At 34.5% G+C, this 102905-nt stretch overlaps 3 protein-coding genes across 4 annotated transcripts; all 3 read left to right on the forward strand.

Moving 5' to 3' along the window:
- The first annotated feature begins 9532 nt into the window (after positions 1-9532).
- Positions 9533-67394, forward strand: ATM (Serine/Threonine-kinase ATM-like protein). 2 transcript variants are annotated; one of them, XM_085754072.1, is made up of 78 exons: positions 9533-9868; positions 11078-11186; positions 11310-11453; positions 12985-13146; positions 13251-13446; positions 13569-13725; positions 13811-13950; positions 14039-14126; positions 15496-15599; positions 16766-16864; positions 17415-17471; positions 17619-17703; positions 18349-18423; positions 19940-19981; positions 20059-20129; positions 21429-21477; positions 22771-22842; positions 23044-23199; positions 23283-23372; positions 23447-23634; positions 24393-24984; positions 26114-26185; positions 26263-26424; positions 29577-29699; positions 30158-30285; positions 31093-31249; positions 31421-31467; positions 31539-31602; positions 32009-32083; positions 34388-34507; positions 34745-34930; positions 35679-35800; positions 35884-35953; positions 36064-36191; positions 38962-39103; positions 39187-39312; positions 39398-39496; positions 40062-40108; positions 40377-40569; positions 41205-41426; positions 41670-41741; positions 42050-42119; positions 43766-43883; positions 44013-44136; positions 45724-45861; positions 48744-48860; positions 49038-49085; positions 49215-49319; positions 49543-49629; positions 49908-50335; positions 52292-52358; positions 52429-52503; positions 53076-53198; positions 53407-53571; positions 54761-54859; positions 57109-57260; positions 57369-57570; positions 57682-57729; positions 57800-57883; positions 58018-58101; positions 58409-58489; positions 58604-58693; positions 58781-58843; positions 59088-59228; positions 59312-59368; positions 59501-59560; positions 60544-60638; positions 60732-60840; positions 61603-61692; positions 62436-62515; positions 62762-62840; positions 64358-64404; positions 64577-64676; positions 65169-65300; positions 65801-65935; positions 66023-66088; positions 66262-66405; positions 67064-67394. In XM_085754072.1, exons 1-78 carry the CDS (start codon positions 9794-9796, stop codon positions 67139-67141), a joined length of 9087 nt encoding a protein of 3028 aa, XP_085610198.1. In that variant the 5' UTR covers positions 9533-9793; the 3' UTR covers positions 67142-67394. The 2 variants fall into 2 exon arrangements, 1 of the variants encoding a protein (XP_085610198.1); XR_015031986.1 differs by lacking the exons at positions 59501-59560; positions 60544-60638; positions 60732-60840; ... (8 more) ...; positions 66262-66405; positions 67064-67394 and having other exon boundaries at positions 57651-57729; positions 59312-59365.
- A 3804-nt stretch (positions 67395-71198) lies between these two features.
- Positions 71199-74844, forward strand: LOC146940369 (putative inactive poly [ADP-ribose] polymerase SRO2). The gene is made up of 6 exons (XM_085754073.1): positions 71199-71294; positions 71558-72033; positions 72879-73117; positions 73221-73351; positions 73459-73554; positions 74528-74844. The coding sequence occupies exons 2-6, from the start codon at positions 71573-71575 to the stop codon at positions 74573-74575; spliced, it is 975 nt and encodes a 324-aa protein (XP_085610199.1). The 5' UTR covers positions 71199-71294; positions 71558-71572; the 3' UTR covers positions 74576-74844.
- A 7069-nt stretch (positions 74845-81913) lies between these two features.
- On the forward strand, positions 81914-83252 carry LOC146940370 (uncharacterized). The gene has a single exon (XM_085754074.1). The coding sequence runs from the start codon at positions 82057-82059 to the stop codon at positions 82936-82938; it is 882 nt and encodes a 293-aa protein (XP_085610200.1). The 5' UTR covers positions 81914-82056; the 3' UTR covers positions 82939-83252.
- Positions 83253-102905: the final 19653 nt, after the last annotated feature.

Below are 102905 nucleotides of genomic sequence, written 5' to 3' on the forward strand. Positions count from 1 at the left end.
TGGGTTATCTAAGGACTGTATACAATTTCTACATCAATTCAACAAGTTTTCATCATCTAATCATCAAATATCTCTCAAAACCCTAATTCTCAAATTCTCACAAACTTTCCCCAACTTGTTAGATGTAATCTAATGATTTAACAACTTAATATTAATGCAAGATAGTCTCACCCTCACCTTAGATTAATTCCTGAATCAGCGGCAGCGTTCTTCTTTCCTAAGGTCTTCTCCTCTTCTCTTACTTTTCTCTCCTCTTCTCTTCTTTCTTGTTCTCCTCTTTTCCAAAAAACGGTTTCCTGTAAACTCTTTCTAACATAAGCTTCTTTATTTATAATACTAAAATATTCTTCCCAAATCTATTTAGGCCCAACAACTTATTCTTCTTTCTATTCTAACCCCCAATTCCACTCACACTAATAATCCTCGTAATCTTATTTATTTCTAAATTAAATATATCTCTCACAAATAACAAATACATTTCTACACCAAATAACAAATATATCTCTAACAAATAACAAATATATTTCTACACCAAATAACAAATATATCTCTAACAAATAACAAATATATTTCTACACCAAATAACAAATATATCTCTAACAAATAACAAATATATTTCTACACCAAATAACAAATATATCTCTAACAAATAACAAACATATATTATTCTATTAAATATCAGCATATAACATAACAAAATATCACTCATCAAAATAAATCGACTAAATCATAAAAAGACATATAATCTCAAAACTACCTCCAAATCTACTTACTCTAATAATTCTCATATTCTAATAAATAATAGAATAATGCCACATAATAAAATACTAACACCTCATATAAATAAATAAATCACATAAATAGACTCTAAATTAATAAAAATAATTAAATAAAAAGGAGGGTGTTACAACTCACCCCAACTTAAAAGAATTTCGTCCTCGAAATTCAAGCACAATAGAAAATAAATTTAGTCATTACTTCTTCAAACAAAACACAAAAACCACATCAAGTTAGCCAGTTAAACATGATCACATAAAAACATAACTACTAACTAGAAAACATGACGACACGACTCAACGACTCATCTACTTGGCCGGATGGACCGACCTGCTCTGATACCAATTGTAACACCCCGTTTTCCCAACGTAAAAATTTCATAATTAAAAATCAGAGTAATTCAACTTTTACGGAATGCTACACTTCTTAAAAATTCATAAACTGAATAAATAACAATTTATTCTTCAAAATCATTTAACATAAGTAATTCAAAACTTCGCAGCGGAATTAGTTCATTCAACATAAAAAATCTTTGGCACGCAGGCCTCATCAGAAAATCTCATAAGTCTTAGTTCAATATTTATTCATAAAAGTTCATAAACAATACGTAAGGAATAGAAGTAAAGTCAAGTCCCATCCCGTTACGTGTCAGAGCACCTAGACACACATGTGAGGAGTCCACTCACGACGCCTCTTATCTTGATTACCTGCAAGTTACCCATACGAAGAGCAACATTTCCAAGCAGAGGGGTGAGATTTCTCAAAACAAAAATATTAAACATATAAATCATATAAAGTACATTCAACAACTTAAACATCTTATAACTCATTAATCATATATAACAACTTAAACTTTCTTAACTAGTATCATTAATCTTCCTACATTAGTCATAAACTATCATAACACTAACCATAAACATCTTCATATATCATCAATTACTAATCTTAAACATTATTATATAACATCAAATAATAGTCACCAACAATCATCACATAGCATCAATATCAATCATAAGCATCAACATGTAATTCACATAAGTATCATTATCAAAACATAGCATTACCGAAAATAACTTCATAATCAAATTCGTAATCAATCCCATATATCCACATAATTATAAACATCAACTTATAGCATCCTAAGTACAAACACAACGTTATCATGTATCGTCATAAATATATTCATAAAACATCACATATCATCATATCATAATTCACGTAACATCTTATCATAAATCATATAACATCATAATCAATCATCAACATAAACATCATAATCATTCGTCTTCATTCATCACAACACTTCATTAATAACTTATCAACGTGACATCTTGACATCTAAACAACTTGACAACTCGACAACTTGACATCTTAACATCTTAAATCATCTTAAAAACCTCTTGATATGCAAATGCATGTGGTACCAATCAACAACATAAATGAGCGTAATTAGGCTCTTCAACGTGTGAGCATAAAGCTGCCGGGCTTAAAGCCCCCAACGTAGTTTGAGCACAAGGCCGCCGGGCCTAAAGCCCCCAACTTTAATGAGCACAAGGCTGCCGGGCCTAAAGCCCCCAACGTAGTTTGAGCATTAAGCTGCCGGGCCTCAAGCCCCCATCTTTAATGAGTATGCAATGGACTCAATCTTCCTACAACTTGACAACTTAAACAACATCATGAACATCTATGACATCCTAACATTTTGACATTTTGACAACATAACATCTTAACAACTTGATGACTTCATAACGACTCGACAACTTAACAACTCTTATCATCTTAACGTCTTAACATCTTAGCATCTTGACAACATATGGATCACATAAATAATTCATGTCATATCATAATATAACAATATCAAATGATAATAAGCAACATATTAAAACATCATATTCATCAATCATAAACAACTTCATATAACATCGTATTTAAACATCAACAATAATTCACTATGTATCTTTGTAAAAACATAATAAATTATCCACAACATATTTTCATGTCAAACCAAAGCTATTGGAAAGATATCACAAATATCAACAACTTTCATGTTTACAACAAAGATCAATTCAAAACAGGAACATATGAACAAAACGCAAAAACATGAAACAGAGAATGCTGTCACCGTACAATTTTGCTAAGACCTCCCTGTAGTATTTTCATCATAACTCACAGACCAAACATCATTTTCACGTCAAACCAAAGCCACTAGAAAGCTAACAAAATTATCTAAAACTTTCATGTTCACTCCTAAGACCAATTCTGTAGCTATCAATACCAGTTTTTATTTTAAATTCGGAAAAGTTGTGCTGAAAGTCCATAAAAATTCACTGTGACCTACGTGCAGTAATTTGACCATAACTCAAGTTCTATAAATCCTATTGACGTGAGACCAACGGCATTAGAAAGCTAACATCCATACCTACAACTTTCGTGTTTACACTTAAACCCAGTTCAGAACTTAAACTTGTCAAACTGAGACAATAAAAACGCATTTTGCACATTGACAGCAAAATCGCAGTTCAGCTGCGATTTCGCTTTGGGGAAATCTTTTCCACTTCGTATTCGATCCAATACTCTCCAAACTTGACCCTAATCATTACCCTATGATTACCCTATCATTAGAACACTAATTATTCATCAACTTACTGTATGCAAATTCAAAGGGTTCTCAAATCTATTAACAACATATTACAATTATTAAACCCTAATTCTTAAACTCACCAACATCTCATCCAATTCCATGGTTCTAACCTCAAAACTACATCCAATAATCATCATATGGGTTATCTAAGGACTGTATACAATTTCTACATCAATTCAACAAGTTTTCATCATCTAATCATCAAATATCTCTCAAAACCCTAATTCTCAAATTCTCACAAACTTTCCCCAACTTGTTAGATGTAATCTAATGATTTAACAACTTAATATTAATGCAAGATAGTCTCACCCTCACCTTAGATTAATTCCTGAATCAGCGGCAGCGTTCTTCTTTCCTAAGGTCTTCTCCTCTTCTCTTACTTTTCTCTCCTCTTCTCTTCTTTCTTGTTCTCCTCTTTTCCAAAAAACGGTTTCCTGTAAACTCTTTCTAACATAAGCTTCTTTATTTATAATACTAAAATATTCTTCCCAAATCTATTTAGGCCCAACAACTTATTCTTCTTTCTATTCTAACCCCCAATTCCACTCACACTAATAATCCTCGTAATCTTATTTATTTATAAATTAAATATATCTCTCACAAATAACAAATACATTTCTACACCAAATAACAAACATATCTCTAACAAATAACAAATATATTTCTACACCAAATAACAAATATATCTCTAACAAATAACAAATATATTTCTACACCAAATAACAAATATATCTCTAACAAATAACAAATATATTTCTACACCAAATAACAAATATATCTCTAACAAATAACAAACATATATTATTCTATTAAATACCAGCATATAACATAACAAAATATCACTCATCAAAATAAATCGACTAAATCATAAAAAGACATATAATCTCAAAACTACCTCCAAATCTACTTACTCTAATAATTCTCATATTCTAATAAATAATAGAATAATGCCACATAATAAAATACTAACACCTCATATAAATAAATAAATCACATAAATAGACTCTAAATTAATAAAAATAATTAAATAAAAAGGAGGGTGTTACAACTCACCCCAACTTAAAAGAATTTCGTCCTCGAAATTCAAGCACAATAGAAAATAAATTTAGTCATTACTTCTTCAAACAAAACACAAAAACCACATCAAGTTAGCCAGTTAAACATGATCACATAAAAACATAACTACTAACTAGAAAACATGACGACACGACTCAACGACTCATCTACTTGGCCGGATGGACCGACCTGCTCTGATACCAATTGTAACACCCCGTTTTCCCAACGTAAAAATTTCATAATTAAAAATCAGAGTAATTCAACTTTTACGGAATGCTACACTTCTTAAAAATTCATAAACTGAATAAATAACAATTTATTCTTCAAAATCATTTAACATAAGTAATTCAAAACTTCGCAGCGGAATTAGTTCATTCAACATAAAAAATCTTTGGCACGCAGGCCTCATCAGAAAATCTCATAAGTCTTAGTTCAATATTTATTCATAAAAGTTCATAAACAATACGTAAGGAATAGAAGTAAAGTCAAGTCCCATCCCGTTACGTGTCAGAGCACCTAGACACACATGTGAGGAGTCCACTCACGACGCCTCTTATCTTGATTACCTGCAAGTTACCCATACGAAGAGCAACATTTCCAAGCAGAGGGGTGAGATTTCTCAAAACAAAAATATTAAACATATAAATCATATAAAGTACATTCAACAACTTAAACATCTTATAACTCATTAATCATATATAACAACTTAAACTTTCTTAACTAGTATCATTAATCTTCCTACATTAGTCATAAACTATCATAACACTAACCATAAACATCTTCATATATCATCAATTACTAATCTTAAACATTATTATATAACATCAAATAATAGTCACCAACAATCATCACATAGCATCAATATCAATCATAAGCATCAACATGTAATTCACATAAGTATCATTATCAAAACATAGCATTACCGAAAATAACTTCATAATCAAATTCGTAATCAATCCCATATATCCACATAATTATAAACATCAACTTATAGCATCCTAAGTACAAACACAACGTTATCATGTATCGTCATAAATATATTCATAAAACATCACATATCATCATATCATAATTCACGTAACATCTTATCATAAATCATATAACATCATAATCAATCATCAACATAAACATCATAATCATTCGTCTTCATTCATCACAACACTTCATTAATAACTTATCAACGTGACATCTTGACATCTAAACAACTTGACAACTCGACAACTTGACATCTTAACATCTTAAATCATCTTAAAAACCTCTTGATATGCAAATGCATGTGGTACCAATCAACAACATAAATGAGCGTAATTAGGCTCTTCAACGTGTGAGCATAAAGCTGCCGGGCTTAAAGCCCCCAACGTAGTTTGAGCACAAGGCCGCCGGGCCTAAAGCCCCCAACTTTAATGAGCACAAGGCTGCCGGGCCTAAAGCCCCCAACGTAGTTTGAGCATTAAGCTGCCGGGCCTCAAGCCCCCATCTTTAATGAGTATGCAATGGACTCAATCTTCCTACAACTTGACAACTTAAACAACATCATGAACATCTATGACATCCTAACATTTTGACATTTTGACAACATAACATCTTAACAACTTGATGACTTCATAACGACTCGACAACTTAACAACTCTTATCATCTTAACGTCTTAACATCTTAGCATCTTGACAACATATGGATCACATAAATAATTCATGTCATATCATAATATAACAATATCAAATGATAATAAGCAACATATTAAAACATCATATTCATCAATCATAAACAACTTCATATAACATCGTATTTAAACATCAACAATAATTCACTATGTATCTTTGTAAAAACATAATAAATTATCCACAACATATTTTCATGTCAAACCAAAGCTATTGGAAAGATATCACAAATATCAACAACTTTCATGTTTACAACAAAGATCAATTCAAAACAGGAACATATGAACAAAACGCAAAAACATGAAACAGAGAATGCTGTCACCGTACAATTTTGCTAAGACCTCCCTGTAGTATTTTCATCATAACTCACAGACCAAACATCATTTTCACGTCAAACCAAAGCCACTAGAAAGCTAACAAAATTATCTAAAACTTTCATGTTCACTCCTAAGACCAATTCTGTAGCTATCAATACCAGTTTTTATTTTAAATTCGGAAAAGTTGTGCTGAAAGTCCATAAAAATTCACTGTGACCTACGTGCAGTAATTTGACCATAACTCAAGTTCTATAAATCCTATTGACGTGAGACCAACGGCATTAGAAAGCTAACATCCATACCTACAACTTTCGTGTTTACACTTAAACCCAGTTCAGAACTTAAACTTGTCAAACTGAGACAATAAAAACGCATTTTGCACATTGACAGCAAAATCGCAGTTCAGCTGCGATTTCGCTTTGGGGAAATCTTTTCCACTTCGTATTCGATCCAATACTCTCCAAACTTGACCCTAATCATTACCCTATGATTACCCTATCATTAGAACACTAATTATTCATCAACTTACTGTATGCAAATTCAAAGGGTTCTCAAATCTATTAACAACATATTACAATTATTAAACCCTAATTCTTAAACTCACCAACATCTCATCCAATTCCATGGTTCTAACCTCAAAACTACATCCAATAATCATCATATGGGTTATCTAAGGACTGTATACAATTTCTACATCAATTCAACAAGTTTTCATCATCTAATCATCAAATATCTCTCAAAACCCTAATTCTCAAATTCTCACAAACTTTCCCCAACTTGTTAGATGTAATCTAATGATTTAACAACTTAATATTAATGCAAGATAGTCTCACCCTCACCTTAGATTAATTCCTGAATCAGCGGCAGCGTTCTTCTTTCCTAAGGTCTTCTCCTCTTCTCTTACTTTTCTCTCCTCTTCTCTTCTTTCTTGTTCTCCTCTTTTCCAAAAAACGGTTTCCTGTAAACTCTTTCTAACATAAGCTTCTTTATTTATAATACTAAAATATTCTTCCCAAATCTATTTAGGCCCAACAACTTATTCTTCTTTCTATTCTAACCCCCAATTCCACTCACACTAATAATCCTCGTAATCTTATTTATTTATAAATTAAATATATCTCTCACAAATAACAAATACATTTCTACACCAAATAACAAACATATCTCTAACAAATAACAAATATATTTCTACACCAAATAACAAATATATCTCTAACAAATAACAAATATATTTCTACACCAAATAACAAATATATCTCTAACAAATAACAAATATATTTCTACACCAAATAACAAATATATCTCTAACAAATAACAAACATATATTATTCTATTAAATACCAGCATATAACATAACAAAATATCACTCATCAAAATAAATCGACTAAATCATAAAAAGACATATAATCTCAAAACTACCTCCAAATCTACTTACTCTAATAATTCTCATATTCTAATAAATAATAGAATAATGCCACATAATAAAATACTAACACCTCATATAAATAAATAAATCACATAAATAGACTCTAACTTAATAAAAATAATTAAATAAAAAGGAGGGTGTTACAATATTTATATGATGATATGATACGAAGTATATGACTAATATAGGAAGAATAGTGACACTAGTTAAGGAAGTTTTAAGTTGTTAGATATGATTAATGAATTATAAGTTGTTGAATGTACTTTATATGATTTATATGCTTAATATTATTGTTTGAGAAATCTCACCCCTCTGCTTGGAAATGTTGCTCTTCGTATGGGTAACTTGCAGGTAACCAGGATTAGTTGTGGTCGTGAGTGGACTCCTCACAAGTGTGTCTTAGGTGCTCTGATACGTAACGGGATGGAATTATGTCTTCTATTTCTATTCCTTACATATTACTTATGGATTTTTATGAATAAATGTTGAACAAGACTTATGAGATTTTTATGTTGAGGCCTGCGTGCCAAAGACTATTTTTATGATGTTGAACTAATCCCGCTGCGAAGTTTTGAATTACTTATGTTAAATGATTTGAAGAATAAATTGTTATTTATTCAGTTTATGAATTTTTAAGAAGTGTAGCATTCCGTTTAAAGTTGAAAAACTCTGATTTATTTATGAAATTTTTACGTTGGGAAAACGGGGTGTTACATGAAGCTGAGTATATTGTAGGAACATTTGCTACTTGTCAAGCTTTATGGTTGGAATCAGTGATGAAAGAGCTCAAGTGTGAAGTTGTGAAACCTCTAACACTGATGATTGACAATAAGTCTGCTATTAGTCTTGCAAAGAATCCTATTTCTCATGGCAGGAGCAAGCACATTGAGACTAGGTTCCATTTCATTAGGGAGCAAGTTACAAAGGAGCAAATTACAAATGGAATGCTTGATGTGAAGTATTGTCCAATTGAGCTGCAACTTGCTGCTGGATTCACCAAGGCACTAAAGCTGGATATGTTTGAATTCCTCAGAAAGAAACTTGGTGTTCTTCAATATCCAGTAGTTAAGAATTAAAGGGGAGTGTTAGGAGTTAATTCATAACTACTTCATTCTAGGTTGTTAGTGGTTTGTTACAAAATAACAACTAGTTAGTTACAGATAGCTTGTGCTACAAGCATATGATACTTTGGTTATATAAAGCTTTGTAATGTGTATATTCAACACTTAATGAAATTCATATTACAAACCCTAGAAACCAGGTTATAACTGTTTTTCAGTTTTAACAGTTTATCCACCTTGTTCTATAGACTCATCCACCCGGTTCTATAAAGAAAAATACCATTGCTGCGCTACTAGAACCAACACGCATTTGAACATGTTTAGCTAGGCTGCAAAGTAACCGAGATCAAACCAAACAAAGAACTACTGTACGTATGTACCAATTTTAAGACCTTGAGTTTGAGTTCAAAAATGAAGAGGACCTTTTTGTAAAATCACATTTTTTTGGTGCTAATCTTCAATTTTCATGGAAAATGGATCAAAGTAATTTGAAGTTCGGCCATCTCATAAGCCAATAAGTGTTTATTTAACTCAGGTTCTTTTAGACAATTGGGTAAAAATTCATTAAAAGGTAAGTGTAAGTATTGGGTTATTTTTGTAAAATCACATGAGAGGAGGTGTGATTGCAGTCTCATTTTCTCTTCGGTCACTGAGCAGAGTACACTACTGTATTAGTAGTCTCCTCTGAGTCTGATCATTGAAACAAGTAAACCCTGGTTTTCTAGAGCCTAAAACCCTTCATTTTCCCGCCATTTATCTCAACCGCCCAAACCCTAACCTCTACAATACACACTGCAAAGCCTCTACTACCTTCATTTCTTGCATTTCATGTGTAACCGCTACTCTCGTAGCGACAATGGCGAAAGTCACTTCCAGAGACGTTCGAGAGATTGTAGAAAAACTCTCATCGGAGAAAGTCAAAGCTCGCGAAGTAAGCTTCAATCTCTTTCGTAACTCACTTTTCGCATTCCTTTAAGCAATCACTGCGAAAAGATTTTCACTGTTCGTTTTAATTTCATGCATATTGCGTTCAATTTTGTTTCGAAATTCGTTTTTCTGTTCTATAGGTTTTCAATTTGTATGTTTATCACTGTTTTGATTTGGACGTAGAAATTGTTAATCTGTTGGTTACTGTAATTTTAATCGGATTGTTAAAATGGAATCGTTTAATTAACCAGTGATGATTTGTTTTCGCTTTCATGTTTCTATCACTAGAGTAATTGCAACATTCTGAACGTAAATGAATCTTAATAAGCTACATACGTTGAATGCTTACCAAAGTTATGAATCTGTAGCACCGATACTTTTGACGGAAGGTGGGTCCACGTCGGTGTTGGTGTCCGTGCTTCGTATGATTCGATCCTAATTGTTGAACTTATTGGATTTAAGATTAACATTTCTGACACCTACACTACATGACACATGTGGTTAGGTTCAATTAATTCATTTTTTCAAATTTTTACTGGTGTCGACATGTGTGTCTGTCTCGTGATGCCAGTATCTGTGTCTGTGTCGGTGCTTCTTATGATTTGATCCTAAATGCGGAACTTATTGGATTTAAGAATTACATTTCAGCCATCGGCACTACACTGACACATGTGATTACGTTAGATTTATTCATTTTTTCAAATTTTTACCGGCATCAACATGTCCGTGTCTGTGATTTGATCCTAATTGCTGAACTTTTTGGATTTAATAATAACATTTCCGTCGCCGACACATGTGATTACGTTCAATTAATTCTTTTTTTTCAATTTTTTACCCGTGTCGATGTGTCAGTGTCATTGTCATGTATGGTATCTGTGTGTGTTAGTGCTTCATATACCCGTGTCGATGTGTCAGTGTCATTGTCATGTATGGTATCTGTGTGTGTTAGTGCTTCATATGATTTGATCCTAATTGCTGCTGAACATATTGGATTTAAGAATAACATTTAGCTTGTTTGCAAAAAGTTATCGTTGGTCAGACATTATTACTTAATTTTCATATGCATTGTTGTGTTATGATTCTGCTGGATAATATTTATTTATTATACCCTAAAAATATATATTTATTTATTATTGGATTTTGTTTTCTCTGTACATTCTCTGAGGTTCGCATGTTTGATTCTAATTAGTTGTTCTGCCTTGTAATTTATCAGGAAGGGATCAAGTTGTTAAATAGTTGGTTAGAAGGAGAAAGATCATATAACTTCTGCCAGTTTATTGGGCTGAGCACGTCAAAGCTTAGGCCAGATGAAGTTCCTCACTGTAAGATTGTTTTCAAAATCAAATTTACATGCATTTTTGGATGCAATAATATACATTTATCAAGCCAATTTGTAAATTTTACCCATGCTTAATTTGTCCGTTTTAAATTGTTTTTGGGAGCAGCTGAAACATGGCCTTTTCTTGTTTCTTTGCTTATTCAATCTTCATCATCGGAAATATCGTCAAGTAAGCGGAGAAATCCAAAAATGATATATGCAAAGACTCTTAGACTCATTGTGCAACGAGCAGAAGAGGCTAAGTACTCAGGTCAGTTTGATGTAGTTTAATTTATAATATGCTTATTATTTTCTTTCCTTTTGATGAGAAGCAAGTAATAGCATATGAAGTTAAATTCTAAACTAAAATGCACTCCAACTTTAAATGAGAGAAGAACAATAATCGATTACTATTAGACTTCAAAGGTAACCACAGCTTTAAGGCATCACTTTTTGCGAGGACATACTGTCCTTAGGTGATATTGTCAACACATTGCAAAACACATTGCAAAGAGAGTACCTAGTCCCTCAAACTCAAAGCTATATCAACATCAGAAAATGCAAGAAATGTTTTTTTTTTTTGGTGTTTTCTCTAGTTATCATATACTCCCTTCGGTCCTATTTTTTAGAGACATTTGGGTCAACAAAAGTTGATCTATCTGGTCCACTTTTTTAACTAGATACATCAACTACTGTTGACTCAAATATTTCTTATAAATAGGACCGGAGGGAGTAACATATTAACGGTATTTTAATGACTTTTAGAGCAGTTAAACACTGATCGTGAATATGTTCATTGTTTCATTTGGATATCATTGTTGTGATAAGAGTTTTATTATCTTCTTGTTACGGGAGTCATTGCTCATGTCAGTGCTTATAATAAGTGTATATTTATTTTTTCTTTTGCTCTCTTTTGACGATGGTTCTACTCTTGCTTTTGGTATGATGTGTGATATTGATGTATTGTGAAAATCCCTTTTTAGCATAGTTGTGGTTATCGTGTTTTTACACATGTAGGATAGTAGTTTTTTTGTTGTTTTTTTTTCTTTTTCATGAATTTCAATTCTTTGGAACTCAAGTTAGAGGGGAATTTTTGTTTTTATTATGTCAACTTACTTAGTATTCGCTTGATGCTGCCCCAATTTTAGGAACTTAAAGCAAGTAATTTTCCACCATATATTTTGGTGCCTTTTCCTGAAAATATTCTGCATTAATTATCATCCAACTTCCGGTAGTAGCGAGAATATAATCATGTTAACAGCTTGCACCGGCGATTAACAGCTTAAATCAGACGATGACTTATGATCAGTTGAAAAAATTTCTTAGTGGTTAAATAGTGTGATGGATTGTTAACTGACAGACACATAATGTGCAGCGGCAAATTGATTCACCCATATGAAAACAAAATAAAGTCAAATGTGCATAAAGACTTATTAGTGATATCAGTATCATTGAAAAGTACGGATTCTACTCTAGAATTTCAGATGATTTTTTGGGAAAATTTCAAATTGAACTACTAAATATTTAAGTAGAATAATAAATAACCACATGCAATGGTTATTGTGTTTAATATACTGCCTTAAATATCCACTATGAATGGTTATTCCTTGCATGATAAATACTTCTTTATCAACAATTCCTTTTTTCTGAATTACCTTCGCCGCTGTTGTGGCACTCATTAAGGTTAGCATGCATTTTCTATTACAGGTGTGAAAATAAAGTAATTCTTTATCACTTTGAAGCTTCAAATTCTACAAAAAATATTAGAAACTTCTTAATTACCTGTTTCCTCTTTATTCTAGGCCAAATTCTACCTTTGTCATCTGTAGTTAAACCACTTTTTAATCATGTTTGGGATGTCCTGAGCAATGTTCCAAGCTTTCAGTCAGAGTATGGCATTATCCTCCGACATCTATTGGCAGTTAGGGATTACAGTTTTCAGATGAGGAAGCGCATTTACTGCAGTAAGTTTTTGCAAACATGAAGCGTGCATTGTTCTGACATCTCATCACGACCATCTGTTTTATTCTTCCTTTTCCGTTCTTCTGATCAAATTCCTTATTTTTAGGCCTGGTATTAATGTACATTGAGAAAGTCGAAGCAAGCTTGAATGGGAAAAATATTAGTCATTGTACTTCCAAAGAAGAGGTCTTCCGCAATATCTTAACTCTTCATTCGCTTTTGGATTATCCTCCTGGAGACTACCCTGTTAATCTAAGAGAAGACATTGTTAAGGGGTTTGTCAGGATCTGTTCATTCATCAGGTATTTCTTAAGGCGATTCTATGTTTTTCTTTTTTACTATTATTATGATCTGCTAGAGTAACAAGTCAGAAAAATGATTGTCTAGAGTAAAATATGGTTTTTGTTTTTGTTACTTTCTTCAGGGAAGAAGGAAAGGTTTCACGCAAACTTGTTGAGTGTATCAATACATATTTGTTAAATGACGGTCCAAATTTGGGCTGTCAGTTGTTGGAGATTCATAAAGCTATTCAGCAGTTTCTGTTTCACTGTTGGCTGACAACACATGATCGAGTTCTTAAGGTCTCTCATACTTGTATTTATAACAATTAAACTTATGAACTTTATCTTCTTTTTTCAAATAGCTTTATCATTATTTCTGTTGCAGGATTCACTAATGTTCTATGCTAGGACACAGTTAAATTTAACGAGAGGTGCTGCTGATAGGTGTTTATTGGTAGAACAGCTTTTGGATGTGATTTATAAGGATCTTGACCAGGGTAGCATGTCTAACACTTCAATGCCGCGGTGAGCGTTTGTAATATTATCCATTTTATAATTTTAATGATGGATCTTCTGGTAGCTTTATGATGATCTTACTGAATTTTCTACCCAGGGGTGATGGAAATAAGGATGATAAACTTGGAACTTTGAGTAGCTCACAATGTGGCTTAGTGGAGCTTGCAGCAGTTTTATTCTATAGGGTAGCTACTAGAAACTCAGCCACCCATTCCTGGACTTAGTATTTAAGTTTCTGTTCTCAATTCTTGATAATTTATCATTTTCTACATCCACGCAGATTGTTTTTTAAATAATTAGTTAATTAGTTATTTGCATAAGAATCTTCATAGTTTTTGTCACGCTCTTCCTTTTACTTCATCGTTTTAGTTTGGTAATGAATATAGGGTCAGCTGGTATAATATGGAGCAGTTTCTCACGCTTTGTCTTTAGAGGTTTTAGTAAAAGCAACTAGCAGAAAATGTTATGGTACTGTGTAGTTTTTTGCAGAGCTCTTGCGTCTTTGTTTTAATGCCCACTTAACTTTGGGCTTCTCTTTATCCTTAGGTTTATAGTGTGTTTCTTAGGCATATAAAATTATTCCTTGGAAAGTGAGGCAGGGAATGTAACATTCCAGTGTTTTAATCAAACTTTTAATTTTTTTTTTTTTGGGGGATTATTGATTAGGAATGCTATTTACGCATGCTTTCCCCACTTTGTATTGCCATATCAAATGTGAGAGTCTTACATTCCAATGGGGATAAAAGATATATTTTGTAATTCATCCAACTATAACTTCTCACTCCCACCTCAGTACTTATCAAACACATGAATTATACCTGAGAGTATTATTCTTGAAAATTGTTTTCTCAGAAATATAATTATTAGGGTTATGATTTTATTATGCGAAACTCCTTAGATTTGAATTGGGTGGTGTCGTCTTCATTGTTTTGTAAGGTTCTCCCTTCTCCTTATACTTTTTTTCCTTGTTTTTATATTTCTGTTTTGGAGCTTAACTCCTCCTTGTTTTACTAGCCCTTCTTTCTCTCTAGTTACATTTCTTTTTATTGTTGGGTTGATCTATTTGGTTTTGCAGATTTGTGAATTTTCGCTACTATTATTCTTTCATTCATTAGAATATGACAATTTATGTGAATCTCTAGAGTTATTTAAGTACGGTATTTTCTAATATTAGTACTGTTTGTACTATGTACACTCCCTCCGTCTGATATTAACTGTCATTTAAGATAATGCACACATCTTAAGAAAATGATTAATTATACAAATTCTCATTTTAAAATGATGCGTCCGGATTAAAACATCCTTGTACTTCCATCCATAATCAACCCACCTACTGTCACAACTACTCCTAGTTATCAATGTCTCGCACTTTAATTGCTTTAAATTTTAATTTATAAGGGTAACATTGAATAAAGTAATAAAAGCTTTCATGACATTCTTATGTGACATACTTTTTTTTTCCTTCCAAATAGGACACTTGGTATGACACGGAGGGAGTAATTTTTTTCCGTACAAAAATTTCAATATTGGTGTCTAATCATATTTACTTCGCAGGCGTGTCTTAATACAACCAGAGCCTCACTAAGTGAAAAACGGGTTAAGAGAGAGCCAGCTGCTGTGGTATTGAGGGAGGCACTCATGAAAGGAAAATGGCTATGGTAATTTATAAGCTAATTTGAGGGCTTGTTCTGTAAAACATTTTCTGTAGTATGCCATACTGGGACCAGCTACTAGTTTTATGCCTATGTGAAGTGCTAGTTTTTATCTTTCCTTATCCTTTGTACTATTTTTTCCTGTTCTATAATTATAGTTCCCTCACGAATTACTTTTTAAATAGTATTTATTCCACCAAAGCTTTATTTTGGGTTTGGGCTTTCTCCACCTGTTCACCTCTATATCTTGTGTTTTTGCTTGGGATTTCACAACAGAATCTTCAGCTGTTTGTTATAAGATACATGTTTCATCATAGTAGGACAACTGGTAAATAATATTGTGCATTCGCATCATTGTTGCTTTCATAACGTGCAAAAGATCATTTTGTACTTAGATGCAAGCAAACCATGTTTTTCCCTTCTCATATTCACGCGACTAGAAATTCGCCACTGCCTCCATTTTCATGGAGTCCTTCAACAATGCAAACAATGACTTGAGTTGGTGTTTCTTATCATTTTCATTTTGTACTTAGATCGCAATACAGTTTCTATCCTTTACTTTCTTAAGTTGCTATTTCTTATCAGCAAGTTTGTTATAGCTTTTTTAAAGCTTCCACAATATATTCAACTATTCTCATAATGACCGGGAGTGGATTGAAGCAAACAAAACAGCTGGCCTTGTTGCTCCCAAGAGGAATGCTGTGGATTGACAGTACCAGCAAAGCGATCAATTCAGTCAAAGTTGTTTTCTTTGTTTCATGTAAAAATATGTGAAAACAGGAAACAGTGAAAACAAGGTGGCAGTTTTGTAATTAAAAATGAAAACATACAACAAATATTTTAAAACGTTTTCTCAAATCAAACAGGCCCTTAACTTTATTTAAATAGAAACTGATTTTCTTTGTTCACATAGCCTTTTTTCATTTTTCAATCTATTTGGTTTTGAAAACATGTTTTTTCTTTCTTTCTGGGCATAAAGGTTTACTGGATTTTTGTTATCATTTTATCTTAATTTCTCATTTAACAACTGGTCTTGTGCTAGAATCTGAAGTGAAGTCCTTGAATGCATCTTCTGATATCATAATGCTGAAACTAATATTGTTGTGTGTTAATTTACATTATTTAAATTAAATTTCATCATGCCAAAATCTGATGAAGGATCTATGCTACAGGAATGCTGCATTTTGTTATCTAACTCGAAACTTCCATTCTCGCATGTGCAAAGATCTGTTCCTCTACTGGTTTGAAGGCATATGTATGAGCTTTGACAGGTAATTAAGGATTGGCAGGATAAACAAAGGAACTGTTACTGTGGCAATTTTTTTTAATTACTGGTTCAGCATTACAGGCAGTTTTCTGCACAGAATACTGCTTAGGAATTAGCGGATTTTATAATTCCTGACTCTCTTGCCCTCTATTAATTTTACAATGTTAAAATCTGAATATTTTTGGATTATAATAATTTACATTTTTATTGACATATCTTCTCTCACACCCTCTCTTTACTACTCGTTTCTTTCACGTATTTCGTCTTCACTTTTTTCCCTTTCTCTTATACGCAAATTGCCTTTTATTTTTTACAGTATACATTTTTTAAATTTAATGACAAAAAGTTTATACTATCTGTGAGAATATTGTGGCTGGTTGGAGAGACAACTTATGATTGTTAATTTGCTGGTTGTAACGTACAGTTTTTTCAAACACTTCATTAGTTTTCTCATGGTTGATTTGAACATCTCTCTATGCATGTGAAATACATATTTATAATAAAGAATGTTCATGATCACCTTCATTGTTTACAAAGTTTTGTTGATATTGCAGAATTCTTAATTCTGCAAATGTTGATCGGGCCTACGATGGTTTGCTGTGGACTCTGCGGTATGCTACTGTGAATTGGCATAAGGGTTCTTTTTACTCTATATTATTGTCTCTTGTGCAATTCAGATTTTTTCTAGAAACTTATACTTTGGACACTGGCCACCCTTTTAATATTCTGAATTTATGTCTGTTCAATTGCATCCAAAGGAGTTTGCAGGAACTTTCGTCTGCTCTGTTGCTTCCAAATTCAATGATAAAGATATCATCAATGCCACCTTCCACCTTGAATGAGGTCCTTCTGTTTCTCACATGTTTTTGCAGTCATTTTTGATGCATGCCACACTTATTTTTCTGAATGCTTACATATAATAGTCAGGGCAATGGAGGACCGACAATGACATGTGAAATTGCTTTTGGGCAGTTTCTTTTGAATAAATGTGTCTTTTCACTTCCTAAGCTGTGTTTTCTTTTATTTATTTTTTGTTAAGGAGAATAACTTATTTTCCTCCTTCGTGTCACTCTTTTCCCCTTAACCGTTTTGAGTTCTCAAGGGAGAAATTGATTCAGACTATCTGTATTTTAGTTGGCTATTATGATATGGGGACAGACTTTCCATGAAAGCAATGTAAGGAAAATTTTAAGTATTAATTTCTACAGGGAGAACGGACTAGAGTACAAACAAATTTTTTCCCTACTTGTCTGGTTTATTGTAAGTGGAATTTAAATTTTTGAACATTTTTTCAATGAAACTCAAGGGTTAATTTAAATAAAACACATCCCCTATCTGTCCCTGAATTCTACGAGTTTTGTCATTGAAGTTGATTATTTCTTTTAGGTTGTTTGAGAATTTTTTCATTTGTTATAATCCTTGTTGCCTCTCTGGTATCGTATATTCTTCTTTAAGTATGTATTGTTTTGATCAAGTGAATTTTTTCAGGTCATCAATGGTTGGAAAGTACTATGGAGTACTATTGTGCATGGGTTGCCGATATTCAGCAATATAGCCATTCTTGTATGTTTGCTTTACAGAACCATCCTCTCAATTTGAAGTTGTAGTTTTTTATGGGGTATCAATATATTCCTTTAAGATATAATTACTATTAAATAGTTTCGAAATTAGAGGGTTTTAGATAAAGATAGGAGTGGAAGAATAAAGGCTTTTAAAATATGATTATGATTGGTGATTCAAAAAGGTTAGGCCCTAATCCCATTTATAGGGACTAGCGTTTAGACGGACACTCCGTGCCCGTCTATCCGCTCTTCTCATTGCACTAATGGGTATAAATTACGAACAATAGCTTTTATGAAATTTTGATTAAAATTAATTTGATTTTGATTAAAATTATAGGTATAGATAATACTCCCTCCGTTTCAAAATGAGTGTCGCTTTAACCAAAAAAATTTGTTTCAAAATGAATGTCGCTTTACATTTCCAATACAACTTTAATTTTTTTCTTCCAACTTTACCCTCAATAAATACTCCAACTTTTCTCTCACGCAATTTCCAATGCAACTTTATGTTTGTCTTTTTCTTATAAAGTAAAGGGCAGTTTAGTAAAAGTGTTATATCTAATGATTATTTCATTCCATTTCTTAATCTGTGTGCCAACACCTAAAACGACACTCATTTTGAAACGGAGGGAGTATATATTTTGCATTTTCATACCGTTACAAACTAAACTCTTTTTTTTTTTTTTTCCGTTTTTTAAGGATGTAACAAACTAAACTTATCTTTTTCAATGATACCAACAATACAACAAATATAATATAAACTCTTGTCTTTTTAATGACACCAACAAAATAGTATTCTTATGGTTAAATTTGCTTAAGGGTATAATTGGAAGGAGAAAAAACCAGCCCAAAACGGTCTACTTTCTTTATATATAGTATAGATATATGACTCCGGATCCTAATTGAATAAGGAGACTAGTAATGAAAATAACTAAGGCATAAGAATCTGATTCTACGAGATATATCAATATATTCTTGAGATAAGATATGTCCTAAATGAAGAACTATGAACAAAGTTGTTGAGTAAGAGAGAAAACGAGAGGCATATGGTGAAACCGTGTGTCTAAACTACACCACAACACAAAAATTCTATTATGTATGTTAAAAAACAAATCAATATACAATCCACACCATTTATTACAATAGAGTATGTAACACACACACATAATATACTACAACTATTAATTTAAACATCAACATCCCCCCTCAAGCTGGAGCATATTAATCAAATGCACTAAGCTTGCTACATATATAACTAATTCTAAGACTTCACAGGGATTTTGTAAAAACATCCACCAATTGATCATTGGAATCCACAAAGCTTGCGCCAATGTCGCCTGATTCGATCTTCTCTCTGACATTGTTTATGTATATTGTTGTTATCCATATATGTTTTTTATTTTCAAGAACAATGTATCTTGATATTGTTATTATCATTATTTGTATTAAACTAGAAGTTTTCTCTGCCGGTAAATTTCTGCTGAGATTTTAATTTTGGTAATGGTACGCTGATGTAGGTTGATGCTGCTTTGACGCTTCTGAGTAATATAACCTCAAATGTGAGTTGCAGGCTTCACACATTTTGGCATGATGTTAATAAAATTTTATAACTCTAACGCCACATGTTTCTATCTAGGATTTAGTAGATACATGTCTCATACCACAAGATGTGTGGGATCTTCAGTTTTTCAAAAGACCAACTTCAATGTAAGTGCCTTTTACAGTTTTTACTTGATTACAATAAAATGTTACAAAGGACCAATTGCTAGATCCAAGTTGAAACAAACTAATCATTTCGAAGGTTTACACCAAGAACCACAAGATCAAATGAACTGCTATATGGGGCTATTACTAAGAGAGGGAGAGTTAAGGAATTGTTGTTCACGGTAGTTACTGTTAGAGGGGAGTGTAAGTTATGTTTCTATCTTATTTTATGTTGTAGAGCATATACTATGAGTGGAGAGATTAGTTATGTTTCTACCTACTTATGTGTTGTAGTATGGGGAAGTAGGAGTTATTTTTGACGTGTAGGGAAGTCAAAATCGAGATCCTTCCTAGGACTTGGAGGTAAAAAATATGACTGCAATGCAGATTGTAAAATTCTTCCAAAAATTAAATCATTTTAGTTTAAATGATATTGTAGGGTAATTAATATTTATAATAATTATTGAGATCCCACACCGACTATAGATATTGTTGAAATTTGGGGCCTAACTCATCCTCACAAAACCGGCTTGTGAAGTGAGGAGTGCCTCCTCTTTATAAACTTGAGATCTCGTCTATCCGATGTGGGACTTGGGTTTTTCCCAATACACCCCCCTCATGCCCAACACTCTTTGGGCTTGGTGCATGAATAGGTAGGTGGCCATTGAATTCGACAAGCTCTGATACCATGTTGAAATTTGGGGCCTAACTCATCCTTACAAAACCGGTTCATAAGGTGAGGAGTGCCTCCTCTTTATAAACTCTTATCAACAATCTTATCTATTCGATGTGGGACTTGGGTTTTTCCCAATACACCCCCCTCACGCCCAACACTCTTTGGGCTTGGTGCGTGGACAGGTAGGTGGCCCTTGAATTCGACAAGCTCTGATACCATGTTGAAATTTGGGGCCTAACTCATCCTTGATTTTGTTTCTGTTAGCGCAGCAATGGTGTTTTTCTTTATAGAACCAGGTGGATAAGCCTATAGAACAAGGTGGATAAACTGTTAAAACTGGAAAACTGTTATAACCTGGTTTCTAGGGCTTGGATCAGGAAGAAGAAGAAGAAGAGAGAATAGAGAGAATTATTGTTTGCAATATGAATTTCATTAAGTGTTGAATATACACATTACAAAGCTTTATATAGCCAAAGTATCATATGCTTGTAGCACAAGCTATCTCTAACTAACTAGTTGTTATTTTGCAACAAACCACTAACAACCTAGAATGAAGTAGTTATGAATTAACTCCTAACAGTTTCTACATTCTTATGTAGCTCATGATGTTCCTTCCTTTTTTGCAGATCTATCTTGCATTTTTTCTCATGTTACTTTTCAAGGAAAAATTCGCATGTAAGCTTCCGTCGGAGCATCATATTTTTACATGATATATTTACTTGATGTTGGATTAGTAATTGACCTATAAGCTTAAATTAATATAGAATTGTGTTACCAAATTGATTTCAAATTTCCATATAGAAAGTTTTGGATGTGGAAAATAACTCAATGATCCTTAAAAAAACCAAGTACACTGTGGAAAGGAACCAATATAGAAAACCAAATATGTAAGACCTGCTAGCCATGACTCAAACATATTAAATTGAATGAATAAATAGGCTTTGTATGATTTTTGACCTTACTTGGAAATGGAGTGCATGTGTGTTCCAATGTTGCAAAATTCAATTTCAAGGTTTTGATTTTGCAAAACATGAGAGCATGTGTTGGAATTTTGACAAATTTGGATAACCTAGACTTTGATACAAGAAGATTAGGAGAATTAGTGGTAGCACATGCTGGGGGAGACTACATCTATCCATACGTAGCCTTCTTAAACTTGCAAATCTCAGGGACTGTTTGGATTCTTTGAGAGTCCCATAATATGCCCCAAAGAATGGTTATAGATGGAGGGAAACCCTCATCCCACGAGCTAGCTTTTGGGGTTGAATTAGACCCAAACCCAAATTCTAAAAGGATTAAGAAAATGTTTTATTTTTATTTTTAATAACCAAAACGCCATCTGGTTTTTACTCTGTTGTCTGTTTTGAAAGACCCATAGTCGTGGGTATAGTTAGCCCTCCTATGGACCATCAAGTAGACCACAATACTCTGTTGTCTGTTTTGCCACCCCGGTGGTGTAATTTACATATCTCTTACAAAAAAATGAAGAAAGCTTTGAGTCTTCGTACGGTCCATTTGAACATCTCTTCTTATAGTACTCTAATTGTGGTTACATTTTCTTTTTCTTGTTGCTCAATAAAGGCAAGTTTTCCAAATGTTATGGAGAAAAACTCCCTCATCGCAATAAAGCATATAATGCTTTGACAATCCTTACAAGCTAGTTTTATGTAGTTAAGCTCAAAGTCTAAAATAGTATTAAAGCCCTATCCTAGATATGTTGTTTGGCCACCTATATTTTTGACGCACCAGGCCCATAGCACTGTATGTGAGAGGGTCTATTGGAAAAGCCCAAGTCTTACAACTCCTAGATTAGGAAATTCTTACCCTGCAAGGCAATTATGTTCGGTTGAGTTATGTCCAAAATCTAAGAATGTGTGGGTTAATTTCAAGCTTTATTTAGGTAGAAATTAAAAACATTTCTATGCTGATCCACTTTTGTTTTAAATCTACCGTCCTCATATCATGCAGACTGATCTTCGGGATATTTTACATCTTAGAAAAAACCTTTTGAAGGCCGTTTTGAATCATCTTGATTGGAAGGTATGTTTTTCTGTGTGTTTTGCCTTTCTATCTATATATTATATTCACCATTCAAAAAAAATAAAAGGGCACCACTACCCGTCGATTTAGTATTACGATATTATACACTTGCACTAATTGTAATAGCATTATGTTCACATACACTATAACTTACAATAATATATAGGCATTTGCTTCAGTTTTCTGTTCCTTATTGTGCAGGTTTATTCAACATCGAATGAGCGAATAGTTTTGTACTTGCCGAGTGCTATGTTTGCACTTTGTGTAGGCTGTGTGACGTTCCCTGAATGCTTTAAAGAAATTCCTCTAGTTTACAGCTCTTTTGATGTCACTGAATCCCTTGATAATAGTCATAAGGTATAGCCTCCACTCTTCCGCAGTCTGATTTTTGATTGAATAGGTTTAGTTGATCTGTTGCTAACTCATTATGATCTTTGTAGTTGGAAGACCCTAAGCACGAATGTTTGCATGAATTTTTGGATTGCTCTGTGGAAGTTCTCACAGAAATTCACAAAGTTTCCAATGCTGAGGTGTGATCCTATACTTACAGAAGCTTGCATGTGTTAACTCTCACGGTTTCATAAAGGCTGCTATAATTTTTCAGGTTTCCGAGCTGCAAATATTTCCAGGCATACGTGTTCCCCAAGAAATAAGTGATCAGCTTTTGCTTGAAATGGAGTCCTCTATTCTTGAAGTGTTGGTGGAAGAGGAAAATAATGAAACACATTTACCTGATATTTTCTTAAAATGTTCTCTCTTGTCGAACCTACTATATGGTTATGTCTTCACAAGGTTGTCGCTTTTCTGTCATCCTTTATCTATTTGGTTATAACTATGGTACTGATGTTATGGTGTTTATGATTGCAAATAGAACTGGAGTAATCATTAAAAAATACAATTTGCTGATGGAGAAGATGAATACTATTTTCATTTTAATAAAAATTATTAATAAATACAATTTACTGATTTGGACCCGCCACATCAACATCAAAACTGCCATGTCACACTTTTGACGGACACGTCATCCTTCTGTAACGAAGGTTCATTAAAAGGGAAACACCGTAAACTGTAAAGAGATAAAGGACTTAAACTTAAAAGACCACGGGATGCATTTGGCCTTCTATTTATTTATTTATTTATTGAGATTTGACTTCAAAGCTGAAGGAACCCATGCGGTCTTTTAAGTTGTCTTTTGGTTCATTTGATTTAATTCGATCTATTGAGCTGAACCGAGTTGTTTGTGATATTGAATCAAGTCGAATTCGAGCTCAAAAATAAGGTTCACAATGAACTCCAATAGATTTTCGAGCTGAACCAATTCATATCGAGTCAAGTTGAGATGAACTCGGCTCGACTCATTTCCAGTCCTTTGTAAAACTAATTTTCCAAATTGGATGAAAGGCAAACTATCATTAGATTAGAATGAGGGTAAAATCTCCTTAGTTAAAATCTCCTTTTTAGTTGCTTTTAGTCTTGAGACTCTTGTCACCTAATTTCACCATTAATGCCATATCAACATTTAATTTTGATATATGCTTTTATGCTCTCAGGAAAATAAATGTTTCATTCTGTTCGAAATTAAGCCAATACTTGCAAGTGAGGCTTAATAATGCTGTAAGAATCATTCAAGAAGAAAGTGACCATCGGGCTAATTCCTTAAGTTATGTTCCTACATGTGAGGACACAGGTTCTCTCGCTGCTTCTGTTCATTGTTTTATGTCATCACCTATATTTTGTGAATGGAGGGATCAAAATTTGGACTTTGTTCCATTTGGCGAGGTTATCCAATCTGTGGAGAGGCTTTTGAAATCATTTGTTGGTCTATATGATGGTTATTCTCAACATTTGGCAAGTCTTCAGTCTGATATGATCATGCAAGATACAGCTTCTACAGACAGTGTGCCAAGTTCTTCATATGACATAAGCAAAAGCAGGATTGTTGATATGGAGTTGGATGTTAATGACGATTCAAGAGATGCGGATAGTTTACTTGTTGTCAAAAAAATTGGTAGTGGTGTGTCATCTTCTGTAGAGAGGTGGAAAGTTGGCATGATATCACTTATTTCCTGTTTTTTCTATGCTTCACCTGTTCTGACGTGGAATACACTCTTCAAATTAATGGAGGAAGAGTATGACCCCAAGGTAGACTCGACAGTCATATTTTCTTTACAGTTGCAAACTTATTATTTTGTTTGTTATTGAACAGTTTCTTTTTATTTACAGGGTTTTAAGATATGAATGAACGGGATATTTTTTGTTTTGTTTTTTTAAAATTTCTAAAATTGAGGAAGGGGAAGTTATTATTTATTGAAGTGGCACTGATGGCCATTTTACAATTGTCCCCATAGAAATTTAAACTCCGTCTCCTGAGGTTATAAGACAACATCTTATCATTAAGATAACATCTCATGGACAAGGGAATAGAAATAATGAAGACTTTGAGTTCTACTTATGGTATAATATAAAAGAGAGACTAGACACAAAATATTGTTTATATAAATAATAGACTCTTAAATCTACTTAAATAAGTAAACTAATTTTGATAATTATTAAACTCCTAAATCCTTTACCTAGTTATATAAGAAAAATTATCATGGAACATAAATAATATGGAAACGAATCCTAAGAAATAATGTAGGACATTCCAAATTAATCTAAAGACACCCCAAAATATTATATATTTTTTCATATATTCTAACACTCCCGTTTTAATTCAAGCTTACTAAACATTTATCTTGTTACGATAATGAAGATGATGACATTGTTTCAGTAAAGTACTAGATTTTGGGGAACTGAGCTGTAGACTAGCTAAGGTGGTTGACAAGTTCTCACTTGGTCAACCTCCTTAGAATTGAAGGGGGAATAGGACTATATAGTGGGCTGCTATCTTGTACTGGGAGATTGGGCTTTGGCCCACTCCTCTCCTACCTCTATGTCAGAATTCTGTTAGGAGTTAGTTAAATTTAACGGTCTATAAATACACCATTGTACTCTTATGATCATCACAACGAAATATACCTCTCTAGAATTCTTTCTCACTTTTCTTTACTTTACTTTCTCTGATTCTCTACTTTTATTTTAATAATGATAATTACCATATTTCTTATTGTAATTAATTTTTTTTTATAAAATTTAAAGAAATAAGGAAATTAGTCCTAAGAATTAATCTAATGTATTCTAAATTACTCTAAGACATGACTCAATAATTATAAGATATTTCTATATATCTTACATTTATTATTTATTTTATTTCCATTCTTTCTAAATACAGGTGCGTGGAAAAATATTGCATCATCTCTGTGAACATCCTCACTGGTCCTCTTCTTCAAGATTAATAGATTTGGTATGAAAATAACTGGGTCTAGATTTCAGTGAACTATTTGTATGTGAACACATCACGATTTGCTTTGTGTTTTGTAGGTTAATGTAATGAGCGATATCATTACAGAGCAAGTTGGACTTAAGCTTTCTTCTGAGAATGTTTTGACTTCTACACATGCTTTACTATGTAACTTAGCCTCCCTGGATGCTGTTGGTAAGGAGAAATGCGGCCTGTATTTAAGTGAAGTGGAAACTGAACAGGTATCTTTGAATCTCAATATATTTTGATTTTCGATATCTTTGAAACTAATACAGTATTAGTTGAAAATATGTTTAGAATTTTTGTAATTACTTTACAGATTTACGATAGGCATATCTTCATTTAAATTGAAATATAATCTCCTACTTTTATTTTGTATTTATTACTTTAAGCCTATATAAAATGGACTCCGCTGTGTAGTTGAAATGCAGTTTCATTTCAACATCTAATGTCTCTGTTCTATGTCTTCAAACATGGTATCTGGATCCTGGCGAAGGAAACCGAAAAGTCGTGCCAGTCTAGTGAACTAGCTGTCCTCTTTCAACATCATGTTATTTGATTGTTGAGAAGTCCCACATTGGATAAGATATGGCCCGACAATATGCTTATAAGTGGTGAGTAGTCTTCACCTTAAAAGCCTGTTTTATAGGGGTTGAGTTAGACCTTACCTAAATTCTAAGATGCTATCGGAGCCTATCGAAGATCCGTTAGGCCACCTGCTATCAGTTCACTCTGGTCACACTCCAGATGTGTAGTCTTGGGAGTGAGTGACCTGTGTTCAAAAGTGCCACATTGGTTGAGATATGACCTGACAACGTGTTTAAAAGTCGTGAGTCATCCTACCTGAAAAATCGGTTTTATAGGGGTTGAATTGGACCTATCCCAAATTCTAAGAGACTATAGCAAATGGTTTCAAAGCTCAATCCCTTGGAATTGAGTTGCGTATCCTCTCCCTAAACTATCAGTTGATGATGTTGTTATGTCCCTAAATTTCCCTTTAATTTACTCTTTATTAGTTGGTTAGCTCGTTCTAAGAGACTATAGAAAATGGTTTCACCAAATGTCGTGTGCTCACTTATGCTCACACATCTCAACGAAATACGGTTGCTGAACACAAGAATTGGCAACTCATTGAAATCATTTAGACACTTGTTCTACATGGTAGTGTGCCATTTCAGTTAAGATGTTCTGAGGGCTTGCTATCTTTTAAATTGAATGCCCCATAATGACAATTCCTCACTTGGTAAACTCTCACTTGTTTGTTCAACAATCTCCCACATGATAAACTCCTGGCATGATTTCTCAAGTATGTTGCTGTCGCCGTACCCTGAAAACATATATGACAAGAACAGGGGAGAATCTCCTAGTAATTGAACTGAGATGGGCATAGAACCTGGCTGACGATGTCACAATCACTGTTACCAGAAATGTAAAGGGGAGGGGTGCTGGCTGGTCTTCGCAGAAAACAGAACATGGTGTTGTAAACCTCCTAGAAACATTGTTGAGAAGGGTAGTGAACCTGGAATTCACAGTCCCATTTGCAGTCGCAAGCGCTGTTTCTGAAAAAGCCTATGTTGTTGCTGGAAATAATGAGGGTAGGGATGAAGAGTGAAGTCTATTGATTAAGAAAACGGTTTTCAAGGGAAGAGAGTGATTTTAGCAAAAAGACTTGCACCCAATTTTAGTGTATCTGTGTTTCCTTTATACTTTGTCATTTTGATGGTGAGTATAGGGGAAAATTAAACAGTGGTTACTGGTTGATTCCTAAATCAGCGAAGTATTTAAATATTGCTTAGAAACTCGCCACTCTGATCTTATTGGGAAAAACCCAAGTCCCACATTGAGTAGATAAGACTCTTGATAAGAGTTTATAAAGAGGAGGCACTCCTCACCTTATGAACCAGTTTTGTAAGGATGAGTTAGACCCCAAATTTCAACATGGTATCAGAGCTTGTCGAATTCAAGGGCCACCTACCTATCCACGCACCAAAAAGAGAGCTGGGCGTGAGGGGGGTGTATTGGGAAAAATCCAAGTCCCACATTGAGTAGATAAGACTCTTGATAAGAGTTTATAAAGAGGAGACACAGTCACCTTATGAACCGGTTTTGTAAGGATGAGTTAGGCCCCAAATTTCAACATGGTATCAGAGTTTGTCGAATTCAAGGGCCACCTACCTATCCACGCACCAAGCCCAAAAAGAGAGCTGGGCGTGAGGGGGGTATATTGGGAAAAATCCAAGTCCCACATTGAGTAGATAAGACTCTTGATAAGAGTTTATAAAGAGGAGACACAGTCACCTTATGAACCGGTTTTGTAAGGATGAGTTAGGCCCCAAATTTCAACATGGTATTAGAGTTTGTCGAATTCAAGGGCCACCTACCTATCCACGCACCAAGCCCAAAAAGAGAGCTGGGCGTGAGGGGGGTATATTGGGAAAAATCCAAGTCCCACATTGAGTAGATAAGACTCTTGATAAGAGTTTATAAAGAGGAGACACAGTCACCTTATGAACCGGTTTTGTAAGGATGAGTTAGGCCCCAAATTTCAACATGGTATTAGAGTTTGTCGAATTCAAGGGCCACCTACCTATCCACGCACCAAGCCCAAAAAGAGAGCTGGGCGTTAGGGGGGTGTATTGGGAAAAATCCAAGTCCCACATTGAGTAGATAAGACTCTTGATAAGAGTTTATAAAGAAGAGGCATTCCTCACCTTATGAACCGGTTTTGTAAGGATGAGTTAGGCCCCAAATTTCAACAGATTTGATTGGAAGGCTTTGATGGGTAAGTTAAACTTCTGTTCCACCATGCTTTCGAATTGTCTAAAAATTTAAGGGCATCAGACTCTGTTTTCAGGAAATTCCACCATGCTTTCGAATTGTCTAAAAATTTAAGGGCATCAGACTCTGTTTTCAGGAAATAAATCCAAGTGAATTGAGTAAATGCATCAGAATTCAGTAAATCCACCCCCCCCCCCCCCCCCCCCCCCCCCCCCCCCCCCTCCTCTCCGATATAAACCAAGCATAATATAGAAAATATATTTCAAAGTTATTAACAGAGTACATGTACAAATTCGTTTAAATATACTATTCTAAACCTAATGGGCCTGATCAGTGGGCTAAATACAATATAATGACAATTACACGTTATTTACAAGACTAACAAATTTTCTTCTTCTGGCTATCAGTTTGTACATGCTTAATGTAGTTTTTTATGATACTACATATTTTCATTGTTTTGTGTTTTGTCGTAACCGTAGCTTTGTACTCAATTTCATATCTTACCACGGTGCTTCATAATTTTGAAATGAACATGGTTTGTTATGTATGAATGTTATTGTTATTAAATTAAGTTACTATTGATTTAATCATGCAGTGCTTTCAGTCACTAACAGACTTGGTACATAACCTTTCAAAAGTTGATCTTGATTGGTTTGGGCGGGTGAAGCTTATTGATTGCATCTGTAATCTTATTTCACTCCACCCTCAATTTGGTCAGGTGATTTTATAACTTTCTTGGCCTGGTTTTTATATTTTTTCTAGATACTGTGAGAATGTCCTAGAGACGAGAGAATAGGGTTTTTGCTGAAATTTTTACTTTAATGAGAGAGAATTCTGATATATTTCTGGTAGAAATAATTTTGCCGTCCGATTTCAGTTATTATAATGGTATATATCAAGATTCAGTTAGACTTACCTGAACTTATGCATAGTTACAATTTCAGTTGCAACTACCTAATCATAATCTTACTATTGCAGCTAATTTGTGCGTCTTGTACGGACTAAGCTTTAATAGTACTTTGCTGATTCAAAAAAAAAAAAAAACTTACTATTCAACTGTCTGCAACAGAAAAATAACAGAACTGGTTGACTCGCTAATTGCTACATAGTGATGCCTTGTGTTAGTTCCAACCTTAATACTTATCCATTTATCCATTGTTTTCTCTCTTTTGTCAGACAATGATAGAAAGATTACTTTTGATGCTCAATGATATCGATTATCGAGTTCGGTTATCATTTGCAAGAAGGGTTGGTGTTCTTTTCGAAACATGGGATGGCCATGAAGAGCTTTTTCAGGACTTGTGGTTAGTTTCATTTCAAATGATTGGCACATCGATATTTTCATTGAAATGTGTTTTTTACAACTTGATGCTCATGTTTATTATTTTACGATTAGACCTTATTTGATGGTGCTTTTTGGGAGTTTTAGGATTGTATTTTTTTTTTTCCATTACCCAATTTTATTTTGCACATGTGTGTGTTAGGAATACTGATGTTATTGTAGTATTTGTTGTATCTGGGCCTTCTAGCTTAGCACAGTGGTCTAACTGCTTTCGTTTAGTGCCAGCGGTATCTGCTTTAGGCAGTTACAGTTATAATTGTCAATATCTTGCGTAAATACCTCTAAGTTTGTATCTCTTCAGATTCAGAATGAAAACTATTCAGATTTATTCTCCTTATTAGAAGTTGAACTTAGAGAGAATTCTTTTAACACTTTGTGCTCAATCTTTGCTCAATCTTTTGATCTATTTATAGATAGCTAAATCTGAACACTAGTCCGAATCACCTGTAACTAACTTCATCAAGTTAGTTACAGGGCTGTGCTATTCTAATTATGTCCTACAGTAAGTGTGCTGTACTGTAACTAACTCAGTTCGTTACAGTTGGTTACGTAAGAGTGAAGCTACTCTAAGTGTAGTCTATCATACTTACACTGTACTCTAATACTCCTTAGATTTTCTAAATTCTATGAATTCAGAATTTTAAAACCATGTGTGCGTAGGTTATGGTGGTCACTCATTGAACCATCAATTAGTTCCCCGTTCCCCCTGTGAGAAATTTTTTATGTAAGGAGATCCATGATCATCCTTTTGCTTTGGTTGTTTTCCCAGTTCAAACTTTGGTGTTCCATTGGTGGTCTATTCCAAAGTAAAAACTATCAATGCGAAGGAGGTGTTAGCAGCTGGTCCTCAGCCTCAACCTATAATGGAAACAGTTTTGATTACTCTGATGCATGTTGCATTGCATAGTGAGAAGGTGGAGTTAGAGGTAACCTTATGGATGCGACCTTTCTTTTTTTGTTTACTTTTAAAGTTTTTTGATACATTCTTGTGCCACTGTCTAATGCTATTCTAGTGTATGATCCAAAATAGTCAAGTTTCTCGTTTTATTTAGCTGTGCCATTTGTTTCCTTTCTTATTCTTGATGCCTTTTTTCCAGGCTGTTTTTATGATATGCGTGGTTTCTGCCATTGATCCTTGTCAAAGGTACGAAAAAATATTTCCTTGTCATTTTAAAACCTTTGCTTCAGTGTCTTATCTGCCGTAATGTGTTCTAGGGAATTGGTCTGCGCTGTACTTGACAATCTTTCTAAAGAACTTCAGTATACAACTAGAATGAAGGTAATTGTTTTTTATGTCTCTGTTTTTATTTGACCTTGTGCAATGACTATATGATTGTAATTGCCTATCCGGTTTCTGTAGTTTGGTATTACCAAATATACGTTTGTAACAATTAGCTTGATCCAAAAGTTAGTTTTTCATTTTCTGAAAAGAAAATTCATATTTAGATGCGATTTTTTTTTTTTTTTTAATAGATGGACCCATTTTTTATGGAAAATCCTATAGGCAGGTGCTGATTTGCTCTATTATGTTCTCAGACAATATCTTGATTTTCATGCTTTTAAACTGCATTCACATTCTAGACCTGAGATTGGTATTTAAAAAAATTATTTCATTGTGTATTGAAGCTTCAAAAAGCTTATGAACACTAAACGGTATCTTTTGACTTCAATTTTCTTTTATGCAGTATTTAGAGGAACTTTTGGGATCACTTCTCTTTTGTTGGGTAGCTTGTGGTGTAAGTTTGGCTGCACTTGTTGAGGTAATTTGTTCGTTATATAGTTTACCAAGTCTTGAGTGAGATTTACTACAAGGTAACACCTTAGTTTTGCTTCTAGTACTGCTCTACAAAGCCTGTCGGTTGCAAAGGCAGTCTGTGTTACTTATATATAGGGCATCAACAAGCTGCGGGTGATATTTTATATTCCATTTCGAATTTGATAAAAATTAAATATTTCCGAATTGAAAAGTTGAAATATCATTTTATTTCTAAATTTTCAAAACACCTTATTCAAACCAGTGACTGGGGAAAGCGAGAGAGGTGTTAAGAGAATAGAATAAGCATATTAGATTAGCCTATTAGATTGTGACACCTGTCACATATTCTGTGTATTCAATATGCTTCTATAAATATGTGTAATTTCAGAGATTCAATCAATAATTACAAACTCGGCTTCTCTCTCTTTCTCTCTTCTCTCATTCTCTCTCCTCTAACCGTTTTCATCTTTCATCTTCATCAATGAAGATTTGCATCTTCTAACATGGTATCAGAGCTTGTCGAATTCAATGGCCACCTACCGATTCACGCACCAAGCCCGCTGGGCGTGAGGAGGGTGTATTGGTAAAAAGCCAAGTCCCACATCGGATAGATAAGACTCTTGATAAGAGTTTATAAAGAGGAGACAATCCTCACCTTATAAGCCGGTTTTGTAAGGATGAGTTAGCCCCCAAATTTCAACAAGAGGGATAAGGGTGTGGGCGATCGGAAATGTGTTGTGTACAACAGAGGCCATATGCATGACATATGCATGACTGCAGTTGGAAAGAGAGGAATGTTGTGCTACCATCGAAGGCTGAAACACACTCCGCGGCAGCTTGACATGAGGTATTGTATCTTGTGCGCATGTGGATAAAGTAAGGAGAATGGCGGCCGTGCAGACAAGGATCACGTCCTTGCGGGGAAGCGGTTGGTGGAGATGGGAGCTGCGTGTGACGGTGTATGCAGATCTTGTTCTCGATGGAGAGGATGGAAGATGAGTTTCAGAACTTGTGAAGGAGGGTTGCAGATCTGGTTTGAGATCTTGTGAAGGAGGGTTTTGGGGTAGAAGGTTGCAGTTGGAGAAGAGACGAAGAGAGGACACATTCTTATGCAGGCTGGGAGTGGAGGAATTTTTTTCAGAAACGTTCAATATGATTTTTTACTTTCAAAAATATCAGAAATATTGATCTTGTTTTCTAAAATTGAAAATTGAAAATGGAAATAGCAAGTTAAGCATGTTTTCGTTCTCATTTTGTTTTTTATGTAGGAATCGGAACAGAAACTAGCCAAAATAAACGGACCCTTAAATTTTAGCATGTTGGAAAGATGGATATGTGCATTGTGCATGCTCAAGAGGGAAGTCCAAAATGTTACATATGTAGTAAAACATTCACGAGCTTTCACCTAACAGGTTGAGAGTTCATATGAGTTGGTCCTTGGTAGATTTATAGGCTGCTGGTCATGTCTTACTAGAAACCCTAGATACTTCCCTTGTCACTGGCCACCTTGGGCTTCCTTTGTTGCAGCCTCGAGCACCTTCATTCTGCTGGGTGTGTTTGAAACCAAGCTTCAACTATTGTGGACAAAGTAGTCTTTACAAGGCCTAGGCAATCATCACATTTCAAATTCACTATCGGGATTGAGCTAGGTCTATCCCTTATTCTAAGAATTTGCTAAAACCTAATTTTTTTTTGAAGAAAAACCTAATTTTATTTTGTTGCCTTGACTTGACCTTCTAGTAGTTTTCTCTTTACTATATCCGGTTATATTTTCTGATGCTGGAGCAAGTCTTTTCATATTTGATTTTAATTTAGCTTTTGGTAGGCTTAAAAGTCATGTTCCAAAGTTGGGAAACACAACCAAGACATCCAACAGTTGTTCAGTGATCCCGTGGAACTTAAAGCACAATTAACTCCTTAAGTTCCTTTGTTAAGGTTTAGAATGCTGTGCTGAACTCATAACTGAATGAGCTACCAGCCTTGTAGTATATGGCCATGCAATAGGAACCTAAGGAAATTCCAACTTTTATGTTTTGTTCCACTACATCTAATTTAATACTATTATTGTGCTATTTCATCTCGTTTCACACTACATTTAATTTAATACGGTTTTTGTGCTATTTCATCTTTTGATTCATCTCCTAGCAATCATATGTTCCCTGTGGTAATCTTTCTTTTTCTTGATGAATCAATGTGGTAATCTAAAACATTTTCTATGGTGAAGTTTTTTATTTGGACAACGACTTTCATTTGCGGTATTCTGATGAAATTTTTCCTTGGCATTAATAATTGATTTCTTGCTCTACAGATAAGGCATCTTTTTGCGCCAGATGCCCAACCTGGTCATTTCCTTCAGTATTGTTGTACATGGCTTCTTCCTGCTCTGCTTCTTCATCAAAATAGTTCTGATCTTAATTGGGTTGCCAAGGTCTGAGCAGTTTCCATAACTAATATTATATTCAATATATAGTATGGAAGCTTCTAGATTTCATTCTGTCGGAAATAAAAATTATAAAGGTTTCAATTAGATGCACTTATGCTTTTAGAATTGCCATTGGTGAAATGATTAAAACTTTGCACCATCTCTTTCACCGTGTACCTGTGTCATATATTTCTAAGTGCAGTGTCTGTTTGTTGTTTTCTCTAACATAGTTCCTTTTTGCAGGTCACTGGTCAACCTATGACAGTTCTTGTAAAGCAACACTTTGCTTCAATATTTTCAATTTCTATGGGTTTGCATTGCAGTAAGAAACCAGGATCAGAGAGGGGAACTCATGTGCTTCAGAGTTCTATTCTTCATTTTGGTCAGATATCTGAGAATGAAAGGGACAAACTCATAAAGAGACATATGGTGTGCTACTCTGCTCTTGAGGCTTTGCTCGTTTTACAGAAAATAATTTCTGGATAACAGTCTTCTATGTTTATTGTAATATTTTAAAGGAGAATTATCTTATTTCAATTCATTAAATGAGTAGAATATGACTTTCCTTCCTAACTTATTAAATAATAAAATATTTTAAGAAAATTCTTCATTTTCTATAAACAATGTTTAGATCAAAATTATCAGGAAAATGTTCCTACTTGAAAATATTTTGAGAAATAATTTCTACTTTTGGATTTTGGTTGGTGGTGAGGGCTGTCACACACATGTTTTACCTTTTTATTTATATTTTTCACATGCTGTGGCTTTAAATGTTGGGGCTGATATTATGTTTATAAGTGGGGGCCATCCTCACCTTACAAGCTGGTTTTGTAAGGTTGAGTTAGGCCCAACCACAAATTCTAAGATGATAAGAGCCTATCCAAGATCCATTGGGTCACTAGCTATAAGGTTTCCGCTATTTGACCAATCGGGTCACGCTCTAAAAGTCCAGCCCTGGGCGTGAGGGGTGTTTGTTAAGAATCCCACATTGGATGAGAGATGGCTTGAATATATGTTTATAAGTGGGGGCAGTCCTCACCTTACAAGCCGATTTTAAGGTTGAATTTGGCCCAACAACAAATTCTACGATAATTATATAATACCCATTGCCATATGTAATAATAATGTTCTTTATCTTTGTGAGTTTTAACATATTTTTCTTCATGTGTACTTTTAGGTCTCTATTGTCAGCAGTATTTTATCTTTGTGCTCTTGTTCTTCCGACCCTGTAGTCCCTTTCTTTTCTAGGGATACAGTGTCACTTGAAATTCAAACAATTGTTGATGGGTTTCTGGAATCGTGAGTTATATTCTCTATCTTGTTGCTTATATTTAATCCTTTTACTATTTGAATCTTGATATGTGATTTTTATTGAGATGTAGGGATGGTAGTCACACAACTGCTGCTGTTGCTGACAAGATCAACATTTTTCGCACTGATAGAGTTTTCATGGTACTTTTTACTTCATACAACTTGACAACACCATTCAGATATCCTTTTCCCTTTTTCTTCCATTCTTGCCTTGGTGATTATAATGAACTCCATTCTTTTGTAACCGACAGTTTTTGGTAGAAATTCATTATAAAATTACAGCAGCGTCTCATTCCAGGCATAAGTGCCACCGATTATCTGGAATTGAAGTTCTTATCAGTGTTCTTGGTGAGAGAGTTACTGCTTTAAGCACATCCAAGTAAGTTTTATGGACAGAGCATGTATTTGAAAGATGGTGGCGTTTAGTATGGGACAGTAGAGTTCTTTCCCACCATGGGAAAGTTGATAATGTCCATTGGATCAAATGAAGAATATAGTATTATCATGGACTTTTAACACTTGATATTTTCACACTCTTCTCTCTTCTCCATCCCCACTCTCCACCACCGTAAACAACATCAAACCAACCTCTTTCTCAAATCAAAAATATTTTCTTTCCTTTCCCTTTCCTTTTTTTTTTTCTTTCCAAAATCATATACTAAAAGAAATAAAAAGTTAACAATCTCATATTCCGCTCACTCACAGTTCTGCTTTTTTGACTTGAGATCCATTTCCATAATTATTTTCATTTCTTTAGATCTTTTATGTTTTCTTAATTTACTTTGATGATCTCTGTCTTTGAATTGGTGATTTAATTTGATTTCATTCATTGCCTATGAAATCTGGATGATGATGATGGTGGGTACCTGCAAATTAGAAGACAACAATACACCAATAAATAACACATTTACACCTTTTTTCTTCAGATTTAGAACTTTTTTCTTTTCCATGATCGAGAATTTTTCTAATTGATCGATTAAAAAAAAAATTGGGTTGTGGAGCAATCCACCTCATTGTTTGTGAATCAACTTTGTTTACAAATTACAAAAAAAAAAAAATTAAAATAACTTCTAAACTTGATTGGATCTGAAAAAAATAAATTCAAATCAACCAAAAATGGATTGCTTGCTTTTACAATGAATTATATACATCTATTTTCTTGCCTTCCATTTTATCAGCACCATGAAAATTATTTAAAAATTACATTTAGAGATAAAAAAATTCAGATGCAATGGCCGCTCAGCTTGCATATGTGGAGATTGGTTTTTTCATGTCCAAGTATGAAAATGGATTTTCGGTGTTGGAAACCATGCTCAAATCTTAGACTGATGAATTTTTGTTTCCTGTATGTTAGATCTGTTGATTGGGATGGAGAGAGAAGGTTGAATAAGATGGTGGGGCAAGGAGGAAGATGGATGGTGAGAATGGAAAAAAATATGATGTGGGCAGACTATAATATGATTGGTGTTCCTTTTTTATCTAATGGTTTAAAAAGAACTTTCCCATGGTGGGAAAAAACTCTGCTTACCCATACTAAACGCCACCTTGAAAGATATTGTAAACTAGATGTCTAATGTGCATTGTTGAGTAGATGGTAATCAATTCAATTATCTTGCATCTGGTAAAACAGTCTATAATTGCCAACTTATGTTTGTGCTAGACTTTCTTTGATACAATTGCCTTTAATCAGTGTACTGAATAGCATGCTTTAGTGGAGCAGAAGAGGGTGACTGCTATAGGACCCTCTGTTGCATTACATTTCAGTGTAGCAAGCATTGTGGCGAAAAATAGCTGCAACCACCTGGTTCTGTTGCTTAGGGGGAGTCAGATCTTTTTTTAAGGTTATAAAAACCCTTTTATGGCCAAAAACAATAATCTTGAGCTTTGTGTAAAAACTCAGCATTGATTTAGCAATTTAACATGAATTGTGGTGAGGCAAATCATTTTTTATTCTTTAGACACTCATCTTTTACCCAACTTAGAGGCGGCCTTCAAGAAGACATCAAGGAATTAAAGCCACATTTAATCGGGATCTCCAACAATGATTTTTGTTTGTTCATTAGTGTTTTTTTGGTTCCCTTGTTGCAAAATTTTCAATGTCTCCTGGGTGCTATTTAGCACTGTTTAACTACATCACAATATTTCCAGACTCAATTTCTTGTTTGATTTGGTTCAAAGTTGTGACCCCACCGACACCACCATCATTTTTAGTTGTTAGCAGTATCCCGGTCCAATATTATTTCTATTTTGTTTGAAGTTGTGTCACCTTCAAATTAGGGCTTTAGAGTGTTGATTCTATTCTTTCTGTTTGTTTTTGAAATTGTGACGTATTCTGGTTTGCGCTTCAGCTGCATTAATCGCAAGCCTGCAATAATTTCATTTTCTTGTTTTATTTTCTCTTCATGAATGGAAGTAACGGTTTCTTCAGTTGGAGTTTGGTGGTTTGTTCTTTGACACAAACCTTATTGCTGATTGTTATAGTGTTATCTGTTGGTTTATCAGTATATCTTTTTGGGTTTGATTATGTTTGGTGTTTTATATTTTCTCTACAAAGATTATATTTGTATAACAAGCTTAAATGCATAGAAAGCTTAGTAAGTAAATGTTAGATCTCCTTAGCACACATAGCCGAAGCTTAAAATGTTCCCACTCCGATGGTTAGCAGCTCCAGTTAAGCAAGCATGGAAAGGATCACTTGCCTGAACCTCACTTATACGGATCCGTTTGTTGGTGCTTTGTAATATGTCATTCTAACAGTCTGACCAAACCAAAGATCTCTTACTGTGTCAGGGCCTCTTGAGTTGCCTTGATGGGTTCCTAAATAATTATGTATTAGCTAAGGGCCTCTTGGTTTGGTCATGCAAAACCACATGACCTGCTCTCACTTCGTGTCTTTTGTGATTCTGATTGGGCCAGTGATAGGTTTTAGCTTTTTACCGTTAATTTTTCTCCTTTGTATTTTCCTTAGTCGTAGCAGATTGGTTGTTTTTACCTGCTCCCTATGTATATATATGTCTTTATGTATAGATATATGCTATTTGTCAACCTGTTTAGTGTCCATTTGATCCATATCTTGCATAATTATCAAATTTGAAGTTTTGATCTGTTTATTTCTCATTTACTTTTTCTTAAATTTTGAGTGAATGCAGTTATCTTTTCAACTTGATTGGACCATTGATTGGATATCCTGCTTTACAAGACCAATGCTGTCGTATACTTTCTGCATTGTTGCTATCTTTTAAGAAGCACCTATCAGCAGATATCACTAGTATGCTTGGGGAACAACTCCAGGTTTATATTGTTTCATTTTTACAACGTTATCAATTCATTTGATTTTTTTTATTCCATTATTTACTACATTGTGTTCTGCTCAGTTTCTTGTTTCAAAGTTAGTGGCATGTTGCACTCCTTCGCAAAAGAAAGAATCATGTGATAGCGTTGTATCTCTCCTCCATATGTTTACTTTGGATTCTGATCCATCTATGCATGATTACGTCAAAGTGAGTTTCTTCTACTCAACTTCTCTGTTGTTTTAAGGATTTGGTCTTGTTATGCTTTATGGATGCATGAAAAATATTCTTGTAGGAATTGGAGCCTTTTCCTGAATTAAAAGTATTTGACAAGATACGGAAGTTTCATGAAGAATTATGCCACACTTACTCTATTCGTGACCACATATTGAAGGTAATGAATTATAATCTATTTTCATATTTATGAACTTGTTAGGGTCCATGACACATGATTACCACTCCATTAAAGCCTGTTATCAAACCTCCTTTAAAAGCCAGTTATCAATGGGAAGCACAAAGCCACTTAAATACTTTATTGAGCATCCCATACTACTTAATGTAAGACTTGGGGGCATTTCCGTGTGAGTGTTGATGTTCTGGCGGCTGCACTCTACGACGTTTTACTTGGGCTTTCCTTGTCAGCCCCTCCTCATTAGGTAGCTTTTTTGAGCTTTATATACAAATTGATAAGTATCCTGAGACTCGGAGAACCCTCCCTTAAAAGCTAGCTATCAAGGGGAAGAACTAAGCCACATCAATACTCCACCAGGCATCCTATACTACTCAACGTAGGACTTGGGCACCCTAAAATACCCATGTCCCTATCATATATTTTTTACATGTTTTATGTAAAGCGGAAACTATTTTTTAATTGTTCCTGCCGGTTAAAGCAAAAATCTTGATCATGAGGTTTGCTAATTCTCTTTTAACTTGTTATCTGTTACATTGTTCATTCTCAGTTTGCAAAGAGGTCTTGCTACCTTCCACCGCGGTTACTTTCGTCAAGGTGATTTCCTTTCTTAATGGTCTTTCCTATTTTTTATCTTTCATGTTATTTAAATAACTAAATTTTAAGTCAAATCTCGTGAAAATATTAATTATACTGTGTGCATGAGTTTTTCTAGAGAGAAAGAGAGAGCGAGAGATAGAGAATTGGAGGACAAGTATTTACATAATAAATATTAGACAAACAGCATTATAACTCACAATTTGGTTGTGTTGTGTTGTGTTGAAGTTTCTGTGATTTGTGATTTTTAAATACAGTGTTTCTTCAGTCTCCAGGCATTGCACAAGAAGTTACTGATTGAAGAATCCTTTCAAATAAGAGGCAGAGCAGAAGGTCACTTTAAAGACAAGTATTGGCATGGTGACCATGAAATTGCGCATGCAGTTTGGACACTTGTTCACATGGGTGGCTCGGATGATGCAAGTGGTGTCAGAGAATTGGTTTCAGATTTCATTTCTAGGGTATGGCAGAGCAAGGCATGAGCAGAAGCTTCATGTTCTCGTCGTCTTTTCACTCATACATAACACTTGAATATTACATGTCTCACAACAAAATAGTGAATGGGACTTTTGGATGGTAAGCGGCAAGTCATGGGTGAGCATGGCCCACTCTGGGGATCCCGTAGTTCAATGGTTCAGCCCTTCCTCCAGAATTTTTTTATATCAGGGATTTAACAGGGATCCTTTCCCTAGGAGACACAAGCCGCTACCACTTGTATAATTTTATTGGGGCTCCTCGATAATTAATTTTTGAGGAATGCTAGGATTAACATGTTCTTTACTAGTAGAAGTTCTATAGGATCTACTAAAGTTCCACTTCCCTAATGGTGACTATGATTTGATACAACTATTTAGTCCATTCATTGTTTGGACTAAATATATCTTCTACCTTTTACAGTTCTAGTTTTTAAATAATTTTTCGATGAAGAGAAATAACTAAATATTTAATACAGTTTATATTTTAAAATAAATGTAATGCAAAACTATCACTAATTAAACAAATTTTAGTAATTAAATTATCATGCCAAACTGTGCGCTTATCAAATTGATTATATCCCTTCTTGTGAAGAACCTTCATTGAGGCTGCACTGCTGCAGGTTGGTGCTGGGGACCCACACTCTGTTGTTTTCCATCTTCCAGGAAAGAGTACTCATATCCATCCAAGCAAGTTTATTGATAACGGCAGTACAGGGGAAACCAATTACAACTTAGATGTGTGCATATCTGAAGAACTTCTAGTTGTCCTTATGAAATTACTAATGAAGTATCTGATGGATGATTCAGTGAAAATTGTGGATATGGCATCACAAACTCTTCGTGTAAGTGTGATTTTTGGCTAACTGTTTATGAAGCACTTTTACATTTTGTACCTTATTTGAATTATTTGAATAATTGCAGTGTTGTAATTTATTGGTCTGGAACCGGAAGTTTAAATGCTTTGTAAACTACTAAAAATAGATAAAATGTTTAATATTGCATGTGTTTTGTACTTGTGATGAATTAAATGCAAATGATTCCTTGCTTCTGTTATGATTGATTGCATCATTGGTTTGGATTTACAGGGAATCCTTTCGACTGAAAGAGGCCAGAAAGCTTTACAGTCATTTGATTCTTACCAAAGGTCACTCGTCAAGGTAATATTTTAATTACACAAAAAACTCACCGACTTTGTAATTATTTTCTTTTGGAATTTTCAAGACTTGAATTAGTTGAAAGTTTCTATGATTGTGTTGGTGCACAACTTGAGACATGGGAATGGTTAAGAGATTTTGAATTAGTCCACTTCCCTAAACTTATTGGGCATGTCTGAATTTTGTAGTTCGCTTTTCTGCATCCACATTTTCTGCACTTTTGCCTTGTTATCAGGCTTGGGTTTCTGAATTTTTGTACATTTCCATTTTGCTATTAGTACTTATCGTATAATAATTTTGTATTATTGTAGATACATTCCAAAGGCGTTAATATCGAACTTGTGGAAAATTTCCTTTTGGATCTGGATAGGAAGTCAAAAGGTATAATGGTCAGTTTCTGTTCATCTATTATGTGAAACTTAATATGTTATCGGGAATGATTTTAGAACTAGTTTGACGTGAATTAACATTATGCCTGTAATTTTTTTTATTTAAATAGACATGTGTTGGGTTGATTCTTATCATCCTCAACGTTTTTCTTTTCCAACCTTAATATAATATTTAGCACAACACTACTTCAAATGGCTAAATATAATATCTGCCCAAGAATCACTGAATTTTGACGCTGTATCTTTAGGCTCATAGGAGGTTAAACTGAAGTGAAAACCAGTTAGTTTTACTTAAGTTATGGCTTCCAGTTCGGCAGTTCCATGAACTGTATGCAAGTACTTGCATGAAGATTTATATTGCAACCCTTAAAAGAGAAATTATAAGAGATAACTTAAGATGCTATTAATTACTTCAATTCAAGGTTATGCTGGGATTGATGGAAAGGGATGGAATGGAGCGGAGTGGAATGATACTAGGTTTCATTTCTTGGATTGGTTAAAATAGGTTGGAATTGATTGTAACAAGATGGAATCAATGAATTCCATTCAATTATTTTTTCTCAATACTTAAGACTTTTCTTCAATTTCTATTTAGGGGGTTTAGGATGAAACCGATGCGACCTTCTCACAGCTTCACAGCGCAAACTGGTCTATATACACTTCTTCTGAAAACCGTTCTCCTGATTCGGCCCCTCAACCTTGATCTATCTTGTCTTTAAAGAATTGTGGCTCACATCACCAACAACAATCACAATTTCTGTACTATTGCCGAAGTCTTCAAGCCACAAATCTATAGACAATAAAACAGAGAAACAATTATCTATTACTTTGGTGCCGCTTTATTAGGTTCCACTTTATTATCTACTAAAAATACATTCAGAAATAAAAACATGCACGTAGTTCATAAGAATTTTCTGAACTGTTACAGGGCCTCTGTTCATATATTTCACTATGACACTATCTATTACTTTGCTATTTCAGAAGTGAAAAAATCGAATTGGAGAATTCAGATCATCAATAATTATATTTAGTGGAAGGAAGTAATAGTTTGCCAAATTATAAATCTAAAGCGAAGTCCTATTAACACCTAATCTAACCTTGCACCCAATGTGTTGGGCACACCAGTACCGTGTCAAGACAAAGGTGTCCTGAAATCAAGTAGGCGGAGTGAAATCACAAGTTACCTCTCCATTTGTTTTTTAAGCCTTATCACCTAAATTTTGATGAATTTGCAATTCATTTAGCAAAAATTTATATTACACCAGAAACTTTACAAGGGATGAGGGTGACATTTTTAATATTTTTATATTAGGACTAACTTGTACTTACAAATCCGGCTTGTAGGGTGAAGGGCAATATTCTTTATAAGCTCTTATCAGACTTTATCTCTATTAATTGTGCACACGTTTTTCCAATACACCTCTTCACACTCAACAATATTGAGTTTGGTGTGTGGATAATTTGGTGGGATGCCCAGATGGATAGGCTTGTAATAGATTTTTATATTTGGCCTAACTCATTCTTGCGAAACTGTCTTATATAGTGAGGGATGCCACTTTTTTAAAACTATTTTTAAGATTTACCTCTTTAACGTGGGAATAAAATTTAATAGTGCAATAATTATCCTTTATTTTTCAGTTGCAGAAATTTCACTGGAGAAGTCTACCGTGTGGTTGACAGATGGTAAATCTTTTGAGACGTGGATTTGCCCTTTGGTGTATTCTCTTATTGTCTACTGCAACGATGTAGTACTAAGGTATTATTATGGCCCTACGTTACTAATTAAATGTTGACAGTCAAAAGCCACTAGCTTTTAGCAAATAGCTGGCCTTTATCTTGCTCTCTTCCCTTTTCACCGCTCATCTTCTTTGGGAACTGCTTCCAGATTATGTCAAGATATGATATTGTTGAAAGCCGAATTCGCCGAGCTTCTTTTGCCAAGTATATTTGTCAATATTGCTGCGAGGAAGGATCTGGAGATTGATCTTCACAAATTAATTTCTTTGCAGGTCATAGTCTATAGATAGAACTCTGCTTCTCTCCTTTATTTGTTTTATTTATTTTTATAGGGATATTAATTCTGTTGTTTAACTATATTGAAAATGACGATTATATAAATTTGATTTGACGGCACTACCAGTCTAGTGCCTGATTTGTTGGACTAAGTTATTGAGCTTATTATTAGCTGCTGCTAGTGTATGTCTTTTTGGATGGTGTGATAATATATTATAATATCTTGATGTTGTAGTATCTGGTATATCTTGATGCTAAATATTTCCCCACAACATAGGAATAGAGATAATTGAATGGTAGACTTCAACCACACAGTAGACTTCTCCAGTGAAATTACAGGAAAGAAATCAATTCAATCAACGAAACTATTCACTGGAGAAGTCTACCGTTGTTTCGTTGATTGAACGGTAGACTTCGTTGGTAAGGCTTTAAGGGTAGACTTCGTTGATAAGGCTTTAAGAGTAGACTTCTTTTGAAACTATTCATATCAACGAAAACATAAGGAAAGAAATCAATTCAATCAACACTTTCTTAAAGCCAGAGCATATATGTTGTATGCATCCTGTTTGTTACACATGTAGAATACCTTGAAATGATTTGGTGAAGATGTCAATAGTTGACTTAGAACATGCTGAAGAAAAAAGAGGCATTGCCAGTAATGTGATAAGAAGTACTGGAATCCAAAATCCAAGATCCTACATTGTTGGGTGAGAAATGCCAACTATAGTTTTACTGGTGTGTGAGTAGTTTTGGAAGAGACTTATTGGGAAACTTTAAGATACTCCTTATACTGAACTTAAAGTTGAAGCCCCAAAAATATTCCAGTTAGGGCAAAAACAGAGCAACCTGAAAAAATCTAATTGCAAAGATAATCAACCTAAGGCAGCACACAGGAAGAGCAGGTGCCGAAGGAGTGACATGAAAGCTGTGTTTGCAAAGAGACATGTTCAATTGTGTATTGATGTAGAAAGTAATGGAATAATACTTCCATATTTTATTTCTACATCTATTCTAAACAGAAATTACACTGGTAGCTCTCCCATTCATTGAATAATAATCACACATCAACATCAATAACCAAGCCCTATCCCACTAAGTGGGGTCGGCTACATGAAATAAATAATCACACATCAAATGAAATTAAAATAAAGAGAATCAAATAAAATCATGGAGAATCAAAACCGATTTTTCTTGATTCTCCTACAATTGAAATGGAGAAATGAGGGAAGATCCAAGGAAAGCATGATTGGGTGATTCAGCCACGACAGTTAGAGGTATTTCCAAACATGTCCCCTAAAGGCATATATCTTAGTAGCTATTATCATGATTAGTTCCCTTATTGCATAAAAAAAGATTAGTTTCCTTATTTCATTCAGATAAACAATCCAGTTTTAGTTTAAACAAGGGTCAAGACTAGTCTTTTGTTTCATCATAATAAAACTATAATCATAATTCAAAGTAACTGTTCTTTCTCTCCCTCCTTATCTAAACCCCTATAACTTTAACATGTACATTATACATAAATTCAAGTTCATTTTGTTTTCTGCTAGTAGATCTGATGTGTTTGTTGCTGAATTTTGCAGTTGAACGAGCATATATTTGTGGAGTCAAATAAGATGATCAAATCAATTCAAGTGATTTTGAATTGCCTTAATGAACTTCGTGTTTGTTATGTCATGGAAAGATCATCACTTGTGCCATCAATGCATGAAGTGTCCAAGGTGAATATAATTTGTGTGCCCTATTTTATAAGTTTGAGAATTTTACAATGCTAATAAATAGTAATATTTTATTTTACTTGAGTAGTTCTTAAAGTGGTATGGTCTTTTTTTTGTTGATGAGTCTAGTATAATGCTTCATTTATCCATTTTCTTCTTTTAAAAGACTAAATACAATGCAAAATAGAAAGTGCTTTTGATTGTTTCCAATAGGTGATGAAGTTTAAACTTTAATATCAGGTCCAAAACCTAAAGAGATATTTTATCAGTCATCCAGCTATAGTAGTATTGATATCGTTAAGTTATATCAAGATAATTTTGTTCACCTATATTTAAATACCAATCTACTTAACAATCAAGGGTTTCTAGGACTCCATATAGTTAGCTTGGCAATTAGGTGGGTATAGATGGGTTAGCTTTACCTAAACGCGTCTCAAACCCAAAGGGGATAAACCTGCACCCTACACATAATATAAGCATTAAAACTCACACTTACCTTGCACTTAGAACATTTTAAATTAAACTTCTACAGTAATCAATAAAAAAATGAAATTAATTAAAAATTTCATGTAAAGCAAAAAATATATTCTTGATAAATATTAAATTAAAGGGTTAAATATGTGTTTTGGACCTACAAAATTCACTACTTTTGGTTCTAGTCCATACAAAATTTCTTCGAAGTTTAGCCCCCAATATACTTTTTGTATGCGCTTTTGGTCCTTGATGTTAATTCCTTGCACATGTGGCTGATGGAAGTCCATGTGGACTTTTAAATGACCTAGCAATATTCAACTCATAAAAATATTAATAAAATAAATAATTGTTAATTTATAATTTAATTTTTAAAATTTAGGGATCTCAAGTAACAAAATCCCCAAATTTAATAATCCATCATCTTCATCAATGTTCGTTTTGTAGACCTCCATCCCCCTTATCATGTCTTGATACCTTCTACAAAAAAAGCTTCTTCCCTCTTATCACATTTCTTTGGTATTACGAGCGCCTTGCCATATGTTTTTCTGATATGCATTCAGCATTTTCATTCCCCTCATATAACCACCCGGCCACGAGATCTTTTTTTCCTTTGGAGTTCATTCTACATTTGTGCCTTACCTCCGTCCATTTGCGTTGTCTACACCTCCATCCATTCCGCCAAAGATTATATACAAAATAATTTATTAATTACTTCATCTCCTTGCTGCTAAGAAAGGCCAAGTAGGGTAGGTTTTTTTCTTAACATAAGAAGACAATAATTGAAATGGTAAAACTATTAGAGAAACTCTTTTCATGATATTAATTTGGGTTGTTTTGAATCATGGGTTTTGTTTAGGGATGGCAAAGCGGGCCGGCCCGCCCTATTTAGGCCCGCCCCGTCTAAGCCCGCTAAAAACGAGACGAGACGAGTCAAATTTTGTGACTGAGTCCAAAATCTCACCCCGCCCCATTTAGTGGTGGGCTTGCGAGTTGGCGGGCCGGCCCGCAAAACAAAAAAAAATTTTTAATTTTTTTTTTTACAACTTAATTGTTACAAAAAAAACTATGTTGCTTTTATCATAAAAAAATATAAAAGAAGAGGTAGCAAGTAAATTTGTGAAAAACAAGATAATTATCAAATTATCGAATTCAACATCATAACTAATAGCAAAATAAGGCAAACGTGCAACATAAAACAAATCATAAAATAAATCCGACAACCAAATTATAAAATAAATCTCAAAATAAATAAACTCAACAAACAAGATAAATCCAAAAGCATAAAATAAGTCTCAAAAAATATATCTAACAACCAAAATAAATCCAAAAACATAAAATAAGACTCAAAATAGCAAATCGAAACACTAGTTAAGCGGACCGCCCCGCCACGCCCCGTGCCCGTCCCGTTTCCAACGAGTTAAGCGGGCCGGCCCGCCCCGTCCCGGTGCCCGCCCCGTATTTTAACGAGACGAGCCGAGTCAACTATAGAAAGCGAGTTCAAAACTTCGACTCAGCCCGCCAACAATTGTGAGCCAAACGGGCAGGCCCGGCGGGTCAGACCCGTTTTGTCACCCCTAGTTTTGTTGGAAATTCTGCCTTCATAGCGTTCCCTAGCCGCCTTATTGCGACATTTGAGTTGCCTTCGTTGCAACCTTCAACACCTTAATTGTGCTAGGTTTGAAGGGGTGGACTTAGTCCCACACTTCTTAGAGATATAGCTGGTGTTCTATTTATAAAGCTTGGGCAGCCCTCTCTTTACAAGCCGGTTTTGTTAGGATGAGTTAGGCCCAATATAAAATCTAATAGGTTCACAATAATAGATACTAGGAAATATTTCAACTGTATGACCCCCATATCATAATGAAACAATGGCTTCCAATTGATTTATAACTAAAACAAAAAATAACGAGACATATGTCTGAAGTTACACTTGGATTGGCGGGTATACGAGTTGGGCAACACCCTATTTTCAACCAACAATGAATAGATTAAATTTCGTTTGCAAGGTTTGCTACCTCGGTTTGCAAATCTTTGATAGTGGCTGTGCAGAGAGTTAACATTTATAACTAAAACAAAAAATAACGAGACATATGTCTGAAGTTACACTTGGATTGGCGGGTATACGAGTTGGGCAACACCCTATTTTCAACCAACAATGAATAGATTAAATTTCGTTTGCAAGGTTTGCTACCTCGGTTTGCAAATCTTTGATAGTGGCTGTGCAGAGAGTTAACAATAGGGAGCAAAAGTGTTAATAGAAAATATATTGGGGATTGAACTTCGACGGAAATTTCCGTAGGGACTAGAAATGAAAATAGTAACTTTGTAGGGACGAAAAATATATTTAACCTTTATAACTGTTGCTTTGTTGGTTGGATAAGATAGGTTGTAATTGTGGTGTGATTCTGCAGAATTCAAGAACTCCAAATTATAGCTCAAAATCTCGGTCCACTCCTGCAAAAGCGAGACAGAGACAATCTACTGTTATTTCAAGTGGCTTGTCAGAATCACCGTCTTCATGGGAGAAAGTATTGTCTCCCTTGCACTTTGCCTTCAAAGATTTAATTGTTTGATGAAGAATTTGAACCTAGAGACTGCAAATATATTTGTTTCAAATTGAATTTAACACTGCTTATTTTTTCTTATATTTACCAAATGTTTCAAATTGAATTTAACACTTCTTATCTTTTCTTATATTTTCCAAGGTTTATTGGCTTTCAATTGATTATCTACCTGTTGCCAAGGCAGCAGTTGTAAGTGGCAGATTGTCTGCACTTTCTCTTTCTCTTTCTCACTTTTGTTTCTTATATTATATGTTTCCTTTCTTCTCCTTCAAATTTGTTTATATAAATTTTGACTACATGTGTTTCTCGTCATTATAGAGTTGTGGATCATATTTTACTTCAGTAATGTATGTGGAACACTGGTGTGAAGAGCAATTCAAAGCTATGACTGTTGGAGGTCCAGATTTCTCTCATAACGAAACGGTAAGCTGTGTACTGAATATTTTTATATGGGATGCTTTTCCTTTTATTTATTTCAGACTATATTATACATTACACTATTTAGGTCATTTCATTTCGATATAGGTAAACTAGATGCTTGGGATAGATATAAATTTGTAAACTGCTAGTGAAGATTGCCTTGGTTCATGTTCATGCCCGTAACCAATGACATCTTTTTCTCTTTTTATTGCTTCCTTCATATCAGTTGCCTGATCATATTGAAGTACTCGTTTCGGCAGTCACTAGAATCAATGAACCTGATAGCTTATACGGAATTCTTCAGTCTCACAAGGTTAGTGAGCATGATTTCTCCTTGTTTTTTTATCTCATGACTGAATGCTTGAGTAATATGTTGCCAGGAGGCAAATTATCCGAAAAGCTTAAACTTGGCTTTAGGTGCAGGCCTATTAACATTCAACTTGTGAGGATATAGTTTGACTAATTGGTGTACTCAATTTTCTGAAGAATATATTTTCCTAGCTTCTATGGATTTAGTCTTTTTTTTTACAGTGCTATTTGTTTTGGTTTTTGCCTTATACTTCTTAATTTCTTTTATATTGCCAATAATAGTTGACTTCCCAAGTAATCACGTTCGAGCATGAGGGAAACTGGGGAAAGGCTCTTGAGTATTATGATTTGCAAGTTCAATCAGGTGTCTTATTACCAAATGACAGCAGTTCGAGAAGTTTGTCACTGGAACATGCTGAACCAGCAAAATCTTCATATTTTGCCTCAGAGGTTGAGATGAGGCAGAGTAGAGCTTACAAAGGGTTGATTAGATCATTGCAGCAGATCGGCTGCACGCATGTGCTTGACATGTATTGTCAAGGGTTGACATCTAGCAAGGAAGATTTTCGGCATGACAGAGAATTTGCTGAATTGCAATATGAGGCAGCCTGGCGTGCTGGGAACTGGGATTTCTCTTTACCATGTGTAGGAACTAGTTTTCCTCCAACTCAAAACATCAAATATGATCAGTTTAATGAAAATTTGCACAGGTAATATGGTTAGCTGTTTTCATTTGTTGAGTCTATATTGAAAATTCTTTTTCTATATATGTTGAGAGGTGAGAGGATTAAATAACCACCATCAGATCAAATGGAATGCTTCAGATTAAATTGTCTTAAAACACGTCTGCTGTATGCATCCCTTTTTGTCTTCTCTCTCGAACTTCACTCAGATCTAAAACTCCTTCTCTTTCGCACATCAACTCCACTCGTTCTCCATCTGAAATTTTTACATTTCTGAAACTCACTTCTCGAATTCATATTCCTACCTTGTTATCCCTAATTTTTTCGGTGTCATGTTTCTCGTAATTAATTGAATGTTCTTGAAACAAAGCCAAAAATCTATATTTTCTTTATTTTTGAAATTATAGATTTTGTTAATTTATTATTTGTATAGTGTTTTGACAATTAGTAGATATAAGCATCGTCACATTATCATGGACGCTTGGTGGAAACCAAATATGCATGAAATCAAAATTGACATAACCCTTTAAAACCCAACATCTTAATATAGATGGCCATTGAAACGAATCGAATCCTTTTATTAATCTGATTGAAAAACCCGTAAAAAATTGTGTTAATTGTATGAGTGGTACAAAAATTTGGCCGTGATGGAGTTCGCCAAAGAAGACGTAGAGTGATGGCATACACAGTGGCACACACATGTTTTTTAAGTAAATTAATCTGAACCATTCAATTTGATCTGATGGTGGTTATTTAATCCTCTCACCTCTCACAATAAAACACTCCTCTCACTTGATACCTGCAAATTAATCTGCATTTATTCATACCTGTAAATTAACAAGCTGCGTTTGTTATATGTTAAAAACCTTAAGAAAGTGAATAATTCCCTCGTTTGTATTGGGTAAATATTATTCAATTAATGTGGTATGTAATTAATTAGCTGTTAATTGTGATGTTGTGGACCCTTGAGTTGGGAAACCAAATACTGCTTTTGTATGAACTCAAACCCCTCTATTTTTGTGTGAACATGAACCTTGGACTGCATTCCTAAGTTAATACATTCTTAGAAATCGTGGTTGGGCCTAACACAACCCCACAAAACCGGCTTGTGAGGTGAGGATTGCCCTCACATATAAACACATTGTCAGGCCATCACCTATCCAATGTGGGACTCTTAACACACCCCCTCACGACCAGCACTATTGGGCTTGGTTCGTGGACATAAATGGTGGGTAACATGAACCTTGGACTGCATTCCTAAGTTAATACATTCTTAGAAATCGTGGTTGGGCCTAACACAACCCCACAAAACCGGCTTGTGAGGTGAGGATTGCCCTCACATATAAACACATTGTCAGGCCATCACCTATCCAATGTGGGACTCTTAACACACCCCCTCACGACCAGCACTATTGGGCTTGGTTCGTGGACATAAATGGTGGGTAACATGAACCTTGGACTGCATTCCTAAGTTAATACATTCTTAGAAATCGTGGTTGGGCCTAACACAACCCCACAAAACTGGCTTGTGAGGTGAGGATTGCCCCTACTTATAAACACATTGTCAGGCCATCACCTATCCGATGTGGGACTCTTAACATACATTATGGCAATAGTTGAGTGTATAGGTCGCTGGTCATGATTGATTAATTTTGATAGTATGGCTTATTCCTTATCTTTGAATTTTTTTTTTCTCTTCTACTGTCCTCTTAATATATTAAAATTGAATTTTTGCAGTAGAAGACGTTTAGAAACATCATTCTCTATCCATATTCTGTATCTCTTTTTTGGTGTTAATGAATGTATGTGTATCGGGTAACTTGTAGAAATATGTAGGGCACACTACTATATCTCTCTAGATCTAACAGTCCCCACAACCGCTGCACCGTGCAGCGGCTGTAATTTTCAATGAAAGTCAATTTCTAATTTTCTATCATTAGAATTTTTTTCATGCACAGCGTGTCTAATAATTTTTAAATTCAGTTGTTTAAGGGCACTCCAGGAAGGTGATTTAAGTGATTTCCAGAGAAAGCTGAGAGATTCAAAGCAGGTAATGTTTGTTTCATCAGTTGTGTTGATGTGCTTGAGGACTTCAGGCAATTAAAAATGTTGTGTTACAGGAGCTTGTGTGGTCCGTTTCTCATGCAAGTGAAGAGAGTACCGAGTACATTTATTTGACAATCATCAGACTCCAGGTACCAGTTTATCCAAATTCTAGGTCCTTAACACGAAATCTATTGCCACTATATCTATGCTCTATTGTTATAGTTGATATTGGGTGATAAGTCGAAGTTATCGGGTTCACATAAAAAGTAGTAAACTTTGAATTGGTTTTGGTTTTATTTTGATTTTCTAGAAAGACTAAGCAGTAAATCAATCATAATTAAAAGGAAGGAAATCAATCATTTCATGCAAATAAACCTTCAGGTCTTGTCAAATCCCATCTACCTCTGGCACTTCTCCCTTATCCCCCTTTTTACCCCTCCTACTGATACACATTCACTATGGGTTTATCATTATAGCAGCTTTCTTCCTGTGGAATATGTATTTTCTTGTTTTTTTTTTGCTAACAGAATAATTTGTAGAATTGCTTGAAAATGTGAGTATAAATTCATGATAATTTTTTATCACTAGAAATGTGTAGAATTTTAATCCATAAAAACATGTTTATCTTAAATAGAATATTTGATCCGTATATTTATTTAAACAAATAAAACTAAAACTAATGAGGCTGTTTTTGTGTTCTTCCATATGATCATTTTGACAGATGCTTTATCATCTTGGCATGGCTTGGGATTTACGCTGGAGAACTTGCCAAGATGATATCAGAAAGTTCTCTCTTCAGAAGCGAAATGTGTCTCTTGAGCCCGTGATTCCTTCCAGTGAACAGGTATTTTTTGTATCCGAGCCTTTCATGGCAAGAGTGCATTGTTTTTCACTACGTAAAGTATATTTTAAGATTTCAGACAGTGATTAGTTGACCTCACCTATTGGAAAGTGCTTGGTTATTTTTGTTGTGCTATTCAGACAGTGATTTGTTATTCCTTCAGAGCTCATCATAGATTTTGATGTCTTGCACTGTTTATATTGTCAACTAGTTGTCATGGTTGGATATGGATTGGTGCTCAATTTTGCAACGGACGCAACTGCATATGAATTTGCTAGAACCGTTTATACCATTTCGACAAGTCCTACTTCAAATTCTGAGTTGTAAAGATAGTATGTTGCAACATCTTCTGCAGTCTGCTACGACACTTCGGAAGGTATACCATTGTTAAGCTTAGTTATGGAGATTGTGTTTTGCAACATCTTATGTAGTCTGCTACCATACTTTGTAAGGTATATCATCATTGTTGGAGATGAAAAAAAAAAAACATTCCTATTCCTCGAATTAATAACTTGAGTTTTAAGGGTTTTATTAGAACCATTTTGACCAATTGGTGCAGAATCCTATGCTTTGCCTCTTCCATTCTGATTAAAATTAAATTTACTCTCATAAGGTAGGCATCTGCATTGTTTTTTTCAACCTTCATGCTCAAGGGCTCCACCATGAGAGAGTCTGTTATAGATAAAATAATTAGGGTAAAATATGTTTTTCGTCCCTGTAATTATAGGTCATTTGAATTTTCGTCCCTGAGCTTACTAATCCTCCCATTTCGTCCCTGTAAAAGTTAATCATTTGAAATTTCGTCCCTCGCCCCTTTTAATCACTGCCACGTCAGCAAATTACCAAAATGGCATGGGAAATGACGAAAATACCCTTGGCTTATTTTTTTTTTGTTTTTTTTCCTTCAAAAATTTTTTCCCAGCTTTTTCCCGAATTTTTTTTTACGATTTTTTCTCCGAAAAATTTCAGTTTTTTCAGTTTTAATTTTAACATTTTTTTTCCGAAATTTTTTATGTTTTTTAATTATTTTTTCAGATATTTTAATTTAAAAAAATAATTTTCACAAAAATTTTTTTCCCAGTTTTTCCCAAATTTTGTTTTACGATTTTTTCTCCGAAAAATTTCAGTTTTAATTTTAACATTTTTTTCCGAAATTTTTTATGATTTTTAATTATTTTTTCAGATTTTTTTTAATTTAAAAAAGGAATTTTCAAAATTTTGAAATTTTTTTTAAGGAAAAAAAAAATAAGTCAGGGGTATTTTCGTCATTTCCCATGACATTTTGGTAATTTGCTGACGTGGCAGTGATTAAAAGGGACGAGGGACGAAATTTCAAGTGATTAACTTTTACAGGGACGAAATGGGAGGATTAGTAAGCTCAGGGACGAAAATTCAAATGGCCTATAATTACAGGGACAAAAAGCATATTTTACCCAAATAATTATTGAATCAGTGAGTGTCTAGCTAACAGCATAAGCTTTTATGAGAACTGGTCCTTGATAATATCATGATGTCATATTCAATCCCACTTTATTTTTCTTATATGCTATTCACCATTTTTGTAGGGATCTAGGTTCTCTCAAGCAGCTGGTGTTTTGCATGAATTTAAGTCCCTTTGTGTTGGAACCAAAGGGCAGTGCTCATCTTTATATTGGCTTGGAAGGGTAAGAAGCTGATATGACTTTGTGTGTGTGTGTGTATTGGCCTGGTGATAGACAATAGCTTCTGTTCATTGGGGTACAAATTGAATGAACAACACTTCACATTCAAATGAAGACGAGTATGAAATATGATTGTATCTCAAGTGTGATTTTCTTATTAACCGTTAGGTTATGTTTGGATTCAGCAATTTCAAATACTTCAACTTATAATATCCTTTATTTTTTCATTTACTATTGAAATATGTAGAAGATTGTGGAAATCAGTCAGAGTCATGTGTTCCTGTCCTGTCCCACTAGCATTAGGGATGTATCATTATTTGTTTCCTTTTTTAGTTGTAGCATCTACATAATTGTTTTGATCATCAAAAGGAAATAGTCTTTTTTCGTATGGTATCAGAGCAAGGTCTGTTCCATCCTAACCTAGCGTCGACTTTACCATGGAGAGTGACAAAAGAGTTTGTCCAAAATGGAGATGGCACTATTAGAATCTGGGTTAGGCTGACCTTGAATATTTTGATCAGTCTTGGCCTTACAAAGCCTAGCTCGGTCCATCCTATTTCCACCCCTAACCCCCTCTCTGCTCACACCCATGACTGAACATATGAAGTGTGGCCCGATAGTGGTGACCTGATAGCCTGAACATCTATAGCGTGACCTGATAGCAGGTGGCCCAACAAACCTTGGATAAGCTCTAATATCATATTAGAATAGGGGTCAGGCCTTACTCTTGGTTCCTCAACACTATTACAAATGAACTTGGGGAGCTGTGGGGTGCAGTGAAGGATACATACTCAAATGGGTCATCAGTCGACGCCGACAGCAGCTGGATGCATATGAAGATTTTGAATGGAAATGGCCGGAACAAGAAGCCAACGACTATCATGATGCAAATTGTGGTCAGGAATGAGACTCCATGTACACGTCAATGAGAGAATTAAAGTAGAGAAGACTGCCATGCGAGAGTGTTTGTAAGGTTTGGTAATTCTAAGATTTTGTGGATTGGTAGATCGAGATACTGCGGTTGGATGGTGGCGATCTCAGAAAAAAAAAATTTTGCGGGTGGCAGTGGCTGCAAACTGTGTTACATAGCAGAAAAAATGACACAATGGAGAAAGTAGAAACTTGAAGGGCATGACTTTCGGAAGGAAAAAAATCAATGATGGGCTGGTGGGTCCATTAAATAAGCCTGGATTGGGGTTGCCTCTCTTTAGATTCTATATACCATGTTGAGAAAGAGGATATCAAGGTAGCATGAGTGAATCCATCTGCCTGAATTACAAACGGAGAATATTTACAGTCACCCTTGTTACTGTAATTACATCTAAGCAGCCCATAATTACCCTATTTACAGCAATTCTAGCAAGTACTCTTGCAGAAATACGAAAATAATGGAGCAGCATTAGTAATTGTGAAGTTATATAGTAGGATAGTCGTGTATATGTAATAGTGCAGTAACTACCTCCGTCCCTAATTATAAGACCCTTTTGAGAAATTTTTTTGTCCCTTTTTATAAGACCCTTTTGCTATTTCCAACTACATTAATTTTTTCTTTACATACACGCCCCTATTTATTATACATCTTTTTCTTCAATCAACAATAAATAACATGTTGAAAACATAAACCAACCCTCTTTCTTAAAGGATAAAATTGTAAAACCAATAGTAATTACAAACATATTTAATATAAATATCCACTATCTTAATTCCCGTTATTTTTTCAAAAGGGCCCTATAATTAGGGACGGAGGTAGTATATGATAGGAAATTATGTAGCAGTTATTTAACTGTAAGTGATGTTGTGGGCAGGATTTGTCAGTTTTAGGTGTGCATTCTGTTTTCCTTTTACGAAGGGTGAGAATTGTTTTATTGGTTGATAGCCTCCGGCCCTAAGGCTGGTCGGAGAAGTTCATCTGCCAGATTTGTGTATTTGTGTACTCTTTGTCTGCAGTTCAAATTCCTGTTTTAAATGCTATCGAATTCTCGATCCAAACACACTCTTGTGCTATGTGCTTTAAAAGTTCGGATTGGCTGTGTGAGAATGGAATAGTTATCCATTATAATACAGTTAAATGCTACAAATTTAAGTACAAAATTTTAATAACGTATTGTTTGTTATTTTGAATACTTCTTATAGATTGGCATTAACTTGTGCTAGAGTGCTTCTTCATCTTGCTGAGACATTGCTTGAAAGAAATCAGCAGTAGTATTATAGATTTGGCAGTACTAATTGTTTGCTCTGCTTCTGGATGGCAGATTGAAGAAGCAAAGCTTTTTCGTGCTCAAGGTCAAAATGAGATGGCTATCAACCTTGGAATGTACATATCACAAAATTATCAAAGTAATGAAGAGGTTTCAGATGTATATCGCTTGATTGGGAAGTGGCTGGCAGAGACCAGATCTAGCAAGTTATTGGACAAACTGAATTCTGTTTAATGTTTAAATAATGGATGCTCCCTTGTGATGCCTGACTCATTTGAGTTCATGTCTTATCCTGTTTTTATCTTAACTTGCAGCTCAAGAACAATTTTGGAGAAGTATTTGAAACCTGCAGTCTCTATTGCTGAGGATGTGAAAAGTACAGATAAGAAGGCCATGGAAAAGAAATGTCAAACTCATTTTCATCTTGCACACTATACTGATGCTCTATTTAGGAGCCATGAAGAAAGACTTAATTCTAATGAGTGGCAATCAGCAATGCGGTTAAGAAAGCATAAGGTACCTAATTTACCAATTGAAATAAAAAGAAACTGGGGTCAATTAAAAAATAATGAAGTTATAACTGACATTAATTGCAGTTACTTGATCATGATATCGTTGATTTTACAGACAGTAGAGTTGGAAGCACTCATTAAAAGGTTCAGGAGTTCAACAAAGGTAGTTACTAACATTTTCTTTATTATGTATGTTTTCTCTGATGCTCTAACACTTGTAATACATAACATAGGGGGAGAAAACTGACTATACTATGAAAATCCAAGAATTACAGAAGCAAGTAGCTATGGATAAGGAAGAAGACCAGAAATTACAGGTATCTATTTTGTTTCGGCGGTTATGAAGGATTTTTTGTAATTCTGTGTGCAACAAAATCACAAAATCTGATAAATATATTCTTTAAATCCCTCAATTTTTAATGTGTCATTTCCATGTCTTTGAACATCTCAGGATGACCGGGACAATTTTCTTAATCTGGCATTGGAGGGATACAAACGTTGTTTAGTCATAGGTGACAAGTATGATGTGCGAGTGGTATGGAGTTGCTCTTACTTTCTTTTACCACTGATCTATTCATGCATATACACTATATCGAAACATTGTATGTGTTGCAGGATAGTATAATTTACTTTAGGGAAAGGCTAACAAGTGCCCTTGGGGCATTGTTTAAGCAACTAAAAGTAGTCACTTTTGCGTAGAAACATGTGTAATTATTACTTTCACATGTGTTTGACTTAGGTTTTCAAGATAAAATTTCTTATAATGGATTTCTTAAACAATGCCCTTAGGGCACTTGTTAGTTAGCATAACCCTTTACTTTATCAAGTTTATTTTCTTTCAGGTGTTTCGAATTGTTTCCTTGTGGTTCAGCCTTTCTTCTCGAAAACATGTTGTAAATAGCATGCTTAGCACAATTGACGAGGTTTGTAGTATAAAGCATTGGCAACCAAGTACTCTCTGATTTGTATGATTTCCCTGTTTTTCAAACCTGTATCTGTGGATTTTGTATGTTGATTGCATTTGAATCTGTTTGTAGGTTCAATCCTTCAAATTTATACCGTTAGTATACCAAATTGCTTCCAGAATGGGTAGCTCAAAGGATGGTCAGGGACCTCTTAATTTCCAGGTTCTGGTTTCCCCTGTACTATACATCTCAAATGTTTTTCAAATTTTGTTTTCTTTATGTAAGGTAACATGAACATGGTCCATGCAGTTTGCTTTGGTTTCTCTTGTGAAGAAAATGGCTATTGATCATCCATACCATACAATTCTTCAAGTATGTGCCAGTTATCTATCATCAAGCGGTTATTTTGCATGCTTCCGAAGTAAAATACGTGAATGTACATTAATGATTAAGGGAAACATAAACCAAACCTTATTTTGTCAGACCATACATTTAATTTCCAATTTGAAATCGTATATTTACTTATTTTACTTTTCAATTTTGAATGCATTTTATACATTTGTTTTTATCATTATTCATCCAATGATTTAAAAAATTCATTATATATTTTTCTTAGCTTCTGGCCCTGGCAAATGGTGACCGTATAAAGGATAAACAGCGTAGTAGAAGTTCATTTGTCGTGGATATGGACAAAAAACTAGCAGCAGAAAACCTTCTAAATGAGTTGTCATCTTATCATGGAGCTATCATACGACAAGTAACATCATGTTTTCTTTATATTTTCTTCTAAGTTTTAATAATCAATCAATTTTCACCAAACTCTGAATGTTACATATGTAGATGAAGCAAATGGTGGATATTTATATCAAACTTGCTGAGATGGAAACAAAGAAAGAGGTTACACGTTTTTTATATTTCAAAACCATTCTTGTGTCCATGAATTTATTTGAAGATAAATTTCTATTAGTGTAACTTACAAAGTAAAAAATATTTATTTTATACAACCTTCTAACTGAGTTCTTTATGTAGGATACTAATAAAAGAATGACACTACCAAGGGATTTACGTAATCTCCCGGTGCTAGAACTTGTAAGTCAATTGCTAAATTTCCATTTTATTCATTTTTTGAATATTTTTCGTTTTTTTATTTCTATTATGTTTATTTTAATAGAATTTTTTGAATATATTTTTTAAAATTTTTAAAGATGAACTCTTTGGTTCATTCAATTGAACTATTCTCTCTAGTTACGATTTATAATTTGTTGTGTTCAATTATTGAGCAACAACAACATTTAACAGTATATCACAATAACACATTAGACTTACATCAATGTTGTGTCTCAACTGCTAAGTAGCTCTTTTATAAAACTAAACATCACATCAAAACACAACAATGATGTTTTAGAAAACAATGTGAATACATAGTAGTCCTTCCGGTCTCGAAAATAAGCAACAAAAAAAAAGTCAAACAAAGTTGACGTATATGGTTCAAATAAATTTTTAACTTGATACATGTTTGACTTTTTTTTTCTTATATTTGAGTCCGGAGTATTATGCTATATCAGAAATGAGTTATGGAATGGCAGGAAAATAATTACACATGAAGTGCAACAAAGTTTTGGGTACAGAATATACATATACATCTAATATCTGATACCTTCAAAACTTGCTGGAAAAAATACTTTTAAATTTTGAAATTTGGACAAATTATATACAAAAACTATTTGTTGAAGTGCATATGTTGTCATCTTCATCCAAAATTAAACATCTTAAAAATTCATGTCAGAAATATAATGAATGGATGCAAAATATAATAATTACAAAAAATACAATGAATACTAAATGGATGTGATTGCTTAATCTACTCCTAGTCACTATTGTTGTACAGCCAAGGATATAAACATGTGACAAGTGAATGGTAATATGTAATAAATTCTGAAGGAACCTTTTATTTGAGCATTATTTGTATATTGTTAGTGTTAGGTCTGCTATGCCTATGTGTGCTTAATCTTCTTATTTAGAGCTATTTACGTGCTAAAGTTTTTCCTTTTGCATTTCTTTTGGCCATTCAGGTACCTGTAGTGACAGCTACCATTTCAATTGATCGTAGTTGTCAATATCATGAGGGCACGTTTCCTTACTTCAAAGGATTAGCAGATTCTGTTATGTAAGTCTTGGTCGTTTATTGAATTCAGGGGCAATTTTCGTCGTGCATTCAATATTAATTCTTAAATCTGCTGTATGTTGGTTTAACATACAGGATAATGAATGGTATAAATGCTCCTAAAGTGGTTGAGTGCTTGGGTTCTGATGGCTGTAGATATCGGCAACTTGCAAAATCTGGAAATGATGACCTAAGACAGGATGCTGTATGAATTCTAACAGCTTATGCTTTCTAATTGTTTTGGCATCTGTTGCATATGTTAACTAAATTTATTTTTCCATTTTTAAAAAAGAAATTACTCCCGAAGCAAGCTTTTATAGCAGATATGTTTCTTAAGCCTACTTTTCTATAAATTGTAAGTTTCAATCAAATTGAGTCAGCCTGTTTTAGAAAAATGATACCTTCCATCTGGCTTGCTAACATGGTGATTTGTCCAAGTTAAATCTTTCAGTATAGATTAGTCATAGCAAAAAAAGTTTGTTTTCTCGTCCTTTTAGATGTTCACTGTGCTTTTTACACACCAGAAAACTGTACAAGTTAACGTTCAATGAAATCATAACATGATTACTGGTTAAATGTTAAGCGAAAATTGATTGGGTTTACTTACCTGGTATCATCTTCGTTTATTAACCCATAGGATGCTTGGTGGTTGCTGATTTGTATAGCATGTAGGTTCATCATTTGACCTATTTTGTTGTTAATGTTTCTGTTTCTTGCTTCCGCTTTGGTTGAATGGCTGTTTTGCTGTTTTTTATCTTTTAATGGGTTTTTGGTTGTGTTCTTTTCTTTTTTCTGGTCGAAATTTCAGGTTATATTCTATTTCACAATTTGTAATTCTGTTTTCCAATATTTGGCGCACTCTGCTAAATATTGGTGCCTTAATAAAAAAAAAATTAGCTTATCAAAAAACAATTTGGCCCTGGATTTGTTGTTTGCTTTGATGGTTAACCTTCTGAATGCTTTATAGGTAATGGAACAATTCTTTGGTTTAGTTAACACATTCCTGAGGAACCATCAAGATACATGGAGAAGAAGGCTTGGTGTTCGGACGTACAAGGTATCTTCTGCTTTTTATTGTTCTTGGTCTCTAGTGTTGGTGATTTGCTGGTAAGTTGTTCCACTCCTGTAAAGAAGAAACTGTTAGGAAACATTTTAGGGAATTTCCTGCTATGCAGTGCCTTATATAAGCAAAAATGAAAGCGGGAATAAGTTTAAAGATTCCTTTATTTTTCATTACATATGGCTCTTAGAAATGTCTATTTCCCATAGAATATACCTTTGCAGCAGGGTCCTGTTCCCAAGGTTTCTTCATCTTATAACCCTCTCCTTGAACTAGAAAAATTGCTTCCTCGTTGTCTATGATAAGCTTCACAATACATAATATGTTAAGGGAAATTCTATTCCTGAAAAATGATGAAGTAAGCAAAAGAACAATTTTTTCCTTTGCTGGTTGGAAGCATTTATAAAATTTAACTCCATAACAGGGTTATACACGAAGATTAATGTCTAATTTTTTTATTGAGTTGTACACTTGTGTATACATAGTCTCTCCTTTCTTGTCCTACTTTTGCTTTCTGGTTTGTTACTAATTGTTCATCGTGAACCATAATACATGGAGGAATTCTTTGTTGTATACTCCCTAGACATCTTATATGTAATGTAATACTACTAATCCTAAATATTTTCCATGGACGAAAATGTCATTGCTACTTGCATGAGATTGTGTACTGTAATATAGTTTTAAAGTAATGACTGAAAAATATTGAACTATTAAATTGATTGAGAATAGCTTTGATATAGGTTGTTCCTTTTACTCCAAGTGCTGGTGTTCTTGAATGGGTTAATGGCACTCTTCCTCTCGGTGAATATCTTTTAGGGAGGTCAGTCAAAGAGAAACCTATTTTACTACAAAATTTATTGCGTTATTCAACTTCAAAAAGGATTGGTCCTTGTCTTGTATCAACTGCCAAAGCTTTTAAGAATGAATGCAATAATGTCAAATTCTATAACTCATGGTTATTGAGATTTTGATACCATCTCATGCATGAACCAAATTCCAACAGCTTAAGTTGTTGAATCAAAACACACATATGGTCCTATATCTAACAATTTTCCTTGAACTTCAGCTCGAGAGATGGTGGTGCTCATGGTCGCTATGGAGTAGGGGACTGGTTATTCTCTAAATGCCGAATGCACATGTCAAATGTAAGCAAATAATGTTTAAGTATTTGTGTCAACATGAGTAAATATCTCGCAAATCTTATCTTACGTATATTGATTGTTTGGTAGGTTCTTTCAATTTTAATCAAAAAAGAATAAAGAAAAATAAGACCTATGAACTCTGCAATATTAATCTAATAATGTCCAAGATGTATGTTTTTAGTTTGAAGTTTTGGAATTACAATTATATATTCATTTTATGATTTTCTTTTTAGGCATTTATAATGTGTTCTATATTTACCATGTTTTTCCAAAGTAGTTTTGAGCTGTATCGGATTCTCATTGTATTGGATACTCATTGTATTTGTGCATCATTGTTAATTTATATATTTATTATCACTAGGACAGTTCATTTCTTGTAATTATAGGCAAGCAAGTAAAGAATTTACACATTTGTTCATATAACGTAATTAATGTCTGTACTATGTACTGTATGTGTAAATTATTCAGTAAATTACTCTGTCCATTCAAGTGCATGTGTTTTTTGCAATATTTTTAATTTAATCTTTAAGGCTATTGAGAGAATTATGTTTTAGTTCTAGTTTATATGAAATTTGGATAATCTTGGTACTTTTTGTTTTCTGACAAAATTATTTTTGCCACTTCATATATAAGAAAGAAATAGCAGTGTTTTATTTACAATTATTTAGGTTGTTAGGAATCAACTAAAATTTGAAATGATGTTGACTTGAATTGATTAGATCTAGAAATCACATTGTGTTCGGAATTTATGTTGGAAATCCATTTTTATGTTTGGAGCTCATTTACTTTGGAATTCAACTGTTTTGATATTATTATTTTCATTCCTAACCTTGTTAGAGATAAATTCATGAAGTTAGTACCCTCATTACCTAACCTGTTTCCTTTTTTTTAATTTTTTTTTTCTTTCTGTTTTCAATATGGAGAGTTCCATTTTCCCTGTAATTTCTTATTTTATCAAAATGAAAAATATGAAGAAACTATGCTGCAAAGCATCTAGTGCAAGATAAAAATTATTTTGATTTTCCTCCCAACTAGATGTCTTTTTCAAAACAAAATCTTTACAGGTGAGGAGTAGACTTCCCCTTCGAAAGTTAATAAGGGCAACACATGAACTACAATCTAAATTGAATCTCTTAATTTTTTATGTTTGTCAAAAAACCGTTAATAAACTCGTGTGGAAATCTGTGATGATCCAAGGGAAACTTAGGGATCTGGCTGGCTATAATTTCATTAATCTATGAGGAAGCCACAATCTACATGTTGCCATTGTTACTGTTCTTATAGACACCTTAGTTCCTATAACGGGATCACTAATGTCAGGAGAGAATATTTGAGAAACCCTCATGTAAAATTCATTATTAAATGTTGTACATTGTACAATTATTTTACTTATTCAACTTATAATGTACCTTAGAAAGAGAATGGAAAACAAATAGAAAAGACTGACACAGCTTATATATATTATCTTTCATTTTATGATATACCAAATAGAATAGTAATACAGTGATGATTTTTGATAGGAAAGGGACAAGCGCAAAGCATTTCAGGAAGTTTGCAGGAATTTCAGGTTTATTTCCTGTGAAGAGTTATTACAATTAGTCGTTAGGATTTAGTATTGAGTATATGGGCTCCAGGCCACATGTTTTACAATCTTCCCATGTCTCTTCCTCTCTATTCACTCTCTTTTAAAGGACTGTGAAGTCATAGTCAAGTTAGCTTGATCATATTGTCTTTTGCAGGCCTGTCATGCATTTCTTTTTCTTGGAGAGGTTTCTACACCCAGCTGAGTGGTTTGACAAGAGACTTGCGTATACCCGAAGTGTTGCTGCTAGTTCTATGGTAAGTGCCTTCTACTTTTCCATGCATGCTTATTTTTTCAGTATTGGTTCCACCCTTGATCGAATTGAAGTGTCAGTGCTCTTTGTCCAAGTAAAGATGGCCCATTCAACAACACTAACATGATTCAATTTAAGTCCTTTTCCAGTGCACTGGTTGAAGTTTTTTTTTTCCCAATTTTTTAAGCAAACATCTAGCCTTCATATTGTAGCTGGGTTGCACTGAATACAGCTCTGACTTCTAAACTAACCCTTCATATTGCCCATTTTGTGATCCAAATCCATCACATCCTACATTAGTTCTATTTTCTTTCAGAATATTTTCTAATTATTTTCTATCTGAAATATGATCATTCAGAATAATTATTTTCTTTCAGAATATATTCTAATTATTTTTTATCTAATCTCAGAATATTTTCTAATTATTTTCTATCAAAAATGTCAGAAATATCTCATTCTCAGGCCTTGGTATATTTATTCGTTGATTGATATTCAGGTTGGTTATATTGTTGGCCTTGGAGATCGACATTCAATGAATATTTTAATTGATCAGACCACTGCAGAGGTTGTTCACATTGATCTTGGTGTTGCTTTTGAACAAGGCTTGATGCTTAAGACCCCAGAACGGGTATGTCTTTGATAATCCTTCATTAATGATCTAGAAAGCTTGCATGTATCATTATAGAACTCGTAAAATTATTATAGAATCAAAACATAGACTAGGATGAACCAACAAAGAATATAATTCACCACGAATCTCTAGTTGACACCACTGAATAGCAATGAACAATTGATCGTATGAGGTTTCTTATTGGCTACTGAAAGGAATATGTAATTTCAAATTTGCAAATTAGGTTAGTTTTCCATCTCCAGCCAATGTTAATGAAACTAGTGAAAGAGAAACCCTAAAATGGGACACTGATCAGAAAGAGAAGTAGTTGTAACTAGAAATAGAGAACCCTAAATACTCCCAAATATGTTTGAGGCTTGTGCCTCTGCTCCATTACTGTAGATGACCTTGTGACCATGAGGGACTTTGCAACCTCTATCACAACTAGGATGTTAACTGTCCAATGTCAACTTTGCTGCCTCATTTACATTGTTGATATCTTCTCTATGTGCTGGCAGGTTCCATTTAGGCTCACAAGAGACGTAATTGATGGAATGGGTATAACTGGTGTAGAGGGGGTTTTCAGAAGATGTTGTGAGAAAACTCTCTCTGTTATGCGGACAAACAAAGAGGCATTACTGACAATTGTGGAAGTAATCATACTTCACTCAAATTTATATTGAATGAATTGAGCCTATTAATTTCTTTTTATTTTCATAATCAAAGTGTGTCTTTTGTAGGTGTTCATCCATGATCCTCTTTATAAGTGGGCTCTATCTCCTCTGAAAGCTTTGCAGCGTCAAAAGGTATTCTAAATCCTCAAAAGTTAGTTTCATTATTTAGCCTTTGAAACAAAAAGAATCCTTTTGTCCGGCATATCTTATGGAATTTGGTGGCATGGCAACCCCATTCGGCGAAGTTTGTTCATCTTGCATTATTTGATTTATCCCCATTGATCTTTTTCCTCTTTTCTCCACAGGAAATGGACGTTGATTTGGATACAGGTTTGGAGGAACCTCAAAACGAGTATGAAGGAAATAAGGATGCTGCACGTGCACTTTTACGTGTAAAGCAAAAGCTGGATGGGTATGAAGATGGTGAAATGCGAAGTATCCATGGACAGGTGTTTTATTGATATATCCCTTGCCAAATTAGTGTATTGATTATGCATGTTTCTTCTATATTGTTGTTTGGCTGATAAAATGGGTCAGCCTTCAGAATTCAGATAGTATGCATTAGTATTTCTTTCCCAGTTATTCTAAATTGAATGAAAGTTGGAAACTTGGAAACATAAGGTTGTATATATTATATTCAAGTACGGCCAATTCTATAGTGCAGAAGTGAGACAAATTTTGCATCATGCACGAGCTAATTTCTACCATTGGATCGATTCCAATAAAATAAATTAACTATGATGTGACTTTTTGATCCAATGGTGGAAAAAGACACTTGTGCATGATGCAATATCATTTTGCTTGTGCATGTTAGACAAAACTTTTGAGTACTTGTATATATGGCCACATTTGTCCAATAGTAATTTCTAAAAGAGAGCTGCATATGCATATTAGACTAGACGACTACTCATACGGTCATACCAACCAGGTACTTCCATTGCACTGGTGATTGCCATAAATTTATAATTACCATCCTTAACCATGGGTGTTACCTGGGCGAATAAATGAAATATAATTTTACATGCCATGGGGGGCAAATAAATGAAATATAATTTTACATGTTCAAATATCTCATGGGAAAATATAATTGTGGTATTCCATTTGCAGGTACAACAACTCATCCAAGATGCAATCGATTCTGATCGATTGTGCCAAATGTTTCCTGGTTGGGGAGCTTGGTTATGACACTCCTTTTTTCGTTGTACACCTTGAGTGATCTTGTATAGGCGGCTTATATTCATGTTGGTCTTTTTTCCTTCGAATTGTATAATAAACTCTTTCATTTTTTTTTTTTTTTGTTTCTTGTGTTTATATAAGGCCTTTCATTCATTAATTCGTTAGCAATAAAATTGGAGACTGGCTAGAGCTTCCCTAGTAGGTAGGTTTGTGGACAACATTATTTGTTTGTCTCCAAATAAAACCTCTAAAGTTTGAAAAAGGAGAAATGAGATCAGTACACTCCTAAATAATAAGACCAAATGAAACTCACTTGGTTGGTTTGGTGGCGTTGGTTTGAGATCTTGGAGTGTGTTCATCTCAAGATATCAGATTCAATTTTCCCTGATGCCAATTTCGATAGACTTGTTTGACTTTAAGAAAAATAAATTAGACCAAATGATGCAATGTCATGCTTTGGATGATTTTATACTATGAATTGCTAATTTGCGATCAACTATGAATCTCGGATACGTTGTACGGGTGCAGATATGATACAATATGGGAACGTGGTTATGAAGATACAACTAGATACGTGAACATTTTTAGACTAAAACTTGTATGCAAGTAAAATACTTGAAAAAAAATAAGCATCGATTACTCTTCATAATTATATTATTGTAAAAGTCACAATTTTTCTTAAAACAATGCATGTTATCAAAATAAAAAAGTGTAAGGTTTTTGTACAAATCATATTATATTTTCATTCATACGTTAGGATATCAACATAAACATCATTAAAAAAAACCAAAGCAAATTGTGTAATGTTGTTTAATTGAATCTTCTCTCTTTCGTTATCTTTATCTAGTACTCCTTCCGGTCACATTTATAAGCAAAAAACAGCTTTTTAAGTACATTCAATAATTAATGTATCTAATCCATAAATGTGACTGGATACATTAATTATTCAATGTACCTAAAACGTCATTTTTTGCTTATAAATGTGACCGGAGGGAGTAGAAGTTTAATTTTTAGTGGTTCATCTAGAAACAATTCTATTGATGCATATCTAATTTTGGACCATGTACATCTTCATTGAATTTTAAAAACATTGTTCACTTTTTAACTTTTCTATGATATGTTGTTTCTACAAAGTATCTTATAAATATTCTTGTGTATTTGTGGATTATTTGATAACAAAATTAAAATAATTAATTTTGTTATTTTATGGGTACGCATTCGTGAGTATCTTTTAAGTATTAGTATATAATGCATATTTGATATGGGTATGTATCCGTGTTTGGAGTGTCTGGTGTTCATAGGCGTTCAACCTCATGGAGAATTTGATAAGGAGGATATCACGGAAATTCAAACCAACCCATCGGGGGAAATTTGAATAGGCCATAGGCTTCCCCTTATTCGAGTCACTAGACAAAAGGGACTTTTCCAACTTTGGACTAATGAATGCCTCATTCTGGTTACAACAGCACATATCGAAACTGGTAGAGGTAGAAAGAGTGGAGAAATTTGCATCTTTACAAACCATCCTGGGGTGTCCAATGACCAAGGAAATTCAAGTCGCGAAATACTCCCCCCGGTCTCATTTACAAGAGAAAGTTAACTTTTTAGATACATTGAATAATGTATGTATCTAGTCAAGAACCTAAACCAAATACATAAATTATTTAATGTATCTAAAAAGTAAATTGTCTCTTGTAAATAGGACCGGAGGGAGTATTACAATATGTTGTGTTTTTTATTCTTTCTGAGGGAATAGTTGTTGTGTTTTGTGCACATAGAAATAAAATAATCTTATTTTTTGACTTTATAATATAAATTTGAGAGGCCTATCATTTTTTCTCTATTTCTCTCTTAACTAATTATTCTCTTATCTCTCTCATAATTAATTATTCTTTTTCATCAAAATAATTAATTTTAATCATTCACTTATCAATTAAATACATCAAAATCATAAAAACTTAATATCACCTAGTATGTATTTTCCGTTATATTCTCAACTCACTTTTCAAGAAATTTATCGAAAATTTAAATCAAACGCACTTTAAAATTTAAATACTTTTCCTCTATCCATACCACATATTTTATTTTAATCAGAGCCGTTTATGATATTTATAAGTATATATTTTCTTTCATTCCATACAATCAATTAAAAATGAGAAGAAAAACAAAATTAGCTTTTATCCTTTCAATTTTATTCTATAGCAAGTAATTAAAACAAGATTTGTTTCTTATTTTTTTCCTTTATTATTACTACTATCTTTTTCATAATCAAACTAATTGTACCTGATCATAAGGTGATTACCGGTACAGTTTTTGTACGGTGGTTGAGTGGTGATTGTTAGCCTCAATGTCGACTGGAACCGGGGGGGTGTAACTGCAGACACTCCGGCGCTCAAGTCAATATGAGATCAGAATGGGGGTTTTGAGAGTAGAAAGATTCTAACCTTGAGGATTGTTAAGAGTCCTATTTATATAGAGGTGAGTGTTTGCAAAGCCGTTGTGAGGCACATGTAGAGCTCAGCGGTTACGAATTCGTGGGAATAGTAACCGTTGAGGAGAGATTTGCGGGAGCCATGATTGCGACCGTTATTGTTGTCTGAACATGTCCCAGTTGCTTTGAGCATACCCTCGCGGGGAGGGAGATTGTTGCAAGTAATTTACCGAATGTATAATTTGGGTTTATTTTATATTGAACCTAAGTAAATGGGGCTAAAATTGTTTGCTCCGTCCAAAACACAAACAAAATTTTAAATAAAATAAAAAAAACATTTTTTCTTAAATATTTACTATTTTTCCCTGCAATTTATATTTTTAGTACTCTATGGTTATTCACACCAATTATTTAAATATAATTATATTACTCTTTCCGTCCCTATATGTAAGCATCTTTTATTTTTTTTTTCACATTTCTTAAGAACAGTTGTGAAGGCACTTAGTGTGTCTATTTTGTGTGTTAATATTACCAAATTGTCATTTGTTTGTATGTGTATTAAATTTGACTTTGTATATTTCAAGACAAGTTAGTAATATTAATTATGGGTATGTTTAGGAAAAAATAATAAATGCATCTAGTAGTTTGAAAATGGGTTTATATTTAAGAACAAATTTTTAGTCAAATGAGGGTTTATATATAGAGACAAAGTGCATATAATAGTATCAAAATACCTTAAATTTTAGGCTTAACTACATTTTTCAACTCCAGTTTCACTATAATTTAGATACGGTGAAACTGGAGTTGAAACTAACTTTTTAAATGAGGTTTCTTATAAATTCTTGAGTGTTGATCACCTCTTATAATCAAAGTGTATGCTATGTCGTTTAAAATATGGTAAATAACCATTTTTAAGTACAAAAATTCGATGGAGGATCAAAACTGGATAATTTTAATATAGGGGATGGATCATCTCCGTAAGTAAGTGAAAATAGGGGGACTAAAACTGTTATTAAGTTAAAAAAATTCATTGATTGTTTTTAAATTTTCATTGTAATGACTAAAACACTCAAAATGTAATTGAAAAACGAGATAATTTTTCATGGAAAAAGTCAAAAATATCTTAAACTTTAAAATAAAAATATTAAAAGTATATTATATTTGTATCAAAAAGCCTTAATTTTTTTCATTGGCTGTTTCACAAATTTTCATTGAAATGAGTACTCAGAATATACTTGGAAAAATAAAAAGTAAACATGCATTCTTTCACGGAAAAAAATAAAAAATATCTTAAACTTTTAAAATAAAATAAAAAATAAAAAGTTAAACCCGTTTGCTTGAAGAACGTCCGGGTCTAAAAAAGGGAATGGTGTGCGGTCTCGCTTTCTTGCGATCCAAGATACCAAATCATAAACTGAAACTTGGTTAATAGAATTGCTTGCTTGTGGTATTTGTCACCGACCCAATCCACTTATAGTAGTTGTTTTTAACTTTTAATACTAACAAATCAAAAATAGTAGTTTTGATAAAATAATAAATTATTGAGCAAGTTACATGAGGACACGTGAGGAAGAAGACAAAATAAATGTAAATATAGAAATAGTATAACTGCCCTATTCCCCATATTGCATCTTTGTGCTGGTGCCGCCATTCATTCTCAAAACAACCAGCGCCCCTCTGTGCACCGCCCATCGCAAACTCCCATTCCCTGTTTCATCAAACCATTTTCTGGTTAGTTATCTCTCTTTCTCTTATTCCTATAACTACTTTCACTCACACTCACACTTTCTCATCATGTCTCAAAACTACTACTTATAATAAACCTCCAAATTCAAAATCTTAGCTTATCTTATTTATTACTAGTTATTACCGAATCCTTTAAAATTAAAACCTAACCATTTATTTCTTTTCGTACGCGCCAAGTTTGATTTCCATTACTATAAATAACACACGCACTCTTTTATTTCTTTTCTAATTCCACTTTTCAACTAAAGAAAAGAATATTCACTATGGAATTCCAAGAGGAATGGGATCATGATGCCAGCATCGGTGAAGACTCCTCCACCGTTTCCGACTGCGAAAGCGGTGTTTCCGCCACCACCACCGGCGAAGAACAACGACAACGACGACAAAATTCTGATTCCTTTTTAGTTAGGTTAGGAGAAGGTGACTCTGTTTACGACCTACTAAAGACGAGGTTTCTTCATGGCTTGGGTGCTCTCTCGAGCAAAGCTGAGATTCTTGCTATTCAAAGAAACGCGTGTTCTGACGCCGTTTCACAGGCGCGGCTTCGATCCTTTCTTTTTTATGCAGAAGCTGTTTCGAAACTTCGCGGTGGAGATTCGAATGTGAAATATGCTTGGTATGGAGCTACTGGTGAGAATGACGTTAGAGGCATTCTATCAAACGGTTTCAGTCATGTCCATGGGAATAGCATCTGTCTCTCTCCAGATGATTCTCCTCTTCAAAGGTTAGTTCTTTAATCTCCAATGTTAATTTGAATTTAGGTTAGTTTGAATAGCATAAGTAATTATCATATATGTGATTATGTTCTATGTTAAATTGTTTAGATAAGTTATAAGTTATTTCATAAGCTATTCCAACCGGGTTATAGAAATAAGGCAACATTCCATAAGGTCTCTCGAAATGTCTAGTGTATGTTTGGTTCCACTCTTAGAATTGATTTTGCCATTTTGGTTGCTATTGAGTATAATTAATTGATTCTACTTGAAGCTAGGATTTGTAACTTTTAATTCTAGAATTGATTTTCGCAAATCTTTATAGTTCAACTCACTTTTACATGAATGTATCCAAACACATACCACTTTTAGTCAGAAACGAAAATCAATTCTACAAAATCAATTCTCACACTGCACAGCTAAACACATGCTTAGTGTATGTTTGGTTTCACTTCTAGAGGGATCAAAATTGGATTCTAGCAATGTAGAACTGATTTTCACATGTTTGATGGCTCTCGAGTAGAATTGACTTTGCCTCAAGAATTGATTATACTTGAAGCTACAAATTAGAGCTTTTCATTCTAGAATTGATTTTAACACTCAAATATTATTGTTCAACTCACTTTTATATCCAAACATAAAACACTTTATCTTCAACTCACTTTTAGTCAGAATCAATTCACTCAAAATCAATTTTGTTGATGTAGAACCATACATACACTTATTGTTCAATTCACTCACTAATGCTTATATTAGATAAATTCAAATAAATCAAATTAAAAAAGCTACAATTTTTAGTCAAAATAAAACATGTTTCTATGTATATTGATGAGTTTTGAAATTTGTTTTTGTGCAGTGTAAAAAGTTGTGCTGTTGGCAGAGATGGCGTGAGGCATTTGATACTGTGCAGGGTTATTTTGGGAAGAACTGAGATTGTGCAAGCTGACACAAAACAATGTTATCCAAGTTGTGCGGATTATGATTCTGGGGTTGATAGTTTTTCAGCTCCAACTAAGTACATGATTTGGAGTAGTAGAATGAATACTCATGTTTGGCCTGCATATGTTTTAAGCTTCAAGGTTTCTTCTTTGAAAGGTTTGTGTTTGTGCTGTATGTTTTTAACATTTTATTGATTTTTTTTTTCCTTGTTGTTTCATGAATTTAGTCATTGATGTGTTTTTTTTATTGTTTTTTGCAGCGGTTGAGATTGAAGGACATGCGAGACCAACTTCACCTTCGGTGCCTTTTCCGACTTTGATTTCTATGCTTTCCAAGGTTTCGCCACAACTTGATATTGCCCTGATTTGCAAGTTCTACAAAGCTAGAAAGGTAGGTGTTGGTTTTGCTTCCTACTTGCATATTGGTTTAAGAGTCTTGATATTGTTGTTTTGTTTGTTTTTTTCTTTGTTGCTGATCATTTGCTCTATTTCTTGCAGGAAAAGAAGATTTCCCGACATGAATTGATAGAAAAAGTGAGACAAATTGCAGGAGACAAGTTGCTGTTTTCGATCATTAAGTATTATAGAGCCAAGGTACAACTAGTTTCATTCTGATTATTATGATCTCTTTTAATTTTAAGGTTGTATTTGAGGTAGTGATGCTTAAAAAATTGGCAAACATCAGAGACACTATTGTTGTGTAGATTAATATCTATGAATACTATTACTATGTTGGTTCAAATAACATTCTGATCAGTATTCTTATGCATTGGCCTTGTACATTAGAATTCTTAATAATCACTTTTTGAATTACATATTTACTTTTGATTACATATTTACTTTTGTTGGTTTTTTCTTGAGACACTCTAGTCATCTGTCATTGTATTAGAAAATTTTAAAAATAGAAGAAGAATGAACTATTGGAAATACGACATTTGATCCAGATATAAGAAGATGTATGTGGAATATACTGCTATGCTGTTCATACTTGAGGGTTGTTCTGGAAACCCCTAGAAGTGCATCTAGTTTCTCTGTGCAACAGAGCACTGTTTTAAATACCTAGAAATCCCCTAAAAAGACATAGGATGAAGAGTTCAATTCAAAACACTTTGTTATGACTTAAATCCACAACGAGTTCAATTCAAAACACTAGTCTATTAGGTACGAGAGTTTCATAGCTTAAGTACCACATTGAGCATTTTTATATAGTCAAAGTAAGACTCATAAGTAACACACCACATTGAGCCTTTTTATATAGTCAAAGTAAGATTCACCACATTGAGCATTTTTTATATAGTCAAAGTAAGACTCATCATAAGTAACACAGTCATTCTAGCTAGTGTGTCATATCCGTTGGAAAAATCACTCTACTTAGTAAGTCAAAAGGACACAGCTATTGGATGAATAACAGATAGTTAGCATCGTAATCTATAATCTCTTGCAGCAAAAGTATCTTTCTGTTCTTCCCTTTTCTTTTTTTCCTTCGAGCATGTCTGCTATTGTCTATGTAATAATTGATTGCCTATTCTAGATTTAGTCTAATTTGGTGAATTTGTTTCTGTTTCAGAAAAAATCTACAAGTTTTCAGCAAACAAGGTCAAAGAATGGCAACTAGCAACGCAGATAGGATGAGTTCCTTCATGAGCTTTATTTTTGACACACACAAAGCTTTTAGTTTGAGGAGCAATAACTTTAGAAGAATTAGCGCATAGATAGCAAAGAAATTTTCTTTATTTTTCAGTTTACTAGTTGGAATAATGTCCTCAGCATATAAATTTTGTTTTGCCTCTTTTTGACTAAATGATTTTCTTTGGTTGTAAATGCTTCTCAAAAGCAGTAGCTATAACTAATTCAAAATACAATAAGAGGAGTGTTTAAAAGGTAGTAGTGATACACTTGAATGCTAATTCAAAACATAGAACACGACAGTGACACGTCGATAGTAATTTGAGAAAATAAAAGTGATTGAATGTAACCACATTCATCATATTAGATACTAGACACTTTAAATCTAAGATGTTGATGCTGCATAGCTATAGTGCTATATTTTGAGAAAAAGTTGCAGTAGTACCCACTTTGCTTCCTTTTTCTATTGTTGTCCTCTTGCTCGTTGATGGAGGGTGGGGTTATGTCTCCAACGGATAGGGAGTGATAAATTAGTAATTAGTAGTGGACTTGAATTTCCCAACCACTTAGTGAGGCATGTCTCATATTTTGTCTAGAAAATGTATTTGAATAATGCACCCTCCGTAAACAAAACATACGAAAATAAATACTGTTTCCCTTTAAAAAAAAATACTATTTGTTACAAATAATTGTCTGTCTTTAAGGAAGTGCATATTCAACTAGCCGGAAAGAGTTTTATTGTAGCTCCAAAGTAGACGCCAAATGTTCCATTTCGGTCGGGTGATAGTGTTTGGATAGAAAGAATGCGTTTCTTCTTCTCTGAGGGTTGTCTGACTTTTAAACTGGACGAGGTCTTCCCTTTTCTGGTGTGGATCATGTTGGGGGTGTTGATGCTTTGCGATTAGGTTAAATCAGCCTTTTCCTAGCCTAGTATTATACTCGAGTTTTTCCCAGTTCCCGTGTCATTAGGTTATAATGATCCGGGTATATGAAGGCTGACTTATCAATGTAAGAGCCACCAAAGGAGGTTCAGTTTTACTCAGCCTAGGTGATGAGCATTTTCATTGAAATACTAAATTTTTGTTTGCAAAAGTAGTAAATTGAGTTACTGATTTCAGCGATATTATATTGATCAACAAAATTTATAATCTTAAAGTTGCAAGTTCATAAAGTGATAATTTAAGAGTAAACAAAGTAAGCGATAGAAAATTATACAAAACGAAATATAATGTGTGTGAGCGTGGATGTGCATTTTCCTTATTAATGTAGTTGTAGTTTCACTATGTTGGTAGTAATTCCTTAGTAAAGATATTCTAAGCTCCTTCCCTAAGTAACAATTCCTTGATTAGATAACGAAGGATCTGATAGTAAGATGGTGATTAAAAAGGAATCAATGCATCAAACTCTATTCCTAGTAACAAAATTCATTAGGCAATCCAATTCAAATATAAACTTAGAAAATATTTTTCAATCAAACTCTAAATCACAAATCAAGATATGAGTAATCAAAACTTATCAAGCATTAGGAACATAAGAGAATCATTGATTCTAGTTTCTCCTCTCCAAAATTCCTCCTTTTTCATCAATCCATCATTTATAGGGTTCTACTTAAAGAGTAACTTCTTTATTTAGAATTCTTAAAGTGTATCCTTAAGACACTAGTTAATAAGATCTATATTATAATAGTAAATTAAGCAATCTTGTCTGTAAAATCAAATTCAACTGACAATGTTGTAATTGTACGCAGTATAAACATTTTTTGTGATTACTTGGATTCAAACCCATAATTCCGTGTGTAAGAGTTCTCACTTGGTGTATATCACTCCAAGCACATATCCAATAAATTATTTGAGCATTTTTGATACTCAAGCGTGTCGGACCAGTGGCTTACCTGTTAGCTTTACCCCCAGCTATGTCAGGATTACATGATGTGTTTCATGTATCTCAATTGAAGAAGTATATTCCGGATCCTTTCCAGCCAGTTGAACTAGACTCCATAGAATTGAAGTCGGATTTGACATTTCAGCCGGAACCAGAGAGGATAGTAGACCGGGATGTCAAATCCCTCAGGAACAAAAAGATTCCTATAGTGAAAGTAGTATGGAAGGGTTCGCCAGATGGTGAAGCTACATGGGAACTTGAATCGGAGATGTTGAACCAGTATCCGCATTTGTTTTCAGGTCCAGTAACCTTTTTCTTGAGGGAAAAAAAAATTAGCGTTGCAGTATTATTATCCTCTAAATTAAGGATTTATTTTAAGGTGCTTGTTATGAAACCCTCGATTTATTTATGAGAAATGCTAAAGAGTACCTTAGAGCATTGGTTAAGAAAATGTAAAAATAAAAATATTACATTAAAAAATGGTGACAAATAATAAATTTAATTTTTTTTAAAAGTTAAAATATTGTAAATCTAATATAAATTTACTACTTTTGATTTCTTTATCAACTTTAGCCAACTCAATTCAGCCAGACTAATAAATTACATATCCTTCTCCCCGTGCTTTTTCTCAAGCATATTCATTGATCCCAGCATATACATAATCGTAATTCATACATATATTTAAAAATTGTTTAAATGATGAGTGTCCTTGTTGAGACCACCTTGGCATGACATCAAAGAGAATGATGCATTAGAGGTTGTAAACCATCCGACAAAATTGCCAAGTGGATGGTTAACATCACACAGCACTCTAAGCAGTGCTATCCACCTCAACCTAGCTATCTCATACCACCCAAATTCATATGATCTTTCTGTATTCTTTTGAATGAATTAGCCACTTTCATTGTTCTAACTGTTCAACGTTAATTACGGGCTTAAACTAATGTTTTGGAATGATTTTCTAACAAAATATACGTGAACATGCCCAACATATATATATATATATATAAGCTAGGAAATTCATTTATGAAGATATATAGATTATTACACTAATGTAACATTTTGATAATGTTACACCACTTAACAATATCTTAAATTATAAGAAAAAATATCTGCATGTGAACACAGTATTTTTGTATGCATTTGTCCTCCATATTCCCATAAACAAAAACCCAATATACTTTTTTTTAGGGGAAAAACCCCAATATATCGTGTTTCCTCCTATTTGACAAATATAATAAGAAGAAATTTTAGGTACCCTTAATTATATTTGGTTGGGTGTTGGTACTTTGTAGGTAAAATTATTTAAACTTATATTCATTTTAAAATAACTACATAAAAAAATGCCATGACATTAAATTATTAGATGATGAGTATGTATCTGATAAAACTCCAAAATATTGGCAACAAGGCAACTTAGAATATTGGGTTTTTGTTTGTGGGGATATCTATCGGAAACAAGGCAACTTGTATTATTTTTATGCATGTGTATGCAAATCTCACTCTAGTCTCTATTGATGTGTCCTATATATGCACATAGAATGTTGACCTTGTAATACTTGTGGAATAAGTTAATTGCATATATGTGCCCAACTTAATATTTCTTTTAAAATAATAGTCGCGAGATATTTGATGATGTGTCACAATCGAGAGGATATACAATGTTATTTGTGGTCTAATGAGATTTTAAAGCTCATCGTGCTGCTTGGAGAAGGCAATAATAAGCACTAGTGTTTTCATAATTTTGTTTATATCAAAACTTATTTTCATTGTAATTAACAACCTATAAATTACCAGAAGTCTAGAACTAGTGTTAAAGAAAGACATCAAACAATTTCAATTAGAATCCTAGATATTATATGAAGGAGATTACTAGGCAGGGTGGTTCAGTGGCGGAGCCACGTGAGGACTGGGTATGGCCATGGCCTACCCATTAAATTTGGGAAATTACTATAATACCCTTGCATTAATTTTAATATTACAAATATGCCACTGGTCCCTCTCTAACTCTCATTGCTCCTTTCTCATGTGTAAGTTGAGATAACTAAACCATATGTTTTCCTCTGAATGAATTATTATTTGAGGTTGAAGTTGTGTTGAAGGAATATGAGTATATGATAAAAATGCAGGTCTATACATACATGAGGGAGAAACTATGTTCTTTGATTCAATGAAAGAGAAGGCTTCTCGATAAAGTCAAACAGAAGTATTTTGTAAAATTTATAGGATTCATATCTCTTCTTTTCTTATTGTTTGTTCATCAGAGCATTAAATTGTTTTGCACTATAAAGAGTCTTACTACATCAGTAACATAATGAGAAGTATCTTAATTACTTTTTCACTGTTATTGAAATTGATTTTCCTAATAAAAAAATTCATCATCATCTCCATTTGAAATTATTTTCCCAATTACTTCTTCATTTGGATATTAACATGTTATTGTATAGTATCTTCGTCCCATTGTGTCGATGTATTCATTCATCATTTTGACGGCCATCCCAAACTTTTTGGTCTGGCTCCGCCACTGGGTGGTTGCTACTCTTCAAGATTTTATATTGAATCGAAATAAGAATGTGTATACCTTTAGATTCAATAGAACCAAAAGATAAAGCGAGGCAAACTTCTCTCTTTCTCATCTATGTTTTTTGGTCACGGATTAACTGTTTAAGAGAGTAATAACTAAATAGTTAAACGGCGAAAGACATGAGTATAATATAGAATGACTCTACCCATAATAGATCATTAAAAAAAATAAAGTCTAGCATATATTAATCAATTAAATAATGTTAATTTGATAATATTCGATCATATAGTAAATAAAAATAGACTAGTGAGAGAAATTTAGAGAAAAAAATGGTAAATTTGTCGTCACTAAATGTGATGAGGTAATTCATTGTCATCGCTAACATGAGGATATCAATATTGAAAAAATGAATTTACAACCATATAGTATAGTGTGAGCTACCATATTGCAAAAAATATATTCACAATACTCATGATATCTCTAACATGAGGATCATACTGCTTCCGTTATTAAAATACACATTATTAAAATATTATTAGTAGTTAAAAGTGATAAATATTATGTGATTGATGAAATATTCAATATCCTTATTTTTCGATTTTATTTAAAATTATGTGACTCTCACACAGTTAAAACATTTTATGTGGGGTTCTTTATTAGTCCTTGACACGATAAAGTGTGTCTTTTATAGGATGCACCATTGAGTTCTCCAAACAGCACTCTTTAAAATTGAAAGCTGTTAATGAAGTAACGATCTCCCATATGGTCCTTTTTTCTTTTCTTTTCTAGTTGATATATGTTTGTAATTAAAATGAAATAAATTGTGAGATTTTAACATAAGTTCTTTTAAAAAAAATACAAAATGTTCTTTAAAGTTTTACTATTGAAAAGAAAAAAATGAGTGAATTACATCAAAGTGGTGTGGGATGATGGAACTCACTTAAGTTACCTTAACCATAAAGGATTGTACCATTAGAGATGCTTGTAGCATACAACTAAAGAAACTCTTTTGCTATAAATGGTGAAATGAAGTCTTTTAATTTTCCTGCCGTATTCAAAAGACTTCTGCTTAAATATTTAAGCCAAAAAATTTAATGCCATATTGGATTTAAATGGAAATAATTGAGAATTCCTGCTATCTCAGTTTTCAGCCGACCAATTACAACTTTCCAATAAAGACATAAAAAGCAACAATATTGTTGAACCACAAAGCCAAAAAATAAAAACAGGCTAATATGTCATATAGTGAGCACAACTACTAGGTTTCTTACCCAAATTTAGTGGGATTTCTGATTCTATCCTCAAGCTAAGCAAGTTGTCATGATGCTTTACTTTCCTCATACGTTCATCGTCATTATCAATCACTTGTATTATGTGGCACCAAAATAGTGACCTAAAACAAAGCAAACAATGCAGTTAATAACACGTCTTAGAATCATCCCTTTGTTGCTCATAATCCGTGAACGTCATTGCCTTTTCAATTTTCACTTATTAAGGATACTCCATCGTCCATTTATTCATTTATTCATTCATGTTATAGCCGTTTATATTTATATTATCTATCATAATAGTAATAATCCACCGTCCTTGTACTCTACCATGCCTACATATTTGTCTCTTCCACTTGTGTATATCTATCATTAATAAATTCCCCTAAGAAAGATCTTAATTGTTACAATTAATCGATGTCAATGAAGTGAATTATGTGGTCCAAATACGTGGTTGATGCATAATCAATAATTTTCAACCAGCTATGATATTTATTGATTGATTTCGCCGTTGATGAACACCCTAGGACCAAGCTAGTAGCACTTCCATCATATCCATGGTCCATCCAATTTTTATTAATTTTCTCTAAAATTTAATCAACCGTTCTAGATATAGTTCTAGTTTCTAGAAACAAAGATAGGTAATGACTGCATAACAACCTACAGCGTACACGTGTCATACAGAACGAAAACCTTGTTTCACCTCCACGTGTCAATATCGTAACACGTGATACGTGTTAACGAAGCAAGCATGAAAATATACATTCATAATTTCACACACCACCTACAAAAAAATAAAAATGACCTTTTTTTTTCTTTCTAATCCCTTCTATTTAAATTTGAGTTTGAGCGCCGAAGTAGACGATTTATTTAAGCTCACACACACCAAACTTCACCAAAATAAGCATATTACCTTACCCAATTGGTTATTGTCACATTTCTCTCTTTTTTCTTTTTATGCACGTAAATATAAGAAAAGTGTTACAATAAATTATTTAACACATTCCAAAACATTATTTTTTATAAACTAAAACTTATATGAATCTCACAAAGTAATATATTATCAAACCTATTTGAATTCAATAAATATGATTTGATGTAATTGTGGTTTTAGACATGTATTCAATCAAACCATAATGAATAAATATTTATAGATATTTTATAAAGAGTAATGATATTTGTAAGTATGATACAAAGTTGTTCTCATCAAATAATTATAGAAATACAATTTCTCTTCTGAAAACTATCTATAAAAAGACACTATAAAGTGATTTGATGTAGTTCACAAATCTTAGCTAATTTGCTAAAATTGTCAAGTTGAACGTCTTGATCAATTTCCAACTCCTCTATTTATATACAAGAGTGAGTTTTTAATAATTATTGTAGTTTCGTCAAAAAAAATATCTAATGTAGTTTATTAAAAAATACAAATTAAAATCAATAAAAAGAGTGTTTATAATATATTGAAATTTGTTTTTTTTATAATATAATGAAATCTGTTTAGACCCCTCTCAAAACAAAATCCTTTTTTATTTTATAAAATTCTTAGCTATATTCGAAATATATATATATAAAGCAGCAAAGAAAATAAAAATCTTGAACCACCACTAATTTGATCACATCCTATATATCCCAACCCACAACCTCTCCACACACTTTTCCTTTATTTTTGAACCAAACTCTTTTCCTTTATCTCCCTTTCCTTTTCTCAATAGTTGTGATAACACAAAAAAATAAATAAAGCCAACGGAATCGCGTTTCAAAAGCTGAAAACAAATAACAAAAGCATAAGCTATCATGATTGAGGTGGAAACGATGCAGCCGCAACTACAGAGAGATCAAGGAGAAGCTTCTTTTTCCGCTTCTTCTCATAATCACAATCACGTTTCTCCTTCTCCCAGTTTCAGCAGTTACTCGTCGGAAACACTCGCTGAAATCGCCGCTAGAGTCATCGATGAGCTCCGGTGGGACCCTCATTCCGACGAAGACGCGCTTTATCAACCTTGGGAAAATGACAACAAATTAACGACTCAAAACGACGACTCCACTAAGCAAAACGACAACGAAGAAGACGAGGATAGTGAATTTGAGTTTGCGGTGGTTTCGACGGATTCAACGAATTTCTCAGTGGTTTCCGCTGATGACATTTTCTACAACGGTCAGATCAAACCTTTGTATTATCCGGTCTTCGATCAAAATCTACTAAACGACGATGATGACGGTGTCGTTTCTTCCGTTTCGCCGGTTCCGAACGAAACAACAACACGACGTCGTTTACCGTTAAGAACGCTGATGTTCGAAGAAAGCAGCGAAGCTACGGCGTCGTGTTCATCTTCAACCGATGAGAGTGTGGACCTGGAAGGTGTAGCGGAAGGGAGCTACTGCGTGTGGAACCCTAATTCGGTTGGAATTGAGCGAAAAAAGAGTAGTTCCACAGGTTCAGGATCGAAGCGGTGGAAGCTACGGAACTTGCTTTTGAGGAGTCATAGCGATGGGAAGGATAAACAACCGGTGATGTTTCAGATTCCGAAAACGACGGCGAGTAAAGTGTCGCCGGCGGTGGAGAATGACGGTGGAAAGAATCAGAGTAAGAGGAAATCGTTTTTGCCTTACAAGCCTGAATTGGTTGGACTTTTCTCTAATGTTAATGGGCTTGGTCGGAATTTGAACCCGTTTTGATTTTTCGACCCGAATTAAACATTATCAGTATTATTTTTTTAATTATTTAATCATAGTCTTTTTTTTTTTTTTTTTGAGGAACTTTAATCATCGTCTATCATGTGTGTTTGTAAGTTATCATATCTATGTTTTGTATCGCGGTGAATTTATCAAAATTACAACGATTTTGTTAAAATCACTGCTAATCCAAACATGAATTTAGTCTATTTAGTTTTTGGGGGAAATGTATTATATGTAATTGAAGAGTTTGAGATGTAGTATTTATTCTTTTTTCTGTAAATTAATTGAAATTTTAAATATATTTTTTTAAGTCAGATATCAAACTTCTATTAGGTATGATTTGTTTAAACAAGTTTCTGGTAGGTTTTGTTTGTATATGAATTTTGAATTAGTGTGTTGGTGGATTGTTTCTACTATAAATTAAGATGACAAAGTATATGTTAGGTTGCTTTTAGGCTACAATGTGTGTATATAATCTAATATAAAATAGCAGTGTTGATTAATTAATTGATTATGTTCGAAAGTCAGCATCAGATTGTGATTTGCAATTTTGGCGATTAAGTTAGGATAATGAAGAAAGATTAATGCGTGTGTACTAATTATGGAGCTAGCGCCTTCATCTCTAACCTTTTGCACTGCAAATGTTAAATGTGTGCTAATTATGCAGCGCCTAAGTTTGACAGATTCATTTTTGCACTATCGTGTGGGTCTATCTTACGCGGTTAACCTCTTATTTTAGATTAGAAGATTATTATGCTAAAGATAAATAAATTAGTCTTTGGTAGATAAATCATCTTGGAATCGTGTACTGTTGGACAAATAAATAGATATCTTGTACTACTTATTATTTAATTAGCAGGCTGATGTATACTTAATATGAATAAAATGTATATAATAATTACTTTTTTAATTTGTGATAATTGAATTTTTATTTGTAGAATTTAATCACATGGCGCTATTATCATTTTAGATCCATATCTTTAGCTGTAAAAGAAAAGACCTTTTTTTCTTTAAATTTTTGTTCAAAAATCAAAACCTCACGAATTTTCAACCTAAGACGAATTTAGGAAGGGTTACGTTTAAACAAACAAATGCTGAAGAGAGTTGGTAGATATAGATACATTATTATTGAAGAAAATTACAAGATCTCAAAAAAGTGATATTTGTCTTTTATAGCAGCAGCAATATTGATCATTAAATTCCACAATTTTCACCAAAGAAGGATTAAAGGAAGATTTGGGGGAGCTTATCCCTTCTAGAAATCAAGTTGAACACTTTGGACTTGTCCTCTCGATTTGGCCCCTCCACTAATATCATTACCTATATTCACACTCCTTTGAAATTTAAGTGTTAAAAATTTCAGGAAAAAAATCTCATTCCCACTTGTCTAGACTCTAGAAAGCTGAAATTTCATTACTATCTAGAAGTAAAAACAATGAAGAAAAAATGTGAATATTCTACATCATGCTTAATTACGTAGTTTTGGTAATCCTAATAACATACTATTGGAAATAACTCACACATGCACACACACAATACCTTGGCAAACCTCGATGACATCATTTCAAAGTCTTTTATTGGATATCATTTGTAAGTAGATATTTCAAAATACATACGCGGAAATAATTAAAATGTTGAAGATAATAAAAATGTATTTTATGTGGAAATTCGGCAGTGCTAACTTGAATTTTATAAATTTGTCAACAAAAACAAAACTTGAATTTTATAAAATAAATAAGCTTGATTTAAAGTCTTGTAGGAATTTACCTTGTTTGTAAAATCTAATTTTGTAAAACAGATTTCACATAATCACATTATCAGGAATTTACACAATGTTCATTTTAATCAGATGATTTGATATTTTGATACTAGATACAATGAAGTTGAAATGTCAATAATTGTATATTTGTAAACAAATATTAGTAACTAATTATTATATTAGTGTTCCTCTTTTCTATTAGAGTATGAATTCCTATCTTTTAATTTTTCAACCTCTTCTAACATTTAGTTCAAACGAGTTGATCTAACCAATTCTCGGTTGCGACCAAAATTGGTTCACTGTGTGTTTTAATAACTACAAAATTTTCAAATTTTCTTTAACAATGATGATGCTATGATTTAGTTTTCCTAGTGACAAATTAAACTTTTTATGTAGAACATTAGATAGCAGCAGATCAAGACTTTATCGCCCAAAACAAATCGAAGAAATAACGAAGCAATGTCATTTGTTTGTTGTATCAATTCCCTCCAATTTTACCCAATTTATGCGGTGGCCTGATTTGGACATGTTTTTTTTTTTTTTTTTGAAGAAAATGATTTGGACATGTTATGCGGTCTCATTGTCCCGTCCTTTATGAATTTTTTCATGTCAATCCTAATGCACAAAGCTTACAGCAGGGGCGTCGGAAAACGCATTAAAGTGAAAGTGAAAAGAAAAAAAAAGTTCCATGAAACAGTGGCACTTTCTTTCACTTTTTAGTAGTAGATGCCGCTTAAGAAAATAGACACTAAACCCAAAGGAAAAGGGTTTTGTCTGAAAAAATACTTGTGGCAATATTTTAGTGCAAGATTTTCTTTGTCTTTAATCCTTTTGATTATCATGATTATATGAAGTTTTCTATTGTTTTTCTTAAGTAGCTTAGTAAGATGAAAGAGTGAGAAATCTCAAATTTGAACTCTAACGTCTATATTGTAATATTTCTACTAACTTATCAACTGAATGATGCTTACGAAAGTTTAATTAAAAGATAAAATAAAATTTGATAAAAAATTGTTTTAACCATGTTCGAATTGGTCCTCTATTTACGGCTAGATGAATCATACAACAAAAAAAATGTAATATAAATTAATTATTTAGATTTAGATATATAGGTGAGTTTTGTTCACATAATCACTTAATAATTTTCTGATTTTGATATGGAGCATCAACTTGCAACATGTTTGGGAGTGGGAACAGCCAAATTGTAACTACCCGGAAACAAGGTGACAAATTGTCAATATGTTTTGTCTTCGTTTTTTTCCTATGAAAGACCTACAATATCCACATGAGATGAAATAGACTAATGGGAAATGGAGAAAAATATAAAGAAGAATAGGAAAATGCAAGGCAACAAACAAAGGTGGTTAAAGAAGATTAGTCAACCACTAAAATCAAAATTTTCCTGAATATATTATTTTCCATGAGTAGATAGTGAGACTTGAGGTATCTTCTAAATGGCCAAGTGCAAGGTCATTTTCACATTTTAGTTTTACTTCATTAATTGTGGGATAAGGATTATCAAGACACTGTGAGAAAGTACTCACATCTAGGTGCACTTATTCTTTTCTAATCCGAGTATAGGGAGGGACTTTGTTGTTTTTTTCTTTCATTTCCACATGAAATGATATTACCATGTCATCTCTTTCATTATCCATTAGCTCATGGTTACGCTGGTTCCAACCGATATATTCTATACATTTATTGCAATCAAGATTTTTAATGGTGCCTGTATATTTTGGCCTAGAACATTTTTGTTTTGAAATGTACACTCTATACAAGTTACATGTAATTTAGGGTCGACAAAATGGGTCAGTACGTTTTATTGATCTTGTCTTGTCATCAACCCGTTTGAAAGCGGGACTAAATGGTCCAATTTAAATTGGTGGGTTGAAACTTCCATCATATTCCGCCCCTCATGAAGTAGGCAAGTTCACATGTTGACACGTCAATAAAAAAAAAAATTCTCCATTTTTATCTCATGAAAATAATAGGAGGAAAAATTACTTAGACGTTATGCCCACCATATAATAATATGTTCACGACGTTTGTTGTCTTAAAAGAAAATATGTGTTACAAAGTCATTAGATAAAAGAAAATATGTGTTACAAAGTCATTAGATTTTATATTGGAAAAATATTTGAGTGGTCACAATCATTTAAACACTTTACTTAAAAATATACATACAAAAATATATATTATTTAATTATTTTAAATGTAAATATTATTGAATTCTTTTCTCTTTCTACTATTTTTCAGGTATATGTGTGCCTAAATAGCATGCTCAAATGGTTGTGGTCATCCAAACTTTCTTATTTATATTGATAAGCAAGAGAATGATATTGAAACCTAATTCGATGGGAAAGAATGTCTTGTGTTGTAACTTTGTATTCTTTTTTGTTTGGTGAATTGTTACTCTGGATTCTATTGTTTGTTTAAGACTAACGGATATGCAATAATTTTACTTTGTACTCTATACAAATGACTAGTCGATGGAGTTGGCGGTAAATTTGTAACCATGGAATGCTTTGTACAATAAAGATATAACCAGCACCATGATTCATTGTCGTTTAATTTTTGTTGAACGGAATCTTGATTAAGCGGTGCATCTTAGGGTCATTTATTTAGTGTCCACATTAGGAAATTATGAGTCTGAGAGTCACTTTAAAAATATTTTCTTCAAATTAAAAAAAGTACTCTATTGTTTTGCTCAAGTGTGAGAATGCTAGAAACTTCGTTTCATATTTTGTGGGCTACAATCAATTGTGAGTTTTGATTTTACAAAAACGGATTGATGTTTTAATTCATTCAATGATGCTTAGGCCTGCCAGACGTAATTGATAGTATTGAGCTTTTGAACACCTAATATTGATGTATGTAATCCCCCCTCCCACCTATGTGTTGTGTTTTTCAAAAAATTCACCACGATTTTCAAATTCTAGAATTTGATATGTGTTTTCCAGCCATTTAGAAAGGGATAAAGTAGTCACGTTTCATAATTTTTACACATTTGGATTCTAAAAAATGTCAATTTGACACATCCGAATTTTAGAATCCAAACACTCGTTACATGTTTCGAACTACTCTTGTGACAATGCAATTTCATAAACTTTTTTCTTCCTTTACATGGTTTGGATTCTAAATTTCAAAAATCGGAGGATCTTTTTGGATTTTAAGGGATACGAGAAGCATGGGGAAGGGACTAATTTATCTGAAACTCAACCCAGGCCCAACCACTATGATCTATGATGGATGATACCTAAGGTTATAAGGTTATAAATAGAGAGACTAGGTGCTTTCAGCAAGTAAGTGAGTTCTAATTTCATATTATATCAAGAATGTTTTACATGAGATATGATATTAGAGCTTGTAGGGGAGACCAGGGAACGCCAGAAGAGACAATGAGTTAAAACATTCAGGACCCCTTAGAGACATTGACACCATATTTTCACCAAAATGTTAAGATGTTTGGTATATGAGTCACCTATCTTATATATCCATTTCTCTATTCATAGTCGATGTGAGCTAACTACCAAGTTGAATCATGATTTTAATACCACTTGCCATAAAAAACGAGGAGCGCCAAGAGCAACACTGAGCTAACCCTTTAGACCCTTAAGAGACATTAACACCACATCTTCGCCAAAAAATTTAAGACATTACGTTTACGAATCATCTCTCTTATTTATCCAACATTTTTTTTCATTCATGATAAACGTAGAACCAACCGCTCACACTTGAATTCTAACATGTTAAAGAATGATTCTTGATTTTTGATGAAGGGTATTGAACAATGATTCTATACTCTATAACATAATTTTCCTTTGTATTATATTTTTTTCTTTAAAAAAACATTACAATGGAAATATTTAAAAAAAAAAAAAACTCTACAAATTTTAGTAGGACGGTTTATGTATAAATTTACACTTAATAATACAGATCTTTTTTACGTATAAACAGGTAGGCATGTTTACTTTCTCAATCATTAATGATTAAACTATCATAATTTTTCATTTATAATAACACAAAATAATAATAATAATAAAGAGAATTAACAACAACAACAACAACATAGAGAGAAAAATAAAATATGTAAACCACTTTCACGGTTTTTTAGGAAATAACAAGAATTAGTCTTTGTGATCATACCTAGTTTGCAATGACGTTGCATTACAATACTACCTTCATTTCTTTTTGTTTTATCTTGGTTTTTCGGGTGTCAAACATTGATTACGTTTGAACCTTTTAAACCGGTGATATCTCATTTTTTCTTGGGAAGGGAAAAAATAAGCAAAACCCTTGAGAATCGAGGTCCGGGAGTTGTTTTCGCTACGGGAAGGTGTTAGGCACCCATAACGACTATAGTATCCTATAGGAACCGTCTTTAATTTCTACGTGCGCGCTTTATTTTTAAATGCTATTTGAAAATATTTATTTAAACCTAAGAGTTTCTAAGTGAAGAATTGGAGGGAGAAGAATGTTTTTGGATTTTTATTTTAGTTGAATTGAAGGAATTTTGTTCCTTGCCTACGTACCCGTTTAAGGGATCAAATCCACCGTAGTTCTCTTCCAAAAATGTTTTTGTTTTTGTTGGTTGATTTTAAGTTTGAAAATGGAATTTGAAGAATAAGAGAGAGGCCTTAAAGGCATGAGATTAGGAAATTGTGAGGTTGAATTAGTGATTTGCAAAAGAAGTCAAATATGATTATTGTTCTTTGAAATTTGATTAAGAAAATAAAAGGAAAATTCAATGGGGTTTTGACCCCAAGGTTTATTATGAAAAATGTTTGAGTGAAGTTTGTTCAAGTTTTTTTTTGGGAAAATGATTTTTCTAAGTATAAAGCCTAAACATTCATCTAAACATACAATCCTAAACATACATCTAAACATGCATATTCTAACTATATATTGATGTGTGTGCATGTGTCGGTGCTTGTGTCGGTGTACTTCATTAGAGTCCATTGTCCTTATTACATCATGCCCTAGATACATTCTATGGCCTCTTTGCCAAGAAGTTAAAAGCATGAAAGTAAAATATTACAAAAATTCCTAAATCTTTACATTCTAATTTTGGTACAAATTAAATTGCAAGAAAAAAAAAATAGAGATGAATATGGGATGGAATGGAGATGCTTATGAAATGATGAAACATGAAATGAAAGGAGTTAGTAGCACATGACAATATCAAAGGAAATAAAGCAAGAGAAATGTTAGAACATAAAGGGTAGAAAATGAGTGCAAACAAGGCTAAAATTTGTTCATAGAATGCAAGAACCATATGACCTATAATTCTCACACTCCAATACATTTTTAAAGGTTTAGAATCAAGTCTTGGAATGGGAATTAAGGCAACATGATTTACTTGGCATTTTAAAACAAACTTCAAGCATATTTGCATTATTTATTTACACAAGTAACTTGTAAACTAAGTAACCTATCAAGATTCATACTCATGCATTAATATCAACACAAACAGTAGCTAAAACTCTCTCAAATCAAGTGGCATAAGTCACAAGTGTTCATCAAGCAATTGGGATTGAAATCAAGCAAATTTTCATTCATTTTTAGCACAAAATACCTCAAAATAGTAGGAAAATTAGCCACATTATGTTCACCAATTTTTATTATGTAAAATTACCACTAAGAGGTCACAAAATTATCAAGAAACATTCATGAATTTTTTGGAATTTTTAAAGAATCTTTGATCACAAGAACATGTAAAATTTCACAAGATTCAACAAATGTAATAAGCAATTAAAAAAAGCTACTTATTTTTTTATCCAAATTCAACACATAACAGCATCACAAGGGAGTCAAGAAACTAGTCAAGAACACATGAAAAATTAATTGGAATTTTTAACAAAGTTTCGAAGTATGCAAGGGTGCAAAAAGTGGAAACAGCGCGTAGAATAGCAAAACAAATGGAAAATCACAGAATCTGCAAGGAAAGGCCCAAGTCCAAAGGTCTGGAATGGATTCGGATCATCCAAATACGCCAGAGGCGTTAGATTGATCCGTTCCCTTCAGAACCCTAGATCCAAAGGTCCAGAGCACGGGGAGCATGATACGAAGCCTGTACTAGCGCGCATAGGATTGCAAAGAAGTATATGAACATGAAAACGCGTGAAATACACACAAACTATACGCCTCTCTCTCTCTAAACTTGAAACTAGAGAGAGGAGGTCTGCACATCCCTCTCCTTCTCCGACGAAGAGGCAGGCGTTCCGATCATCTTCTCCGGTCAGCCAGCGCCTCCGTCGCGGCGGCCGGAGAAGTTTTACCTCTTTTCTCAAAATAAAACACAGATTCGGAACCCTTGCTTCTTCCTCTGTTCGAATTCGAGCTTGTTTTTGCGAAAAACTCAAAGCTGAGGCCTAGATCTACTTCCACACAGCAATAGGAACAAGTGTAAGTCGAAAGTTTACCTTCGTTCAAATCGGAGGTGGATTGACGAAGCAAATCCAGAAAACTTCCAGAGCACCAGTGCTCGTACGCTGTTTCGATCTGTATGTGCTTCTTCTTCTCTTTGAACTTGTTCTCTGATCTTGTTTTCGCTGATTCAAGTTCCGAAACAGTTGATGAGTGAATGAATGATGCTCTGGAATTTGGACCTTTTGATTTTGTGTAAAACGGTGCGAATTTATGAATCTGTGAGTGATTTGGTTATGGTTTCTTGATCACAGAATGGGAGGTGTTTGATGAATTTTTGCGGTTGTTGGAGTTTGTTGAGGTGGTTAGTGGTGGTTATCGAATTCTGTTGCGGTGGTTCTGGAAAGTTTGTTACAAATGTTCTTGGTGTTCTTGATGAATATTCATCAAGTTCATCAAGAACTTTGTGTTTTGATCCAAACTTGCAGAGAGAGAAAATGAGGAATTCTGTTTGTGTTGATTTTTTTGGAAAGTGTGAATTCTGATCTTGACTTTGACTGTGATGTGGCTTATATAGCTGATGTGGATGACTGCTGGACCAATAACAAACTGCCATGTGGACATAGACTGTAACTGACTGGACTAATAAAAATCTGACACGTGGCACTGGACTTAACAAACTTTTGGGCTAAATTGCAAATGACTAAAAAATAAAGGACTGAAATGCAAAAGATGACAAAAAGGACTTAAAAATAATTAATAATAAAATTGGTAAAAAACGTAATTTGGAAATAAACGTAAAGTGAAACGATTAAAATTGACAAAACGGACTAAAACGAACCAATGGCCTAAATGAGGTACTTTAAAGTAACCTCTCTCTGCCGAAATTTCGTGTGAAATGACCAAAATGCCCCTAAGGCTAAAACGACTGAAAATGACTCAGATACAAATTTTAAAATGGATTTTTTACAAGAATTTGAAGCAAAGACTCATACAAGCAGAATTAAAAGACTCAGAGACAATTTTCAGGATTTAAACAGGGTTTTGACACATGAAAAGACTAAAATGCCCCTGAGGGCAAAACTGACTCAAAATGACTTCAAATGCAATTTTAAAATGGATTTTGACATAGAATTGGAAGCAAGGACTTATTCAGACTATTTGAAAGGACTCAGACAAAATTTTAAAGATTGAGAGAAATTTGACATAGGAAATGACTAAAATGCCCTTGCATGTAAATTTTGCAAATAACATTGAAATAAAACGCAGAGAAAGATGCAATTGATCAGAGACAGTTCAAATGACTTGTAATACAAGAAAAGAAGAATTGAATTAGTATTTTTAGGTCCAAAATTAGGGTATAACAGCTGCCCCTATTTAAGTTTCTTTGTCCGGAGAGTCAAGAGACGAAGTCTTAGAGTTGACGGGACAAAGATACTTAAATATTAACATTTGCACTGCTTTTGGACATAAAAATACGTTTTCAGGTTTTCAAAGACATGAATGTTATGCAATACTTTGATTATGAATGCAAGACAAACAACTGGAGTCTATGGAACCTGTCATGTCACTGGGGATTCAGATAGACACTGACAGGGTAGACAAACCAGGGATAGAAAATAAGGTACAAGCTGTTCTCTGGGTCGAACTAGCCACTTGACCAAGGAATACAAAACAAAAGATAGGTGCAAGCTGTTCTTGGGATTGAACTTGGCACTTGACCGGAAACATAGACATATAGGCAGATACAAGTTGTTCTTTGGATCGAACTTGACACTTGGTTGAAGATACAAACAGGTAGGCAGACACAAACTGTTCTTTTGGATTGAACTGGCCGTTTGGCTGGAGACATAGACAAGGGGTTGGTACAAGCTGTTTCTTTGGATCGAACTTGCTTGTGGGATTATCACCACGTCATGTGGGAGGGTGCAAACTGTTCTTTTAGATCGAACTTGCCGTTTGACCAAATAACAAAGCATGAGCTGGGTACAAACTGTTCTTCAGATTGAACTTGCCGTTTGACCGATAACAAAGCATATAAGCAGGTACAAGTGGTTCTTTTTTGGATCGAACCTGGCACTTGACCAGTAACAAGATACAAATTGAAAGTCTGGTTTAACAAGATACCGATTGAGGGTAAATTGTCATTGACTTGATTTGAGGGTAGTCATGACCATTTTGGTTGGCCCAAGAGTAAATTGAGAGTGGATTAGCATTGATTTGAATTGAATTGAAAGTTGACATTGGCAGAGAGATTGAAAGTTGAGATTGAGCAGAGACATAGACATAGACATTGGATTGGAGATTTGAAATTGACATTGAGATTGAATTGGCATTAAATTGAAAATTGACATTGACATTTGACATTGACATTGACATTGAAATTGACATTGACATTGACTTTGGATATTGACATTGACATTGAAATTGACATTGACATTGACATTGGATATTGACATTGACATTGACATTGACATTGACATTGGATATTGAAATTGTCATTGAAATTGACATTGGATATTGACATTGGAAATTGTCATTGAAATTGGAATTGAAATTGGAGATTGGAAATTGCTTCGAATTGACATTGAATTGGAATTGGAATTGAGATTGCTTCGAATTTGATAGTTGACATGATTGGATTTGGCAGCTGGTATTGAAATTGAAATTGACAATTGGAATTGAAGTTGAAATTGAGTTTGACAGTTGGAATTGAAACTGAAATTGGCATTGAATTTGACAGTTGCCAGTTGGATATGCAACATGTATGCATGGCATAGCCAGATTATTGGATGTATGAGCACAAAAAATGCATGATTATGCATGTATGAATGCTTGAAATGCATGATTGGCTTGTAATTTGACAGAGAAAGTTTCACAAAGGCAGATAAAACATTGGAAGTTTGGGCACGTAGTGGCTCGTGCTGCAACATATTCACAGGGGAAAACCTCTTTGGAGAGATCGTCGTTGGGAGACGTATCAAGACCATGGCTGAGGGCAATAAAACTTGTAAAGGAAAGGATCCTTGGAAGGTTCTTGGATACAGGTCGCCGTTGCTAGGCGTGTCAGTGCTGGGTAATCATTGGATGTTCGCATCTGTGGTCAATGCTTTTTCAATATTCTTTTCATTTTTCATTCTCAAACCCCATTTTTGCCTGAACCGCCCTTTCGGGTTTTCGATTCACCGGGGAATAGATTCTTTTCATTCCCCCATTTTTGCCTGAATTGCCTTCATAGGTTGTCAATCAGCGGGGTGCTCATTTTTGCCTAAGCCGCCCTTTCGGGTTTTCAACTTAGCGAGCTTTTTATTTTCATTTTTCATTTTCATTCTGTTTTTCCATTCTTGCCATTGACCACAGATCATCCTGGGGAGTAACCTGCTTGTAACATGTATTGAAATAGACATTGACACTCATTTATTCATGCATGTTTCATCGAAATGTACCCTATTGCTCAGGTTTGCTTTCAAAATAGACAGAAAAAGATTTTTCAATTTTCCAAAAGATGTTTGTTTCAGACATTGACATCATCAAATAGAAAGAAAATGTTTTATATACAGCATTGAAAGTAGAAAGAAAAATAGAGTTTCAAACAATAGAAAGGCTCAAATTGATGTAGGAGAGTGAAAATCGGCCAAAGGCATGACTTCACGGATTTACAAAGCTTGGAAAATGGTAATTTTATTGGTTGGTGATACATTGAACACGATGACCGCTACATTTCATAGAAACTTTGAATTCACGAGTACAGAAGCCTCTGATGAAGAAGATCATTGACAGTTGCAGATGCCCCAAGGAGGGATGGTGATTTGCCAGATATAGTTACTTGTCTTTTATTGACCTCATTTTTGCATGAACCGCCCTTTCGGGTTTTCGGCTCATCGAGGCGCTCATTCTTGCCTGAGTTGCGTACGATCTCAGCGAGCTTTTTCATATTCATTTTTTTTGTCCCTAACTTTTGCCTGGATCGCCCTTTCGGGTTTTCGATCCACCGGGAAGCGCATTTTTGCCTAGGCCGCCCTTTCGGGTTTTCGACCTACCACGCTGTTCTTTTCTTTTTAGACAAAGTATTTCTTGACTATATCGGCATTAACAGGATTTGGAAACTCAACACCATCCATGTGTGTAAGAATCAAAGCACCACCAGAGAAGGCCTTCTTGACAACATAAGGACCTTCATAGTTAGGTGTCCACTTGCCCCTTGGGTCGGGTTGCTGGCTTATCCTTCTTTTCAATACAAGTTCGCCTTCCTTGAATTCTCTAGGTCGGACTTTCTTGTCAAAAGCATTCTTCATTCGCACTTGATACAACTGTCCATGAGCCATAGCATCCATACGTTTCTCTTCAATCAGATTCAATTGATCATACCGACTTTGACACCATTCAGCCTCAGTTAATTTTGCTTCCATGATTACTCGAAGAGATGGAATCTCCACTTCCAGAGGGAGAACTGCTTCCATACCATATACAAGACAGAAAGGAGTTGCCCCGGTTGAACTGCGCACTGTAGTACGGTAACCATGCAAGGCAAAGGGTAGCATTTCATGCCAGTCTTTGTAGGTAGTGACCATCTTCTGAACAATCTTCTTGATGTTTTTGTTAGCGGCCTCAACTGCGCCATTCATCTGAGGTCTATAAGGAGAAGAGTTGTGATGTTCAATTTTGAATTCTTCAGTGATGATCTTGTTAGGAACACCATATCGACAGATGATGTTATTCTTGATAAACTTGACAACCACTTGCTTGGTCACATTTGCATAGGAAGCAGCTTCGACCCACTTGGTGAAGTAGTCAATTGCCACTAGAATGAAACGATGTCCATTGGAAGCTTTTGGTTCAATTCTTCCGATCATGTCAATGCCCCACATAGAGAAAGGCCATGGGGAAGATATAACATTGAGAGCGTGTGGAGGCACATGAATCTTGTCAGCATAAATTTGACACTTGTGGCATCTTTTAGCATGTTTGTGGCAGTCACTTTCCATAGTTATCCAGTAATAGCCGGCTCTTAATAGTTTTCTTGACATGGCGTGACCCGAGGCATGGGTCCCAAAGGTACCATCATGTATATCATGCATCAATTTCTCAGCTTCTTGTTTATCAACACATCTCAACAAGACCATGTCATAGTTCCTCTTGTATAGGATTTCTCCGTCCAGAAGGAATCTGCTGGCCCATCGTCTCAAGGTCTTTTTATCCCTGTTGGAAGCACCAGGTGGATATTCACGATTCTGCAAGAATTGTTTGATGTTGTAATACCAAGGCTTTTTATCATTCACATCTCTATCAGCTTGATCTGGCATATTTTCAATAGTAAACACATGAGCGGGTCTATCAAGACGCTGCACCTTGATTACAGGCACATCATTCCAGTGATTCACACGAAACATGGAAGACAAAGTAGCGAGAGCATCAGCCATCTGGTTTTCATCCCGAGGGATGTGGTGCAGTTCAACCTTTGTAAAGTATGTCAACAGACGTCTTGCATAGTCACGGTATGGGATTAACTTCTCATGACGAGTCTCCCATTCACCCTTTATCTGGTTAATAACAAGTGCAGAATCTCCATAGATGTCAAGGTGTTTGATTCTCAGGTCAAGGGCTTCTTCAATGCCCAAGATGCATGCTTCATATTCAGCTATGTTGTTTGTGCATTCAAAAGTTATTCGAGCAGTGAAAGGAATGTGGTGCCCCTGTGGAGTTACAATGATGGCCCCAATTCCTTTACCGTAAGCATTAACAGCACCATCAAACACCAAGCCCCATTTGCTATTGGGATCCGGCCCTTCATTGATCAGTGGTTCTTCACAGTCTTTCGCTTTCAGATACATAACCTCTTCATCAGGGAAATCAAATTTAATTGGCTGGTAATCATCAAGAGGTTGACAAGCGAGATGCTCAGCAAGGACGCTTCCTTTGATTGCTTTCTGAGCTTTGTACACAATATCATATTCAGACAACAACATTTTCCAACGTGCAATCTTTCCAGTAACAGCAGGCTTTTCAAAGATGTACTTAATTGGATCCATTCGGGATATCAACCAAGTTGTATGATTCACCGTATAATGACGCAGGCGTTTGGCAGCCCAAGCTAAAGCACAACAAGTCTTTTCAAGCATTGTATACCGAGTCTCACAGTCGGTGAACTTCTCTAGTAGATAGCATGCTCTTTCTTACCAGTCTCATCTTGCTGACCGAGAACACAGCCCACTGAATCATCCAACACTGACAGATACATAATCAAAGGCCTTCCTTCCACTGGCGGGACAAGGATAGGTGGTTCCAACAGGTATTCTTTGATGCTATCAAAAGCCTCCTGGCATTCATCATTCCATACAACAGGCTGATTCTTTCTGAGCAATTTGAAAATGGGACCACAAGTAGTAGTCATGTGAGATATGAATCTTGAAATGTAATTCAGACGTCCGAGGAAACCTCTGACTTGCTTTTCAGTTTGAGGGGCCGACATCTCTCTGATGGCTCAGACTTTGTCAGGATCAACTTCAATGCCTCTTTGACTGACAATGAAGCCTAGCAACTTTCCAGATCTTACACCAAATGTGCACTTGTTAGGATTCAACCGCAGCTTGTACTTTCTTAATCTTTCAAACATCTTTTTCAAATACACAACATGCTGCTCTTCATCACTGGACTTCACAATCATATCATCGACATATACCTCAATCTCTTTGTGAATCATATCATGAAACAGAGTTGTCATACCTCTTTGATAGGTAGCACCAGCATTTATCAAGCCAAACGACATCACTTTATAACAGAACGTTCCCCACGGAGTGATGAAGGACGTCTTTTCTCTATCTTCAGGAGACATTCGTATCTGGTTATAGCCAGAGAAACCATCCATAAAGGAGAACACCTTGGATTGAGCAGTACTGTCAACAAGCACATCAATATGAGGCAATGGGAAGTTATCCTTTGGACTGGCTTTATTCAGATCTCTGTAATCAACACACATTCGAACTTTCCCATCTTTCTTCGGTACTGGCACAATGTTGGCAATCCACTCAGGGTATTCAGCTGTCATGAGGAAACCCGCATCAATTTGCTTTTGTACTTCAGCCTTGATCTTAAGAGCCATGTCTGGACGAGATCTTCTCAATTTCTGTTTGACAGGAGGACATTCAGGTCTTGTCGGTATCCGATGTTCCACAATCTGGGGATCTAGACCCGGCATATCTTTATAAGACCATGCAAAGACATCTGGATAATCGTGGAGAAGCTGAGTAATCTTCCTTTTCACTTCTGGCTCAAGCGCAGCACCAATCTTGATCTCTCGCTTGTTCTCTTCAGTACCCAGGTTGATGAGCTCAATCTCTTCCTGGTGAGGCTGAACGGCTCTTCTTTCTTGCTCAAGCAGTCGAGTGATTTCATATGGTATCTCTTCATCATCATCTTCATCTTCAGCTTCATATACAGGGAATTCAAAATTTGGAGGAACCATAGGGTCACTGTGTTCAACGGGTTTATTATGGTTCAATCTGCATAATATGATTGGGATGATTTTTAGAAAAATGTTTTCTATGCAGATTTTTGAAATTAATAAGAAAATACAGATGTTTTGGTTTTTTCTGACATTACCATTATTTCCAAGAAAAAGGCACTAAAAAGTAAAAAATAAAGAGTCGTGAGAAAGACGACAACTTTTATTGAAAACGGCAATGCCGAAACAAACACGCCCTTACAATGATATCACTTTCGCCTTGGGCAGAGCGAAATGATTGTTATTTTGAAAACAAAGAAAAACATGAGCAACAAGACACATTACATGGAAGCATGCATGACTAAAGGAACATCAATGGCCTCCCAATTTCTCACAGTGCCTCCTGGTATAACAAATGTAGGCACGTAACTACTTCCAGCAGTATCTTCAGCAATAGCATTGATGAACCCAGCACTGTAGAAGGTTCCCTTTGAAACACCAGATGTTGGAGAGAATCCAAGGCCCTCTTTACGCTTGTTTTCCAGAATCTGAATCACTTTGCCCCAGCCAGCAGCTTGCCCTTCTTGAACAGCCTTCTGGGCGTCTTTCAGTGAAGCCATGCTAGTACCAGCCCTCCGGGGCTCTGCTCCCTCAACAGTCAAGCCTTGAAATGACGTCCCTTCAGCGGACCCTGCTTCAACACAAGAGAAAGATGATACTTGGCTAACCAGATATGCCTCTTCACCATGCACAGTGACAATCTTACCGTTCCTCATGAACTTGAGCTTTTGATGCAAAGTAGAAGTGACTGCCCCAGCGTCATGAATCCACGGTCTTCCGAGGAGACAGCTGTAAGAAGAATTGATGTCCATGACCTGGAAAGTGATCTGGAATGTCTCAGGTCCAATGGTAATTGGTAAATCTACCTCCCCAAGAACATCCTTGCGAGATCCGTCGAAATCCTTAACCAGATAGCTACTTCCCCTCAGAGAAATTCCATGATGACTCGACTGCCTTAGTGTAGATTCAGGCATTACATTTAAGGATGATCCAGTGTCCACTAACACATTGGATATCATGTCAGACTTGCAGTGTACTGAAATGTGCAGAGCCAAGTTGTGATGTTTCCCTGCTTTGGGGAGCTCATCATCACCGAACCCCAAGTTGTTGCAGGCAGTAATGTTACCTACTATTCCATCGAATTGATCCACAGAGACTTCGTGGTCAACATAAGCCTGCTCCAGTATCTTCATTAACACCTTCCTGTGGGCTTCTGAGCTCATGAGCAGAGACAGGATGGATATCTTTGATGGAGTTTGTAACAGCTGGTCAACAATCTTATAGTCACTTTTCTTGATAAGCCTCAGGATTTCGTCCAGATTGGACTCTTCTATAGATTGGCCTGCTGGGCCGGGGTTCTTATCAACAGGAGGAGCAACTGGTGGAGTCATCGTGGCAATAGGTGTCACCACCTTCTTTTGAAACAAGGGTGGACGGACTTTTCCGCTTCTCAGAGTTGTAATTTCACCGGCAACACTGTCAACTGTAGCTGGGGATACCAGAGGCACCTCCACCCCGTTCTCAATCATGGTTGCATTATACTTGTAGGGAATTGCTTTGGTAGAGGTATAAGATACCGGACCAGGTAACCTGATCACCAAAGGCTCAACATTCTTTGCCCGAGATACACTTTCAACAGGGGAATCATGGAACACTGGCACAATCACACATACATCACTGGCAATCAAGTATTTGTCATCCATCAGACCCTGGATATCATCTTGCACAACACAACAGCCCATAGGGTTCCGAAGACATTCTGAACAAGAAGTATGATCATGTTTGAACAGAGAAGCCTGGCAAAGTTTGACATGTAATGGCACCAAGGGAGTAACGACATTGCGGACATCCAACATGGGATCCTCTTGAGGAACAGGGACCCTTTCAAAGGCCTCAATCATGTTAACAGCAGCATGGTTTGGGAGCGGATTGTCAAGGACATGAGGAACACTATTCTCAAAAGTCAATCGTCCCTTTTCTATCAGGTCTTTCACAATATATTTCAGAGCAAAGCAACCTTCAACATCGTGACCTTGAGCACCCTGATGGAATTCACATGTTAGGTCCTGACGGAACCTGGGAGGTAATGGATTAGGCGGAGGTTTGCCTGGTCTAGTGACGCAGTGTCCCTTAGCCAGTAGAGTTGGGAGCAGCTCGCCATACCGCATTGGTATTGTTGGAAAAGAAGGTTTGGGTCGGGGACCCTGTTGTTGCTGTCGTTGCTGTTGAGAAGGAGGCTGTTGTTGTACTTGCTGAGCGATGGCATTGACGGGCACTGGTGGTTGACCCGGTGGTAGAGGATATTGCTGGTAGAATGGTGGGAAGAAAGGATGTTGAGAGTACTGCATGTAGTGATAGGGCAGAGGTAATTGTGTAGCAGCTGCAGCTGGGTTACCAGACACCATTCCTACGTCAGATTCTTTCCTCTTGTGGTGACCATTGCCATACTTCTTTGGCGCACTGTTTGAAGATTCACCTTTCTCAAGGACAATAATACCATCTCGGACAGCCTCCTCTAAGCGAGTTCCCATCGTAACCATATCAGAGAAGTTGTTTGGGGCAGAGACTATCATTCTTTCCTTGTATTCCTTCTTCAGAGTCTTCAGGAATGTCTGTGTTAATTCTTCCTCATCAAGTCGAGGAGAAACACGGGCGGCTGCCCCTCTCCACCTCTGAGCATATTCACGGAAGGTTTCATCTGATTTCTGAGATAGGGCTTTAAGAGAGTCCCTATTTGGCTTCAGACGGGTGTTGAACTCATATTGACCTTCGAAAGCAGCAGCAAGTTCCTCAAAGGTGTGGATGTTGTCTTTGCTCAGACTAGTGTACAAATCTGCTGCATCATCTGTCAAGCTACTCTGGAAGCAATGGATCATTAGTGCATCATTATCTGCATAGTTCGCCATCTTTCGGACATACCGGATGACATGGTTGTGTGGGCAAGAAGTCCCATTGTATTTGTCGAATTCTGGCTCTTTGAATTTCTTAGGAACCTCAAATCGGGATACCAAGCATAGATCACGAGCTTTAGCAGGAGCACCATTGTTTCCTCGGCTAGCCTTGACCTCACGGAGTTCTCCAGCCAACTCCCTTAACTGTCTCTTCATAGCCTCCATTGCGGGATCTTGTCCACGCGGAGTGTCAACATCAATCACCTGTTGCACAGTGTGTACAATAGGGTCGGTAACAACAGTAGTCACCTGAGGCATAGCAGTAGATACAGGAATCTGTCCTTGACCAGCAAAACCAGAGACACCAGCAGCAGTATTAAGAGAATAGTAAGCTGAGAGACCATAAGGACGCCCATTGGGCATAACAAAACGAGCATCAGTAGCCACAGTAGATAGTGGGATAGACGGAATTGCTTCAGTAGAAACTGGGACAGATGTGGCTGGTTGTTCTTGTGCAGCCAGCAAAGCAGACATAGTGTCATGGGCCTTTGCCAAGTCTTCCTTCATAGCAGCCAATTCGGCACGGAGCTGAGCATTTTCTTCTTCAAAGTTAGCCATGATTCTTCTCTTGTGAAATCTTGTTTGATGAATTCTGTCTGGTTGGTAGACTTTGCGAACACGAGCCACTTTTCAGACTGCGGCGGACAAAACCAGGAGGCAATAAGCACGAGAGAAGCTTTTTGTGACCACTGAATGCATATGATGCATGAAATGTGTTAATGCATATGCAAAAAGACTCTTTTTGTGTTATCGAAGAGTTTTAGACAAATTAGAAATTTGTAAACATTACTAAACATACACGAGAAACAAACAACCAACATGTAATTTTACAAGATGATTCCAACATAAACAAATGGAAATAACAACAGGAAAAAGAAATCCTCAAGCATAGGAAGTGGAAGCATCATCCTCAGACTCAGACTCATAGCTGCAGTATCGTGCATAGAAGTCACGGGCACCCCTAGCCCTCTTGGAGTCTCTCATAAGCAACCTATCTTTCTCTTCAATCTCCCTCTTAGCCTTAGCTAACTCTTTCTTCAGTGTCAAGACCTCATGAGTCTGCTGCTCACCCTTTCCATCCAAAGTCATGATCAAGTTCTCAGCCTCATAGTATCTAGCCCTCCACTGATGCTTCTCCCGACTCTCCATAGCTAGATGCTCCTGATACATCTCCTGGGTAGGTGGGAGTAGAGGTAAAGGCATGGTAGGAACAGATGCAGACACATATCTCATAGAGGGGTAAGGCATACCAATCTCCTCAGCTTGGTTTATCACCCACTGTGTATAGGCCTCATGAGCAATTCCGGACCTTACACCCATATGCTTCACCTCTTTCTTCCGAAGCTTAGTCCAAGCTTGCATGAAATCTTCTCTAATTCCGGTGGGAGCA

Source organism: Medicago sativa, chromosome 3, assembly GCF_051527215.1.
Source record: "Medicago sativa cultivar Bolivia chromosome 3, Bolivia_mono, whole genome shotgun sequence".
NCBI classification, from domain to species: domain Eukaryota; kingdom Viridiplantae; phylum Streptophyta; class Magnoliopsida; order Fabales; family Fabaceae; genus Medicago; species Medicago sativa.

What these genes read in the sequence shown, in the direction of transcription:
- ATM (XM_085754072.1), top strand. Translation starts at nt 9,794, where the DNA reads ATGGCGAAAGTCACTTCCAGAGACGTTCGAGAGATTGTAGAAAAACTC. An exon ending in AGAAGAGGCTAAGTACTCAG is followed by an intron (nt 11,454 to 12,984) that starts GTCAGTTTGATG and finishes TCTTTATTCTAG; the next exon opens with GCCAAATTCTACCTTTGTCA. An exon ending in GCCGAATGCACATGTCAAAT is followed by an intron (nt 62,841 to 64,357) that starts GTAAGCAAATAA and finishes GATTTTTGATAG; the next exon opens with GAAAGGGACAAGCGCAAAGC.
- LOC146940369 (XM_085754073.1), top strand. Translation starts at nt 71,573, where the DNA reads ATGGAATTCCAAGAGGAATGGGATCATGATGCCAGCATCGGTGAAGAC. An exon ending in CAAGGTTTCTTCTTTGAAAG is followed by an intron (nt 73,118 to 73,220) that starts GTTTGTGTTTGT and finishes TGTTTTTTGCAG; the next exon opens with CGGTTGAGATTGAAGGACAT. An exon ending in AGTTCTACAAAGCTAGAAAG is followed by an intron (nt 73,352 to 73,458) that starts GTAGGTGTTGGT and finishes TATTTCTTGCAG; the next exon opens with GAAAAGAAGATTTCCCGACA.
- LOC146940370 (XM_085754074.1), top strand. Translation starts at nt 82,057, where the DNA reads ATGATTGAGGTGGAAACGATGCAGCCGCAACTACAGAGAGATCAAGGA.